The 101,932-nt window shown below is 36.5% G+C and overlaps 12 protein-coding genes and 3 non-coding genes across 18 annotated transcripts; 7 read left to right on the forward strand and 8 right to left on the reverse strand.

Moving 5' to 3' along the window:
• Positions 1–4,276: 4,276 nt before the first annotated feature.
• On the reverse strand, positions 4,277–7,911 carry LOC110734230 (probable boron transporter 2). The gene is made up of 11 exons (XM_021914288.1): positions 7,808–7,911; positions 7,634–7,716; positions 7,325–7,517; positions 7,082–7,220; positions 6,615–6,780; positions 6,319–6,485; positions 6,025–6,198; positions 5,689–5,928; positions 5,281–5,600; positions 4,922–5,189; positions 4,277–4,798 (listed from the first exon to the last, which is right to left on the reverse strand). Exons 1-11 carry the CDS (start codon positions 7,909–7,911, stop codon positions 4,499–4,501), a joined length of 2,154 nt encoding a protein of 717 aa, XP_021769980.1. The 3' UTR covers positions 4,277–4,498.
• Positions 7,912–13,049: 5,138 nt separating this feature from the next.
• Positions 13,050–14,317, forward strand: LOC110734578. Its single transcript, XM_021914743.1, has 2 exons — positions 13,050–13,723; positions 14,134–14,317. Exons 1-2 carry the CDS (start codon positions 13,050–13,052, stop codon positions 14,315–14,317), a joined length of 858 nt encoding a protein of 285 aa, XP_021770435.1.
• A 3,937-nt stretch (positions 14,318–18,254) lies between these two features.
• On the reverse strand, positions 18,255–18,975 carry LOC110734231 (60S ribosomal protein L27a-3-like). Its single transcript, XM_021914289.1, has one exon. The coding sequence runs from the start codon at positions 18,875–18,877 to the stop codon at positions 18,434–18,436; it is 444 nt and encodes a 147-aa protein (XP_021769981.1). The 5' UTR covers positions 18,878–18,975; the 3' UTR covers positions 18,255–18,433.
• Positions 18,976–20,489: 1,514 nt separating this feature from the next.
• LOC110734232 (GDSL esterase/lipase At3g62280-like) lies at positions 20,490–22,965 on the reverse strand. Its single transcript, XM_021914291.1, has 5 exons — positions 21,971–22,965; positions 21,713–21,898; positions 21,455–21,618; positions 21,107–21,377; positions 20,490–20,914 (listed from the first exon to the last, which is right to left on the reverse strand). The coding sequence occupies exons 1-5, from the start codon at positions 22,221–22,223 to the stop codon at positions 20,688–20,690; spliced, it is 1,101 nt and encodes a 366-aa protein (XP_021769983.1). The 5' UTR covers positions 22,224–22,965; the 3' UTR covers positions 20,490–20,687.
• Positions 22,787–22,859, reverse strand: TRNAF-GAA. Its single transcript has one exon. It is a non-coding gene; the product is annotated as a tRNA-Phe (tRNA).
• Positions 22,966–35,044: 12,079 nt separating the features above from the next.
• On the reverse strand, positions 35,045–35,117 carry TRNAF-GAA. Its single transcript has one exon. It is a non-coding gene; the product is annotated as a tRNA-Phe (tRNA).
• Positions 35,118–37,398: 2,281 nt separating this feature from the next.
• On the reverse strand, positions 37,399–40,245 carry LOC110734233. Of its 3 annotated transcripts, none has more exons than XM_021914293.1 (3): positions 39,816–40,245; positions 39,295–39,369; positions 37,399–38,217 (listed from the first exon to the last, which is right to left on the reverse strand). In XM_021914293.1, exons 1-3 carry the CDS (start codon positions 39,894–39,896, stop codon positions 38,056–38,058), a joined length of 318 nt encoding a protein of 105 aa, XP_021769985.1. In that variant the 5' UTR covers positions 39,897–40,245; the 3' UTR covers positions 37,399–38,055. The 3 variants fall into 3 exon arrangements, with proteins under 3 accessions (XP_021769985.1, XP_021769986.1, XP_021769984.1); XM_021914292.1 differs by having other exon boundaries at positions 37,789–38,217; positions 39,744–40,021; XM_021914294.1 differs by lacking the exon at positions 39,295–39,369 and having other exon boundaries at positions 39,744–40,243.
• On the reverse strand, positions 37,588–37,660 carry TRNAF-GAA. The gene has a single exon. It is a non-coding gene; the product is annotated as a tRNA-Phe (tRNA).
• Positions 40,246–41,670: 1,425 nt separating the features above from the next.
• On the forward strand, positions 41,671–46,671 carry LOC110734235 (nitrogen regulatory protein P-II homolog). The gene is made up of 8 exons (XM_021914296.1): positions 41,671–41,976; positions 42,076–42,121; positions 42,441–42,468; positions 43,346–43,433; positions 44,280–44,347; positions 45,553–45,622; positions 46,282–46,317; positions 46,413–46,671. The coding sequence occupies exons 1-8, from the start codon at positions 41,769–41,771 to the stop codon at positions 46,481–46,483; spliced, it is 615 nt and encodes a 204-aa protein (XP_021769988.1). The 5' UTR covers positions 41,671–41,768; the 3' UTR covers positions 46,484–46,671.
• Positions 46,672–47,103: 432 nt separating this feature from the next.
• LOC110734236 (ADP-ribosylation factor 1-like) lies at positions 47,104–49,769 on the forward strand. 2 transcript variants are annotated; one of them, XM_021914297.1, is made up of 7 exons: positions 47,104–47,319; positions 47,931–48,115; positions 48,216–48,286; positions 48,964–49,083; positions 49,165–49,283; positions 49,378–49,459; positions 49,548–49,769. In XM_021914297.1, exons 2-7 carry the CDS (start codon positions 47,968–47,970, stop codon positions 49,551–49,553), a joined length of 546 nt encoding a protein of 181 aa, XP_021769989.1. In that variant the 5' UTR covers positions 47,104–47,319; positions 47,931–47,967; the 3' UTR covers positions 49,554–49,769. The 2 variants fall into 2 exon arrangements, with proteins under 2 accessions (XP_021769989.1, XP_021769990.1); XM_021914298.1 differs by having other exon boundaries at positions 47,942–48,115.
• A 2,596-nt stretch (positions 49,770–52,365) lies between these two features.
• On the reverse strand, positions 52,366–54,131 carry LOC110734234 (galactinol synthase 2-like). The gene is made up of 3 exons (XM_021914295.1): positions 53,673–54,131; positions 53,131–53,454; positions 52,366–53,040 (listed from the first exon to the last, which is right to left on the reverse strand). Exons 1-3 carry the CDS (start codon positions 54,006–54,008, stop codon positions 52,693–52,695), a joined length of 1,008 nt encoding a protein of 335 aa, XP_021769987.1. The 5' UTR covers positions 54,009–54,131; the 3' UTR covers positions 52,366–52,692.
• A 13,118-nt stretch (positions 54,132–67,249) lies between these two features.
• LOC110734579 lies at positions 67,250–70,378 on the forward strand. Its single transcript, XM_021914744.1, has 6 exons — positions 67,250–67,510; positions 67,559–67,609; positions 67,713–68,010; positions 68,053–68,856; positions 69,408–69,473; positions 70,146–70,378. The coding sequence occupies exons 1-6, from the start codon at positions 67,250–67,252 to the stop codon at positions 70,376–70,378; spliced, it is 1,713 nt and encodes a 570-aa protein (XP_021770436.1).
• A 132-nt stretch (positions 70,379–70,510) lies between these two features.
• Positions 70,511–71,451, forward strand: LOC110734580 (uncharacterized mitochondrial protein AtMg00810-like). The gene is made up of 3 exons (XM_021914745.1): positions 70,511–70,651; positions 70,759–71,076; positions 71,197–71,451. Exons 1-3 carry the CDS (start codon positions 70,511–70,513, stop codon positions 71,449–71,451), a joined length of 714 nt encoding a protein of 237 aa, XP_021770437.1.
• Positions 71,452–74,433: 2,982 nt separating this feature from the next.
• On the forward strand, positions 74,434–76,359 carry LOC110734115 (transcription factor MYB2-like). Its single transcript, XM_021914171.1, has 3 exons — positions 74,434–74,845; positions 75,180–75,309; positions 75,598–76,359. The coding sequence occupies exons 1-3, from the start codon at positions 74,635–74,637 to the stop codon at positions 76,118–76,120; spliced, it is 864 nt and encodes a 287-aa protein (XP_021769863.1). The 5' UTR covers positions 74,434–74,634; the 3' UTR covers positions 76,121–76,359.
• A 1,271-nt stretch (positions 76,360–77,630) lies between these two features.
• Positions 77,631–80,114, forward strand: LOC110734116 (probable pectinesterase 53). The gene is made up of 5 exons (XM_021914172.1): positions 77,631–78,117; positions 78,599–78,788; positions 78,940–79,143; positions 79,272–79,507; positions 79,818–80,114. The coding sequence occupies exons 1-5, from the start codon at positions 77,747–77,749 to the stop codon at positions 79,972–79,974; spliced, it is 1,158 nt and encodes a 385-aa protein (XP_021769864.1). The 5' UTR covers positions 77,631–77,746; the 3' UTR covers positions 79,975–80,114.
• Positions 80,115–101,932: the final 21,818 nt, after the last annotated feature.

A 101,932-nucleotide genomic window follows, 5' to 3' on the forward strand; every position in this document is an offset into this window, starting at 1 on the left:
AAAGAAAGAAAGAGATTAAATTATTAGTGATAATAACGCAAGTAGGCCTCACAATAATCATAGGAATTGTGACTTACCAAAAGGGGGGGAGGGCTTAGTAAGTTATTTCCCACGTTTCATGGGAAGTGAAACTTCCCTTGGAATTTCTATTTTCCCCACTTTGATAAATTTGTGTCAACCAAACAATATATGCTTTTATGATTTCCTAGGAAATGGAATTTCCCATGCTATTTACCTCCAACCAAACAACACCTTATTTCTCTCCCATTTGAGTGATTTGACCCTATCATCATTTTACGAGTATAATATTTCTTCTTCTCATATTATACTTAGTGGTCCCCATTTATATTTATCTCGCTTACTTTTTCATATTTTATATTCTTAATCATACCCAATTATATACTTCCTCCGTTATTTTACTTGCAACAGTTTGACTTTTACACTATTCACATATCTCACTTTGACTAGATTTGGTGATTTATAAATTAGGAAAAATATAGTCATGTGGGATCTTGTTTACTCGTCTCGATTTATACTTTCATAATATCAAATTTTTATATTTTTTACACATTGATAATTAAAGATATTAATGATTGAATTAGTGCATTGACAAGAATTAGTGCATTGACAAGCATGAAAAAAAGAAGTGTTGTAAGTATTAAGAAACAGAGGAAGTATCAGTTTGCTCTTTTGCCTAAAACTCTGTGCACACTCTAATGGGCACTAAAAAAATGGAGGGATTACGTTTTGTCATTTTAATTACATATAACGTCCTTAAAAAAAAAAAACAAAAAAAAAAAAGTTATAACAATCTACGGAGTATATTAAAGGGGAAATCCCAATCGGTCCTTTACAAAGTTGGGTGAAAAATGAATTAACGAGAGGCAAAGAGCTGCGCTTGTTTTGTTTGGCCCACTATGTTAAAAGAGTTAAAGGAGTTTAGTTTAGCTGCTGCTATTGGGCCCTGTAAAAAGGGCCAGCCTAGAGTATCATTGAGCCGATACAAGTTATGAATAGATCGAGTACATGCATGTGGCAGGCACTATAGTTCATTGTAGTAATACTTTTTAAGTTTGAAGTGAAGCTAAACCTAGAAGAGTAACCAATGGGTAACCTGTCCCATTAAGGCCTGTTCATGTGCTAGTCTAAAGTCTGAGCTATAACTGGTTTTATAACCAGACACAACTTTCAATCTTATGGACTTATTTTTAGCGAGCCCAATTTGTTTAAACACTCTTATTAAAAATCAATTAACACTATCTAGTCCCATTTTCAAGATTTTTTTTTTTTTTTTTGGTCAAAGAGAGGGGCAAAGCCCCTAGAAAAACAAAGAAAACACTAGCAAACTAAAAGAAAAAGAGCAGCAGAAAAATAAACAAACGAAAAGGAAAACAAAACAGAAAATAAAAATACTGACTAAAACAAGAACTTAAGCCGCCATAGCTAGAACCATCCTTGCAATCACCACTCCCTCCAAGTCCTCCAATAAAATAGCACGGAGATCTGAAGGGATCGCCACAAAAAGCTTGAATCGAGACTTGGAAAGTTTATTTGGTTAATCATTACAAGAATAACAATTCGTCATCGTCATGGAAAGTTTCGTTTACTCAAAAAACCTAAGAAATACAATATTCTATGATTTTGTCAACAAAATTTTATCAGTTTCTCCACTTTTTAGAAACTTCCACTTTCTATATGTTTTGTTGTAACCAAATAAACACTTAATGCTCATTCAAAAACGGTAAGCACTTAATACAAAATTAAAGCAAGAACTTTCTTTTCTAATGTGCAAACACTTTAACACTATCTGTTAGCACACTTTAAGGAAGATGGAAGAGACATAGGAATTAAGGATAGAGAATTAGAGATAAAGACTGCCAATTACTCATGCTATTAAAGATGAGTTCAAAGTAATTTTGAAAATGATCACCAAGTGTTTGAAGTTATTTGCAAGCAGTAGGAGTGGTGGGTGTAGTACATTTGAGAGTAAGTGTTAGAAAATGGTACATGCACCTTTGATTATTATGTGTGTTTCATAAGTTATTTGATGTCAATTCACACTAGTATATAAAAACGACTCTATTACATATTTGACTAATTGTTATTAGTTTATAATTATAGCATAGAAAATTTCTATTAGGCGGGTGTAGTGTTAAAATTATTCGCTTGAATGTTATTTGTAAGCACTAGAAGTGATGTTACCGCATATTTCACGCATACTAGACATTTCCATTCATCAAAGTAAAGCTCACGCAATAGAATCAATATAAGCATATGAGAGATCGAGAGGGGCCATAGATTAAGAATGGTGATGTTATATGTTCTTTCTTCTAAGAGGTAGTTAGCTCTCTAACTTTCTCATCCCTTGATTAAAATAGTATGAATTGAGTCAACTTGTATGTCAAATTCCTCCTCACAAATCCAATAATTCCTTGCAATTCATGATGAAATCATGTATAGATATGCATATTTATTCATCTTTTGGAGTTGCATGCACTAAAAAAAAGAGTCCGACAAAGATCGCGAAATTATTAGAGGACCAAAGTTATTTCCATCCACCAAAGTATTTTCCATCAAAATGAACCATCAATCCATAGGTCAAAGGCTATGTGAAATGTACATTTCAAATATAAATCCAAAGTTTTAAGTCACTCGCTTTCTTGGCTGTAATTGAGAATGTAGGCCATGAACTATCATGAATTACAATACTAAGCTAACAAATTCTAACCACAACTTTTCACTCAACACATTCACTAAATCAAAGCTTCTTTTTCTTCATTATGTTGTTACCTTGGCTAAGCTAGTATAAAAATCATTCTTTCTGTTATCTGGTTATAATAACACTCTCCCTTTTGTTTTGTGTAGGATTTATAGTTATTGATTAGACTTTAAGCGAATAACGCTGACTACATACTCCAAACTTGACTCATTCCTGTTTAATCAACTGATTTTTATGTAATGCCAATTCAAGGGATGATTGTATGATCTATATTTAATTATGTAACTCGAACTTTTCAATTTATCCCAAGTATCCATGATGGATCATCAACACTACTTCGACATTGATATATATGAGCACTTGATACTAAGACACGTACATACCATACCCATCTAACATGAGTATCCAAGTAGTTCAAGTAACGTTAAACATGAGATCAGACTAGATGCATATAGGAAACAGATCTTAGACGCAATTCAAGGATCAGATTGACATGTGCAGTCGGGCTAGACTTAAGACTTGCATAGATGTCTTGTTGAGCATAATTAGCTACAAATAAAACAAGATGAAGATGATTAAGAAATAGTTTGACAACTAACCAAATAGTACAGTAATATATATGTTAAGCAGTCTAATATAATGATTCGATTGATACGGGCAGGTGCCACTTTGTTAAAAGTCAAAAGATATAATTGTGACAAATAGAAAGCCACAGACAGTGGATAGTGGATGAAAGCAAATAGGCAAAATAAGCTGCAATGAATACCAAATAAAGAGAAATCAATTGCTTATCTTCTTGTTTTGTTCAGACTGATAGATGTTGGTAGCTAGCTCACAGTCGTCAGATCACGTCGTTTAAAAGATAAAGTTGCCTATAATTGTTGGTGGCCATGGCTTACTTCTCTTTCTTTCATTCTTATTTTGTAGAAATTTAGTAGGGGTGACCGGGTGAGTAATTATGCTACCTTATGAATGATTGAACACGGTATGTAGTTCAGTTCTAACGTATTGATTCTGGGATTGATTCTAGTCTCTAGTTAATTCTCCTTATTTAAATGGAATGGCCATACTATGAGGGAACATACCCCATATGACAAGCAATCCAAGTCAAATCCTCTTTGATGATGGAGATTCAAATCTCTCAATAACTTCTGTTGGATTAATTATATTCTTTTTTAGTTTTTTCTTGAGAAGAATAAAATAAGGTAACTGACTAGGTTATGGACCGGGTTCAGAACATGCAATGTTATGGAGGCCAACACTCCGTCCTTCCAAATAAGAAATAACGAACGACTAATAATCAGTTAAATTGGTGAAACGATTTCACTTCATGAGCCTTAAGGTCCCCATTTGGTGTAATGAATTGAACATCTTCATTATTGAGTTACTTACCGATAAAAGGAGTTGACTGAGGTTTTCCTTTCTTTGATCTCGTGTTTTTCTGAGGGGGAGGGGCGGCATATATACACGTTATAAGGCCACTCAAAAGATTTTAGAGTTCAATATGAAGCTTTGTTCAATAGAATGAAGTCATTAGATTTAGATCAGACATTCATATAATTATACAAGTCAAGAATTACTATATTATTCCCAGTATTTGCTGGAATTATAATGTGGAGAAAAAGCTGCACGCTTTATGAAAGCAGAGCAACCAAAATTATACACTTTGATTTGATTAATACAAACACTTTTAACAGCACTATTGCTACAGGCAGACCTAACACTTCCATAGAAAGAGCTGAAGTTAACAATAAATTACAAATACAAAACTTGAAGCTGTTACTTTGAAGTTGAATCTGTTGATGGTCCAGGACTCTTTCCTAGTTTTGAGGGTTGAGTTTCTGCAGACCTTGGACTAAAAGGTACATTTCTACCAGATCGTGGACTTATGTGTAATCGAGGACTGTATGATGAAAGATGAGGGCTCTGGATGCCTCTGACCTCTCTTGACGGTGTTGTTGTTGAGCTTGTTACCTTTGGACTGCAAATATGCCTAACCTCACCTCGGCTTCGAGTCACCATTTCATCCAATATCTCACCATCTCCAGCAAGTGTAGCTCCTGAGGCCAATTCATGTTCCTGTTTCAGCAAACAGTATCAGCACCAGAATTTAAATATTCGGAATATAAATCAAGTAATGCAAGTTTATTCTATAAAGTTGAGTATGATCATCTTTAAAAAGAGCGTTTTGAGTGGTTATACCGTTGTAAGATCGAATGCCAAAGCTGGTGACTCCTCAAATTCCGCGGCATCCAAATCTTGAAGGTGTACTCCTTTGAAAAACTTAGGAAGAATGTATTGTCTCACAGGAACCAAAAGCATAATCATAAGAGGGAACAAAACCCCTGCAATTGGGATCCATGTAATTCCAAAGCAGACGAGCAAATATAATGTTTGGAAAATGGTGAAAAGGGCAATGGACTTGAAAGGAACTGTTTCCACAAAAGTTGCATGATAATCTTCAAGAACTCTGCATTTAGGACATATAATTAGGGACCAAGAATTAGTTAACCAATCTTTATACTGGAAGGGAAGAGGACTTGAGAAGCAAAGTAACTTACTTGTATCTTCTGCTTGGTGCTGTGAAGAGCAGCAGGATCCTTTCCCAGAACTGGTTGCCTGGTAAGCTTTCAATGGCCATGAAAGCAAAGTAGCCCCAAAGTACCGAGGTTGGGATCATTTTCAGTACAGGCATGGCTGCAACACATCCACCAACCATAATGGATTGTAACAGGTTGCTGACACGCTGCTCTTTAACCTCAACAGGTAACAAATCATCAATTTCCTTCTCAACATCGAACACACTCTCATCTACAGGAGCATCAATATTTCCCATGCTTGCTGCTGCTTGAATAGTTGAATCTTTTAATTCCTTCAGACCCTGATCAAAGAATGAAGTTCACTCGAGTAAGCTTCATTTAATCTTAAACTAAATGTAAATAACTAGGTAAAGAGCTTAGAAGTTATACTTGAGCTTGAGCTGAAGGCTGCTGATAGATGAGAGGGGTCTGCATCTGTTGGTAAGTTTCTTGCATATTACCATACAGCTGCCCTAAACTTGCATTCATCCCTATGCTTCTTTTTGCTGCTTGAACAATTCTGTTACGAAGTAGCTGGTGCTTAAGGGTAGCTAGACTTTTTGTATGCATAGGAGACTGAGGGATGACACCATTTGCTGGAGGAATTCCAATAAGACCACACAACAATGTCTGCAAGGAAAGGGGGAAGTCATAGCTTAATACTTGAATTAGAAGAGAATACTGTAGAGGAGCTAAAAGAAACCAAAACTGTTATCAAGTAGTTACCATGAATCCCAAAAGGAGCAAATCGTAGTGGAAGGAAGGGGGTTTCCTCAAATTAAACTCTTTCTGCTGAGCAAGTTGAGATGCCACACTGTGATCAAAATAATAGAGCACTGCAATCATTGTTGCAGGGACAAAAGCTCCGATTATGTATAAAACTGGAACATCAAGCATATCCTGTTACACCAAGCACTAGTAAATTAGGGTTTAATCTAATAATATTATAGTCCGGATCTTACTAGAATTATGAAAGAGGAAAGTAATCATACAACTATGGAAATCTATATTTGCACATACCTTGATAACAGTCCAATTCTCATACGCGCCAGGAGACCATGGGTTTGGGCTGAAGAGGCGTCTTGGTATCCCTTGTGGGACACTTTTGGATGGTATGTAGGAAGTAGCTGTCCATACTAGAACCATAAGGGGGACACCATAGTCTGCTATCAAACTTCGGAGCCAACCTGGTAGAAGGGAGTAGAACCATTAAATTTTGAAAGATTTGGTATCATACTCCACTTTAAAACATTAATAAGAGACAACTCATGGTTATCGGATTTAACATATTCAAGCTGAAAATACCATGGTTTTACCTGACCCATAGCGCCATGATCTTGCCTTTCTGCTTCGTAGTGCTGTGATTATAAGTCCAAAAGAGAGGACCAAAGCAAACATTCCATTTGCAAATCTCCATGAAGGCAGGAACTGTGTTGCAGTTGGATCTTCCCTCCTAGGTATGTAGAACTCATCCACTAGTCCCTAAACCATTAAAAAACGTTCAACACAAACTTAACTATCAGTAAAAAGTGGTACATGGAGTTATTCACAAATAATCTGAACATCTCCAAACCCCACCTTAGCATATAGCAAGATTAAATATGCAAGGAGGTTGGTGTGTGTATACATTTAATAGAAAGAAAATAAATAACTTAATTGTATTTCCATATGTGATTATAGGCCCATTGAAGTGGAAGTTTAGGACCACAAAAGTTTAGTTATAAATCAATAAAGTGTAAAGTAGTATAACAGAAAAAGTAGTAGTATATGCAAAATCAGTGACCTTAATGGCTTGCTGCATGAAGAGCATGGCTATGAGAAGGCCAAACAATTCGCCGGCCAAACGGGTGAACCGATTGATGATGGAGCAAGCCCCTAAGATAGCCATAGAGAACAACAAGAGCGATGTCCACACACAGACCCTGATAACATAATTGACAACCATTCAATACAATTACTCCTAACTAGCTAGCTAGCTCCTACAAATGAATTGACTCGATTATTCAGGAGTTAAAAAGAAGCTCACCATCCAGCCCAAGCTAAGAAGAGATTCCGACCCAATTCGGGGCGGTCTTTAGCAAATTTAAACATGAATTGGTACATAATTACAGTTGGTTCTGCAACTCCTAGGATCAGCAATGGTTGACCACCAATAATAGAGTGAATAATGCCACAAAGTGCAGTTGATACTAATGTTTGCACTGCTGTAAGAACTCCATCTGCAATTCATATTTTAATTTTATGAATTCTCTCATACAATATTCAACCTGTAGTTTTTTTTGTTTTTTTTTTCTTTTAAAAAAAAAGGTTTAGTAAATTTAAGAAGGATGAATACCTGTTTCTCTATCAAGCTGTTCCCCAAAGGAAATGACTGGAATTGCAGAAGCAAAGAAAATATATGTGGTAGGAGCTAATATCCTGAATTTATTTAATAAAAACAAAAAAGAGTCAAACAAACTGAAATTAAACAGAATGTAATGAGCAGAAGAATCTGTATAAAAAAGAATACCTGTATCCTGCTTTGAATCCACTAGTCCAGTCCTGCTTGTAACACAACAATCTTCCTTTAAGATCATTTTTGATTCCTCGGAATGGTATAAATGTCTCCTCCATTTTTGTTCAAGATCTAACCTTTTTTCAATTCCTCTTTTTTCTTTTTTCCTTTCGCAATTAGAGCATACAAAGTGGATCCAAAATATACTCCAAAAAACAAAGTTAACAATAGTCAACTGATTCAAATGCCTGTAATAATTTACATGATTTTCCAAGATTTGCAATTTAAGTAAAATAAGACCCTCTTTCCTTTTCACTCAAATCTTGAATGTAATGCAAACAAAAAAAACCCAAAATATTAGCAGAAGAAATCTTGAATATGAAGAAGAAACCAAGAACAGAAATTATATTAACCAGCTGATTTTAAGGGTATGTTAATGTAGTGATAATATTAGGATTAGAGAATGAATGAATAGAGCAAGTGCCACCAAACAGAAACTACCACAGTAACCTTTTTGGGTTAATAAGGTTAAGAGGTGAGCTTCTGAACTTAGGCTTTGCCCCTAATATTATTATGAGAGTATTGTGAAGTGAAGGGAAAGCTCCAAATATATAACAGCTTCAATTCAAAATAAATAAAAATAATAAAAAGAAAAAATACAAGTATAATAAGGCAAGGGTGGGTGAGTACTGAGTGATGAAACTGGAAAAGGTGACAAAGAAGTTGATGAATAAAACAAGCAAAGTGCGGGTCAAAACCTTTTTTTTTTTAATTTAAAATACCTCACTCTGCCATTATTATAAAGTCATAAAATGCCGCTGTTACATTATACGGAGTACTACAAATAATTATGCAATACACATGCATTTTTTTTTTGTTAGGCAAACATTTATTCATACTTTAAGATTGATGTTATGCATTGGAGTTAGAATTTCACATACACATGATATGCATAAAATTCGGTGTGCGACAATTTTTTTTTTTTTTTTTTTTTCCAATTTAAGATATTGATAGCCGACGCCAAAATTTTGGAAATATCTTGTTTTAAGTTGATTATAGTATAGTTTTTGTAATATATATATATATGCCAAAATACAGCAACAATATGATCTTACATACTCCATAATCTGTATAGTAGTTAGTACTCGAAAACAAAATTCAGCAGTTGAATTATTTAACTTTGTTAAACATCAACATTCACCCCCAAGTTATCGTTTTTTATGTGGCTCTAAATCTGTCATAATATTGACCTTGCTTATAAATAGTTATATTTAAAGCCATCACCCACCACTTAACTTTAAAAACACTCGTAAATAAATGAAAAAGGTTGGACAAAGTTATAGGCTATAGACGGAAGATTCTGATGACATGGGCCTTGCCAGTTCAATACAGCTTATTTTGATACATCTTACAATTATACCAGTTGTTGCTGCTACCTTCCCTAATACCTACGATTTTTATACTAGTTTCTCTATTAATTCTTAAGTACTGGTAGTACGGTATACCCCGTAAAATACATAGTCCTGTAATTCTAGCCTTTCTTATCTCTGTACTCTAATGCTCGGAAACTGGAAACAAGTACCGGCCGTATTGTTTCCAAGTTTGGAAACGCATTAATGAACGTTCATCCAAAAAAGCTTCTAAAATATAGATTTGTCCTCCCATATTCGCAAATCACTATGCATGTTATTCTGTTGAGAACTTAATTCAACATTTTAAAAAAAAAAATGATAGCAGAAGGATTGCATGCATAGATCTATATAACCCCTCTAACCTTTAAAAAACAGAGATAGCCATATGTACAGTTGTAGGCAATTAATCAAACAAAGTATAGAGAAATAAATAAATTATTAATCGATACGAAAAACAACATTCAATCATGGTTATTACTGTAGCGATTAAATGTTGAACTCAATTTCTAAAAATAAAAAAAAAAAAATCCAACATGCAACCTCAAGCTTTAATATTAAATGTTTATCCAAGAAGCTATGACATATTTTATGTTAATCAAAATTTTAAAATCTAGTGTAAAAAAGACTTTTCGTATCGATTTTTGGGTTTAAGTGGCAATTGTAAACTATAATGCTTTTCCATAATTTTATAAATGTGCACAAAAATGGTGAATAAATATTATTATGTTTTTCATGTCGATTTCATATGGGTTTACTATATTGATTGTAACATGATACGGATTTCACTACTATTTCACAAACATATGTGCATATTGTAGCGAATGTAAAATTGCTACGAAAAGACAATTTTCTTGTAGTGTAGTTTAGTACGGTGTACAAGGGTATCAATGGTCGGTAAAGTTTTGAAATTATATTCAAGATTCAAGATCAGTTTCATCTACTCTACTATCCTTTGTGGCTCCAACTGTACATAACTACATACTTTTATGTTTTAACAGGTCTTTGCATCTCAAATGGACCAAAAGACAAGGAAGTTGTATCAAATTAACAACTTGAAATGTAGTATCCTTTCTTATTGAACTTGTTTGTACCAGGTCAATCAAAAGACAAAAACACAGATAGAAACCTACCACTACCATGATTTACATTGCGACATTCATTGATACTTAGTTGGAACATCAAGCAGGGTACTAGTATATAGTAATGTATACAAAGGCAACTAAGTACTGCATCAAGCCACAAATTACCCTGCGTGAAGGTCCAGGGATATAACACAAGTTGTCGTCGTTAACAGTGTAAAATATTGGCTGAATTCAATTCTAAACCAAATTAACATAACTAACAACTCTGATATAACACCACACTTCCACAGTACAGAAAAACAAGAAGCTCCAAGGGGTGTAGTTGAAAATCTGGAAAATTTTGGTTGTCAAACCTCAAAAATCCTAGAATATTCCAGCTGAATTTGGAGCACCTTTTCTTTTGTCTTTCCGGCATTGTCTGTTAAATGTGCTTTATTAAAGAAAGAGTTGAGTGGAGAAATTTTTGTATTGCTCGTGTATTTTAAAAAAAAGTGGAAAAAAAAAACTTGAAAAGAAGGACTAGTTTATTTGCCTACCAACTGCAGATCATGCTCGTCCAACTAAGATACTATTCCTACAAGCTAAGGCTACAATAAATTAGTATTATACATGCAAACCAACCAAATCATATTAATTTAAATCATCCAGAAACCAAAACAAATAAAGATGCAATACTACAAAATCAGAAAGCGATCCTCGTACTATATGCTTTTTTTTTTTTTTTTTTTCTTTCGAATGCAAGTGCTCGAACTACAGACAAAATAATCTTTGATTTCTGGCTGACAATGCTCTCGATCGCGATCAAACAATATAATTCAATAGTTTGGTCACTTAACATTGTCCGAAAGAAATTTAGCATGTAACAATCATAAAAACAGAAGTAGAGAAAATCCAGCAATTCAGATTTATGATAGTCCAAAGCTTAAAACATTGAATCTGTCTGTCTGATGAATATGCATGTCTCAAGAGCAATTACTAAGGACTGACCCACAGGGAGGCAATCACAATTCACAAGTCAACCAGACAGTCTGTTAGTTAATGAATGGAAATTATATTATTGATTAGTTAGCTTAAATCATTTGATTGCCCATTTTTCAGGAAGATGCATCACTTAAGCATCACCAAATTTCAACCTTGCATTACCTGAATTTCCTACTCCTTAGTAGGTTATAATTGCCCCTTTCTTAGGACTATAGTCGAATATTTAATATTCCATATTTAACTATGAAGGCGAAACCAAACTTGGTTGTAAAGCGGCCTATACTCATAATAAAATACAAAGTAGTACTAAAGTTTTAACTTTTCTTGGAAGACTCATTCCAATTTGCCATTTAGGAGGGTTCATGGCTACTCAAACCCTAATGAAGCTTTGGTAGAATTTAACCATGATAAGACTAAAAAGTTACTGTAGAAGAGTAGTTTATATATACTCCCTCCGTTAATTTTTTATGTGCAACTTGGGGCATTTTACGGTTCATGAGGCAAAAGTTAAGGGACAAAAATTAGAGGAAGTAAATGAAGGTAATTAAAGTGATAGGAGAGAGAAAGTAGGCCCACCCACTTGCAAAATTGGTGGGGAAATGCTAGCAGTTTTGGAGGGATTTGGATTTCCCCCATATTTTCACCAAAAATTCGAATTGGTTGAATTTTTGGTGAAAATTTGGATTCCCTCCTTATTTTAAAAAAATTTCAGCACACATTCAATTTTTTTTGCTGAATTACAGCTTTCATTCAGCATTTAAGAGGCATTTAAATACAAGCCTCCACCATTCATACACATTAATTTCTTACAAACTTAGAGTTTTCTCAAAAAAAAGGAATTTGTTCATCCAAAAGTTAACACTAATTACAAATGGTTAGCCCATTAAATACCCAAAAAACCCCCCTAATCTGAAATTAGTGCTGTACATTAAATACCCAAATCAAATCTTCAGAAGCTGCATCTCCTTGCATCCTTCATCTCCTCCAAAAAAAAACAGCAGCCACCCCTAAATCATTGAGCTAAAAAAAAAAACAACTCAGACAACACATGGCAGAATTTTTGAAGCTTTGTTTTTCGATGTTGATCAAATTCTAACAGAAAAAGAGCTGGCAGAATTGTACTATGAGCATGAAGAAAATATGCAAGATCTAGGCTTGAAGGACTATGAATCTGAAGATGAGAACATGCAAGACAGACAAGGAGAAGAACATGCCCAGCAAAACACACAAGCTGAGGCTGATTCCCCAGAAATGGAACAACCAATTGAACATGGGGCTCAACTTACATAAAGAAAGTAACTCACCATGCAACAGAAAAGACAAATTGTTGATGCAATGTTGGTCAAAATGCATGAGGGGAACTTACCAAGGGGTCACATGAAACATTTATCAGTTCAATTCAATGTTCACAAATCAACCATCACAAGAATATTCACAGATATAAAAAAAAAACAGATGGCATATGGGAATTTGATTGATGTCAGGACTAAGAAGTATGACAGAGCAGGTCGAAAGCCAAAGGAATTTTCTGATGAATTCCTACAGTCAGTCCCTTTGCATTTAAGGCAGACAGAAAGGAGTTATGCAGCAGCATTGAAGATTTCTCATGTTACTCTTCACAATCTGAAGAAAAAGGAAAGGCTAAGAACACACACATGCATCAACAAGCCAGCATTGTCATCAGACCACAAGGTAACCAGACTCAAATGAGTTTTGTCACATATTAATCCAATTACAGGTAATGAGGACCCCATATTTGTTGATATGAACCACTTCATACACATGGATGAGAAATGGTTCTATCTGAACCCTAATAAGAGGAGGTTTTATCTCCTACCAAGTGAGGAAGATCCATACATGGCAATACAGTCCAAAAGATTCAAGCTCAAGGCAATGTTTATGGCCTTAATTGGGAAGCCATTGTATGACACAAATGGGGAACTACTCCATGATGGGAAGTATGGCATATTCCCATTCACTGTCAAACAACTAGCAAAGAAATCCAGCAAACACAGAGATGCAGGAACTTGGGAAACAAAGGCAATCCAGAATGTAAACAAAGAGGTGATTAGAGATATGTTGCCGACAAATGTCATACCAGCAATTATCTCAAAGTGGCCTGAGAGTCTGGCCAAAAATGTTGTCATCCAATGGGACAATGCAAGGCCTCACCAAGTTCCTAAGGATGCAGAGTTTATGACAACAACAACAGCACATGGGTTCAACATTCAATTTGTTTATCAGCCAGCACAGTCACCAGATTTCAATGTGCTTGATTTAGGCTTATTTAGGTCTATGCAATCTTTGCAATATCAGTCTTTTCCTAGCAACCTAGATGAGCTAGTTACAAAGGTGATGGACTCTTATGGCACATTCAATCCTCAAGTGAACAAGTACATTTGGCTGACTTTGCAAAAGTGCATGATAAAGATCCTCAAGGCAGAAGGTGGGAACAAGTACAAAATACCCCACATGAACAAAAAAAAAAAAACTTGAAAATCTTGGCATTCTGCCAAATCAAGTAGAAGTGCAGAAGGAAGTAGTTATGGAGGCTGTGGAGTACCTAAACACTATGTTTAGGCCAGCAGCAATTCAAGGGAATGAACAAGCAACAGAAGATGTGGAGGTAGGTGCAGACTAGGGGACTCAGCACAACAACGGAGAAACACATGGACTGCCACACATAACCACTTAGCTCTGGTAGGGTTTTTTTATTTTATTTTATTTATTTTTATTTTTTATTCACTTATTAGGTGGTTAGGTGTATTTTGTTGAATACAGTGATGCAAACATGTTAGGCAGTCTTATGTAAAGGCTTTTGCTGAAGGTGTATAATCCTTTTGTACCCACATTTTGAATGGAATAGAAATGGAAAAGAAACAGATGTTATGTGGTCACTCAATCCATCAAAAGATTTGTATGTCATAGTTGAATACAACACTAAGTCACAATGTTACCTCAACAACAATAGCATTAAACCAATTGTTGGAGCAAAACATTTGTGTGTAGTGAAATTCAATGGAGTCCCTTCATCATATGGATTTGGATAATGTAAACAGCACAGTAACATGGGGGACTCAATATAAATCAGGCTACAACAGATATTCAAAGGGGACTCCTTTAAGAAATGTGTAAAACAGTAAGGGACTGTCATGTGTTCTCTACCCAAATGATCATTGAGAACATTTTAAGGTATAATAACCATGCCAACTTTAAAAAATAAATGATACAGCAGCCTCATCATTCAACAATCAAACCCCCATATGCACCAAATGTCATTTTGGCAACACCAACCCAACCATCCATCAATCAGAACATGCAGCATGAAGCAACAACTAGCCAACAGAATCCATCAAACCAAACCTATAATAATCCAACCAGCAAACATATTCCTTCACAGCAAGACTACAACAACTAGCCAACATTCAACAACAATTACCAGGCCAACATTCAACAACAATTACCAGGCCAACATTCAACAACACATTCCAATAACAATTACCAGGCTACAAGAACTAGCCAACATTCAACAACAATTACTAGGCCAACATTCAACAGCACATTCCAACAACAATTATAAGGCTACAAGAACTAGCCAACATTCAACAACAATTACCAAACCAACATTCAACAGCACATTCCAACCACAATTACCAGGCTACAAGAACTAGCCAACATTCAACAACATTTACCAGGCCAGCATATTCCAACAAGACAACATATCAGAAAATATCACCAACACATACATGAAGCCAACATAGCCAACCATCCAAAAGATCAGACAATCGGGAATAAAAAACGAAGCCAACATGCATCCAAATCAAATCAGAAATAAGCAACCAAGCCAACATGCATCCAGATCAAATCTGAAATAAGCAACCAAGCCAACATGCATCCAGATTAAATCAGAAATAAGCAACGAAGCCAACAAGCAATCAGATCTAATCACCATACTATCGAAAAAATCAAAGGACAGGGACTCAAAAAAAAAAATGAAATAATGTAGGGTTAGGAATCGTTACGCAAGCAGTCACTTGGAGGGTTGAACCTTTAGGTTCATCCGCCTCGCAGAGTGCTTCAAAGGAGGGCCGCGCGCTTCACCATCTTCATCTAAAACACAAGCCTTCTTTGAAGGAGGTGATGAACCCTTCTCATTTTCAGGCTCATCATCAGAAGACAGAACGATCAACGCTTGATCTGACAACCCACGCATCCGCCTTAGAGCCACCAATGCCGCCTTCCGTTTAGCCCTGATCTTCGTGGGTGGCCTAGCCCTCTTAGATCTGGGCTTACTGGTGGGCACAGAACTCCCCTCACCACTATCACATACCGGATCTACAGATACAGCACTGAAATCAAGCGATTTCTTGCCATGGGACTCCCCCTCACCCTCAGCCCTCTTGAGACGCTCCTCCTCCTCAACACTTTCAAGAACCTTACCCAAAGCCTTGTGGGTGGTCGACGAACAGTAACGACCAGCATCACTAGACTCGTAGAATTGGCGAGGAAAAGGAGATCCGGTGTCGAAAGATTGAATCAGGGACACAATCAAATTACCCTCACCGACGTCGTCGATGGCAATGAAAGCGTCGTGAAGTGGATCGAGGTTAACCATGTTAGTGGGGGACTCGATTTTTGCAAGATCTGAGGTATCAAGGTAAGATCTAAGGAGTACAATTGGAGAAAATTAGGGACGAACAGGAGAGAGAAAGACGAAGAAGATGAACTAGGGTTTATCTGAGGAAGTCTCCAGAACATAAAAGGAAGCCCTGCCATCACAAATTAATTTTTGGTGGTTGGGAATGTGAATAATGAGAGTGGTTGGGGGGGAAATGGGATAATAAATGGAGGGAGTGATTAGATTTGATCAAAACTGATTAATTTTAGATTAATTTGATTAAAATAAGATAAGGGTAAAATTATGAAAATCTGAATTTTTAAGTAAGGGTAAATATGTAATTTTTGAGGTTTTTGTTTACTAAAAATAGAAAGAAAATAGAAAGTTGCACATAATGTTTAGTGGACTAAAATAGTAAAAGTTGCACATAAAAATTAACGGATAAGACAGTTTATGTAAAAGTTCATACAATATTCATTCCTTGGATAACTTTCTTTCCCAACTTGTTACCATAAAGTTCCCTTTAGGTGATAGTTCACTAGTCCTCCCTCAATTTCATATTGTTCTTTCTATTTAAAATCTTACCATGGGATTAAATTATTCAAAGCAGGGAGAACATGATACAAAGGGAGTACCAAACTCAATTGATTGAAAATTTTCTGTTTAGGATTCTTTAAATCAAAATATTTCAAGCTTTTTTTTTTTTCCTTTTTTTTTTTTTTTTTTTTGAAGGAAAAGATAAAATATCATTAATTAAAAGTCATAAGCCATCTATAATAAGTATTATAGAAAAGTAAAATAAAATCTAAATCAATCAAGTAAAAATCCTCTTTAAGGAAATTATGATGATGATAAACTAGATCTGACGATGAAGCACAGTTTCCGATTGTTCGCTGAATTATACAGCCTTGTGTGAGGGGACCATCTTCTTGACAGTTTTGGGAAGAAAATTCATTACTTGACCATGTCAATCGCATCTTCAATTCCAACACCAATTGCAAAATTGTACGAATAAAACCCATGAATCCAATCTTTCAGATAAAATCCTAAAAATAAATTCCAATCTTCTATAAGGGAAGAGAAGAAAGACAAAAACCAAATTCTCACAAAAGGAGAGAACAAACCCAAAAATTGGGAAGAAAACTCTCATAAAGAGAGAGCAAGGAGGATTATTAATGACTAAAAAACAAAGGAAATAAAGAAAGAAATGGGACTTACTAAATATTTTAGGGTTTTTTTATAGAGAAAGAGGCGAGAGAAAGTTTACTAAATATTTCAAGCTTATTTGTGACAAGAATTTTTGCATTTTCACCACAACAAAGTCAACAATGAGTCTTCAAATTGAACTTGTCCATTATCATGAAATCATATGAAAGTGCTACTATTCAGTTTCTTCCAAAATCAAGACATGTGAATTTCCTCCACATATAGTTAAATTCAATCATCAAGTTTGGTAGCTTCGGTTTGAAGTCAAGACTTTAAGAGTTGAGAGCATCATCATCCATGGATAAGAGCAAACCAGAAAATAAAGTTGACAGTAGTGTTCTGATATCTCTCTTGTCACCCCCATTTTCTCCATATTTCTTCTCCCACGGAGCCACATATTTGTCCACAACCCTCCCATTCTGTTTCTGTTCCAAACATCAGAACGAGAAGAAATTGAATTGTGTGTTGGCATCCCAAAAACTATGACTAATTAAGAACAGGGGTACATTCACTTTTACATTGTCTAAGTTCAGAACAAAACCTGTGTATATCAATACAATCCCTAACAGCCATTGATTTCGCTTGATCAACACTTACATATCATACATGCGCAACGCCTTGCAGCAGCCATCTTATCCCACACAAAAACACAGCAACACAATCACCATTGTATACTTCTTTTAGCGGTTAATGGTCTCAATGAACCTTGATCATTGCCAAATTTAACAGAAGATTAAACTAAACTAGATAATGGATAAGTTCCACTATTACTTCAGGTCTCCTCATTACTCTAATAACAGAGTAGCCCCTCAATGCATACCAATATCCACGACAGTTTTACTACATTCCACTAGCCATAAATTCATAGCCCCCCAAGCAAAACCCTCTCCTATAGTCTGTCGGTTGCAACAATGATGAGAAGCTCAAGCATGAACCATACAAATAAAAAGGATATGAAATCTAACAAGGTTCCATTAAAACTACAGACTACTACAATAAGTTGCTATTTTTCCTGTCATTTCAACTTATTGAATTACTGCAAACATCAAGGATTTCTTAAAATGCAAACCTAACAGACCCTTCGATCAGTTCTAAATTACTCATACACAATCAACACTATCAAACATACAATAATCAGCAATAATAATTTCATAAAAAAAATCAAAACCAAAAATGCTCAAATACTAGTTCATATCATTAAATCAATATGAAACAAGAACAAAAAGGGGTTCTCAAATTCCAGATCTAAATTGAAAAATGTAACATTTGAGCATTAAAATCCTTTCATAACATTCCTATGACAATTTAACCAAGCAAAATTGCATAAATAAAAAGAAAAGATTTAAGCAGTAAGAAGAACAGCGCCGCCATTCTCCTTAATCTTCTTCTCAGCAATCTTAGAAATCAACTTAGCCTTAACAACAATAGGCTTCGAGTCAGGCAAAACACCCTTACCAAGAACCTTGAAGTAACCAAACTGGGTAACATCAATGACAGGAGCCTTGCCTTCCTTGGAAGCCTTCTCCTTGACATCTTCGGGAAGCATTGACCAAAGCTTGTCGATGTTGACAATGGGGCAGTGGAACCTGTTCCTGAGTTTGTGGAAGTAACGCATACCGACTTTGCCGAAGTAACCAGGATGGTACTTGTCGAACAGGATTCTGTGGTGGTGCATACCTCCGGCATTACCACGACCACCGGGATGCTTTCTGTGCTTTCCGATACGACCGTGTCCGGCTGACACGTGCCCTCTCTTCTTCCTGTTCTTCTTCAATCTCGTCGTCATTGCGGCGAACTCTGTTTCTCTGGAATTGGAGGTGAAATGAGAAGAAAACTAGGGTTTTGGAGATGATGTTTTTATAGAAGTGCTCTTTCTGGACTAGGGTTTTTTTTAATTGGGTTCTTGGAATAGAGGAAGGCTTTCGGATTTTGGATGCTCTTACCAACTTCTTCTCTTAGCCCAAAGCCCAATTTTTCTTCTTCTTCCTTTTTATTTATTTATTTATATTTTAATTTTCATTTTTGGGGTGCATAATTGTTAATGTATAATGTCAAAAAAATTAAAAATGGTTACTTATATATTATAGTATCATATATTTCATATTTAAATACAAGTAATAAGTAACGATTGGATGGAACCTAGTAATATTGAAAATGGGACCTAGAAATTTAATGATTAGTCACAAGAAGAGAGAATATAAACATATAGGAATGATAACATAAAGAGAGAAAATAAAAATCAGAGAGTGTAATGATCTGGTTAAGAAGATGACCAAATTCCTTATTTTAAGAAGGTACATCTTAGCTTAGTTATTGATATATTATAACATGCAAAATAATGCACACACCAATAAAGATACGTATAGTACTATAGTAGTACACTAGTACGTTGTAGTACTAACAAATTTGTTATAATCCTCAGCCTTCAGTATTTCCATCCAACATAGATACCAATATATCATGGAGTACAATAAAGAATAAACCACCATAGGTTGAAATATACCAATACATTATACGTACATAGACTTAAATTATGCTTTTTTGAACTATATATTCAAATGCAAGGGCTCACTTGGTATCTGATAAATGGAAGTGAACTAATGATAAGACACTCTTTAATTATAGGATTCCCTGTTAGGCCATGATCACTTTCTTTCTTAGGAATTAAGTAGAATATATTGCACCAAACTCATCAATCTAAGCAGTAAGCATCCATAAATTTCTTAATAATGGAGACTGTGGGGCTGATAAGATTGCTGATGTAATAGTTCATACTTACATTCTTAATTCCTAGTGTTCTTTCTTTCCAAGCTTTTCAATCTTTATTTATGTATATGCATGTCAACTTCACTTCTTTATTAGTAGTTAGCTTCAATTTGGTTTTTAATAACTCAGATCATACTATTACCTTAATCACCTCTATTGGATTTCATGGATGTGTTCTCCTTCAAAAACTTGATTTTTACTGCTTAAAATTCCTCCATTAATAGTTGCCATGCAATGATTTTGTCTGGTGGCTTTGCTTTAGATTAAGGGCTTCATAAATCCATCAACAACAACAAAAAGAAAAGTTAATGGTAGACCTTCCTCCTCTCCCACGGTCCACACATCCGATTATAATCCTAATCTGTTTCGTCCATAACTCTTCCATCTAACGTTTTTACATGGTTGATAAAGTGCCGATTTAACCTTGATCATTGACAGTTTAAAGCGTAAATGAAAGATCACGTGTCGCGTTTAATTGGGTTCCACTAATACATCAATTTTAACAGATTATAATTTCCCTAGTCTGATCCTGATTTCTGATTCTTATTTCCCCTGCAGGATTTTTGACAAGTTATCTGATCTACAACGAAAGTTGTTCCTGTGAAGTACTTCACAGCCAGGAAGCAAGCATATTAAAATGCAAATTCTAGTCTTTCAACCTTGATTGGCTCAAAGACAGAATGAAGCCAAGCTTTCAATTATAACAAAGGAAGTACGTACAAAGCTTTTTCTTTATCTTCCTGCTCAACAATCCCACTTCAAGTAATGATTAAGCAAACATTCAATGTACTCACTAGTAATAGCCTGCCTATATTAGCGCAAATCAAGAGTCAGTTCCAGAATTTCTCAAGCTTAAATTTTGGGGTAGAATATTGTCCTGACTGTATTCTTGTAGCTACTACACGATTAGCAGCTTCAGTATAATGAACTCCATCCCAAACTATAGACTGTGATACATTGCTACAGATGCTATAACCTGGCTGCCCACATGTTGCGTTTCTGTCGTAGAAGTATGGAGCCCCACGACCACAGCAAGCCGCAAATGGGTTTTTGAATCCTAGAACAATACACCACATTTGTAACTTTTAATTGAGAAATAAACAAGAATGATTAAACAACAGCAATAACTTAAAATTAATCTCACTGGGGCGCAACCTTGCCCCTAACTACAGAATATATAAAGAGGGTTTCTTTATTTTATTAGCATAATAATAATAATAAGCTTTAAGAGAGCTCAGAAAGTTATTACCATATTTTTCAGGGTTGGCAGAGAGACTGTATTTGACAGAATATACATCAACATAAACAATGACAGCATCCTTGAACACTGATCTAAGATTTTCAGACAGTATGCGGAGCCCCTTATTGAAGGATTTTGCTACTCGGTTGTGTACACGAAGACATCCCACTCGATCAAGGTCACTGCTTTTGTGGGGATGCAGGGCAAGTTCTTTGGGTTGACAGCCTAAGGGCCCTGTGTTGTGGATCCAAAATTTTCTCCCACCATATTGGTAGACTGTCTGCAATTATTTTAGCAATCACTTATCAATGAACCTGAATGTAGTCCAAAATCTAAATGCACAAGTTGAGAGCTTACCTGCACAGCCAATCTAATTTCTTCAAGAAAGGACGGGATTTTTTGAGCAACAGGACCATATGTTATATTTGATGCATAAAGGGCCAATAGAAGATCATTTTGTCCAATGTCAATCATATAAAGTGCACTACGGAACCCTTCTTCGTTGATCAAGTCCCTCGATCCTGCATATAATGTAAGTCATCAGTTTCTAGACCATGTAATAGGCTTCATTCAAGAATTATGGACTTGTTATGTAATTAGATACTACTAATTTACCAAGTGAAAGGAGCTCAAGTGACCGATTTTTGAAGTGAATGAACTGACGAACTTGGACACTCAAAGCAAAAGGAACAAACTTTGGCAGCAGGGTTGCACCCGAGACAGCAAAGTTAACGCCGCTGGTAAAATTTGGTGACAGTGAATCCAAGTATGGACTCAGGTAGTTCAACTTCAAGTGCTCACCTGCCAGACAATGAATTAGATTTTTCAAACATAGAAAAATACACTCCCAAAGGAAGTATAAAGTTTACTTACAGAAGAAGTCAATGATAAGACGACCATCGCCTAATCGGCCAGTGCCCCGGTGGAAGAATGTAATACCATTCGGCAGGCCAATGGGAAGTCCAGTACCAGCTAGCACCCCTCCAGTATCTGAATTCGAGTCCCCCAAATTAACAAGAAGGGGCCTCTTCTGACGTCCATTAACTTCTACACCATTTGAGAGTGTTAGTAACAGCAGCAGTATGCTCATCCAACACCACATTGCACTCATCCTAATCTCCATCATTATTCCATCAAGTCACTTATTCTCAGGCTTATCATCTATAATCCTGTCTTTTTATTTCTTTTCTTAGTCAAATGTTATTTTTATTTGCCAAAATGCAGCAATTTGGCAAGAGGACATAATTTTTTATCTCGAAAAGCAATAGAGAAACATAAGTAATTGAAAATACAACCATTAGTAATTGTATTTAAATTTTGGCTCAATTAAAGAGAGATTATCTTCTCCATGGTCCTCAAAATAAGTCAGATAAAAATTAAACAAGTATTAAAATCGGTTCCTTACATACGCACAACTTTGAAAGTCTAGTATGAATTATAAAATAATGCATTAGATGTAAACAGCCACATGGATGCAGTAAACTTGAAAATGAGATGTTTAAGATAACTCCTCTACATCAAACCTTGACTTTTATGTTTTTTTAATGTCCGAATGTATAAACAAAGTTATAAGCAGATCTCAGATTTGCAGATTGCACTTGGGGTAGGGAAAGAATTGAAGGATAGATTAGTCAGAAAGAGCAATATGTAGTCATTGTCTCAGTGAGGAGCAAAAAAGAGTAATTAGAGTGCGGTGAGCGTGGATCGAACACGCGACCTTCAGATCTTCAGTCTGACGCTCTCCCAACTGAGCTATCCCCGCTATTTGAGATTTCAGTATGTTAGATACTTTACAGTATACATTCTTTTGAAAACTACCTAGCTTGCAAAGTTACGTAATGGATAATCAAAGGATCAACCCTTGCTGTATTTATTTTATTGATATGGAAAAGCCTTTATCACAAAAATAAATATGTAGTGTTTCGGATGAAAACAATCGAATCTCGGAAGATCCTTTTATCTTGAGGGAACTTGGTCTCGGTCCGAACGACGCAGGAGCCGAGGGTTTCCTGCACAACAAATACACGTAAACTAGCCTCGGGGGGGACGCCGAGGAAGGCCCCTCCGATGCTTAAGTCAGTATATTAGAGAGAGAAAGCTGTGCAAGAGTTTAGTTGCTTGAGGCTTTTTTGTCTTACCAAGAATTGACCAAATTGTTGGCTTTTATACCTTGGCTAATGAAGGAGGCGGATTGGGCCCGGAAGTCAGTTGGGCTGGGCCAAGCTGATTGGGCCGTTGACTGACCTTGACATGGCTTTGAGGATGTTGATTTTTGACTTTAGCACATTTGGAGAGTTGAACCTTAACCTTGGGCTTTTAATTGGATCATTCAGTGACCAGGCCCAATTGGACTAAATTGGACCCAAACAACTTGCCCCCAGACCCGATTTGGAAGGATGACGGGTCGGGTTTGATTTAATCAGAAAAGGAGGGAAGTGAATGATTTGTTAATCCAAAAATGTGAATTTAAACCGTAATTAACCCATGATTAATGAGATAACAACAGTTAATGTGGATAATTGCGGAAGTTGGACGGGTAGTGGGCGATTTAACTGCAAGGTCGTGTGTTTAACGGTTACTTAGTGGGGTGCTTGAGAGAAATTGAAACGCAGACTCCTTGAATTCCCATTTCTGGAGATATAAATAGAGGCGCGTCTTCTCTCCCCACTCATTCATCAACACAAACCCAGAATTCTCAAGAACGCTCAAGAGCCCGCATCAAAACTTCGCAAATTCCCCGAGCATTAAGCTTAGAAGCTGAGACTTGTCACTACCAATTCGTAAATCGGCGACTTTTGCTTCAGATCAAGGTAAATTCCTTTGATTTTATTTCATTTTTCTTCGACTTTGCACTCTTTCCCCTTTTTCGACTTTTTCCTTCGAAATTCGTCAATGGTGAGGGGAGTTAGAGGTGGAGCCCGTGCTCCAAGAAGAGCAAGGCTAATCCCCGATCCCAGGGACAGGATTGGGACCTGGAATGGACGAAGGACAGAGTCTGACCCTGCTGAAGGGGTTAGGGCGACTCCCATTTCTTCGGCTCCTCCTCAGAGGGCTGAGGGGGTGAGCGCTTCAGGACGGGATGATGAAGTTCCCGCTGTCCTTTGGGATATCCTCCCAGGGTTTTCAGAGTGGGAGGATGCCGAAGTAGCTTCGGCCATGATAAAGAACCGCCCCTACCCATGGTGGGTGGAGAATGCTGATCAGTACCGGTTTGCCGAGCAAATTGAGTTGCATTACGGCATCCTTGAAGCCGATGGGTATTGGTGCCGAATGCCCACGGCCTCCGATAGAATCCACCGTCCACCCCCGGGGTATGTGGGGGTGTACACAAGACAACTCCAGTACGGGCTGAGGTTCCCTTTGGACGTATTCGTCCGAGACTTGCTGATCCATTACAACATTTCCCTGTGCCAGCTGACCCCCACCAGCATCCGAAGGGTAATGACGTACTTATGGGTCTGCAAATTCTTCAGGTACGTGCCGAACCTGCATTGCTTCAAAAGGCTCCATCGGCTAGTGCCAAACATTCAAAGTGGGCACGGATGCCATGGCTCTGGGTGGTATCGGATTGAGTCTCGGCCCCCGTTCCTAACCATGTGGCCGAACGACTCTTCAGACAAGGACTGGAGAGGTCAATGGATTTGGGTTAGGGCACCCACGGAGCCGAGCCACCCTTACGTTTTCAGCGCTCCCCGGTATCTTGCCGAGCCGGATCCTGATATGGGAAGTTTAGGTCCTCCCGAAGATAGCGGGCCAGACCCGAACCTTAATCAGCAGAACATCTTCGGCAAGCTGCCGAACCGGGGAGGCAGCGGCCGAATGCAGCATATCCCGGAGACTTGGCTCCCCGATACGCACTATGTTTTCCAAGAGAATATGCTGGCAGCTGTCGGCCTCAGCCGAAAGTTTAGGGATGGTAATCTTCTTCGGCTGGGGCCGAGGCCTTTTAATTATCTCTTTTCTTCTTTCATTTTGCTTTCTTGTGATGTGCCGAACTAACTGAATTGACTTCTCCCCTTTTCTTTTTCAGAACGGGACGAGACCAACGTCGGCATTGATTACGCTCGCCTTGGCGTCAACCGAGAACGAGTCGTAACTGATCGGGCTCCCCCTATCACTGAACCAAGGCGCCGAGAGGTTCACCTAGACTCTTCCCACTTCCAAATTGAGGCTGTTGCTCTGTATCAGAGGCAGAAGCCTTGGTGGAAGAAGAGAGATCCCTTGTTTCAGCTGCTGGAAGAAGAAGCTGAAGCTGCCCGTACAGCCGAAGAGGTTGCACGGGTTATTGAAGCTTGTGAAGGTGGAGAAGGGTCCTCCAGAGTTGCTGAAGAAGCTGCGGCTAGGGCAGCTGAAGAAGACGAGGCTTTGCTGAAGACCTCGGTGAGCCTTTAGACTTAACTTTGTCTTTCTTCTTTTTTTTTTTTACTCACATTCTTCCCCCTGCCTGCCCTTTACAGTCTGAAGAGAGCAGCAGACACAGGGAAGGGAAAGCCCCTGTTCGTCCCGAAGACCAAGTACAAGAAGAGTCTTCAGACTCGGGTATGGACGAGCAGCCGCTTCAGAAGAGGCGCCGAAGAATGGCCATCATCGGCCCGCATGACTTTCAGCGGAGGCCGATGACCATCGGCGTTGAAATAAGGGAACCCGAGGAAGGCAATGGATCGCCGAGGGTTCCCCGGCCACCGCCTCAATCACCCCCAAGGGCCTCTCCGCCACCCCCCGAGATGGAGGTGGATCAGAGAACTCCCAAACCTAAGGGAGAGGTTCTGGATGAAGCTCGAGAGAGTGCCGCCGAGGACAAGGATGGAGACGCCGTGATGCCCAGTGCTGAGGGTTTCACGGCGGACATTGCCAGAGAGGTTGGGGCCTTCGTCCTCACACCTGAAGAAGAAGAGGTCACAATAATTGACTCTTCTGAGAAGGAGGAGGACGTTGAGCCACCCAAAGCTAAAGAGGCTCCATCGTCATCCTTCCCTTCCTTCCAGACGCTGCAGTCTGGAGAAATGGGTTTCTCGGCCCCCCGAATTCCAGTCCCAGACCACATCTGGGACCTCATATGGGGTCAGAACCGAGAAGGTGCTGCAGCCTACTTCGGCGATTTTGCTGGCCTGTCCGAAGTAGATAGGGCAAGGATTTGGTCGCTGAAGGCCACTGCTGGGATGGGCGAATCCAGCAGATCAGTTCCTGACCCTGCCAGGTCCAACCAACTGCTGATGATGCAGGTAATTCTCCTTGCCTTGATTTCTTTCTGAACTCAACCTTTCAGCTATTATTTTTTACTTTTTTAACTTGTGCCCCTGTTTTCAGTTCGTGCACAATCAGACTCTCACTGTAGAGCTGATAGATTCCCTACAAGATAGGGTGGACGCTGCCGAGCACGATCAAAGGGTAGCCGAGGAAGAGCTAAAGCTTGCTAAGCTGAAGCAGGCAGCAGCTGAAGAGAAGCAGCAGAAGGCTGAGGAGTACGAGAAAAAGGCTGCTGAAGCCCTCCAGACCTTCTGCGACGCTATGGAGAAGGAAGTTTTTCCCCCACTGATGGAAGGGGAAAAATTCCTCCAAGAGCACCTGGGGGTGGACATCTCCAAGTTCAAGGCTGCTATCGAGAGCCGAATCCAAGAAGGAGCTGCTGCACAGGCTGAAGTGCAGCATCAGCTAGAATCTCTTGAAGCCAGCAGAATGGCTGCTGAAGAGATGCTCCAAGCTAGGGATGTCCAACTCTCAAGGGCTGCTGCTGCTGCTGAAGCTCAAAGAGCTAAGCTACAAGAGGCTGAGGATCAGCTCACTGCCAAGAAGGAAGAAATGGTCCAAGTTCAGGCCGAGGCTTCCCAGGTTCAGCAAGAGTTTACCGAGCTGAAAGGCTCCTCCTCCAAGCTCGTCGATGAGCTGAAGAGATCCGAGGAAGACTTGGAGGAGACGAAGAAGAAGTTGGCCGATGCTGAGGCTCTACTCAAAGTCCGTATCTATACCCAAGAAGAGTATGAAATGGGTTTTAGAAACGGGTTCAGAGTGTGCCGAAGGGTCTGCCTTCATGCTGAGCCGAAGCTGGACTGGTCCAAATGTGCTGAATGGGTCCAAGATCCCGAAGACCCTCACATGAAGTATGCCACTCCAATCGAAGCTGAAATCCTTAAGGCTGAGGAAGCCGAGGAAGAAGCTGAGAGGATGGAGTTGGAGGCTGAGCAGAGGGAAAGGGAGGCTCGGCAAAGTGCAAAGCCTGCTTCTTCTGCTGCTGGAGCTGAGACCACCATTGGGCCCAATGAAGCTGATCAGTCTGATCCTCAGGCTGAAGCATAGGAACTCGGGCAGTCGTCTTCAGAATCTTGCGGTTCATCGTGCGCTCAACTTTAGACTTGCCGCTTTCTGAATTTTTGCCTTTTGTTTTTTTTTTGCTTCAGCTTGCCTTATCGTACAACAGCTTATTATATTTTTATTTTGCCTGTACGTATTTCGGCAGCTGTTACTTTCCGCTTGTGGGCGGCTGCCGACTATTTTTGTAACTCAACATTTTTATTTCAAAGAAGTTCACTTTCTCAGCTTTCTTGTGTATTTTTTTTCTCTTCGCTTTACCAGTCTTCGCACTTTACTGCTTTCTTTGAATGATCTTTCAAATATTTGCTAAGTGCAGAACTTCGGCTAGCGAGAATCATTTCTGCTGAGACTTCTTTTTGCCGCTTGTACTCGGATGTTTTCAACTTGTGAAAAAACTGACATAAGTATCAAACTTCGGCTGAGCTGAAGGGTATTAGATCAGTTGTGCCATTTCTCTATTTCCCTCTGCCCCCCCAGAAATCTGAAGATGAGGTCTTCTGAATTCTGGAATGGCTGATAATTTTTCTCGGCTAAGCCGAGGATCTTTGAACACTTTGCTTTATTTTCTACATCTGTTTTTAAAGTACTGATTTCCCACCTGAGAGTTTTCACTCTAGAGATGGTACTCTTGTGACACTTTCTTCAATTCATCCAAGGGAACAACTATCCGAAACACCATGCCGGGGCAGCAGTTTATCTGAAGTACGAGGCATCATCATGCAATACTTCAGAGTTGCAACTACCACCCGGAACTGATTCATCCGAAGTACAAGGCATCACTATGCAATACTTCGGGGCTTTATCAGTTCCTATTTTTTAGGCTATGTTTCGGATAAGTCTATGGCCTTTTTGCCCAAAGGAACAGATTCTCCGAAGTACAAGGCATCACTATGCAATACTTCGGGCTTGTATCTTTTTTTGGCAGGTTTTACGGCTTGCCGAGGTACAAGGCATCATTATGCAATACCCCGGACAGCGCCGAATGAAACCTTGAATTTTTGAAAAACCGTAGAAAGCATAAAGACTTAAAGAATACACGCAATCTGAATGAATACTGGCTCGATGGCCTTTTTATAAACAAAATCAGTGTACTTACATAGATTGTACTATCCGAAGGATTTACACATAGTATTTTTTGAGCACATCGGCATTCCAATGGTTTTTCAGCTCGGTGCCATCCATTTGTTTGAGTCTGAAGGTACCGGGCTGAAGCTCTTGATAAATTTCATAAGGTCCCTCCCAAGATGCTGAGAGTTTGCCATGAATGCGACTTTTTTGAACAGCTGCAGCATTCCTCAAAACTAAATCCCCAACTCTGAGAGGTCGTTGATAGACTCTTCGGTTGTAGGACTTGCTCATTCTGAGCTTGTGTGCAGCCATCCTTTCTCGGGCTAGATCTCTAATCTCGTCAAGGAAGTCGAGGGACTCTTTCATGAGCTGCTCATTTTCCTCGGCTGAGAAGAGATTCACTCGTAGGCTTTCTGAGCCCACTTCCACTGGAAGCACTGCTTCGGATCCATACACCAGCTGAAATGGTGAATGCCCCGTTGCCTCCTTCTCGGTTGTCCGGAGTGACCAGAGGGTTCCCGGAAGTTCCTCTACCCACTTGGACTTTTGATCCTCTACTCTTTTTCTGAGAGCGTTAAGGATCTGTTTATTTGCGGCTTCGGCTTGGCCATTACTCTGAGGGTGGCAAACCGCGGAGTAAGCCAATTTTATCCCGAATTGATCAGTGTATCGGCGCAAGGGCAGGTTGTCAAACTGTCTGCCGTGGTCGAGCACAAAAACTTTTGGGATGCCGAACCGAGTTATTATGTTCTGCCAGATGAACTGTCTGACAGTTTGCTCAGATATGCTTGAAGCAGCTTCCGCTTCAATCCATTTGCTGAAATAGTCGATTCCGACTATCAGCCACTTTCTTTTGTATGGGGCCTCGGGAAAGGGTCCCAGAATATCCAACCCCCATTGTGCAAATGGAAGAGGATTAAGAATTGGCTGGAGATCTAGGCATGGCCGATGGATTACCGGTGCAAATTTTTGGCATTTCTCGCATTTTCTGACCATGTTCTTTGCATCCGAGATCATTGTAGGCCAAAAATACCCTGCCCTGAGAGCTTTGTGGGCTAAGGTTCTCCCTCCTATGTGGTTTCCGCAGATGCCGAGGTGAATCTCTCGGAGAATATAGTCGGCATCCGTTGGACCCACGCATTTCAATAATGGAGCGGAGAAGGATTTTCTGAGGAGTTGGCCGCCGAAGACGAGGAATCGTGAACTGATCCGCTTTATCTTGGAGGCCGAATTCCTATCCTCGGGGAGCTCGTCCCTGAGTTTATAAGCCAGGATGTCATCCATCCAGCTCGGCTCGAGTGCAGCGCAGCAGATTGATATTGCTTCGGCTACACTCTTTTCTCGGCGCACCTCCACATAGACAGAACGGCTTAACTCAGTCAGAGTTGAGCTTGCAAGTTTGGAGAGTGCGTCCGCTTGAGCATTTTGACCCCTTGGGATCAGCTCTACTTCGAAAGATCTCAGCTTCGCAATTGTCGATTTGATCCTTGTGAGGTAAGCTGCCATTGAAGGCTCTTTAGCCTCATACTCCCCCCGGATCTGATTGGCGACCAGCTGAGAATCTGTCTTGAGGTAGACATGCTCGGCTTCCAACGATATGCACAGGTCTAAGCCAGCAATGGCTGCTTCATATTCGGCCTCGTTGTTAGAGGCTTTGAATGAAAATTTTAGTGCATACTCGAAGGTTTTGCCTTCGGGAGAGGTGATGACGACCCCTGCCCCCGAACCGTTCACGGTGGAGGACCCATCCGTGAAGACGGTCCAGATTTTCCTCCTTGCATCCAGAGTCTCCTGATAGGAGCACTCGGCCAAGAAGTCTGCCAAGGCTTGCGCCTTGATGGCTGTTCTCGGCTGATAACCGATACTGAACTCGGTGAGCTCGAAAGCCCACTTTGCTAGTCTACCGGATTTTTCAACCTTGCCGAGGACTTTCTCTAACGGCTGATCAGTTAGAACCGCTATTTGATGAGAATCAAAATAGGGTCGCAACTTCCGAGCAGCCACCACCACTGCATAAGCCACTTTTTCTAACAATGGGTAGCGCGTCTCGGCATCCGTCAGGGTGTGGCTGACGAAATAGATCGGCTGTTGAACTTTTTCTTCTTCCCTTAGCAGCACCGCGCTTACCGTGGCTGGACTGACCGCCACGTATAAGTATAGGATGTCTCCTACGACTGGCCTTGCCAGTGTTGGGAGTTGAGCCAGGTGTTCACGGAGCTGCTGAAAGGCTGACTTTTGTTCGTCTCCCCATTCAATGCCTTTTGAATTTTGGAGCTTCAGCGCCTTGAAGAAAGGGAGCCCTTTGTCTGAGGCTCGTGAGATGAACCTGGACAAGGCAGCCATTCTCCCGGCTAGACGCTGAATATCCCTTTTTGTCTTCGGCTCGGGGAGGTCTAAAGCAGCTTGTACTTTGGCGGGGTTTGCATCAATCCCCCTCTTGCTGACCATGAAGCCGAGGAACTTGCCTGACTTCACGCCGAAGACACATTTCTTCGGATTCAGCTTCATTTTGTATCTTCTGAGGGTGGCGAAGGTTTCGGCTAGGTCCGTGACATGATCTTTTTCTTTTATGCTTTTGACGATTGAGTCGTCAACATAAACCTCCATGTTTCGGCCTTTTTGCTCGGCGAAAACCTGATCAACCAACCTCTGATATGTTGCCCCCGCATTTTTCAATCCGAAGGGCATCATTCTGTAATTGTACAACCCGGAACTTGTTATGAACGCTGTTTTAGCTCGGTCCTCGGGGTGCATGAAGATCTGATGGTATCCCGAGAATGCGTCCATGAAACTGAGCAGAGCATGCCCGCTTGTCGAGTCGACCAGTTGGTCGATCCTCGGCAGCGGATAGGAGTCCTTGGGACATGCCCTATTCAGGTCCGTGAAGTCAACGCACATCCTCCAGTTACCATTTGCCTTCTGAACCATTACAACATTGGCCAGCCACTCCGGATACTGACAGGGTTCAATGAACCCAGCATCTAGGAGCTTATCGACCTCAGCTGCGATGTTCTGGTTCTTTTCGGCGGAGTAGTTCCGCTTTTTCTGCTTAATGGGTCGACTGGAGGGGTCGACATTAAGCCTATGGGAGACGAAGTCCGGATCAATCCCGGGCATTTCTGCGGCTGAGAAGGCGAACACGTCTCCACTGGCCCGTAGGAGTTGGACGAGTGCCGCACGGGTGTTTGGCTCCAGTGACGACCCGATGCTAACACATCTGTTCGGATCTCCTACGGTCAGTTCTATTGACTCGGTCAGGTCATCCGTCTCCATGCTCTTAGAGTTGGATTCCTCGAATTCCGGCCTGCTATCAATATTAGCAGACTTTCCTGACCGCGGCTGGCCATCAGAGTCGTTCGGCTCTGAGGCGGAGTCAGCCTTTTGGCCCCCATCAGATTTCTCGTTGTCTGGGGCTTCATTAGCCGAAACGTCTGAGCCTCTCGGCTTTTTGGCGTTTCGGTCCCGGTGCTTTTCCTCCCCATCGCCACGATCGCCTCGGCGAGACGTGGATGGCTTGAGGTGATTGCATCGGCGGGCTTCTTTTTGACTGCCCTTTATTTTCTCGGAGCGTCCCTCGTCTGAAACGTATATCATGATTTGATGATACGTGGAGACGACTCCTTGAATGCCGTGAATGAGGGGTCTCCCCATGATCACGTTGTATGCAGATGGAGCATCTACGACCAAAAATTCGGCCATGATATTCCTAGCTGCTCGGCCTTCGCCGATGGTGACAGGAAGTGTAATCTTCCCGTCAGGATACGAGGAAGAGCCGTTGAATCCAGACACCGGGTAGGGTGCGGGGGCCAGGTGCTCGGCTCCCATCCTCAGCTGGTCGAACGCTCCTCGGAAGAGGATGTTCGCCCCGCTACCGCCGTCGACGAGGGTCCGCCAGACGTTGCGGTTGGCGATGCCCAGAATGATTACTAGTGGGTCATCGTGGGGGTATACCACCCCCTCACAGTCTTCGGCTGTGAACAGGATGTTCGGCGCCGGTGACTGGGACTGCCGAAGCTCAGCCTGATGAATCTGATGGGTTAAACCCCTCAGTTGGCGTTTGGCTGTGCCTCGCGAGATTCCCCCGGAAATAACTAGGATGTCGAGGGACTCCTTGCCCTGAGGTCCCTTATCCTTCTTCCGAGCGAAGTTGAGGTCCTGCCGAGAATCTTTTTCAGCTTTTTTCTCCTCGCGCCTGTCCGCGAGGTATTGGCTCAGGTACCCCTTGCGGACCAGATCCTCAATCTGGTCCTTCAGCTGGACGCAGTCCTCGGTGCGATGTCCGGGTGAGTCATGGAACTCGCACCACTGGTCCTTTCCCCTCGTCTGATGCCAGGGAGGCAACGGACGAGGTTTTTTGAATCTCCCCTCGTCCTTCGTCGTGCTGAAAATCTTAGCACGGGGAAGGGAGAGTGGAGTGTATGAATCGTACCTTCCCGTGTAGGGAAAGTGTCTTTCCTTCTTCGGCTCGGCAGCAGAGGACGGTTCTGAGGCCTTAGCCTTCCCTTTCCTCTGCGCCGAGACTTCGGGCTGCTGCCCTTTCGGCTTCTCAATTCTCGGACGAGACTGAGACCTGGATCTGTTCCACTCCTCGGCTCGGATGAACCTATCCGATGCTTCCAAGGCTTCCTCCAGGGTCTGCGGGGGATGCATGACCATGAAGTCCAGGAACTTTCCAGCTTGGAGGCCGTTCCGTAGCGCGAACACGGCCAGGCCTTGATCCAGGCTTGTGATTCCGGATGACTCGTTGCTGAAGCGAGTCAGATAGTCGCGGAGGCTCTCGTCCTCCGCCTGCTGCAGACTCATTAGCTCTGCAGTGGTCTTCTCTCGGCGGTTGGCCGTAGAGAATTTGCTCTTGAACTTGTTGGAGAGGTCGTTCCAACCGGTTATGGAGCCTTCCTTGAGCCCTTTGGTGATCCAGGATTGGGCAACACCTTTGAGGGTCGTAGGAAAGTATTTACACCAGGTAGCCTCAGACCTCGGGTTCAGATACATGTGCCCCTCGTAAGAGGCAATGTGATCCTTAGGATCTGAGGTACCATCGTAAGTAATATGTGCCGGGATTTTGACCGTTGGCACATGCTCTTCCAGAATCCACTTCTGGAAGGGCGAGTTCGATGGAACCATGACCGCCTTCCCCTTGTACCCGGCCTCAGGGACCTCGCTCCCTCCTCTCTCAGAGGTGGAAGTGGTTTTCGTCCCCGGCTGAGACAAGGTTGGGTGGGGTCCGGTATCCTCTGGGAAGGTGAGGCGGCTATGCACACTCACCTCCCTCGAACCCAAGCGTTCGTGAACGCTTTGGCGGGCGAATTCCGGGTCCTTGGAGGGCCCCATGGAATTCTGAGCTTCAGAGTGGTCAGAGGGTTGAGGGTTCCTCCTCCTCTCCTTACTGGAGTTTCGGGTGTCCCCTCGCTACCTCTGGCCGAGCTGTCTATGTGGTGGAACTTGTCCACCATCATCCTGACCGATCCTCCTTTTCAGGTTTCTCGGCTGGTGATCATCAGGCATCTGGATTGGAGCCCCTTGAGCTTTAAGGAACTCCATGCAGATGGCCACTGCTCTGGCCACTTCCTCGGTGGAGGGTCCGGAGGGAGGAGTCTCCCGCGGATGTGACCTGGATTGCACGCTATGGCGCGGCGGGGAGTTCCTCGCACCTGAGCCACTCGGTCTCGGGGATGGCCCCGGCTGCCGAGTGTGGTGCGAGGTGTTCTCCTCCTGGAGGCTAGGACCTCTTGAGGCTTCCCTTTCCGGAGAAATGGGGGCCTCCGATTCGGAAGAGGCTTGCTCCGGGGAGGGATAAACCGGCTGGCGTTCCCTCACCGTAATCCGGCCTCCTCCCTTCTTAGCCTTCTTGGAACTCTTTCCACTCTTAGTCATGGCGACTGCCGGAGTGTTTGATGACTGACGCGAAATTTAGTAGCGTTCCCCACAGACGGCGCCAAATTGTTTCGGATGAAAACAATCGAATCTCGGAAGATCCTTTTATCTTGAGGGAACTTGGTCTCGGTCCGAACGACGCAGGAGCCGAGGGTTTCCTGCACAACAAATACACGTAAACTAGCCTCGGGGGGGACGCCGAGGAAGGCCCCTCCGATGCTTAAGTCAGTATATTAGAGAGAGAAAGCTGTGCAAGAGTTTAGTTGCTTGAGGCTTTTTTGTCTTACCAAGAATTGACCAAATTGTTGGCTTTTATACCTTGGCTAATGAAGGAGGCGGATTGGGCCCGGAAGTCAGTTGGGCTGGGCCAAGCTGATTGGGCCGTTGACTGACCTTGACATGGCTTTGAGGATGTTGATTTTTGACTTTAGCACATTTGGAGAGTTGAACCTTAACCTTGGGCTTTTAATTGGATCATTCAGTGACCAGGCCCAATTGGACTAAATTGGACCCAAACATGTAGTAATTAATACAAAGGTCCTTCAACATTCCTGAATACAGAATGAGCAAACCTCCAAAAACCAGCAAAATCCAAATAATGCTGACAACCAGACATTGGAATCTCATACAAAAGTAGTAGACCAATAATTAAACCTAACAACCAGAGATTGGATTAGAATTAAAAGGTAGATAGAATGCGGTGAGCGTGGATCGAACACGCGACCTTCAGATCTTCAGTCTGACGCTCTCCCAACTGAGCTATCCCCGCAACCTATGATTAAGATAGGTTAGAAAAATTGACATCAAACAATCTTTTCAGAAAGCTTCATAGGTTACAAACAACCTAGTAATTGTATAATCAGAGAATCTTCAATCCTTTTTCTAATAATACGAAGGTTCTTTTGTTTTTCTGAATACAGGGTGAAGAAAACTACAAGAACCTAGCACAAGCAGATAACCAAATAATTCTGACAGCCACACACCAGAATATCAAAAAAGTAGTAAACCAATGATTAGATTTATAAAATAGAGATTAATTTGTTTAAGGTGACTTATCAAAGTAATTGCAGAAGAGACAATCAAAAGAAGGGACGCCCCACAAGGCTGAGGCAATCATTCTGATAATGAAGGACACAAAATTTAGGCCATCATTCATAATAAATGCATTATACACACTTTCTGCATTAGAAAATTTTGCATACTTTATTATTAACTTGCTGTTGTCACCATTTTAATGGTCTTATGATTAGTAAACTCAATGATGGAATCAGACTATTAATGGACTACCACCAATGAATCCAACAAAACTTGTGGAATGCTTTAGCCTTTAAGAGAGTTATCACTTTCAACTTTCAAGCTTGTCCTTGATCTGCATTATTTTGGTTTGGTATAATTGATTCCCTTCTTACCTGCTATGATTGTCCTCGCCGTATGCCGCTAAAAGTAGAATATACAAAAATACTCGATTATGAAGTGTATTTCCATTTATCCTAAACATAATTCAAGGAGAATCTAGAGCAGAAACAGACCATGTGTAACCACTAATAAACCATGAAGAAAGACGGTAAGTCCAAACTAGGTTCCATCTTAACCCATCTTTCTTATACATGAAATTGCATTATGTATTAGTTTTTGTTTCAAACTGATCCATAACTGAACTTATTGTTATCTTATTAACTTTATTAATCTTAATCTGCATTAAAGTTTTCCTTAAACAATACATTTTTAAGGTGAAAAAGATGACTCAAGTATGATGTATACAACCTTTTGCTGCAAGTAGGAGCAAAACAAGGTAAATTAAAGGATGGATTTTGAGTATCAACATTACCTCTCTACGTAAATGCCTTTCCTTGTGGCCTCACATTTCATTTTTCAGTTGAGAGTTACCATACAGTAATCTTTCTGGTGACTTTGCTCTTGGACTATTTGAACCCATATCATTGAGAATATAATGAAAAAAGAAAACTAAACTTAGGTTGGACAATTACTGACATGATTAAACTTCACTATCATATCATCTGCTAAGATCCAAACTTTGGCATCAAATATTTTCATAATTTAGCTTCCCCTTCTACTCCTAGGCAGATATTTTGTCTTATACAGTGAATTAGCAGCTTACGTACACTCTAGCCTGCATTTCATAGGCAGAGAGCTTATTCCAGAAATTAAATTTAGTAATGATCAATACTAAAATGAGTAAAATCATGTCTATGGAATAATGTTTACTCCCAACCAAACATCGTTAATCTCCGGCTGCTTTCTTCCACAGGCTCTAGTCCATCATCAATATTCTATGAACACTAATATCTGCAAGTTCTGGGGGTTACCTACTTAAAGGCCATGTGCAGTGGATCTGAAATCAACATCCTCTACATTGTTCAAGACCCAAGTTCAGATTTTCTGACAAGAAGTTTGGATTTCCCCCCTCATCCAGTAATAATTGTCACAGTTTCCAGTTTTAAGTGTTCAGATACTTTGTCACTCATCAGTCATCACATTTACTAGTCTGGAGTACTTGGAAAATTTGACACATTTGTGATAAATTAGTAATATATCATGCTTGGATTTCATATGATAATTTCATTTGGAATGAGGGAGAGAAGGGTGCAATAAACACAAAGTACATGTTAGCAAAATCATGTTTAATATATAAAAACCAAATACTTAAAGTTGATGGATTGAGACTATACAACAATTACTATGGACGGAAAGAGTATAATATACTTTGTGCAAGAAAATATATTCGATTAAATCAGTTGTAGATGACTCACCCAGAAAGCTAATTTCATTCCTTAGAGAAACGGATCTTTTGAGCAAAAGGCTTTTAGGTTAGTTTTGATGCACAAAGGGTGATTGGAAGCTCAATATTGTTCAATGCTAAGCATATAGTGCGCCATGGGACACCTCCTCATCAATCAAGTCCCTTGTCCTGTGGCATAATGTGGATTAGTTACTGAACTGGCTGCATTATGTAATAGACACTCATTTGCATGAAGAAAAGTTAATGGGTTGAGTGTCAAATTGATTAATTTCATCCTCAAACATCCTTCTTTTTTTTTTTGTTTTATAGCATGTGTATATAGCATGGTTGGGTGTTTCAAATTTTAAAATAGGAATCATAGTGCAATTCTACTATATGGACTGATGAGTGTGATAGCCAGAGTCAGGCCAATAGTAGTATAAATATAGTAGTTTAGCAAGGAGTTATATTAGTGGGGATTAGAAAAAGAAAAAGAGAGTGCGGTGAGCGTGGATCGAACACGCGACCTTCAGATCTTCAGTCTGACGCTCTCCCAACTGAGCTATCCCCGCATGTTGTAATTTAAGTCTGCCAGAAACAAACACAACTGTCAACAGAACTTCTAAAGTTGCAAATATTTTCTAGGTGGTGCTTAAGAGCAAAAATGAGGAAAATACTTGGTCAACAAAAACATTCATAGTTTCTACTTGAAAAAAGGTGTCGTATAAGCTGTCCCGAAATACAAATAGCAAGAAGTTTTACAGAATGGAGTGATCTTGAACGTTTCAGGGAAGAGTTAAAATAAATAGTACCAAGTACTAGTTCAAAGTTTCTCCATACAGAAATGAATGATAAGCAGAGATGATCTGATGTTCAGAGGCAGAAATTCATATTCATATAACTTTAATCTAATAAACAGAAGGTTCTGATAGCAATGAGTTGTAGGATGCCCTCTCTGCAGAACCTCTCAATCAAGCAAACTGCACGTGAACTTGCCATTTGAGAATGTGATCTTTTCTGCCCTTGTGACAGCATCAAGAGGAAGAGGAGCAAAACTACGTGATGGCCCGTAGAAATGTGGGAACCAATGGGTTCCCTCCACAAGCTCATATATCAATCCATCCCCAAGCTGCAAAAAGATGTTGAGACTTAAGATTGCTGCAGTAAGGGAACTGATACAGAAAACAAAAAGGGTATACAGCCAATCATCGTATTGGTATATGATTATTACATTTCAGCAAAAGCATGGAACTGTTAAGTTCACCAACACATTCATCAATCATCATATCCTATCTGTTGATGATAATTTTGTTCACTGTCAAAAGATAGAAGGTCCAAGATTTCGAATACTTGAAATAATTCAAGAAATCTCACTGACAAATTTATCTTTCATTTCTATACAATGATGGAATGAATAGTGATGCACCCCAGATCAAACCTCATTTCCTAAACAAGGGAGCAAAGGAAAGAAAAGTAACGAAAGCAAGACCAATGAGATTAAATTCCATATTCCATAATAATATATAATGGGCAAATTTTAACTATGAACTACAACAAATTGAATCAAAAGTTTTAATTTGCATTCACTATAGCACACCACATTGCTGCACACCAGTCATTTGGATTAAGGGTTTCATAAACACAACTTTCATGTATTGTATATGTACAGCTGAATGAGCTTCCTCATAAATGTATATTTAAGGCTGTGTATATAAACCCCTCCCCCATCCTCACCCCAGAAGAGCCTCTTTATAGACATAGAGGTAACGGTGTATCATATACTACTACGACTGGTATGATAAGTAATCACTGTTCAACTTATCAATAGCCATATATAGAAAGCATTAAAGCAGTGAAGACTATGCTTTTACCATCATAAAGATTAGATCAACCCATGTACTCAGCCAATAGACTAATGGAACAAGCATCTCCAAGAAAGCTGGGAAACAAGATCAAGTTTAACGGAGTTTGGACATTCGACAAGAATTCTAAATCATCAATTGTAGGTTGTGCTCTCCAAGTATTAAAAATGCATCACCTAAAAGCCTATCCTACTTAGAGTACAAGAATCCTGGAAAGTGGAAATATGTACATAACTTGATAGCTTATTATGAACAGAATTTGGGAGTTGGGAGTAATGAATACAACTAACTGCAGAATTGGATGAACACTGTCAACTCAAAGTAAGAAAGAGAATTGAAAGCACCTTGTCTGAATCAACTTGAAGCAGGTATAACTCCTGATCAGTGTCCGTAAAAAATCTTAGCAAGGTTGGTTGTACCTGATAACACATGTCCCAATTGCTTCATTTTTATCTTATCGCGAATATAAAGCTACAGTATATCTTAAGCAATCATACAAAACATTCAATCTTCAAAAAATTAGAGCTTTGGCCATAATTCAGTTCTATTTAGCCATAAATAATGAGAATGATTAAGCCATCTACTATATTAAACTGCTAATTAATTCAATTAAACAAGAAAAAAAATTAAAACTGGATTAACCTTACAAAAAAATGATTTTTTCCAAGCCCAAATTGTGAATTTGATCCCATAATTTAATGGGGCAGTAATTTATTTGTTCAAGAAGCAAAGATTATCGAAATAATTAACAAAAACCTGGAAAATAAAAAGGGGGTTTTGAAAAAGAAAGAACCTGAGAAAGAGTGCTGAGATGAAAGCAAGCAGTAGATTTATCAAGATCGGCACCAAAAGTGTGAGCATTAACCTGGAAATCATCCCATTCTTTGGCGGTGCTTATCCTGTAAACGTACTTCTCCTCTTGCTCTCCATCCTTCTCCCGAGCCATTTGCAATACCACAACACTCAACAGGACCAAATCAAAAATGATCACCACCACGTTCAATCTTCGTTTTTTTCCCCCCTAGTTTTTGGGCCTTTGGGGAGAGCTAACTTTATTCTTTTATTTTTTTTTCCTTAAAAAAATATTAGGATAAAGAAAAAGTAAATAGAGTTGTTAAAAACTAATCCGACTTCAATGCTGAAAAAAGAAAAAAAAAGTTAACTCCAATCATGCATGGAATATCAAATTAATTTGACTAGAAAAGGGTTAGAAGACAACTAGTCAAAATTGACTCGTCCTTTATTTAAAATTAAAAATAAAAAATGGCTCGTTTTAAGATGAAATCACACCTACACCTGTTTATATTTTTTATACAAATCACTCCTACACTTGTATTGACATGAGGATAAGCAATCAATGACACAGTTGACTAAATTCATTAGACTAACCATGACATTACCTTATAAATGCCTTAAGTGGACCTAATTTAGTTCTACAATTACATTGTGATGGCTATTTGGTGGGTTGTAATGAAACCTTAAGCATTAACATATCAAAATTCGCATCCAATGAGTAGTAATATAAAACCTAATTTGATTTTCAATTTTATTGTGTGTTCATATATATCTAATCATTTCTTATCCTCCATTTAATTCCGTTGCATGACAATATGGCAAGCCCTTCCTCATATCTTCTCTAACTCTACTTCGAAAATTCTATACATGCCAACTTGACAACAACTAGTTGCACTAGATCATTTTTTTTTGATGCACTAGATCATTATTATAGTAATTGAAGATACAATTAACTTTTTATAAAGACATCCACCTAATAATTGGTAACACAAAAAATTAAAATATTTAACACATCTACTAAAAAGCAAATCAACATCAAATTAACATGCATGGAGTAATTCAGTTAAGATCAACAACTAGAGGATGGCTTCGGTGCTTGTTAAAGAGCATATTATGTGTATTACAACTATTGTGGTGAGGATTCTTCGGGGTTGAGCCATGGTACGTGTTTGAATGCATGCGTGCTCGTGTGTGTAAGACTGTAAGAGAGAGGTGAAAAGGAATGGAGAAAAGGGATTGATATTTATACGGTGTTTTGAGGTTGTCAGTTTAGAGTTACAATTAGTAAATTTTTAATTTTTTTAATTTTTTTTAAGGAGGTGTAAACTTTTATGTTCTGCTTATGGTGGGCTGGGTTGCACCGATACGAACACGGACACGAACACGAGTACGATACGGACACGGCAAAACGGCATACTAAAATAGGGGACACGGGTACGGGAAATAACAAGACAAATAATATATATCAAAAAAATGAGATTTTGACAACCTATTCAACAAAACATAAATAATTAACCTTAAAATAAGTCATTTACCGTAGCTAAATAATATTCTCCTAATTCACATACAATAATGTGCTATGAAATGTGTTTTGAAGGCGCTCATATTATAACTCTTACCTTTTTCTTATACTTTACCTTAACTTTCTAATTAAAAAAGTTAAAAAAATGAGGTGACATATCAAAATGCAAACCGGATCGTATCATAGTAGGATACGATTCGTCTCAAAGTGTCTAAATATATTAAAAAACCGGATGCAGTTTTTATGTGTGTCCGTCGTGTGTCGAACGAGTGTCGGTATCGGACACGGACACAGCTGTTGGATGAAGTGTCCGTACATCCTAGATGGTGGGTGAGTCTCAGAACAAAAGTTTTCGACATTTGATGAGGCTTGAATTCGAGATTCCCTTAAGTTGCTTACCACCTAATTTACACTTAAGTTTAGGGACTACGGAGGCATATCAAGCATCTGTTGTTTAACCCAGGCAAAACCCTGTGCTTTTGGGCTCTCAACAGACAAACAATGGCTGTAAATTTGACATCGAAATCTGCTTTAATTGGGGTGGGTGGAGGACCCTTCAATCATTCTTTCTCATCCAAGAACTCCAACCTTGGAATTAAAGATCAAGTCTACAAATTTGCTCACTTTCAGCCATTTCATCTCAATCTCACTTTCAATCGTTCAGCAAAGCTGCGTACTTTGCCTCAAATTAGAGCTCAAACTGTTTCAGGTACTATTTCTCTGTGTTTTTGGGTTTGTAGTTATCAATTATTCTATCTTGGGTTTTCAAATGGGCAATTTATTAATTCTCGTGTTTGTTGGCAATTAGAGTATGTTCCAGAAACCAAGTTTTACAAAGTGGAGGCAATTCTCAGGTGCATTTTCTTTACTAATTACTATCTCTCTATTTCGATTAACAATTGAAATTAAGCAACACCCTTTAATTCAATGCTATGGATTCTACTGCAAAATTTTAATTGAATTCTTATAAAGAATGCATATGACAATCGCATTTCATTGACCGATACGAAATGGGAAATATAGTTGATTAATGATAATGTAGTATCTGAGAAGTATTTTAGTATATATTCATGTTCACTTCTGATTTTTCTCTTTTTTTTTTTTTTTTTTTTTTTTTTTTGGTGTTTTTCTTTGGTGCTGTACTGCTGTATTGGTGAATCTTTTTGGTGACAGACCCTGGAGAATCCCCAAGGTTTCTGCGGTAAGAACTCATCTTCAACACTTTATTATGTTCTGCCCATCGAACTTTGCGAATTATAATTGCAATGCTACGCTTGCTTGTGTGTGCTGATTTATAATGCCTTCTATTTAAATACCAAAATACATATTAGACACTTAAATTGAAATATATTAGAAATTTAGAATAGCAAGATGGTGAATGCATACCAAGAAGATTTATTATTTAGTTTTTGTGTGTGTGTGTGTGCGTGCGCGCGCGGGGGGTGGGGATGGGGGGGGGGGGAGGATGGGGAATGCATACTGTTAAAGGCAGCTGCTCAAAAGACGAAGTGGAATAAGGAGTAGAGGAAGTTAGTTTTCATTTTTCCCTATCATGCATAGTTGCATACCATATAGAAGAGATGCTTAGGTTGCACCACCTATGTTATTGGGGGAATCAACATGGTGAGATAACCACATACTCCGTACATTATAACCAAAAATATGATCGGCCTCTAATCAAATGATACATATGTGAATACACTATGCCCAGATGCCACTACATTCATATGTAAATTGTATGCGTACTTGTATGCCTCAGTTTCTTATATTTTTGGTTTGTTACATTGCTTTTCTTATGAAGAGATATACATTTATGTGGTTACTTATTTTGGTGTTTCTTGTTGATCCGATGACCATTGCTTTTATAAGATTAAGGCTTTGATTGATTGATTGATTGTTGATCCGATCATCCTTACTTTCCTCAACAAGTGACAGACTCTTTCTTAAGTGAGAGTGCATAACATGATTGAATGCTTTAGTTTGGGGCGACGCCTACTATTGTTTGGAACTCATTGCCTTTTGTTTCTGGATTAATATTCTATAACTTTTTGTTCTTTAATTTTTGGGATGGATTTAAGGCTTTGCTGAAGATGGGCATTCGCGGTGTCACGGTTTCTGATGTTCGAGGTTTTGGAGCACAAGGGGGAGTTGCAGAAAGACATGCTGGTTAGTACTTTCTGATGTTCAAAGTACAGTAAATCCCCTATTTTTTTTATTAACAGATTAATGCTGTTTGTTTCAAACTAGGCTGTAAAGCAGCAGAAGAAACCAAATGGCATGGAGATTGTATTAAGTCATAGCCTGCCAAAAATATCATGACTCACATCTATTTTTCCTTCCACATATAGTCAATTATACTGAGGTCAATGTTTTGTATGAAAGGACTTGTGAGTTCTGACCAGTGTCTTCGACACTTAAATTATCCATCACTTTATGAACCACAATCCCATTTTTTCGTAAGTTGCTTCTTGAACATTTCACTTTGGCCTCATTTGTATCCCTTCTCTCCAGAAGTGCATACACTGAGCTTAATGGGTTTATCATAAACTCATGAGCATCACTCATATGAACCTTAACAGTTTGCTGTTGTTTACTCCCTTCATCCAGAAATAATTTTCATTTTTTTGCTAACCCCTAAAAAATATGGATATGAAATGATTATATAGAAGTCCCTTTATAACTGTTGTGTCACTACATCCTCTCCCCATCAATTAACTTGTGTAGGGGCATAGTAAGAAAACCACATAGAAATTATTTCCAGTTTAGGAAAAATGACAGCTTATTCCAGGCATTTTTAATTAGTATATGTGACTAGTAATTCTAGACAGAGTAATTCAGTTGTAAGGATGCTGTACATATATTCCTCATATAAAGTAGCTCTTATATTCCCCTGAATATTGTGTTGTGCATGCTTGTTTATCTGAAAATATAATTTTCAGAGAATGCTGTCTCTGTTTTGCAGTCTTTGTGCATCATTTTGATGGTTTGATTTTACTTTTTATTTTTTCCCAGGATCTGAATTTTCTGAGGATAAGTTTGTAAACAAGGTTAAGATGGAAATAGTGGTCAGCAAAGATCAGGTGTTTAATGTCAAAAGCTAATAGTATACTTTTATTGCCCTCCAACCTCAAACATCCAATTATTTTCTCTCATGTCTTGCCGCTATACATACATAATTTTCTAATTGTTATATCATTGATCTATTCTGATGTGATTATCGATCCAAAAATCAACAAACACAAGGATAAGTGTTTAAGCTTAATTCTATACAGGAAATCCACCAAGAATTAAACCAAAACCAAGAGTAATTAACTAAGAATCCACCTAATTAACTAGCTCTAAACGAATGTTTTAACTAAAACAAACTAAAACAGCAATTGATCACAATCAATTAAAGAAAGTGTTTAACTTCAATTTTCTGTATTTCATAATCTGAAATTTGCATGTGTGTACAGCCCTATTTATAAGTTTAATTACCTTAGAAAGATTAGGACAAAGCCCTAATACAATCCTAGATCAAATTCTATCTGTCCTAGAATTCTATTGCAAGTAGAATACTAGTTTAGCTTGGAAATCAAGCTACACGGTTTTAGCAACTCTAACAACTTAACTAAAAAAACTTTTAAAGAATCCTAATGCTTAAACCAAGAAAAACCCTTTCAAGTTAAAAGTAAAAACTTGTAAGCAAAATCTAAGTAAACTAATCAAAGAAATAATCTAAATACCAAGAAAAGCTACTAAACAAACCGTAGCTTTGCTTTGATATCCAAGAAAGTGTGCGTTGCTTGCTAGGCTTGCATCAATGTTTAGGGACAACCTATTTATAAGTTTAATTACCTTAGAAAGATTAGGACAAAGCCCTAATACAATCCTAGATCAAATTCTATCTGTCCTAGAATTCTATTGCAAGTAGAATACTAGTTTAGCTTGGAAATCAAGCTACACGGTTTTAGCAACTCTAACAACTTAACTAAAAAAACTTTTAAAGAATCCTAATGCTTAAACCAAGAAAAACCCTTTCAAGTTAAAAGTAAAAACTTGTAAGCAAAATCTAAGTAAACTAATCAAAGAAATAATCTAAATACCAAGAAAAGCTACTAAACAAACCGTAGCTTTGCTTTGATATCCAAGAAAGTGTGCGTTGCTTGCTAGGCTTGCATCAATGTTTAGGGACAAACTTTCCTCATACATAATTAGTAAATCTTGAAAGTTCTCCATGTTTGTATTCGTATCATATTCCAAGCCCTATTATGATTTATTAAAGGTCACTCTTACACCGTTTCAGGTTGATCCAATTGTAGACTTGATAATACAGGAAGCAAGGACTGGTGAAATTGGTGATGGAAAAATTTTCGGTAAGATGTCTTTGGGAAATTTGAAGTCCATATACTTGTTTCTTGCAGGACAAAGTCACTCTAAAAATATACAAAGTAAGATTTAGTAGACTTGCTGAAATATTTTTATGAAGCTAGAGTTTTATTCTGCCACCTGCCTTCCCAACCTCACAAACCTTGAAACAAAAAAAAAAAAAAAAAACATATAAAATGAAACTTCAGATTATCTGCTTTTTGTACCATTTTGGAAATTTGCTCACTTAAAGCCCTTGCCTTCCTCACTTTACAAAGGATAACAAAGACTTACTGATACCGAGTGTATAGTTGCTCTGGGCTCCTAGCAAGCTCACCTACAAATAATGTGGAATAGATGAGAAAAGCTTTTGCTGTACAAATACTTGCATATAAGAAACACACCAAAGTAAATGTTCACATTAGTTGTTCAGTCGTTATCCTACTACAATCGAGCTACAAACCAATACGCAGCTTTTAGCTCATAGTATAATGTTGAGGCGCTAGACAAGGCCTAGTTTGGAATTACATTACAGTTAGGACTATAGAACTACATGGAGGTTTTGCCTGGTATATCAGATTCAGAGGTATATTATTCTTTGGTATATCTTGAAATATTTCTAAGTTTAATGATAATTTGACTTGATGTAATGTAATGATTTGTGCAGTGCTGCCTGTTTCTGACATCATAAGAGTACGCACTGGTAATAAATCTTTCATTAGTTAGCACCTACAGATTTACCTTTTCCGCCTTTGCATCTTAATGAAGATTGCTTCTTGGCATGGCTGTGATACGTAGGTGAGCGGGGAGAAGAAGCAGAGAGGATGTCCGGAGGACGGCATGACATGACAAATCAGAACAAGGTTTAGAAAGTTTGGGGATCTGCCTTTGGGCAAAACATTGACAAGTCCTGCCAAGTTTTTGTAACTCTACCCAAATTTTCTAACTTTCTTGAAATGTCAATGATTAAAGTTTGCAATTAAGATATTATGATTGGCATTTAGCTTGTGCTTCCTCCTTTTTTTTTAATTGCACCATTTCCAATTCCGGTTAAGGATACCCTGAATTTTTGCTCACCCCTAATCATATGGTGAATAGTTTCATTAGTGATGCACTTCTTTAACAAAATTGAATAAGGCATGCGACACACATATATAAGAACAGAACTACATAATGATTATTATATTGTCATACGGAGTATGATTTTTTCAAAATACGGCAGTACAAAATATTTCTTGATTACGTCAATACAAATATTAAAATATTAAATTAGAGGAAAAAAAAGGAAATAAGCTAGATGACCAACACCTTTTATATGCACTCAGGTATACATAAAGGTAACTACACTCAAAGTAGTTTTTTTTTGTTTTCCTCATTTAATTTTTATTTTTTACTGATTTTAAAATTTTAAAATAAAAATATTAAATAAGCAGAAAATACCTCTGATATACCTTGAATCCAAGTGCATATAAATTATTTTACTAGATGGCAAGTCCAAAAATTAAATGAAAAATAGGTCCAAATGCAGCAGGCCAAATAAAAAAAAAGGCAAAAATGGTGAATAAACTAAAATAAAGTCCCATACAATTGGGAATAGAGTCAAGAGAGATCTTCCACAGTTCCACACCTCATCATTCCAAAAATTAACTTTATATTTCAGATTTCCTGATTTCTTTCTTCTGTCTCAAGTTTCTTCCTTGCTCAGGTTCTTTTCCTCTTACCCATTTTTTATAATTCATGCACTATCCATATGTTAGTTGAATTTTAATGCTTGATCTGTTAATCATAGGATGTTAATGCTCGATTTAATTCTTCATAGTGATTTCTTAATTCCCCTCTAGTATGTTGTGAATCTGTGTCTTAATTTGCAGTTTAGTATACAATAATTTGTACATTTCTTTATATTTTCCTCTAGAACTAGAATAATTATCTTTGTGATTTATATTTATGCTGTAGAAAGTGTGATGGAGTTTAAAATCTGGGATTTAAAATTGTGTAATTCGCAACAAAATTTTGTCTTTTTTTGCCATTAAGTATTCTAATCAGAATTTGGAAGACTTTTGTAATGTGGCTGAGATCTGGGTGTTGGGAACCAAAATTATGGACTTGAAACTTGAAAATGTAATCAGTATTATACAGTGTATTTTGATCCACATTTCGTTGAATTGAATCAAATGTTTCACCACATGATTTGTTATGCTACCCTAATAAATTCATTGTAAATAGAAACTTTAGGGTCTAATACTCTAATTTATATTGTATATGATTTGCAATTCAAAATTTGTAGCTTACCATTTGACATCATATATTAAAAAGGCTAATTTTAGATTGTTGGAGTTGAGAGGAAGCGAAGATGGGGCTTACTTTCACCAAGCTATTTAGCGGACTATTCTCCAAGAAGGAGATGCGTATACTTATGGTAGGTCTCGATGCGGCTGGTAAGACTACCATCTTGTATAAGCTCAAGTTGGGAGAAATTGTCACCACCATCCCCACCATTGGTATGTACATCTTCATTGCGTTTTAAAGGTAATGATTATTGAATGAGGTGGAATCTTGATGGATTTGCTGCTCATTTTCTTTGTTCTGTGTGTTTAACAGGATTTAATGTGGAGACTGTTGAGTACAAGAACATCAGCTTCACTGTGTGGGATGTTGGAGGTCAGGACAAGGTATATGCACTTAGATTAGTTGATATGAATATGTATTTTTATTTTTATAGTAAGCCAATATTTATAGAACTGTTTTGCCTGGATAAACTATGAAATTCAAACAATTTTTCTGTATTGGTGTTTGGAAGCCAATCCTCTGATAGAAAGCAGAACGAAAAACTTATTTCTCTCGTGAAGGAATAGAGTAGCACTTCCCGACTACCACATATATACCTCCGACTATGATATTTCTGATTGTGGTCAAAATTTGCTGATTTATTTACTTATATATCTGTAAGTATGTCTAGTGTGCATATTATTTGCATATTTTGATACTTACAAAGGTGTGCTACAATTGGGAATTTGGTTTGGAGAATACAAACAGGCATTCCCCTAAGACGGTTTTGTCTTAGTTTGTGGCTAATTTGTCATGCTCAGATTGGTGAAGCAAAATGCTAATCATTTCTCAATTCAATGCTGCAATATGTGCGAGTGTAATATATTTATGACCTCCTTCTGCATGAAAGCTGGTGTATGCAGTATACATCTCCATAATTTAACAGTATTTCGTTTACACTGGACTGTGAATCTTGAAAAGATAGAACATCACTCAGTGCATCCAGAAGACTCATTGTGGGATTATTTTAAATTTCCTTGTACATTTATGACAAAAACTAACTGGAAATATTGGATTGCAGATTCGTCCCTTATGGAGACACTACTTCCAGAACACACAAGGTCTCATCTTTGTGGTTGACAGTAATGATAGAGATCGTGTAGTTGAAGCGAGGGATGAACTTCACCGGATGCTGAATGAGGTAGTTACTCTCTGGTACTGATGGACAATGCACTGCACTGTAATGCAATGATTTCTGAACTGATTAAATCTCTTTTTGCAGGATGAACTAAGGGATGCAGTTCTGCTAGTGTTCGCTAACAAGCAGGATCTCCCCAATGCAATGAATGCTGCAGAAATTACCGACAAGCTTGGTCTCCATTCCCTCCATCAACGACACTGGTAAATGCCGCACTACTCTTCCCTTTCTTCACTCCCACTTAATCAAATGATTTCCTTACTTCTTTGTACTGAGCAAATCCAACTACTGCAACAGGTATATCCAGAGTACATGTGCAACATCAGGTGAAGGTCTGTATGAAGGTCTGGACTGGCTGTCCAACAACATAGCTAGCAAGGTAAGCTGCAATACGTGTGATTGACTCTCATTACTGATTACTGTAAGACTTGTATCTAAACTCCTCAATTGTCTTGTTGTACTGCCAGGTTTAAATGACTAGACCTTCCCGGTTCACATTTAGAACGAGGATAGTTGGGTTTACACTAGCATTTTATGCCACTTTTGTTGTTAAGTTTACGTTGCTAGTTTTTCATAGCTTATGTTGTTCAGTGACAGTTTGTCATTTGCTTCCTGTAGTGTAAGTTCGAGACATGAGATTGATTGCTACGAGTATTTGTTTAATAAAGTAATAAGTATTTTTTAGTGTCCTTGTCTTTGATGATCTTCATAAAAAATTGTTAGTAGTAATATGTTACCTAAATAAACCAAATAACAAACCCTACTCGTCCTCACTCCATTACCTTTGCACGCTCAAAATTATTGATCTAATGCATTCAATGGAACCCACCTAGCTTAGCTACTTTAATTTTTAAATTGAAAAGTCTTCAATGCATGCTATTACTAAAAGAGTGCAAGGTGCGAGTAATACTATTTCTTGACATTTAGTGCCGACATAGTATGTGGTCGTCCGTCGTACTAGTGTAGTCTCAGTATTATCTCGAATAAGATCTCACGTGAAATCGTATTTAACAAAATTACAAAAATGAATAATATACACCGGTAATGTTCAATATATACATATTAGTTATAACTTATATATGTTCAATATATGTTTTCCAAAAAAAAATATATGTTCAATAATCAATATATACATAGTAGTTCTAAAGTGAACTTGCTTTGGATTTTTAATGAGTTTAATGTATTTTGGGCCATATTGAATTGGATCCATGTTAGAGGATGTGAATATGCACTATGGCCCATGAAGCATCACCTGATAGGCTAATACCGAATTAAAAGGGAACTTACATGTGAGGACATAAAGTGTTGAAGTATAGCTTTTCCAAATACGAACACATGTGAGTGTCTCACATTGATTTAAAAAAAAGTTAAACACTATTCTATGAGGTTAAAGGTACTCCTTCTATTGCCATATTCGGATATTCTCATATGATTTTAGGATGGAGGCTCTTTGGACTTGTGAAATAGACTCTTTGTCAGTGACGCCCGTGGCCAATCAAGACTCATATTTGAAACTTGTGAAGGGCTTTTGGCGTTTCTGCAATAATAATGCATTTATCCAATCTATTTGCATGAAATGAACAAACAAGCAAACAATAATTAATAACTAATAATAATAGCTTTTATCATAATGAACTTATCAACAATAGAACTGAATATGACTGAACCCGAACCAAAATCAATACAAACAACTATCCACTCGACAAAGAATTTGATCGGAGTGCCATATCCAGGTTGTTTTTTATCTACATACATATTTTAAAAGACTAGTCTTGTATACCTTCTCTAAAATATCTCCCCTCCTCCAAATAACGAAAGGAAAAAAAAGTGTACTATATACTGCGTCAATGTATAAAATTAAAAGCATAGGGCATATTTAATATAAAGTTTGAAAAGTTCAAATAAATTGTATGGCTACATTTTCATATTTATTTGATTTGCATATAAAATTATCGATCAAATCGCGGATGTCACCTTCAATTCAACTACTGTTGCACGCTTAGCTTGTATTTTAATTAATGCTGTATGATCTGATCAACTACCCTCATTTGCTCTAATTTATAAGAGACCTGAGATTGACGTCCATATATAATTAATCCATTTGCCTTGAAATTAATATTTATACATTAAGGCATGATATGCTGCTGGAGCACTTACTAGTAAAAATACTAGTAGCTGGACACATGAGGAGATATTATTTCCCAGCCACTTGCAAATTGTTTTTTATAAGTAAGGTATACATATAATGATATATTGATATGATCCCTATATCTTAATCAATTAGAAGATGACCTGAATCTCGAACCATATATTATATCATCGAACACAAAGTATATATCCTACCAATGGTAAACTTCATTGGACCGCACTACATACACCAGAGGAAAGTACAGTCACATATAAGCTAATCTTGTAAGGTTGCATTATTTATCTAAAAGTCTAAAACCAATTGCTTGGTAAGGTGGAATACGTAGCCCATCACCAATCTAATACACATTTTCGTTAGTCATTCTCCCTCTATTTCTTTAATGTGGCACAACTTGATCTTGCATGTGAGCTATCTTTCTTTCTAGAAACTTAACTAGTGCCGACATATCATATGGTACAACAGTAGTATAGTAGTAGTAGTGAAATGTGAAGCATGTGCATGCATACACGCATGTAGTATTAAAAGAAAATCTAGTACGTACTGTATGTGGATATGTTTGTATGAAGTTAAATATGTAGGACATACTATTGGACGACAACCGCTTATATATAAGTTAGAACATGCATGTTTAATAGTCAAATAGAAATGTATGGCTACATTCGTTTGGGGACAATGGGGTTGTATAAGTAAAAAGACAAAGATATCAAATCGTAGATGTCAGTAATGTCACCTACAACAACTTTTAATTTTCAATAATCTCTGCATGTTTATTTTTTATTAATTCCATCTCTATGATTTGGTCTTTCGTTGCATTGATCTTGCATTGGTTTAGAATAGAAAGATTGTTGATTAGTTAATCTCAGGTGATAGATTGGCAAAAACTACTTATGACTAGCTCAACAAGATCGATATCAATCTATTCAAAAAAATAAGAGTTAAATTACTGATTACATACCAATTAAGTTTAATGAATTTGTCAATTAGCATAATTATCTCATAATTTAAAGTTGTAATAGTCAATTGTAATATTGTACAGCTTTGACCATGTTAATCGAAGTTATAATTAATATATATTCAACCAAAGATAAAATTTACATTAGGGAAATGAATAAAAGGAAAGTTTTGAATAATTATAGTATTGTAATTATAGATATTCCATTATTTATAAACAATTCTGAACTTTATTTCGATTAACATTAATTTCTCTTACAAAAAGATTAGAAACAAACCAAAAACTGCACATACATTTATAAAACTCACTATACTTCCAAAACCTATCAACAACAAATAAACACTCAAAACTATTAAACCCCCTCCCCCAGGCCCACAATTAAAAAAAAAAAAAAAAAAACCAATTGACCAGTAAGCTCTCTCTCATTGGTCGATTAGGTCAAGGAAAATAAAGAAGAAAAAAAAAACCCTAATAAAAACAGAAAATCCCTTAATTAAATAAGTACTCTAATTTAAGCCGCAGAAGGAGCAGTGACATAATTAAGAAAACCAGCTTTAGACAAAGCTTCTTTAAAAGGTTTCATATCAATAGCAGTTGATTCAGCAGCAGGGTTGTAATCCAAAGATGGGTCTTGATAGATATCCCACCATTTCTTCACCAACATCTTTATGTCTTCCCTGTCCATGTTCTCTTCCTCCCCTGTATACCTCCATGGTTTTGAACCCGCCGCGCAATAGTGCACCACCTTCACCTTGTTCAAGTCCACACTCTCCGGGTGTCGCCATAGGAAGGCTAACACTAAGTTGTAGTCAATTGGTAGTGGCTTGAATTTGTCATTAAAGTACATGTTCAAGAAGTCCTACAACATCAACATCATTCTTATTAATAACAAACGCCTTAGATTGTTACTCCGTACTATTTATTAATTCAAATTACAACTAATTAATACCTGCTCAGCAAAGGAGGTAGGGGGTACTTCTTTGAGGGTCTTAAGAAGATCATGGTAAGTAGGAATACTAGGCTCATACACAAAGAAGCCAGCGTTGAAGTAGAGGGAAGGAGGTGGGCCGAGCTCGGCAGTGGGCCAGTGGACCTTCTCAGGGCACTGCTGGCAGTATCCGATCTTGTATTGAGGGGTCTTACTCCAAGATGCCTCGCAAAAGCAATCCATAACAGCATAGAAGTACCCATTTGGCAGATCAAATAGATGGTCTATGTTTTCATACACTTGGATATCTCCATCCAAGTATATCAGCTTCTCGTACTCCACAAACTGTCGTACAAATAAATTTCATATATATCAACAAGAAATTAAATATAAACGTATAACCTAATTATGTTAGTACCAACGTCTGTAGTACGGTGTACTAATCAGATTTAGACAAAGAAAGAGAATCCAGGTGTTATACAAGACTCCAATCGAAAGACACGTGTATATGTGTATCACAAAATCATTTTGGACAAGTCCGAAAAAAGAAAGAAAGAAAGTACCTCCCAAATTCGGAGCTTAGAATAGTTGACGACGTAATAAGCATGAGCAAATTGGGTATTATTTTCAGGCGGGTAAATGGGTTCGATCTCGCGAACAATACAACCCTGAGAGACTAATATCCTTCGGTGATCCTCAGGAACATCAGGGAGCACCGCCACGATCAAAGGGTAAACACTCTTTACTTTTCTTAATCCTTTGATTAATCCAACTACTCCTTTCACATAATCACCGTTTCCTGCTAAAAATGTTACGTAGGCTCTTCTGGGTTGACTCACTGCTTTCGTGGTGTAACCCACTGATGAGTCAACTCCGCTCTTTACTATTTCTGGAGCCATTGTTTTTCTCCAAGGTTCGAGGAGAGAGACCGAGAGCTTGTATATGAAAGATGAAAAGGATTATTTGATAATGCTTGAAATTATTTGTGTTTGTTGAGTATTAGTTATTTTCCTGAGGTAATTAAGCGAAGGAAGACTGGTTTATATAGAAATTAGGGGTGTCCGATGAAATGTTATGGATGGCTACCACGTAATTAAGTGGGTCCTGGTTGCGGGATCAAACGGTTGCAATGGACGGTCTCAGAAAGTTCTGGAATGGGACCTATTATATTGTATGTTTTAGAAGGTACTAGAGGAGGTCAGGAGGTTGTCATACTTTTAGGTAAAGCTACGAACAAGCCTGAGGGTCATGTAATAAGCTTATGTATAATGTATGTGAAGCAAGTTGTATCTGGATTCTAGAACGGGCTATAAAAAGTCATGCTATATTCACATGTGTCGATTCTATAAATTTATTTGGAGTTTATGTACAATCGAACCCTTGTATTATACCAGGTCAGTAGATCATTTTAATGCATATATGAATTACTACCTCTGTCCCCTTAGCTCATAAAATTTTCACAAAAAGTGAGTTCATGATGTTAAAAAACAAAAAGATTGAGTAATTATTTAAGATAAAAGGTTTGTCTATATGAACTAGTCATTGGTGCTAATTCATCAATGTTGATATTGAAGCTATGTCTCCCAAAAGTTTTGAATCATGACTTATTCTAGTGCAAACAAAATATATGTGGAGTAATAGATAAAATTTATGGAGTAGGATACAAAATAATAATACTCATTTTTGGTTAATTGGTGATTTCACCGGTCATTACTTATCTTTTAATTAATTATATGGTTAGAAAATGTCTTTTAATAAATTATAAATAGAAAGAAATTTGGTTATTAATAATTTTACTACAAAACAAAGAGATTATGCTAACAAAAGTTTTCTAGCAAGCACTAGAAGGAAGGCAAATTCATCGTTCCAACTTCTAAGTTACAGAGATAGTCACAAAACATAAGCAAAACCGAAAGAAAGTGGTGGAAGGTGCGCGGGTGAATGGGACCCAACAAAGCTGATTGGACACACATCATCAAATACAGGCCTTGAAACAAGTATGGCTGGGCTTAGTGGACCCTAAAGTGCGTATCCATGTGAGATTTAACAAAATTTATTATGACATCAACTTTGTGGCCCAAATTCATTTTTCAGCTTTTGACTCCCACTCATACTTGTTATTGTCAACAAAACTTATTTGCACACTTGTCACTCCAATTTTCCATCTCTCTCTCTCTCTCATTTTTTTTTTCTTTTTTTTTTTTTTTCCCCTGCTACACTACTTAATCTAGATTTGTTAGTTATTATTTTCCTTGAAGAAATGGTTATTTAGCTGTGTAACTAACTTCTCAGTGAGATACATACCAAAATTTTCATTCCGCAATATGGTTGTATGTGACGTGGATCTCTCAATACTCTCATAAAGCTCACAAGTTATAATAACATTGGATCTTCAGATTTTAATAAGAATTAAAGAAATTACATGAAAATTAAAAGAATAGTACTCTAATTATCGCAAGAATAATAGAGGGTCTCTTCCTAGTCGCAACTAGAAGATAATCCCAAGTTGCAACAAATAATATTTTTTATTAACAATCAAAAAGGATTAATTCCCAAAATAAATATCTAATCATTATTATTAAATCATTATTGATATGCACCCATATTTATCCTAATCATTATTAAATCGTACAAAAATAAGATAGGAAACCAATAATTATATTCAAAAATAAGATAGAATAATATATTAAGAATCTTAATCCTAATATATCTCCTAATCATATTTGTAACCAACTACTAAATCTATCGTAACAAAAATAAATTAAACAAATAGATATCCTAATAACAAAAACTCTTAAAGCCAGGAAAAATTCTTCCAAGTGAAAGGTAAAACCATAGGCAAAAATTCTTATAATTAATAACAACTAAAAGATAGTGTAGGCTTTTTAAAAAAAAAATCAAGAAAACCCATATTGGACTATTGCTCCCGCATCAGTATGTGAGAAGAAAATAGAAAAATGTGCTCTTATAATAGGTGTGTTAAAATCAACTTTTAAACCTTATTCACTTTACTATATTCTTGCCGAACTTAAATTAATGTTACCAAACTAAACTTTTACTTCCTTATTTTTTTTAGTTACACCTTTTTAATTTAAAAATCTATATTTTATTTCTAGATTATTGAGTGGTAGGTGGGTTCATACATCAAATAAGTATAAATTAATAAAGTATTTGATTCTACAATGGGAGTAGGTTTCATTTTTACCCATTTAATAAATCCTTTTCGTGACATTACACTTTGATTATGCATGTGATAGTTGATAGGTGCCTTTTAATGGAATTGAAGATGAACATTACTACATTAACATAATGAATTTTCTTATCTATATAATTGGAGTAATTGTGATAACTGATAAGGGAGAGGTGTTTTACTTTCCATATCTTGAATACTACTATTTTTATTGAGCAAGATTGTGGAAAATACAGGTTTTTGCTAAGCCTTCTACTTTGGATAGTTTTTGTTTTTAATTTTTGTTTTTAATAATTGATCAAAGCTTACATATTAGCGAAAAGGATGCAATTCAATTGAGTGTATAATATGAAATTATATATATGTTTTTATTATGCTGTAAATATCATTGGTGTGTTGTCAAAAGGGAAAAAAAAAAAAAAATCATCGGTGTCTTGTAACCCTAAAAAGTCATAAACCTTCTTAGGAAGTCTTTCTCAATCTTACACAAGCGGGGGAAATGAAAGCAACATGAAAATGATGAATCATGAAAGAATTAACTTTTTAGTGTTCTTTATTAGATGAAGGACATAGTAATTTATGTGAAGTTTCATTATTTGGAAAAAATAAATAAATAAATTTAATTTGCATTTCAAGAAGTGCGAAGATTTGCTTGGATGGAATTGTTGTATGTGGATAATGTTTTGACTTTCTACGAGTTTTTTAACTAATTTAAGGTTTCGGATAGGCTAGGTTTTTTTTTTTTTTTTTTTTTTTTTTTTTTTTTTTTTGGGGGGGGGGGTGGGGGTGGGGGGGAGACTTTCTTGAAGTTTCACTTTCCATTATGTTATTGACGATCAAACAAGTGCAATGCAATATGCAAATATGATAAATTAGATAGAAAATAGAATTGAATGGCTTGAATTTCTCATTGACCATAATGTCAAGTATATAATAGTTACACCTCCTAACAATAGAATCAAAAGATATGCTAGAATCCTAGGAAGTTAACTAAAATACAATAGATAATATTTACCAAAAGATATCCTCACAAAAATATATTATACGATATCTCATTATCCCCTCCCCCCCAAGTTGGAGCGTGAGGGTTGAAAACGCCCAACTTGGAAAGAAAGTAATCAAACTGAGATTTGTTGAGAGTCTTGGTGAAGATATCCGCAAGCTGTGAGTTGGTTGGAACATGAGAGGGAGAGATCAAGCCTTCAGTAATTGCATCTCGAACAAAGTGACAATTGACTTCAATGTGCTTCGTTCGTTCATGAAAAACCGGGTTCTTAGCTATGTGCAGAGCTGACTCACTATCACAAAATAATTTAATTGCCTTCGGATGCTGAATACCTAGACTCAACAGTAAAGCTTTTAACCATTTAAGTTCACAAGTAATAGCTGCCATGGACCTGTATTCGGCTTCTGCCGATGATGTTGACACTGTATGCTGCTTTTTAGTTTTCCATGAAATAGGTGACTTGCCAAGAAACACTAGCCACCCAGACAAAGACCTCCGTGTAAGAGGACAGGCGGCTCAATCTGAGTCACACCAACCTTGCAGATTTAAGTCACAATCAGAGCTCAAAAGAATACCCTGCCCCGGAGTGCCCTTTAAATAGCGCACTACTCTCAATGCCGCTTCCCAATGTTCACCACGGGGTTCTTGCATAAATTGAGATAGTATGTGAACTAAATAGGCTAAGTCAGGTCGTGTTACTGCAAGGTATATCAGACGACCAACCAGCCTTCTATACTGCTATGGATCCGAAAGTGGCGCACCACTTGCTAGGCCGAGCTTGTGATTTTGTTCCATCGAAAACCCACTCGGCTTTGCACCCAATAAACCTGCTTCAGAGATGATATCCAAAGTATATTTTCTTTGACATAAAAATAAGCCTGCAGAGCTACGAGCAACCTCGATGCCCAAAAAATATTTCAAAGGACCAAGGTCCTTCATCTTAAAACAATCACTAAGATAGGCTTTAAAAACAGTAAGTGCAGCGGAATTATGCCCAGAAATAATGAGATCATCGACATATACTAAGACATTTATTTGAATGTTAGTCTTAGTGTATGTAAATAATGAATAATCAGAGTAAGATTGTAGGAAACCATACTGTTTCAAAGCCTTGACAAGCTTTGTGAACCAACATCTGGGAGCTTGCTTCAATCCATATAGAGACTTGCGTAATCTGCAAACCAAGTTGGGATCCTTACTTTCAAACCCAGAAGGTAGCTTCATGTATACCTCCTCATCAAGGTCATCATGTAGAAATGCATTGTGAACATCCATTTGATGGAGTTCCCAATTTTTCGAAGCTGCTATGGCAAGAACAGTTCTAACTGTTGTCATTTTGGCCACCGGAGCAAATGTCTCATCATAATCAATGCCTGCTCTCTGATGATTACCAAATACAAACAAGCGAGACTTGAGACGCTCAACATTCCCATTAGACAAAAACTTGGTCTTGTAGACCCATTGGCTCCCAAGAGCCTTCTTTCCCGGGGGAAGATATTCCAAGGTCCATGTGCCATTGTCTTCTAGAGCTCGAATTTCTTCTTTCATGGATTTGCGCCACCCATCATACTTCATAGCTTCTTTGAAAGACGTTGGATCCTTTTTTGAACAATTGCTGCAATAAAATTCCGATAATTCACAGAGAAAGTGTTACAATTTATATAATGTGCTAGGGGATACGGAGTACCTGGAGTCTGATTGGAAGAACGAGACGAACTCTTAGCAACAATCGTGTGTGAAACAAAATCCCGAAGTAAAACTGAAGGATATTTTTCTCGGAAACCACGATCCATCTCATCATTATTAAGCGAACCATGGCTGGAATTGTGTGACTGTATGGGCTCGGACATAGGTGGTTGTGGCACTGCGAGCTGGTCAGTGTGTTGCGGCTGGGCAGTAGCAGCCTCATCATGCTGTTGTGCGGTCTGAATGGCAGGGGCAGGTTGCGGCTGGGCAGTAGCAGCAGCCTCATCATGCTACTGTGCTGTGAACTGCTGTCGTGCGGTCTCCGTATCTACTTGTGGTGAAGACACATCATTTCCTTCCCCATTAATTATTTCATGCTCAACTTCAGCATTATAAGCAACCAAATCATCATCACTCACAATAAAATCCGCAAAATGAACATTATCCCCTGTCTCACAAAGATTCGGATCAACATTAGCATCTTCCGGACTACAAAAAGGGAACACATCTTCCACAAATTTCACATCACGGGAGACAAAAAATTCCTTTGTTTCAAGACCAAATAGCTTCCACCCCTTTTTTACCGAATGGATACCCCATAAAGACACATTTACGACTCCTACTAGCAAACTTATCCCCCCTCATCTTTTGGTTGTGTGCGAAACACAAACAACCAAAAGTACGGATAGCACAAAAAGAAGGAGGTTTATTGAATAGAATTTCAAACGGTGTTTTTTTTTTAAGAAGAGGAGTAGGAGTTTGGTTAATCAAATGAGCTGCAGCTAAAACACACTTCCCCCAAAAATAAATTGGTAGTTGTGCTTGAAATCTCAAGGCTCTCCCAACATTAAGAATGTGTTTGTGTTTTCTCTCTACTCTCCCTGTTGAGGGGTTCCAACACACAAGGTTTGAAAAAGAATTCCAGTGGCAACAAAGTAATCATGCAAACAATTAAATTCGGTTCCATTATCACTTTGCACAAAATTAATTGTTTGATTAAATTGTCTATCAACCATAGCAACAAACGCCATAAACATCCGAAAAACTTCAGTTTTATCAAGCATCAAATAAATCCAAACAGCTCGAGAACAATCATCAACAATAGTAAAAAAATAACGAGCCCCACACGATGAAACATGTCGATATGGACCCCATGAATCACAATGAATTTTTTCAAAAATTCTAGAAGCTGTATTGTCACTTAGAGGAAATTTGTCTCTAGGATGTTGAGCACGAAACAAACTTCACATCCTTTTGCTAAACTACTTTTATTATTGCTAATATGAGGAAGCAACTTAACTACTTTTTTCGAAGGATGCCCCATTCTTCTATGCTAAAGATCCAAATCAGATGACGCTTCGATCACAGACACACGTTGCACCACATCCGGTTTGCTAAGATAATAGAGTCTGTCGAGCCTAAGTCCCGTTCCAATCAGCTCCTTCATTGGGTCCTGTATGGCACACATATGTGAGTTAAATTGTACAACAACTCTTAATTGATCACTGAGTTGAGAAAAAGAAATTAAATTGCAATTCAATTTTGGGACATAAAGAACGCCAGAGATAGTAATTTTATCGGACAAGTAAACCGAGCCGGCCAAAGTTGCGAGTACACTTGCACCATTGGGCAAGCCAACAAGACATTCAATGGCGTAAGTGTCAAAAAGCTAAGATTTATTTCCGGTTACATGGTGAGTAGCTCCGGTATCGATAATCCAACAAGTATCATCAAAGTTACTATTAGCCGATTTTCAGGAACTCTTGTATTACCCATAAGACCGGCCAAAGCCTCCCTACATGGAGATTGACGGTCGGGTTTTTCTGGCGGCGGCGGTGGTGATGTATCATCACCGGCCATGGATGTTTATTGAGGAGAAAAAAAAAAAATAACCTGCTCTTGATACCATGATAAATTAGATAGAAAATAGAATTGAATGGCTTGAATTTCTCATTGATCGTAATGTCAAATATATAATAGTTACACCTCCTAACAATAGAATAAAAAAAAATGCTAGAATTCTAGGAAGTTAACTAAAATATAATAGATTATATTTGCCAAAAAATATCCTCACAAAAATATATTATACGATATCTCATTAAAATATTTTCCTGGAAAATCAACTTTCCATTGCCTGTTAGTTGTTGCGTGCTTGGATCTGATTATTTGGCTTCCTTAACAACTGGGCTGAATTTCTGATATATTAATTTGATATAAAGATTGAAAACAAATATGGGCTGATATTGCATTCTTCTAGTTTCTGGTGAGTTGAGCAAGCCCATTTATTTGCTGCTATTTAGAATATTAAAAACAAAGGCCCATGCACTTACAAAAACACAAATGTAAATTAATGCAGACGTACACATCTTGATTTCAATAGTTGTGTTAATTAAGTTCACAAATGTAAATGTAATGAAGAAAATATCAAATGCCAATGATATGATGCATGAGTGGACTTTACATATTATAAAACAAGGGTTGACTTTGGAAGGCATAAGATAGTGCTCCATATCTAGGAATCTAGGATATATCTTTGCAGATCGAGTTCCCCCTCCCCCAGCAGAGGAAATCAAGGAATTAATGTGACGTACCGTACTAATAACAGTATGACGCGTTGGATCAATTTTACCTACTTCTAAGGAATTAATCCCTAAATTGAAGTTTCCAAGAAGAAGATCACCACACTTTTTCTTCATTAAAGGTATAAGCTGGAAAGAATTAGGTTATTCTTCACTCAATTGAAAAGTATAATCTATCTAATTATCTAAATAAACAACTATAAGATTGTAGATCTCTATTCGTTAGAGCATCAATATCTTCTAGTTACCAGGTTTACAATGTCAATAACAGAATAAATCTGCGGATAGTATTGATCGACTTTTTGTTAAGATCGCATATATGTTATCCAAGTGGCTCATAAAAATTGTACAAATTGATTGTAAAAAAATAAAATAATTGTACTAATTAAGTATATGTATTTAAGAAAGAATAACAATACGTTCAAAATAACAAAATATTCTCCATACATTAAACTTCTATTCAAGGGTAGAGTCATCATATATCACTGGCTACTAGAACTCAATTAAGAACCTTGTTAGTGGCCCAAAACACTATAATTGTGTAGAACTAGGACAAGTAAAAAATTGCAAGTTTATGTAACGCTCTTTTTCAAGTAAAATTTCAATCTTCAATGCCACACTTTTTATCTATTTTCATTATCAATCCAAAGCAAGTTAAGCAACCCATTGTCTAACGCACTAAATATCCATTTTTATTTGGCTTAGTCGGCCTACACCACACAGGGTCTTTATTTCACTATCCACGATTTTGAGTATTTGTAACCTAAGCTAGCTTCAATGTGAATTTTGAAGTGCTATGTAATCTTCAAGCAAATCAAATGGAAACATCAAAATGATATTGAGAATATACAAGATGATATGAAACTGGAAGAGTAGTATTAGGAGGATACAGGAGTAAAAAAAATCTACCATGTAGTATTAAACCAATGCTTTATTGACACGTGTCCATAGTGGGTCCTATTAACGGATTCCATTCAAAAATCCGTTAGGAGGTGGTGAAATCCAATTTTTTGGTTTTTTTGTCGTGTTATAATAAAATTTTGAAATTGTGTGGTGTTACAACCCATTTTGTGACTTTTTTGTGGTGTTATTTTGCAAAATATCCTAATTGTTATAGATAGTTTTTAGGTTCATGAATGATAGAATTATTATTTTATTAGTGCTTGAATCAGGGAATATAATTTGTGACTACTATATATGTAGAAAGCATATACCTTCACAAACAAAATAAAAAATAGCTATAACCTCAATTGAATACTTATTAGCTTGTTACATTGTGAGCATCTGGTTTACTTAGACAAAATATAAACAGTATATGGCCTATTTTTGTTATATATATTTTTTTTTTATCAGGCAGTCAACTACAGGTCTTCCAAAAACAAATAAAATATAATACGATAATACAGTATATGAATTGAAAGCTAATTATGCATTGCCTTGAATAACAAAGTTACTACTAGCAACCTTCCTATCAAGGGAAAACTTTAATACTTGGTTTCCTGCAAATTTTGACTAATTATTCCATAAGAATAAGGCTGTCTGCCAAAACATGATCAAATATCAATACATCTTTGTTGCTTCGATTGCAAGGATGATGTATGCAAAATTGTGAAAAAAACGACTTTTTTTTTTAGGAAAATGTTATACATAAGACAATAAGACGTAACTCTTAGGACTACATATAAGGAGCTAAAAAATGGAAAAAAAATAAATATATAATATTAATTACACTGATTTTCGCGTGATTTTGTCATGCATATCTAAATTAATACTAATTTAGGAAAGATATTAAATGTTTATTATTAATCCTAAGAAGTACATATAGCATTGCTCTTTTTTTAAATATCAATTCAACTTTTGATGAAAATAATGAAGTATGTTTAAAATATATACGGTCGTATAAGATTATTGCACCACTCGACAAGGCCACCTAATACCAATAAAATTATACTCGTATTCCGTATGTTGAAAGCTTATTGAATTTGTATGTAAATTGACACTCCTCCGACATGCATATCTATTTACTATCTAGGGCTTTAGGGCCTTAGGCTATGTTTGTTACAGTACTCATCATTCTGCATATGATGACGTGACATACATAATAGAATTGCGCTAATAAAAATGAAGCAACATAGAATTGAAATAAATGGGTTGTTGATCTTGATCATACTCCGTAATAAAGTTAAGATTTGCTGGGCACGCAACACTGCTGCATTACAATCTAACGCTAACACGCGTGAAATGCATGAAATTCCCCCGCAATAAAGCAAAAAGATTATGCAACGAACAAAAAGAGGAAATACTTTGATTTATCCCCAACTTTGTTGGCTGCCTCCCCAACGCTTATTTTTTCTAAAAATTTCATGCACTGCTCACTTCATTTTTCAGTTATAGTAAGAAGAAAAAAAATAATGCATAAAATATTAGCGAAAAATATGAATAACCTTATATTCCAATGATTTTAATTATTACATAATATAGAATACAGTATAAATTTAATATATTATGAACGTAACATTATAAATAATTCAAAATGAAAATAAAATGCTAAATACAGGCCAATCAGATTTCGCCACGTAGCATATTGTGGTGCCTTTTTCGAGAAATGAGATTGTAGAAGTTTTAGTATATTCCATATTTATTTTTGGAATTGTAGACCATTTATTTAATTTGTTCATGCTTTAATTTAATTAATTTGTATTCCTAGATGCTTCAATAGTACTATAGTAGGATAATTATTTTTAATCAAAAATTAGATGCTCTACTAAAATGCATAGGGTTTTGGGTAAATTGGTAATGAATTATTGATTAATAATATTTAAAAAAAAAAAAAAAAAAAAAAAAAAGGAAAAAAAGAGCTGTTTAAAAATCCCTAACATGAAATAGATCAGAGCACAGATTATGCTCCATCTGGAAAAAATGAAAGCATCAGCATACCTTTTGGATGTAGCACCTTAATTAAAGGATAAAAGATGCTTCTAAAAGAATGTTTAAAAAAGCTGAACATATTATTAACTACCTTAGGTTAATAATGAAAAGCTATAGGTTAAATTGTGACCACTTTGACAATTTCCCTTAATTATGAACCGTTGGGCTGGAAAGAGCACCAAATTCTCTGTATGTAACAAGTACTCTTATTTATTAACCTTCTTGAGACGTTAAGTCAATTCTCAATGGTGTTGAATTATGTCGCTTTTTAAATAATTTGACAACTCCAGCTTGATTATGATAAAAGATACTGTAAATATTAAGACAGGTTGACATTTTTTTTTTTAGCACGAGTACATTTAAATAACAGAATTCTAGATTGTAATATACGAGTACTAATGCAGTAATATTGTATCAATGCTACTTGACAAAATAATTCTTTTTATTTTATTTTACTTTAAATGTTATATGAACTATTATAGGCCGGTTTTCAAAAAAAAAAAAAAAAAAAAAAAAAAAAAAAACTATTATGGGCCGGGAATAAATATATTAGAAAATTAATTAATAGCTATAACAACATACATTTGATGCAAAGAACTATCAGTTATTATAAGTTAAGTGAATTACCATTCGTTCTCTCAAAACAAAAAAAAAGAAAAAAAAAAAAAAGTTAAGTGAATTAATTGTTTGAATACTTCATAATTCATACTCGATCTGTAACTTTTACTTTAAGACAATAATCTCATTGGTGTATATTTCGGTATATATTATTTAGTACGGCCTCGTTTGATACGGAGTAATCACCCTATGGCTAGTAGTTGGTTACTATATATGTCTGATTGTATTAACTTATTGAATAGCTAACACTATCAACTGTCGTAATAATTGGTCAAAGACTTAGAAAAAGATGGTTGAGCACATGCCTTATAAAACTCCAACAAGCTGTTTTTTAATTAATCACCTATTGTCCAACCATAAAATCTATCTGATTATTGTCAAAAAAAAAAAGAAATCTATCTGATTTGTATTTGTAAACCATCTAATTTATAATTGCTCTCAAAAAGCTAAAATCTTATTTATTTAATCATCTCTTTATCATATATACAAGGCTTAAAGTGAATCATCAACTTGGAGCTCAATATATATAGTTATATGCTCTATAATATAAATATAAATATAGCAATGCATATTTTCCCTGTAAACTCTTCTTCTGTAAGACTCTTGGCTTGGCTTGTCTTAATCCGTATTGATTAAGCATCCTGTATATATATTATAGCCAACTGGGAAGCAAGGAATTGCATAATAATGCTCAATTCGATGTTATTCCTCATCAAGAGATGATCAAGCTAAAAAGAGATATTATTCCAAATAATAAATAATCTTTATTACGGACTACTTTTGACCAACATCAATTACATTACATATCCAATTAACCATTAAAATCTGGATCAAGATGACCAAGGAATAATTGAATTGAAGTTAGTGGAAAATTACACGAAACATTAATTACCCACTGTAAGTTCTAAGTTGTCGCAATTGTACCAGTAACCATTTAAAATCAAGATTTATCCTCTAAAAAGTATAACTAAATCTTAAAAACAAATAAAATTAGATGTAAACTGGTACTACGTAAAAGCGAATGTTCGTTGTGGATTTCAAAAGCTCGTCGCCGACCATAATGTAAAGTTATTATGAACCATATATATATATAGAGGTGTTCCGCCATATTCCCAAGTTTCCTCATGTTTTCAAAGATTCATCGGTTCATCAGATCAGAAGATAGATAACTCCATACCTAGGATTATAGAATTTTCATTGCTCACAAACATGACGTACTAAACTATTCTCTAATTGCTACCATCACATGCATTATTCTTCTATGTCAAATTAAATGTCTTAGTTTGATTTTTGCATTATTCACGTATCGTTTTGACAATATTTGTGATTTTTACCTAAGTTTAAATGTAGTTATGTGGAATCTCAATGTAATTAATCGATTGAATATCAACTACTTCATATTTAATAATTATATTTATTGATGCTTAAAAACATTATTTGTTAAAGTTCAGCATCAACCACATATGTGTCGGTCAAATTGAAATCTTCGTATTTATTTTATACCTGAATAGAGGAAGTACATGTATATAGGACTAATAGGAGCATATGTTCTTTTTTTAATTTGGTAATTTGTAGTAAATGGTTTGACGGTTTTGTTTATTATTGAGAGTACGTATGGCTGCAGCTAGAAGGCTTTGCCAAGTCATTGGAGTTTGTTACAACTCTGCCAGCTCAGCTAAAGTAGTTACAACAACCTTCCTTAGTTTGTTATAAGCTTATTCTAGAATCTTCTCTTGTAATGAAGTCATATATAAGCTATCCTCTGCTGTACTATTGATTATTCAATCATAATAAAATTTCTCAGATTCTAATTAGATTTTGGAGCATTTTCTCTAGTTTTTCTTCAGAAACTTTCATGGTATCAGAGCAGAAGATCTTGCTCTTGTACTGGTTTAATCTGAATTTCCTCTTTGCAATCGCTTTCCCTTTGTTTTCTTCTTCTGAAATCTTCATTGATATTCAGGAAATTTCTCCTGATTCGATTCAATTTCTTCTTTCCTAAATCAATTTGGTTTTGATTCTAATTTTTTCATAATCTGATAGTCAAATCTATCACTATTTCATTGAGTTTTTTCATTTGATCTACGAATTTCTCTCTTAAATTTGTTTTGATTACTTGCAAAACAAACAATAATGGCAGAAAACACTTTGAACAATGCTAATCTTCCTCTGAATCAAAATCCAGCTAGCATTTACTATATTCATCCTTCTGATGCTAACTCAATACAGCTTGTTTCATTCAAATTCAATGGAGATGGCTTCACAAGTTGGAAGAGAGCTATGTTGTTGATGCTTTCACCAAAGAACAAAGCAGGCTTCGTTAATGGTAACTACACCAAACCGGTTGATGAAACAAGTCTAGAACACAAAGCTTGGGAGAGATGCAATGATTTGGTGTGTTCTTGGTTGCTGTTCAACCTTTGATGAAAGCATTGTTGCTAGTGTGATGTTCTTGAGATCAACAAGGGAAGTCTGGCTCGATCTGGAAGAGAGGTATGGATACACTTCTTTAGCTCAAATTTATGCCTTAGAATAGAAATTAGTTGAAATCATTCAAGGAGACCAATCTGTTTCAGAATTTTTCACTTCTATTAAGTCTGTTTGGGATGCTATTGATGAAGCAAATCCACTTCCTTATTGCACTTGCAACAATTACACATGTAACTTGACTAAGAAGATATTTGAGAGGCATCAGGCAAAAATGGTGATCCAATTCATGATGAAATTATCTGATAAATTTGGAAAAATTAGAGGAAATATGCTCATGATGCCTACTTTGCCTAAAATCACAGAAGCATATAGAATGTTTGCTCAAGAGGAGAAACATAGAGAAATTGCTCAGCTGAGTAATAATCCTGAGTCAATGGCTTTTTTAGCTGAGAAGAGGAAGTTTAGTAATGCTGGCCTGAATAATTCTTTCAAGACTTATTGATCAGGAAACTTTCAGAAGCAAAACAATTATTCTCAGTTCAGGAATTTTGCAGGAGAACAGAAGATAGATAAGCCTGGATCGAGATACTATTGCACTCATTGTGAGATACCCGGACACAGCATTCACAGGTGTTTCAAGCTTAAAGGATTTCCTCCAAGCTTCAAAGGATTCAAAGATAAGAGAGTTGCTGCAATGAGCTTCAGTGAAACTGAAGATATGGATGAACAGCTTGCCAAGCCTATCACTGTAGCACAATACAATCAGATAATGACAGCTTTTGCAACTCTGAATAGAACTGATTCCAAGGCCGAGAGCTCTAAGAGTATGGTTATGATGGTAGGTAATATCTGTTTCTTATCTTGTTCAGATTCTAAATGGCTGCTGGATAGTGGTGCAACTGACCACATATGTTCTGATATAAAAATTTTCATTGAGTATAAGGTTGCATCTAATATGACTAAATACATAACTATTCTTGATGGCAGTAGGGTATTGGTCAAACATATAGGTGTTGTTAAGCTGAATAATGACATTTTCCTGCATAATGTCTTGCATGTACCAGATTTTAAGTTCAATCTTATATCTATGCACAAATTATGCAAGGATTTGATGTGTGAGTTACATTTCACTCATGATAGGTGTTTTGTGCACACACAAAGAGGTCAATCGATTCCTCTTGGTAGTTTGAGTGCTGGATTGTACAAATTTCAAAAGGATCGGGACACTGGTGTTAGCAGTTCTGTGCATGCTGGAAGTAGAGTATGTTTGGCTGCTGTTGAAGATGCTAAACTTTGGCATTTGAGATTAGGTTATCTATCTTTCAACCAACTTAAGATAGTGAAACCCGACTGTGATGTAAAAGCTTGCTTGAATGACACAATCTGTCAAGTGTGTCCTACAGCTAAGCAAACTAGATTACCCTTTTTTATTAGTTCAATAAAGACTTCAGCACCTTTTGATCTTGTTCATATTGACGTTTAGGGCCCACATTCTGTAAAAACACTTAGTGGTTGTAACCAATTTTTGACACTTATTGATGACTATTCCAGATTCACCTGGGTGCATTTAATGAAGAATAAGACTGAATCTGTTCATATTATGTCTGATTTCATAGCTATGATTTCCACTTAGTTTGATTCAAAAATCAAGGTTATAAGATCAAATAATGCTCAAGATTTGTGTGAAGATGATATGAAGATTATGCTTAATTAATCTGGTATTTTGCACCAAACTAGCTGTAGTGATACTCCACAGCAGAATGGGAGAGGAAACATAGACACATTTTAGAGACTGCCCGAGCTCTTTACATATAGTCTAGGGTGCCTGATAGATTTTGGGGTGACTGTGGTCTTTGTGCAGTTTACTTGATCAATAGAATGCCCTTAAAAGTAATTGGTAATGATATTCCTTTCAAGAGGTTAAAAGGTTTCACACTAGATTTGACACACTTGAGAGCTTTAGGATGTTTGTGTTTTGATTCAACTTTGAAAGTTCATAGAATTAAATTGAATGACAGGGCTGAACCTTGTGTATTTTTGGGGTACTCAGTAAGTCAAAAAGGTTACAAAATTCTTGAGCTTACTTCTAAAAGGGTTAAAATTACTAGAAATGTTGTTTTCCATGAGAAACATTTCCAATACCACCTTTTTCATATTAATCAGAATCCTAATTATTCTACGATAGCCAATGCCATTTACTTACCAGTTTATACCCCCACTCATTTTCTAAATGATGACAGTTCTTATTCCGATTCTGTCTTTCCTTCTCATGATAACTATACTAAACCTTCCTCTCCTTCTTCTTCTTCTTCTTCTTCTTCTTCTTCTTCTTCTTCTTCTTCTTCTTCTTCTTCTTCTTCTTCTTCTTCTTCTTCTTCCTCCACCACAAATCATTTTTCTAATCTTGACGATAATTCTTCCATTTTTCCTCCACCAAACCTTCCCATTCCTGAATCTTTGTCTTGTACTCAGAATGCTTATCTTGTTCTAGCTGAGCAACAGGTTCACAGACAATCTTCTATACCACATAAATTCCCTTCTCATTTTGACATTTATCATTGTTATTCTGCTTTATACACTTAACCACATGAAGCTACAGATACTGATACAGAACACTGGTGCAATCTGGTGATCTATGACAATTTTCCTGATAATCATAAGTGTTTTATTGCTCACACTTGTGACGACATTCATGAACCTCTCAACTATGCTCAAGCTGTTAAAGATCCTCTATGGGTAGAAGCTATGCAAAAGGATATTGATGCTCTTGTCAAGAATGGCACTTGGATTCTGGTTGACTTGCCTAAGGGAAAAGAAGGCTACTGGTTATAAGTGGGTTTACAAGGTCAAATTGAAAGCTAATGGTGAACTAGAGAGATGCAAGGCAAGATTAGTTGCCAAAGGTTTCAGTCAAAAGTATGGAATTGATTATGAAGAGACCTTCAGCCCAGGCCAGTTGTGAAGATGAATACAGTGAAATGCTTGATTACTACAGCAGCCAGCAAAGGTTGGGATTTGTTCCAACTTGATGTAAATAATGCGTTTTTACATGGATATTTGAAAGAAGAAGTCTATATGAAGGTTCCCGAGGATTTGATAATCCTGGTAAAAAGGTTTGCAGACTCAAGAAGTCAATTTATGGCCTCAAACAGGCCTCAAGACAATGGTTTGAGAAATTGGTAGCTACCTTGATTAAAATGAGCTTTGAACAGTCTAAAAATGATTATAGTCTCTTCATCAAGAGAAGAAATGATCTGATTTGTGTGGCAGCAGTCTATGTGGATGATATCATCCTTACAGGAACTAATTTTGAAGCTATGGAGTGTCTTAAGACTGAACTGCATAACTTGTTCAGCATCAAAGACCTAGGAAAATTTAATTATTTTCTGGGAATTGAGGTTGTCTATTCCGATGCTGGCATTCTGTTAAGTCAGAAAAAGTTTACAAGGGAGTTAATTCATGATTGTTGTTTGCCCTTGAAGAATAGAGTTGTCACACCTCTTCCTCTTGGTTTAAAATTACAGCAACAAGTTGGTGAACCCTTGCCAAGTACAGAGTTATATAGGTCTCTTGTTGGGAAGCTGAACTTCTTGACCCGTACAAGACCTGACCTATCCTTTGTTGTTTAGTCTCTAAGTCAATTCATGCAGCAACCTTATACCTCACATTTACAGGCTCTCATACACACTCTGAGTTATGTAGCTCAGACAGAAGGTCAAGGCATCTTGCTCAAAGCTTTGCCGGAAATCTCTTTACATGCCTTTTCTGATTCAGATTGGGCAAGCTGTGCAGACACCAGGAAATCTATTACTGGTTATGTATTGCTTCTTGGCAAATCACCAATTGCTTGGAAATCCAAGAAACAAAGTCTGGTGTCTAAATCATCTGTTGAGGCAGAATATTGAGCAATGGTTGCAGCAGCCTCAGAAGCAACATGGACAGTGAGGTTATTAGAAGAGTTGGGTGTCACCAACTTGAAGCCTGTCACATTATACTGTGATAATCAGTCTACTTTACATATTGCTTGTAATTCTGTGTTTCATGAGCGCACAAAGCACATTGAGATAGGCTGTCACTTTACAAGAGATAAAGTGTTGGAAGGTCTGATACAATTGGCTTTTCTTCCTACAGAAGCTCAACTAGCTGATTTGTTCACCAAAACTGTACCATCACCACGGTTACAGGCTCTTTTGCCCAAGTTGGGAATGAATTCTCCATCTCCCAACTTGAAGGGGGAGGGGTATTGGGAGTATGGCTACAGTTAGAAAGCCTTGCCAAGTCATCAGAGTTTGTTACAACTCTGCCAGCTTAGCTAAAGTTGTTACAACAACCTTCCTTAGTTTGTTATAAGCTTTTTTCTAGAATCTTCTCTTGTAATGATGAAGTCATATATAAGCTATCCTCTGCTGTACTATTTGATTATTCAATCATAATAAAATTTCTCAGATTCTAATTAAATTTTGGAGCATTTTCTCTAGTTTTTCTTCAGAAACTTTCATTTACACGGAGTATAAAAATATTGTGGTTGAGGATGTATTATTTTTAGAGGATAGACCTTCCTAATTTGTACTCGGTTATCTATATATTTATTGGTTCCAAGCTTGCATAAAACAGGTGGAGGAGAGGGAACACACTAAGCTAGGGGAATTTTTTTAAAGTATGTTCGCTAACTTTTTTGAAAGAAAGAAAGAAAGAAAAAGCTAACTAATTTAGAGTTAGCTTCTTCTTCTTCTTCTTCTTTTTTTTTTTTTTTTTTTTTTTTTATACAAGAGATTTAGAGTTAGATATATATGATAGTTAGCGAACATACAGTCATACAGTTATACACGTTGAAGCTCATTTCGTAAGGAGAGCTAAAAAAAAACAAAAAAAGAAAAAGAAAAAAAGGGTAAATTCTGGCCATTATCCTCTTACTCTTATCTAAGATAAGGTGGTCAACAGACTGGTCAATTATCAAATTATCAATTACCAGAATCATTCTTCGCTTTCAAAAGTTTTATTTGACCAACTATATAATTATATGAATATGCTTTTGGATGTCTATCTATAATTGCCCGATTATGCACAATTTATTTATGTGCTGCAAAATCTAGCTATAACTCTATAAGCTATATATACTTCATACATATTATTGTTATACGTAGTATTTTTTTTTTTTTTGAAAGAATACGTAGTATTATTTTAAGATGCTTCAACTCATAGATGACATGGCACTTATGCGTTATGCATGCATATTGCATAGCGCGCACTATGTATTACATATTCTACGTCTTACAAACTTTACTGACTTTATATACTCCGTAATTCCGTATGTCTAATGTCTTACGTTATTAAAATGTAATAATGCCAACATTAAAATATTATTACACTGCCTGTAATTAATCTATATTCTTATAAGCGGTACTGTATTATTTATTTTATTTTATTGGATAAGGAAAGGTTAAAAAATAATAGGGGACTACCTGGCCTATATATAAACTTTACAAACCTCTTAGGCTAATGTAGGAAGTAATAAGCTAAAATAGCACAAACATACACCAAAAAGTAGTGTATCGTAATTATTACAAGATTACAGATAAGATTATATGTACTGATCACAAAAACGATCAATTTTAAATTTCATTTAACTTCTTAGGCCCTATTTAGTTTACCTTATTTTTGCTTATCTGATCTGATCTAATTTGATCTGGTCTGATTTGATCTAATCTGATCTTATTGTCTGATCTGACCAAACTTTGACCTTAAGTGTACGATAATCTGTAATGAAAAAACATATCAAGTGGGATCTTGTTAGATTCGTAATAATGTGTATTTTATTAATATGTAATTTTCATAATTTTTTTATTACGAAATTAAAGATATTTAGCGATAAAAAATTGCACATAAAATGATGATCATATGTGAACTTATTTTTTCTGATTTAATCTGATCTGAACTTATTTTTCTTTATCTGATCTGATCTGAACTTATTTTTTCTAAAATAAGTAAAAATAAGTTGACCTAAACAAGGCTTATTTTCAGCTTCTGCTATCAAACATAGTATAAAAAAAAATAAAAAAATAAAAAATAAAAAAAATAAAAAAAATAAAAAAAGAAAGAAAAAACCACTATGGAATACTTGTATGCCAATGTAATGGTACAAGAGTGGCGAAGTTTATAAAAATTTGCAAGAGGAAAACACCACCTTAGACCTAACTAATAGTGATAATCAAGGTTTTAAGTTTATATTACAATTAACTTAAGCTTTTGATTGAATATTTCAGACATGGTATGAAGAGTCAATATGACAAGAAGGTCACGAGTTCAAATCTCATACATTCCTTCTTTCTAGTGGAATATTAATTAAGTACAGTTGTATAGGGTATGGAGAGAGCCAAGTTGTATCCACATTTCAAACCTAAAAGACTTTAATGTGAGGGTGTGTAATAGAGTACTATAACTAATTTTGAATTATTTCAACCATATTAGCTTAAATTATATTTTTGGTTGAGTTCTTTGATCATCTTATACTTCCATAATAAAACAAAAATAATTGGTTAAATATCGAAAAAGGGAGTATTAACTTTGTTTCATTGCTGTAAACTCGAGTGGTCTTAATCTTATGACTATTGGTTTCCTTCTTCTTTGTATTCAAAATAAATGAAGTGTTGAATTTCTTTTGACTATAAAATATATATTCGATCTTCTATTCATTAGTATACTACGGCCTGTTACAATATTACAGCTAGCATATGGAATATATTCTGCAATGCAGGAAACTAATAGTGAGTAGTCACTAAATAAAAGTTGTTTTTTCTAGTCAAGCTTATTATCTTAACAATAAATGTGCGTGCTTTTATCCTGATTCCTTGGTTAATAGCACCTCTTTGTCACTACTATATATCCCATGTAATGCATGTCCGTACTAACTTAGGATCTCGACTATATATAAAGATAACCCGCATATCATTCTTGCATTCTTCCAAGCTAATTAATCTTCTGAACCATATATTTATTCTCCTAATATACACAAAAAAAATTCCATCTTAACTCCTTCGTATAAGTCACTTATAAACATATATATCCGATCCAGGTCGATCGATCCTAACATGGAGTATCAAAAGAGTTCATCAAGCTCTAATGATACATACTATACGAATGAAAGGTGGGAATCAATGATTAGGGTTAGGGACGAGGAAGATGAGCTTCTAAACAATGGATTGCGAAAAGGTCCATGGAGTCCTGAAGAGGACTCGAAGCTTTCCTCGGCCATTGCTACCCATGGTGTAGGCCGCTGGAACACTCTTGCTGTTTTCGCAGGTAATTTGTTGAAAATTATTATGTACTAGTGTACTGCTATTATATTTGGCAAATAATCTTGTTTCATTCTGTTACATATCTACTGTACGTACGTAAACTTTATAGATGAATATAAGCTTGATATATACTCCGTACTAGCTGGGGTACGTCAATTGTTAGTGCAGATTAATAGAAACGTAAAGATTTGCTTATCCTAAGCTAGAATCGTCATGTCTATTAGAGAATACTAGAATATATAGTTTAGTGATCAAAGCTGAGTGAAGTAGCAGATTCGTTTTTTTTTTCCATATATAGCTCAATTTGACATGATTTATTGACTTGCACGAATCCACAGGGCTCAAGCGATCAGGCAAAAGTTGTAGGTTAAGGTGGCTAAATTATTTACGTCCAGACCTACGTCGTGGTACTTTTACCCTCGACGAACAGCTACGCATTCTTGAGCTTCACTTTAGTTGGGGCAACAGGTATGCAACAATCCATGCATCCGTCGTCTATATAATTGTGCTAGAAATTTCTATGTCAATAATAATGTTGTGGTATTGCTTCTATCATACCTACTTGACCTATACCTTGGGGCATAGTATGTTGCACTACCTACCATTACACTAATTTATCTATATATATATGGGGATTTTCTTGTAAAAATAAAAAAATGCTTGTTACAATAATATCCCTTACTAATTGACTCGGAAAACTTGCCCAAAAACTTAAGGCATATAATAGTGTTGACACATATTTTATGTAATGTGTAGGTGGTCAAAGATAGCTGAACATCTACCAGGAAGAACAGATAATGAAATAAAGAACTATTGGAGAACCAAGGTTCAAAAGCTTGCTAGGCAGTTTCAATGCCACGTTAATAGCCCTCAATTCAGAAATGCTTTACGAAACATTTGGATTCCGAGGTTAGTTGAACAAATTCAGGCTGGTGCTACTACATCATCAAACACTACAAAAGCCCAAATTCACGGCCCAACTTATGACTCTGGAAATGGGCTTCTTGATGGATTCTACTGTAGCAGCAGCACTAGCTCAGATAATTGCTGTTTCTTTGATACACCTTTATCATGGGCTCAAAACTCTTATATAGTTGGGCCGGAAGAACTGTGTCCAAAGCCCAATGTCTCAACAGATTCAAGCGAGGCCCATATTTCACCTGTGTCCGGTTCATCCGTTGAATTGGATCAAAACTGGGATCAGATCAATGACTATTTAAGGGAGATGACCCTAAATGATGAGGATAATATGTTATTTTGGGAAACCTTGCATAATTAAACACTTGAAAACATCTGATGATCATAAGATACAGCAATTTGTAAAAACAACACTTTTGTTTTTACAACTTAGTCATAGTACTATATACGAAGTATATAGTTTAATATAAGAAGTATTAATTAGACAAGTTAGAGAGATAATATAATAAATAAGCTAAGGGATAAGGATCCTTACTAGTTACCACAGCATAATTTGTAATTTTACATTATATTATAATATAGGTACTTTGTATGTAAGAAAGAAACTTTGCAATCTGTATAAATTAATTAAGCTTATAAAGAGTTTTATAGATGAACCAAACATACTTCATTTTATTATCTAAACAATTTCAAACAAATACTGATGAACAAATCTTAGACAAATTAGAAGTTTATACAAGATGCATGCAGCAAGATAGCATTTCAACACCGACAATTGACAACTGATGACAAGCAATGGTGTGCATATATCACAATTAAGTTGCATATATGGGACATACGATGGGGTAGCTTACACATGCAGCGCTACATGCATCACGATACCTTAGAGTATAACTTTTGAATTTGGAGCTAATGTTGTTCTTCATCATCATCAACCACAACAACAACAAAAGTCAAATGTTGGAGACAAGCAAAAAATAATGGGCTACAGTTAATTTGGCCAATGGTATATGCATCGTCCTGTCCTGACTATATTATTGATCAAGACCTAATCTTATAAGTGAACCATGCAAACTTAGAAAATGTTCGGATTGAAAAATATTTTGGTATGAATGACTATATATATCAAGAAAAATGTGCAATTAAAGTTTGATATAGTGTGACCTCCAAAGGGCAAATGCCGCAACTAATAATAACCAGAAGAATTAGTAAGACAGCGATTCACCAGCACCTGGCCTTATTGATTTTCAATATCGACAATGTGTAATGGTTGTCTTCAGAATTATTAGAAAGTACATACATTTTAATTACTCATTTTAATTTAGTTCATTAATTTTGTAAATCTATCAAACAACAAACATTAGTAAAATCAATCACATATACTTTATTTGCTAATAACTTATGTCTAATTAATTGAAGAGATCAAACATGAAGTATGCTAATTGCTCCCCCCACCCCGACATATGGGCCTTCTAGCCTTATTTAATTTTACTTTTAATATGTTGCACCATAGTGATTAATTTTGAGCGAAAGGTTAGAAATTTCACACATGACCTTTTAAATATTTTTAGTCAAGATCCACCACTGCGTGCCCTTAAGAAATAAACATATGGAATGCATACACATTCATGATGAAGTAAACATGACACAAAACATGATGTTAACTCCATCCACCTTTTTTGGAGGACCTACAAGACTTGAGTATAGCTGGAAGGAACTGAAAATAAATAGACCATTTGAGTTGTGTGGTTGGTTTATACACATTGATCAGGGGTCCATATAAAACTAGTGCACCTTAAAATGTATATGTAGATATGATTGCTACTATATAAATATAAATAAATATACATTTGTATAAATACAAAAATAAATATAATGCAAGCACCTTAGCATAAAGTAGATATTATATTAGTACTTCTTAATATAGATATAGTGCATATGATCCCTTCATCTCACACTGCTTCCACTTACCAACAACATTATTTTCATGGCTCCAAAAAAACTCCACATCTTTCCTCTTTTCCCTCTCTTTATTCTATCTCTACTACGCCATATCATTATTGCACGGGGAGATGCAACTTCACTGCAAGAGTATGAGACCTGGTTATTATGGAATGTCCAAAACCACCATTTGAGGAGGCTAACCCTAGCTAATCCACAGCCAAACGACGCCGGTGCATCGGGGGCTCCAACCAAGACTTTAGATGTGAGGCTGGAAAATGCTGAGATTAATAAAGTAAGATGGACCATCAATCTAAATGGAACAGGTGATTACAAAACCATCACTGAAGCTATTGACAGTGTTCCAATACGTAACACTAGGAGACTTATCTTACATATCATGCCTGGTGTTTATAGGTAAGAAATTTATATATAGACTGAATAATTACCACGTATATCTTTCTTATTATACATATGCAAGTACAACGAACTACTTCGTAAATAACTATATTTTTGTTAATTTGATCAATTTTAATTGATGATTTAAACCTCTTTGCTGTATTAGCATAATTTGGGTAAATGATTGACCAAAATAATACCCTAACTATATATTATGCATGTAATTAAAATAAAAAAAGAAGCACATTCTAACCCCATTGGCTTCCGTAGTTTATTAACTTCATATATTATGGTAATGTGGTAGGACAATGTTGTTGCATTTTGCCATTTTGCGGATAATGCATACTTCATACTGTATTGTTTTGCACTTATGCATGTATTCTTTGCATGTACCTAATTATTAGTTAATGGACAAAAGAAACACTTATAGTGATTCATTTAATACTACTATTAATTACTAAAATAAAGAAATTAAACAACGTGACATATATGATTAAAGGGAGAAGATACACATCCCTAAAACAAAGCCATTCATAACCTTTATGGGAGACCCAGATAACCCACCCATCATAACCGGGAATGACTCGGCCTCGGCAACCCGAGGAGATGGCACGCCCTTGAGCACCTTCCAGAGTGCTACCGTTGCTGTGGATGCTGATTATTTCATAGCCTACAATATAATATTTGAGGTATGTAACGACTTACTGTATAATACGAAATCTCCTATATATTTTATTAATATGCATTTTTTTCTAATTACTTGTAGTAAAAGTTGATAAAATGTAAATAATGACTTAGTTATATTATTATTGAATGGACAATATGTACGGACGTGGGTAGAACACGGCACCGCATAATGTAGGTTCGGTGGGGGAGCAAGCAGTGGCACTAAGAATATCAGGCACCAAAGCCTCATTTTATGAATGTAGGTTTTATGGGTCACAAGACACATTATATGATCACAAAGGCCTTCACTATTTCCGCAATTGTTTTATTCAAGGCTCGGTTGATTTCATATTTGGCTATGGAAGATCATTTTACGAGGTCATTACACTTGTTCATTACCAAGTATTATGGCTACTTTATTTTCAGTTTAATTTCCATTTTAATATAGGAAATAACAATGTATTCTACATAGGTTACGTACTTATATATGGTATATGTTGTAACAGAATTGTACATTAAACTCAGTAGCAAAGAAGGTAGCTTCTTTAACGGCCCAAAAGAGGAGTAAAACATCAATGTCAAGTGGATTTTCCTTCAAAGATTGTAAGGTGACTGGAACTGGTAAGGTTTACTTGGGTAGAGCATGGGGTGATTATTCCAGGGTCGTTTACTCTTTCTCTTTCCTCGACAAACTTGTTAATCCTCTTGGCTGGAATAACTGGGGCAAATCTAATCGTGATTCGTAAGTTCTTACATTGTCCTATTTTCTCATAATTTTACCAAATAACTTGAATTGTTTTTTTTTAATAAATATTAATTCATACTTGATTTTACAAAAGATACTAGTGGTTCATGATTGTATCATAATTCATGACCTTTTCAAGTAACGTGACAGCTTTTTTTGAAACATCCTAGCCAAAAACGCCCAACATAGTAGTAGCGATACTAAGTTCTGGTCCAAATTTTAATTTATATGTTAATGTTGAAAATTTAAAAATGCGTAAAGTTGCAAAATAGTGTTGTTATTGTTGACTTGTATATGTACTTTGCAGGATGGTCTACTACGGAGAATACAAATGCATTGGGCCAGGATCCAACATAACGGGCCGTGTATCTTGGGCTCGGGTCCTTACAGACAAAGAGGCTGAGCCCTTCATTGGGACTTATTATGTTGAAGGCGACACTTGGCTAATTAGCCCATCAACGTGATTAAAACGTACAAACTTGATCAACAAGTTTTTATTTCCTTGTTTTACTTTGAAATTGTTCTGCTCATAAGACCTTGAAATGAACATCCATCAAATAATACTTTAATCTTTTACATAATACATACGTAGTATATTATTAATCTCTAACATATATATACTTCAAGTTCTAATATATCAAGTTCACAAGTCACTTTTTATTTCCTATCACATATAATACATTACAACCAATTCGAGTTATATCTGACTTAGATTTCACCTCTAGGTTATTTGTATACTATATATTCTTCTTTTAAAATCGTTTTAAGGTTACGTTATCTCATCGAGTAAAGACTCTTACTACTATATATATATATATGAGTAATATTACCTTTGAAGTTTATAATTAGCTATATTTCCCTTAATTAACTTCAAAATAAAACCACTTACCGCATTGATCAGTCCATTCCATAGCCCTTAATTAAACGTTACTTTTTGGTGTTTAATATGAGCAAAAGCTATAGATAGTGCTAGTACATATCAAATGCTGTGATGAAGCTTTTGAATGCAATATATGTATGTAATGTAACACTCACAAAGAATAGCATATAATATGATATGACATGACATATATAATCAAAGCTTGACCAAAGTGTTTGTTGTGATTTAATTTGCTTCTGCTTATTAATGTGATGTCATTGGGATAGATCGCGCATGCTTATCATCATAACAAAATTAAATCTCAACCACAACTCATATATTGATGTAATACTTCTAGTAAAAGGTTAAGTTAATTAAATTTAACTCAAGAAATATTTTTATAGTGCTTAGCATGTATAGTGATTACGTTAAGGAAATTTATGCAAGTATGATGGATGTGATATTTATAGAATATATATGATGTGAAGGGTCAAAAAAAAGTTTAGTTTAGGACTTAACTTTTTATACTTTATTTGTAGTATACATTTCTAAAATGACAAAGAAACTGGTGGTAAGTTTAAGCACTTTTTAAATTTTTTTTTTTTTTTTTTTGACACAAACTGCAAGCTTAAGCCATTTATTAATTACTATTACGTGTAGTGTTTAAAATGTCTATAAGACCATGATAATAAAAATACAAGTTAAAATTCGATTTTTTTTTTTTTTTTTTTTTTTTTATATGTAACTTCAATTATGAATTTAAAACAAATATAATAAAGGCAACAACTTAATTATATGGTACATTTACTTTTGAAAATGCTAACTCATTCGTACATTAGAATGTGCGGAATTTAAATTTTAATTTTATAAGACTGAATTAGCCTTTCAAATTTAGTATCTTTATTTACGAGTACTGTAACATACGGAGATACGGTGTATAAAAATTGAAAAATCTAAAACTAAAAGTTAAAAATTAAAAAATAAAAAAATCTAGTGAGGTCTTAATTGATATGCCTTGTACAAATTAAAGGTTACGGTAAAAATGGCACAACCCTGAGTACTGAGCCCAAAGGGGTCTGAGTTGCTAAAATCACGGAGTTGGTTTAGGCCCAATATGAGCTGTATTTGTACGCACCTAAATGGCTAAATCCACTGCATTTGATTTCGTTAGAAACATTGTGTCTCAGGGCCCCAGGTATTGGACGTTGCCTTTTATCTCTAATTATTAAGGAGTACTTTTTATTATACACATAGTTGCATTTTATAATACTCCGTATCACTTAGTTGGTGATTAGTGATATTACTCGTAAGGTAATAAAAGAGGTACGTCATTATGAAAGAAAAGAGGAAGTATTGTTTTTTGTTGCAAAAACTTATATACTCCGCAAAATTATTGGCAGTACATTTGACTTTTTTCATAATATAATTCATATATCAACATTAATTATAGATTTTGGTAACATAATCCGAATATGTGTGTCACATTTGAATGTTGCTAAATTATAATTAATGTATTTTATATTTAATTATTTGTATATAATATAAGGTCAAACTAGTAAGTAAGCATGTGTGTCACATTTGGTTGTTTTAACTATTCTAAAATGAAGGGAGTTAGTATGTAAATGTAATCCAATAAGAACTTGTTTTGTCTTAAAGCATTTCTATAATATGCTAGAGTGAAACTTTTTCAGGATAGGATCCCTTAGTAATATTATATCCATTTTTATTAAAATCCCGATTTAAATCTTAGAATCTTAAGATTTTACGATTCATGTATGTTATACGATTCGATTTACGATTCTACCCAATTTTACATATTTCTCTTAACTAGAGAAATCCTTACAAGTTTAAAACATGCCTACGTAGTTATTTATAAATATATATTGTCAATTATTGGTTGTTTAATTGGTAAACAACTATTTTATATTAATAATTAAGTTTCAAACTCATAATTTAAATATATTTATTTAATTTTAGATATGACGTCTTGATTATCACTACTACAAAAATAGGCAAAGAGACCTGTTATAATAGGCCTAAGAAACCTCATTAGAGGAGGTCTCTAGCTCACAAGTCTCTTTGGCAAAGAGACCTGCTTTATGGAACAGGTCTCTTTGCAATTAATAAGAGACCTCATAAGTGAGATAACAGGTCTCTTTGCAATTAATAAGAGACCTCATAAGTGAGATAACAGGTCTCTTTGCCCATGAATCTATGAAGGCAAAGAGACCTGTTATCTTTCCCAACAGGTCTATTGAACGCATCTGAGAGACCTGTTAGGAGAGATAATAGGTCTCTTATGTCTTTAATTTTTTTTTTTAAAAAAAAAAAAACAAAATTCGATACCCTATACAGTATTTGTTCCTGTAGGGTACCTATTTAGTATTCATGTACCTGTATTTTGCAATTACTCCATAATCTCATAATGTTCATGGATAATATATTATTAAACTTCTATTTAAAAAAATATATTATTAAACTTAAGTGGATAAACACTTTTACAAACATTCATTAATAAAAATTCAAATGTAACCTTCAAAAATACTATACAAAAACATCTAAAAATACTCTAATTATCCCCCAAAAATATAAACCATACTTATTAACCTATTAGAAGTAGTTAAATACTTCTTCTTAGAGCAATAGATGAAGTCGTGAAGGACTCAATCTTACTTGAATAGCAATGGCGTGTTATCTCTCTTTAATGTCTATTTGCAGACAGTTAATCCACGAATATGACATTGAATAACAATTGCTGCTTCTTTTCTCAATTTGTACTCCAAAACATTTTTCCACCATCTTTGCAGCTTCACATTTGCATCTAAAACTATGCTTAAGTTGTATGACCTGTGGCCTAATGTAAGAGTAGTGTGACCTGAAGCAGCAACACAAAGGGGGAAAGAACCTGCATAATCCAACTATCATACAATGTTCAACATCAAAGTAATCTTAGATTATCAAAGGAAACTTGTGAAAATTAATTGAAGGACATGGAGCTTAATAAAAGAGAGAAAGCTTTAAAACCCTAGAAGTCTATTTCGTGAAATCTTTCCCCTGACAAGGCATTGGATTTCAGTATCAGCATTCTTGACAAGGCATTGGATTTCAGTATCAGCATTCTTATGGTGAGCTTAAATAGCCATCAACACATGAATTTCCTGTATACTTCACTGCCTAATGATGATCTCAGTATGCAGGAGTAACCCTAACTCTCTAATATCAAGTATAGTGTAATCATTACTCCGTATTAAATAGTTCTGACAGGAAAGGACTTGATGGACTGACTTATTCATTTTGAAATCAATTATACTGTAACCATTATATGACACTAATTGGCATCATAGACCCTTGTTTCCAAATCCAAAATAATCACTACTAAGTATTTAACATGCAAGTTTCTGGACCATGTAATTAGCGTCTTAAATTGCAGTTATGAGTGAAGGGCAACAACCCGATATACAGTAACAATAAAACTAGTTACAGAACATCATAAGTCACAAGTATAACTCACCATAATCATGAGCAAAATTGAAGAACTACTGCAAGTCATGACTTCATTATAGGCATATGAAATAATAATTCTTAGAGGCTATCTCTGACCACTATAGCAAGAAAGTACACACTCACATATGATGAATTTTAGAAGGGATACCCAACTATCATTGGAGAAGCAGACTACATTATAGCAAATAATTATAATAGGAGGCAAATAACAGCAAATAAGCCTGACCTTGATTGACAGAGTGAAGAAAACAGTCTTTGTTGACATGGCTAATACAAACCCAATATTGCAAAGCTGAAAAACAGAAGTAAGAATAAGCTTTATATTATCACCTCGAGTAGGCTACCAAAAATTTAACCTTAACGCTGAATGAATTTAACCTTACTGCATAAATTTCGAATTACATATTTGTTTGAGAGAGGTGAGAAAACTAACAGCAACTGCAACTAGATTAGTGCAAGCCAGATTGCCAAATTCTCAAGCCATTACACTCGTCAAATACAATCTTAGATTCCCATCATTGCTATTGGTCTTATTACCCTATAAGGTTAACTTACAAGTTCCTGTGAACAATTCAGTTTTGATGCAAGTAGTGCAAATGCTTTCACCTGGATTTTCGGACAAAAAAAATTAGAGACATCTTAATTAAGAGGAAAGGACATGCCCTATGCACACTTGCCACACTATTTAAGATATATACTAAGAAGCTTAGAGTCTTCAAAAGTAGACAAGATTATACCTAAATTTAATTCCTACATCAGCCTTTCTTTCTTATAGCTGTAGTATTCAATTAATAAAGACTTTACTTTTAAGGATTCAAACAAACTGTGATCTCTTGCGTGCTACAAAAACAATTTAAAAATTCATTGCAAGAGCACATTTGATATTTCGTGCTAGCCTCAGGAAAGTATAAGATCACAAAAAAAAAAAAAAAAGTTATCGGCAGAGTTCATATAATGCTGCTTTAAATTGCGACCACACAGTAAAATTGCCTTGTAAGGTGAAGCCAGTGCTTTAGGCTGTAAAAGGGACAATTAATCTTTAACCAAAATATTCAAATTGCAATTCTAAACACCCAAATTCAAATGAATATATATAGACTCTAAATCAAAGTTGTTTCAATATTTAACATCTAAACTAGTTCATAGAAATACTCACTTTCTCACTTCTATACACAAAAATCAACCAAAATTTAGCAATTTTTCATGATTAATACAACAAAATTAAGACTTCATTCCATTATAATTTCACGCATTCTCCTTCCAAATCATAAACAAAATACTAAAATACAATCATTCACAAAATTCAGTAAATAAAATCATACTTGTATATAAATCAAAATTTAATGCCAACAAACAATTGAGAAAAAAATTGAAAAAAATTACCTATACCAAGATCTGAGTGTATGATTGCTATCTCCAACTTAAAATTTTACTTCGTCTTAATATGGGTATTGATGGCAGCTTTGGGTGGGGGAAGCTTCGAGTATAGGAGGGGAGTAATGGAGTCGGTAGTCGCCGCCGGCGGAGGTTAGGGTCGCGTTGTATGTGGAAGTCGCCGGAGGTTCGAGAGGGAGATGGCAATCTTCGAGGTTACGTAGGAAAGCAACTTCGGTTGAGGGGAGAACCGTACCGACACTAGAGAGGAACACCGGAGAGTAGCGGCGGTGAGAGTAAGACGGCGACAGTGTGGGGGCAACGACGGAGGGGGCAGTGAGTCAAGGGTGAGAGCCTGAGAGGTGACTCGGGCGAGAGTGGGGCGATAAAAAGGAGTTTTTTTATTGTAAACAAGGTAGCCTGATTCTAATACTAGTTTTTTTTTTTTTTTTTTTTTTTTTAAATATGATTCTAATACTAGTAATATTCTAATATATTTTTAATAAATAATAAAAAAATACTATAAAAAGAGACCTGTTAAAGATAACAACAGGTCACTTTATTTTTTTTCCACCATCAATTTCCACATAAGAGACCTGTTACTAGTAATATTAGGTCTTATTGATCAAAGAAACCTGTTATATGATATAACAGGTCTCTTTTAATAGGTCACTTTGGCCATTTTTGTAGTAGTGTATGCATGTCAGTAAAATTTACAACTCTACGACTCGATTTTACGATTCAATTATGAGAACCCTTTCCGATTCAAAGTAGAATCCCGATTTATATAACTTTGATTATATCTAGTGCGAATTGAAGTACTTCATTCTCTAAAGTGGTAAGAATGTTTTCTAATTGCATCCAAGGTAATTTTCAATGTTTTTATATATAAGGAAAGATTCTTCCAACACTGGTACTACTATTGGTATAGATTATACATATTTAAACCTATAAGTAGATTTGCATGTCATTGTAGTACGTTGATGGTTTCGAAGAAATAACGACCGTTTTTCTACGACAGCTAGTAAAACTGTCGTAATATTATAATTCTACGACGATTTTTGTAACTGTCGTACGGTTTTTCAAACCGTCTTTGAGTTACGACAATTATTAGCCAATAAACTGTCGCAATAGACACTAAAAATAATTATAAAAAAAAATTAATATTTACGACAGCTATAAATTATAGCAAATTACGACGGTTTTTAAAACTATCGCAATTTGCGACAGCTTATGCCTGTCGTAGAGTTGATTTTTTTTTAAAAAAAATTAATGGTATTTAAATACTCAATTCAACAAGCCCACACCAAACCGTAAATCTTCTTCCGCCCGTTTCATCACCTCTGATTCTCTCTCCTCTCTATTTCCCCTCTCAGTTTCTCTTTCCTCTCCACCCCTCTCTTTTTCACTGTTTCGCTCTCCTCTTCTCCACCTTCTCTCAGTTCCTCTCTTCTCTTTCGGGTTCTCTCTCCTCTCTCTTTCTCGGATCATCTCCCCTCTTCCCCTCCTCTCTTTCCTCTCCTTTTCGGTCTCCTCTTTGTTTCTCATCCTCCTTTTTTCCTCTCTTTCTCGTCGTCCCCCTTCTTTCTGCTCTTTCTTGTGTTCAAAAAAATGGCGAAGGTGGCTAAGCGAATGGAAATTCGTATTTTTGAGGTCCAATTTCGTGACGTTGAGGTTTTTTTTTGTCAAATTCGACCATAAAAATTCCAGATCTGGAGTTTTTATGGTCGAATTTGACAAACAACACCCAAAAAGAAGGAAATTTTCGAACGTATGTTGAATTTTTTGTATTTTTCGTTTTTGTTATTGTGGTTTTTGTTTATATTCTGATTTTTTTTTGTCTAAATTCATTATTTTGTGTTTGTATTGCCGTATTTTGTTGTTCGTTTGATTCGTTTATATTCATTTGATTTTTTTTCCGTCTATTTTCGTGTTGATTTTCGTTTATTTTCGTTTGAATTTGTTATATTTCAATTATTTTCTTTTGATTTATTGTGGCTTGTTTGTTTGAATTTTGTAGTGTTTCGATAATTTCTGGGTTTTTTTTTTTCCTTTTTTTTGTGGGTTTTTGATTATTTGATGTATATTTGTATTTCTTGTTTGATGTTTTGTTATTTTTATGTATTTTTATTTTATATTTTCATTTATCTTTGCGTATTATATGTTGGGTTTATTTTGTTTGCGTTTTATTTGTTGGGGTTTAATTTTTAGATCAGATCTTAATGTTTCTTAGCTTTGTGTAAGGTGGTGGTGGGAAGGGAGAGTTGTCGGTGGTGGCCGGGAAGGGGGAGTTAATGGTGGTGTGAAAGGTTACTCTGGGGGTAGGGAGGCCTAGGTAAGGGGGGCAGGGGAAGGTCGTTTATTTTTTTATTTTTTTGCGACGGCTATTTGCGACGTCCACCTGTCGGTAAAACCATCTTATACGACAATTTTGATTTCTGTCATAACTTACGACTGTTTTAAAATGTCGTAAAATAATTACAGCGACAAAATTAAAAACTGTCATTGAAATTAGTAAAACCGTCGTAATAATTTTTTACGATAGTCAAACTGTCGCAAAAATAAAATTTTACGACAATTCTGACTGCGACAAACGGCTTACGACAGTTGACTGTCGCAACTATTTTTTGCGACAGTTTTTTCTAATTTTTGCGACAAATTTTGGCTGTCATAAAATAGCTTATTTTTTGCGACAAATTCCCATTATCCCATATCTAAGATAAGGAGTTTTGTTCTCGTCAAGCGCATGAAATAAAGGTGATGTTTAATTGCTCTAAATACAAGGTAAAACAATGAATGGTATGGGTGATTTTTACCTGTCTCTCCTGCGTATAGAAGTAAAATATTAGTGAATATCTGTTTATAATAATACAAGCTCTAACTTTACCATGCATTGCAACTTTGACCATTTTGAAATTAAAAGTGATATCTAATTATCTATTATATTAAAGCTACTGTCCTACCCAATGGCCTATTCATTCCTTGTTAGTCTTCTTGCTTCATAAGTGAAGTTTAGGATGAGGCTATTCAATAATTTTATTTTTTTTTAATTGTTAGAATTCTTAATCCAATTTTTATACTTTTTTCCCCTAAAAACCATTTATATAGTGATATTATATACAAGTATCTATCTATGATTTTATGACCCTAACTTATTGTATACCTTTCTTTTAAAAAAAACAATAAATCATCTATGATTTTATGAGCATGCCTAGCTTCCGCGCAACAACTGCTATCAATATGTGCTAATTTAATTAAATCTAGTCACCTGCAAGATCCACTCTAAATAGGTAAGCCTAACATCTAACTAGATACTAATAAGTATTTATAAAATATTTTTAAATAAAAAAAAAAAAGGCAATAGACAATCAAATAGCTAAACCCCACCTAACTAGCTAAGTTGATGTAACATAATCTAATCTAACTAGTAAAAAAAAAAAAAAAAATTCTTTTTTATAACACCATAGTTTTTAATTTTTTTAGTAGTAAATTGCGAAAAATCTTATTATCCTTGATAAACTTGAACTTTTTATATCAAGTCAACTATAACATTAATGATAAATTTTAACTATAGGTAGTAGTTGTTTTTTTTTTTTTTTTTTTTTTTTTTTTTTTTTTTTTTTTACATTTAAATGAGTTAGAAATAATTTTTTTTTAAGAAAAAAAGTCACCCCCTTTCCCTAGGCCACCAGGCTGCCACCACTCCAGCCGCCCCAACCCACGCCGGCGCCCAGCCTCCACCCTCGTCGGCGCACCGGCATCCCCCGCCCTACTGCCCCTCTCCCCCCCCCCCTGAACCAGCACCCCCTTCCCCGAAACCCACATCCTCCCCCCCGAAAACCCTAAAAACCTCTCCCCTAAATTGATGAAGAGATTCTCTAAATTGTGGGTGATTAAAGTGGAGTATTATTGCCCTGAATGATTTTGCTTTTCTTCAAGACTCGGTTTTGCTAATATATGGATACTCAATATATATACACACATGTAATTCAAGATTCTGTATGTTGATAAGTATATTAGGTGACTCGTACTTCGTAGCTTTGTCCGCCCGATCGGGCGGACATTGCCCGGTCTGACCGGGCGGAAGAAGAAGAGGTGCCTGGCAAATTCGTTGAAGAAGCTGCTCTCGCGCCCGACCGGGCGAGCCTTCGCCCGACCGGGCGAGCCTTCGCCCGATCGGGCAGACCTTGCCCGGTCTGACCGGGCGGTGGGGGTTGGATACGTTGAAGCATTCGTATGGAGTTTTCTTCTCGCGCCCGATCGGGCAGACCTTGCCCGGTCTGACCGGGCGGAGAAGGAAAAATACGGAACGCGGATTTTGCGGTTTTAGGTTATCTTATTTTATTATCTTTTTGCCCAAGTATCTTTTAATTAGGGATTAATATAAAACCTCCCTAATATCAGTATTAGGGTTAAGAGAGACAGAGTGAGAGCCGTTCTTGAGAAATACAAGAATCATCTTTGTAATCTTTGCAGTTTATAGTGAAATCATTCGATCTCGGTGCCCGTGGACGTAGCTATCACATCGATAGTGAACCACGTAAATTCTTGGTGTTGTTCTTATTGTTTGCATTGAATTTCTTTATTGTTTTCTTGTTTGTTTTCGACCTTTGCTTCCGCTGTCGCACAACAATTGGTATCAAGAGCTCAGGTTCAATCCTTGGAGAGTTTCTTGAAGATAACAATGGCAGGAGATTCAACAATAAGAATTGAGAAGTTTACCGGGAAAAATAGTTTCGGGCTATGGCAAATTAAGATGAAGGCTCTGTTAAAACAACAGCAGATATGGCGTCCGTTGGCTCCAAAGAGTACTACTTCGGAGTCAGGAGACGGACCGACTGACTCGCAGTTAGAAGTTATGGAAGAGAAGGCACACTCTACCATATTACTTAGTCTTGATGATCAAATCATCACGGAGGTGGCTGATCAGGAAACGGCGGCTGGATTGTGGCTGAAGCTGGAGTCATTGTATATGACTAAGTCGTTGACCAACAAATTATTACTGAAACAGCGGTTGTTTAGCCTCCGGATGCAGTCAGGTACTTCCTTACGGGAACATCTAGAAAAACTTAACTCTATTTTGCTTGATTTACGTAATTTAGATGTTAAAATTGATGATGAGGATGCTGCGTTGATTTTACTTGTATCTCTACCGTCTAGCTTTGAGAATTTTGTAGAGTCTTTTGTTGTTGGTAAGGATTCTATAACCTTAGAAGAAGTGAAGGCAGCACTTCATACTAGGGAACTCAGAATGAAAGCTACGAGTGATAATGGGGATAATGGTAGTGGGTTGTTTGTTAAGTCCGGAAAGTCTAAAAAGAATAAGGGGTTTAACAAGGGGAACAATGCTGGGTCGGGTGCTGGAAACGGCAAGGATGGATCTAGTAAAACTACTACTAAAACATGTTATTACTGTAAAGAACCGGGTCACTTTAGGAATAATTGTCCGGTGAGGAAAAACAAGTCCCAGGCTGCTGTAGTTGAAGAGAAACCGAATGAGAGCTATAATTCAGAGGAAGATTTAGCATTAGTCAGTTCTGCTAGGTCTGATGATTTATCTGATAACTGGGTTCTAGATTCGGGGTGTTCGTTCCATATGTGTCCACGTCGAGATTGGTTTGATACATATGAACCTCGCAATGGGGGTATGGTTATAGTCGGTAACAATGCTCCATGTAAGGTCACAGGTATTGGTTCCATGAGGTTGAGGACTGTTGATGGGCGGAGGTTAACTTTGACTAATGTACGGCATGTTCCTGCTTTAGGAAAGAATCTGATTTCATTGGGTACCCTGGATGACTTGGGGTACAATGGTGTGTTTTCAGATGGGGAGTTGTGTATTTTCAGAGGTTCTGAGTTGGTACTTAAGGGTATCAAAAGGAACACCCTCTATGTTTTTGAGGGTGTTACACTGCCTAGTTCTGCGGTTTGCGCATCTGTATCTCACCAGGAGATGACTAAGATTTGGCACATGAGGCTTGGTCATATGGGGGAGAAGGGGATGCAGCTATTGTCCAAGAGGGGTCTTCTATCCGGGGTCAAGGTTGCCAACCTTGAATTTTGTGAGCATTGTGTGTTTGGTAAGAAACACAGGTCAAAGTTCAGCAAGGGTGCTCACATTACTGATGCAGTGCTCGATTACATCCATTCAGATTGCTGGGGTCCATCTAGAGTTGAAGGTATGGGAGGTTACCACTATTTTGTGTCATTTGTTGATGACAAGTCCCGATACACATGGCTTAGGTTGCTTAAGTCAAAGGATGAGGCCTTCAAAGTTTTCAAGCAATGGAAAGCTTTGGTGGAAAATCGACAAGGAAGGAAGATCAAGAAGCTACGAACGGACAATGGGCTAGAGTTTTGCAAAGACGAGTTTAATCAGTTCTGTGCAGATGAGGGTATAGGTCGGCATCATACTGTCAGGAAGACACCACAGCAGAACGGTGTAGCAGAACGGGTTAATCAGACACTGCTAGAGAGAGTTCGATGCATGCTCTCTAATGCAGGGCTTGGGAGGAGGTACTGGAGTGAAGCTGTGTTAACAGCTTGTTATGTCATTAATAGGGGTCCTCATTCTGGAATTGATTCCAAAATTCCGTTTGAGATCTGGAGTGGTAAGTTGCCTAATTTTTCGAATTTGAAGATTTTTGGTTGTGTTGCTTATTATCATGTTATTGAGGGTAAGCTGGATCCACGAGCCAAGAAGGGGTGTTTTGTTGGGTACGGGGATGGTGTGAAGGGGTTTAGAATTTTTTCACCTTCGGAGGGTCGGGTCATTCTTAGTAGGGATGTTACTTTCGATGAAAACACCATGTATTCAATTAAAAATGCAGAGATTTCAGATTTGAGAAGGGAAGTAGACAATTTATTACAGACAGATGGGGTACTTGAGGTACATCAGTCTACCATTGCTGATTTACCTCGGGTACAATATATTGATGATGATGCTGATGTTCCAGTGCCGGGTACTCCTGAACCTGAGATTACTCCTACTCATTCTAACTCTGGGGATGAGGTGGAGCAATCTAATCAGGGGTCATCTAGTCAACCTGACACCATTCTTGAGATGCCTAAACGAGTTATCAAGAAGCCTGTTAGATTGATTGAAGAGATGGAGGGAAGAAATTGCTGTGTTGATGCGATGACAGGTTATGCATTGAGTGTAGCTGATGATGTAGAGTCATTTGAACCTGCCACATATAAACAAGCAATTAGTTGTAGTGAGTCTGCGCAATGGCTTGCCGCAATGGGTGAAGAGATGCAGTCTCTTTACAAGAACAGAGTGTGGGAACTGGTAAAGGTACCGGAAGGGAGGAAGCTTGTGGGTTGTAAATGGATTTACAAGAAGAAAGAAGGGTTGTCGGAAACTGAGCAAATACGTTTTAAGGCTAGGCTAGTTGCTAAGGGGTTCAGTCAGGTAGAAGGGGTTGACTTTGTTGAGATATTCTCACCTGTGGTTCGACATACTTCTATCCGTGTGTTATTGTCAATTGTAGCACATTTTGATCTTGAGCTGGAGCAGTTGGATGTTAAAACGGCTTTCCTTCATGGCGATTTGGAGGAGGAGATTCTGATGAAGCAGCCCGAAGGATTCGAAGTTCCTGGAAAGGAACACTATGCCTGCAGATTGCTAAAGTCATTGTATGGACTTAAGCAATCCCCCCGACAGTGGTACAAAAGGTTTGATTCTTTTATGGTTTCACAAGGTTTTGACAGGAATTCATATGATTGCTGTGTGTATCATAGTAAGCTGGATAATGGTTCCATGATTTATCTTTTGTTATATGTTGATGACATGTTGGTTGCCACAAAGAATAAATCTGATATTGCTAGATTAAAGGAGATGCTTAACTCGGAGTTTGACATGAAAGACTTGGGTGCAGCTAGGAAGATTTTGGGTATGGAGATCTACAGGGATCGGGCTAGAGGTAAGCTTTTCTTGACTCAGAAAAGCTACATTGAAAAGATTCTGTCTCGTTTTGGGATGGAAAAATCGAAGCCTATAAGTACGCCAACTACTGTTAGTTGTAAGTTGTCTTTGTCTATGTCACCTCAATCAGAGGAGGAGTTGTCTTATATGTCTAGAGTTCCATATGCAAACGCGGTTGGTTGTTTGATGTATGCTATGGTCTGTACTAGGCCGGATATTGCGCATGCTGTTAGTGTTGTAAGCAGGTTTATGGCTCGACCTGGGAGGGAACACTGGCAAGGGGTGAAAAGGATTTTTCGCTACCTGAGAGGGACAGCTGATATTGGTCTTGTGTACGGGAATGGTAAGGAATGCTTGGTCACTGGGTACAGTGATTCTGATTATGCAGCTGATGTGGATACCAGGAGGTCTGTGACTGGTTATGTGTTCACTTTGGGTGGTTCTGTGGTTAGTTGGAAGTCTACATTGCAGTCATCAGTTACGTTGTCAACTACTGAAGCTGAGTATATGGCTCTAACTTCTGCAGCTAAGGAGTCTATTTGGCTCAAAGGCCTAGTAGGTGAACTGGGTATTGCACAGGATTTTGCTACAGTGTATTGTGATAGTCTAAGTGCGATTTGCTTAGCTAAAGATCAAGTACACCATGATCGGACGAAGCACATTGATGTCAGGTATCATTTCTTACGTACTGACAAGAGGATTAAGGTGAAGAAGATTGGGACTGCTGACAACCCGGCTGATTTCTTCACTAAGCCTGTTCCGTTTAGCAAGTTTAAACATTGCTTAGACTTGCTAAATATTGATTACTACGTGATGTAGTAGGCCCTGAGGGGCGAAGTTGGGGAGCTCCTGGTGTAGGTGTGTTGGCCTTAAGGTGGAGCTTGCCCGGGGCTTGTGATGCAGGTGGAGCATTATGAGTTGTTATACTTGGAGACGAGTATGTGATGGGTCTTGGTTGAAGACTTATCGGGATGTATGGCTTATGCATGAGTCTTGCATCGGGTTTGGCTTGAGATGTTTTTTCACTATGTCTTGATGGGGTTGTTTGCTGACTACGAGTTCTCGTCAAGGTGGAGATTGTTGATAAGTATATTAGGTGACTCGTACTTCGTAGCTTTGTCCGCCCGATCGGGCGGACATTGCCCGGTCTGACCGGGCGGAAGAAGAAGAGGTGCCTGGCAAATTCGTTGAAGAAGCTGCTCTCGCGCCCGACCGGGCGAGCCTTCGCCCGACCGGGCGAGCCTTCGCCCGATCGGGCAGACCTTGCCCGGTCTGACCGGGCGGTGGGGGTTGGATACGTTGAAGCATTCGTATGGAGTTTTCTTCTCGCGCCCGATCGGGCAGACCTTGCCCGGTCTGACCGGGCGGAGAAGGAAAAATACGGAACGCGGATTTTGCGGTTTTAGGTTATCTTATTTTATTATCTTTTTGCCCAAGTATCTTTTAATTAGGGATTAATATAAAACCTCCCTAATATCAGTATTAGGGTTAAGAGAGACAGAGTGAGAGCCGTTCTTGAGAAATACAAGAATCATCTTTGTAATCTTTGCAGTTTATAGTGAAATCATTCGATCTCGGTGCCCGTGGACGTAGCTATCACATCGATAGTGAACCACGTAAATTCTTGGTGTTGTTCTTATTGTTTGCATTGAATTTCTTTATTGTTTTCTTGTTTGTTTTCGACCTTTGCTTCCGCTGTCGCACAACACTGTAGGACTTCTTTTGTTTGAAATATTGTCAAAAAAAAATAAAAATTGATGATTCCTCGAGTTAAAGTGAATTGGAATGAGCATATTGTACATGTCCTATTTTTTAATGATTATTGATTTCATTGGGGGATTTTTTTCTGGTGCAGTGATGTAAGCGACAGTGATGATGATGAGGATTCGGATACTTGTTTGGCGAATCGATGTAATTGACGGCGTTGTTGGTGGCTGTTGTGTGTTTCGGTGGCTGAGTGTGGCTGTTTGTTGTTGTTACTGTGGGTTGTTGTTGGCAGGTGCGGCGGGTTGCTGCGGTGTTTCATGTGGTGGTGGTGGTTCGAAGGTGGTTTGGTGGCGTGGTGTGGCTGCTAGAGATGTGTTGATGATGAAGATGGCTGTTCGGTGGTGGTTGTTCGGTGTTAGCCGGAGGAAGAAAGAGAGGAGGATGAAGATGATGATGACATGTTGGGTTTGAGTGAGGATATTTTAGGAATTTTTTTTTTTTATTTCAATAAATGTTAACCATAGTTAAGAATTAACTAAATTGTTTCATTAAGTTTATCATTGAAAAATTATAAGAAGTTCAAGTTTACCTAGGATAATAAAATTTTTCGCAATTCACCACTGAGAACCGAGAAAATTAAAAACTACGGTGTTACCAAAGAGAATTCCCAAAAAAAAAAGTAGTCAAGAACCCCTTCTCCAATTGCAAGTGAAATTAGTGCATGATTACAAAATTCCATATTATGTCGTGCCAATTATAATTAGACATCAATATTTATCATTCCAAGTGCTTTTGTAAGGTAAGCTAATTGCTCATCATGCACCCAATTAGTACTTGTATGATGTGTCAATATCACTGTCTATACATTTACACACTTCCTTATCAATTGATTCGACTTTCGACCTTTAAAAATAAAACTTTTAACTTATCCTTTTTGTTCTTTCCATTTTTCCTTTTTTCCTCAATCTGAAAAAAAAAAAAAAAAAAATTCTAATTATACTTTATGTTACTAATATATACCTAATATAATATGTCATAACACAATAGAATACAAAGTAACCTCACCACCAAAAAATAAAACCAAAAGTAAGCTTAAAACAAAACATTGTAACTTCCCTAAAAAAGTTTTAAATTTTGATAAATGTCTAGTCTTTTCTACAAAGATAGTGTACTTCTACTTCTTTGATTGGTGTACGAGTAAAGTATGAAGTCTATTTTACAATTTGTTCTAGAAAAATTTACACGGTCACTTAGACATTGACTGATTATTGTTCCCTCCTAATAACAATGACTTTCATTGTCTAGTCATTACCAATTACCTTCCAGATTATGATATATCAAGAATATAGAAAAGAGGTTAACAAGTCAATGTCATTGACACAAACTAATTAATCAATCCAATTTAGCGCATGCTGCATATGGTTCAAATGGCCTGAAAGAACACCGATCAACTCAAAAATGAATTCCTAGCTAGGATTCCAATACTGTATTTCTTTACCTATTCAATCTCTTAGCTACGAAGTGAAGTATATTTCAATGGACCACTTTAACTTCTTTACTTTTCTACAATCAAGCTAGCTAGTTTAAGAGAAACAATAGGTAATTTCGACCCTTTTGCCAATCAATTTTTCATTAAGAGGTGAATTATTTTATGTATCCACTTTCGCTATTTTTGACAAACACATTTTTACTATCACATCAATCTGTTACACTTATCTCATAATACAATGTATACATTTACATACCTACATGGCTACTTGTTTCCACTCACTATATCGTAATTTATACATCCGCCCTTCTCTTAATTTCATTATTCACATATTTACACTTTGTATTACCTATTCTCTTTCTACTCACACCCACCTACCTTTCCTAAAACACGATTTACAATAATGCGATATTATATAAAACATAATATATGTAGTAATAAAATTAAAAAAAAATAGGGTAGTCGTAGTAATTAAGATGGAATTCGGTCTCGCATCTCAACATAGACAACATAGTATGTATCTCAATTAAAAAAAACAAAAAAAAAAAAAAAAAAAATACAAGTATGAAATAAAATAGGCAATTGATGACGACCAGCTAATAAAATAGTGGAACAAGTCTGCATGGCCAAGAAATCGGAAGAGGTGGGGGTGGTGGAACTATAATTGACGTGATATTCTTCTCAAGAATAAAGGGGTTAGCAAGTTGTGAATATTTTGCTCCAAATCAGCACCTCTTTTTTGACTAAAAATGATGTTATATATGAACCCAACTTTAATTAATAATAATTTCGTATCATATTCATGGGTAAACACGTTAGCTAGCCGTAGTTGTTATGAACATACAAACTTAAATTAATATAACTGCTGGAAAGTTAATAAAAGAAGTCGTTGCCTAAGTTAAAGTTAAGGATCTTTGCCGCTGTACGTGTTTTGAACATAAAAAAGATAATAATGATAATATTAATACGTCGGTAACATTATTATTGGTATAAACTAACGTCGTCTTCAATTCAATCTGATTCAATTCAATTCTTACTTTTACGTATTATTAGAAGAACAAGTCCGGCCCCTACAAACTAGAACACGCACACTGCGCGGAAGAGAAGTCATAATCAGGAGTGAATGGGTACTGGGTGGATGGTCAATAAAGCAGTAGTCGTAAATAGATCAGATTAGCCTCAGATAGTGTCATGTGTGTACTGATGTGGGTTCTTCTAGAAACCCAACTTCTGTTGGTCTATTCATCATATTCTTATCATTCCTTCCAACTTCAACTCTTTTTTTTTAAAACAAATTATTGGGCGCCCGTGCTTCAGTCCAATCTTCGCCTATCTCCTTCATTTTTCCACATTATTGAGACACAAACACTGTTTTTAAACAGAAATTGCATATCATTGTAGTCTCAACGTTACATATTACTATTATTATATTTGATATGTCGCACTATTAGTTTATGATGTGACAGGTTTACAAAGCGTATATATGAAGTATATGATATTATTAATGGAATTACATTACTAATAAAGTTTTAAAAGCCAGAGGTTATAGTTGATGGTTTGATCTGGTGGGGTTAATAATTACTATGTAGCACCATTGATTAATTGAATATGTTAATGCAAATGGGCAATTGTATTAATGTACTGTATCTAGTAACTTGAATGATAAAATGAGCTACATATATAATATACTTCGTATATAGTGTGACAATGGAGTATTAAAATTATCGAAGGATCATTTGCTATTATACGTATATATCGTCATATTTATTTTTTGTATTAATATATTTAGAATATCTGAAAAGGTTATCACGTCTACTAAATTATAATATGATAAGTATCAATTTCAAATAATGGAAGGAGTAAAGGAAATAACTTACTCTAAATTAATTTGAGTATATATTGGTGTATGAATGATCTTAACTCCATTCCAATCCACTTGTTGATTTGTTATGTGTTTATTTTTTTATATTTTGTATTTCAACTCCTAATAGCTACAGGGTATGTGCCTATGTGCCTATGTGTATTGTGAGAATGTGATATGGACAAGTGTAATAAAAGCTAAAGCATCGTGATATGAGTTTAATATATTGTATGATATGACCTTATTACTCCAATTATATATGTAGAAGAGTGACAATTATATGAACAAGGGGATGGAGTCTAACCATTAGAAAAAGGTTGATGAAAATATGGGACAAATTATATGTGTCAAGCTAAGGATTATAGTACTGCTAGTTCATTTGTTGACCTCTAAATAGTTTGGTGCAATTATTCGTTGTAGATTGACTGTCCAAATGCTATTTGTTGGATTACATATCCTGATATCCACCAATAAATATGTTGTGTCTCTACAACATGCATTGGTGCATTGCACAGCACATTTTTCATTTTTTGTTTTAGCTACCATAATCCCTAACTCAATGTGTACAAATGAAATAATTTAAAAAGTACGATATAGATAATAAGATAAGATAAGATAAATTTCATAATTCAATTTAGTACTCGGGATAGAAGCTCATAAGTTTGAGATAATAACAAAGTCATAGTACAAAGTGTTTATTCCATAGGGTCTTGAGCCAAACACGTTTAATCAATCGACAATAGTTGATGTAACAGTGAAGCCGATAAGCTTCTCTTTAAAGAAAAGCCGTGAGGTGCAAGCTAATTAAGATATAGCTAAGCTATGACTAAAAAGTAGTCCGACTATGAATTCTAGTATTGTGTTCTTGGTAGTAGGTTCTTCGGGTCTTGTACCATCTTACACAAACCTTTGACCCTCAAAGTTACTGTCAAAGGCTAAGTGCACGTGCATGTTTGGTAAATGTACACCAAACTGTCTTCCTTGCCCAACTATTTTATTCTCTAAAGCAGTCTAAACACAAATTTAATTATGCGTAAACCGCCTCATTAGTCAACTCAATCATCTGGATTTTGACCGTACTTTTCACTATTTTAATCATTCTTTTAGAGGCATCTTTCTGCTAATTAATAATTGTATCGCCTTTTTCAATTAATTAATCTTAGACCGGTAACTAATTACTAATTAGGCATGTATCAGTACTTGCCCCAACTTAAAACAGCAAAAACATGATTATAAATTATAATTATCATCAATCATGTACGTGATTGGCTATGCTTAATTGGGTGGTTAAGCTAATTAAATCACGACTAAATAAAAATATGAATCCGCACTTCAAAATACACATCACCATACTGAACACCGGAGGTTATAATTGTACTTGTATAGGATTAAATTAATTAATTAATAGTATGATCATCATTGTATAATCAAGAATATAAGATTTTCTACGACATCAACCTCGCATGGGGTATGGGTTGAAGGTTATGCCATGTGGCTAGTAAGGGAATTGAAGTACATAAAGTCACATCCTTCTAAATAGTTTAATTGAGATACCTTGCCCTGCAATTACATATAATTAATAGTACTTAATTAATTAATGTCGTATAATTATTTGTTAATCATGTTTCTAATTAACCGGCCTTCCGACATGAAACTTAATACTTATGTTTGATCAATGAAAGCGATTCAAGCCCCTCGTATTAAGGGAGAAACCAATCATGTCAACTTTTTAGCTAAGATTTCAATTTTTGATGGCCATTGGAAAGTTATATTCTTCTGTTTGTTCGGAAATTCGACTACACATACACATGAGGAATCATTCTAATTAACCTATTCATAAGTAAAGCCTTTTCATGATTAATATCCAGTACAAAAATAATTAAAGTACAATACTTATCTTTAATTTGATGACATTTGTTGACAATGTCATCATAGTAATATATTATGATAAATCTTCTTCCTTAATTAAGCTTGACACTCTTTAGTGAGGAGGATTGGAGTGAAAAATAAAAAATTCGTGATATGAGATCAAATGCTCCATGTATAAACAAGGTACACTAACCAAAAAAAAAAATAAAAATAAAGGATGTAATACGTTAAGTTACATTATTAAAAAATAATCGTACATTTTACAAGTGTAAAGTACAATAATTTTTTGTGTGTATAGTTAAGCTAACATTGTTTTTAAAAAACGAATAATAAAAAATTTGTTAAACATATTTATAAAGGTACCGATATATGGAATAAGAGGCTAAAAGTAGAAAATATAATTACTCGTGTTATTTATTATAGTATTCAGTTTGTAGTAGTTCACAAGCTTTTGATTTGATATATATATATTACGTCATGCATGAATGAATAAGTGAAGGATTAGAGAATTACACAAAGCCTAGGTAGGTGCAAGGCAGGTAATTAATGAGACAGCTTAAAGTAATGATTTTGAAGTTGTAAGGGACTTATTGGTCACCAACATAGATTAAGAATTAAGGCACACTAATAATAACATTACTTGTGTAGGTAGTAGTCAAATTAGCTTAGACAAAGTCAAACACAAATGTCTCTCTCACTCCCCCTCTCTTTCTCAAGCCGAGTCGAGGTCTAATGTCCACGGCTTACGTAAGGCCCACACGTACTTACAGTCTTAGACATGCATTGACAATTCATGGTAGGAAAAAAAGTCTACTTTTTAAATCTAAATTTTCACTTATCTATCTATATAACTATTATACATATTGCTAACAGTAATTAAAAATAAATTTATACTACTCGAACAAGTATTGATTAACTAAGTAAGAAAGATTGATCAAAATAATATGAAATATAGATATGTAATGTTATTTTCATGTGACTCTATAACTATTATATATATATAACAGTTATATAAATAGAGACGGGAATAAGAGATATAAAAAAAGAAAGAGGGGAGACAAAGTGCCGCTAGTTGCAGGTTGGATGTCTAAAGAGAAGACCCTGGTGCGGCAACTTAAATCCCTGAAAAACGCCATCCTTACCTCCCCCCGTCCCCCACACATAACGTGGCTGCTTATTTTCCCTTTGATTGATTATTCATATCATCTCATCTCCGTCCATACCCACGCCATACATTATACAATCAATCTCTTAGCTTCTTTAATTGGGTCAGCCAATTTATGGAAGCAGATAGGAGCCTAATTAATTAGGAACTAATCAAACGCACACCTAATTACAGTTTCTAGTACATTGACTATTTCTTCCATCATTTTGCTTTTTTTTTTTTTTTCTTTTTAAGTGACTATTCACACACATGCCTATCTATTTTAGTTTTTTTCCAACTAATGTATAATCTATTTTAACCGGTTATAGCTAGTACACTTTTGATCTGAGTATGTTTTAAGGTTACAGGTTCGATCGTTTTCAGCATTGACTCTTAAAGATGAGATTCAATTCATTTTTATAGAGTAAAATGGAATAGTATTTGCACAATTGTACGTTGATGCATTCATGTCGATCTTTTAGGTTAAACTCTATTTGACCAAAAAAAAAAAAAAAAATTCTTCTCAAAAATCCTTTTTACAGCTAGTACTACAATGTTTTTCTTATTATAATCACAGATTCACAATTACAATATGCTCTATTCTTTTATATTCTTTTTTTTTTTTTTTTTTTTTGAACTTCTTTTATATTCTACTTAATCATAATACATACCTTGTTATTTTTTTTTT

The sequence above is a fragment of the Chenopodium quinoa genome, unplaced genomic scaffold, assembly GCF_001683475.1.
Source record: "Chenopodium quinoa cultivar QQ74 unplaced genomic scaffold, ASM168347v1, whole genome shotgun sequence".
In the NCBI taxonomy this organism is placed as follows: Eukaryota; Viridiplantae; Streptophyta; class Magnoliopsida; order Caryophyllales; family Amaranthaceae; genus Chenopodium; species Chenopodium quinoa.

Bases quoted from the DNA above. Each gene is read 5' to 3' on its own strand.
- LOC110734230 (XM_021914288.1), bottom strand. From the start codon at position 7,911: ATGGAGGAGACATTTATACCATTCCGAGGAATCAAAAATGATCTTAAA. The intron at 7,717-7,807 runs GTATTCTTTTTT...AAATAAATTCAG, and splicing joins GGATTCAAAGCAGGATACAG to GATATTAGCTCCTACCACAT. The intron at 5,190-5,280 runs GTAAGTTACTTT...TCCTAAATGCAG, and splicing joins GCACCAAGCAGAAGATACAA to AGTTCTTGAAGATTATCATG.
- LOC110734578 (XM_021914743.1), top strand. From the start codon at position 13,050: ATGGATGAGAAATGGTTCTATCTGAACCCTAATAAGAGGAGGTTTTAT. The intron at 13,724-14,133 runs GTACAAAATACC...TGAATGGAATAG, and splicing joins AAGGCAGAAGGTGGGAACAA to AAATGGAAAAGAAACAGATG.
- LOC110734231 (XM_021914289.1), bottom strand. From the start codon at position 18,877: ATGACGACGAGATTGAAGAAGAACAGGAAGAAGAGAGGGCACGTGTCA.
- LOC110734232 (XM_021914291.1), bottom strand. From the start codon at position 22,223: ATGATGGAGATTAGGATGAGTGCAATGTGGTGTTGGATGAGCATACTG. The intron at 21,619-21,712 runs GTAAATTAGTAG...CATTATATGCAG, and splicing joins ACTTGAGCTCCTTTCACTTG to GATCGAGGGACTTGATCAAC. The intron at 21,378-21,454 runs GTAAGCTCTCAA...AAATAATTGCAG, and splicing joins AAATTAGATTGGCTGTGCAG to ACAGTCTACCAATATGGTGG.
- LOC110734233 (XM_021914292.1), bottom strand. From the start codon at position 39,896: ATGGCTCGGGAGAAGGATGGAGAGCAAGAGGAGAAGTACGTTTACAGG. The intron at 39,370-39,743 runs GTTCTTTCTTTT...ATGTGTTATCAG, and splicing joins ATCTCAGCACTCTTTCTCAG to GTACAACCAACCTTGCTAAG. The intron at 38,218-39,294 runs GTGCTTTCAATT...ATCTTTTTGCAG, and splicing joins TTCAAGTTGATTCAGACAAG to CTTGGGGATGGATTGATATA.
- LOC110734235 (XM_021914296.1), top strand. From the start codon at position 41,769: ATGGCTGTAAATTTGACATCGAAATCTGCTTTAATTGGGGTGGGTGGA. The intron at 43,434-44,279 runs GTTAGTACTTTC...ATTTTTTCCCAG, and splicing joins AGTTGCAGAAAGACATGCTG to GATCTGAATTTTCTGAGGAT. The intron at 45,623-46,281 runs GTAAGATGTCTT...TGATTTGTGCAG, and splicing joins TGGTGATGGAAAAATTTTCG to TGCTGCCTGTTTCTGACATC.
- LOC110734236 (XM_021914297.1), top strand. From the start codon at position 47,968: ATGGGGCTTACTTTCACCAAGCTATTTAGCGGACTATTCTCCAAGAAG. The intron at 48,116-48,215 runs GTATGTACATCT...TGTGTTTAACAG, and splicing joins CACCACCATCCCCACCATTG to GATTTAATGTGGAGACTGTT. The intron at 49,284-49,377 runs GTAAATGCCGCA...CTACTGCAACAG, and splicing joins TCCCTCCATCAACGACACTG to GTATATCCAGAGTACATGTG.
- LOC110734234 (XM_021914295.1), bottom strand. From the start codon at position 54,008: ATGGCTCCAGAAATAGTAAAGAGCGGAGTTGACTCATCAGTGGGTTAC. The intron at 53,455-53,672 runs GTACTTTCTTTC...TTTGTACGACAG, and splicing joins CTAAGCTCCGAATTTGGGAG to TTTGTGGAGTACGAGAAGCT. The intron at 53,041-53,130 runs GTATTAATTAGT...TTGATGTTGTAG, and splicing joins CTACCTCCTTTGCTGAGCAG to GACTTCTTGAACATGTACTT.
- LOC110734579 (XM_021914744.1), top strand. From the start codon at position 67,250: ATGGCAGAAAACACTTTGAACAATGCTAATCTTCCTCTGAATCAAAAT. The intron at 67,511-67,558 runs GTGTGTTCTTGG...CATTGTTGCTAG, and splicing joins GGGAGAGATGCAATGATTTG to TGTGATGTTCTTGAGATCAA. The intron at 69,474-70,145 runs GTTTCACACTAG...ATGAAGCTACAG, and splicing joins TCCTTTCAAGAGGTTAAAAG to ATACTGATACAGAACACTGG.
- LOC110734580 (XM_021914745.1), top strand. From the start codon at position 70,511: ATGAATACAGTGAAATGCTTGATTACTACAGCAGCCAGCAAAGGTTGG. The intron at 70,652-70,758 runs GTAAAAAGGTTT...AGCTTTGAACAG, and splicing joins CCGAGGATTTGATAATCCTG to TCTAAAAATGATTATAGTCT. The intron at 71,077-71,196 runs GTTGGTGAACCC...CAATTCATGCAG, and splicing joins GTTTAAAATTACAGCAACAA to CAACCTTATACCTCACATTT.
- LOC110734115 (XM_021914171.1), top strand. From the start codon at position 74,635: ATGGAGTATCAAAAGAGTTCATCAAGCTCTAATGATACATACTATACG. The intron at 74,846-75,179 runs GTAATTTGTTGA...ACGAATCCACAG, and splicing joins CACTCTTGCTGTTTTCGCAG to GGCTCAAGCGATCAGGCAAA. The intron at 75,310-75,597 runs GTATGCAACAAT...TGTAATGTGTAG, and splicing joins CACTTTAGTTGGGGCAACAG to GTGGTCAAAGATAGCTGAAC.
- LOC110734116 (XM_021914172.1), top strand. From the start codon at position 77,747: ATGGCTCCAAAAAAACTCCACATCTTTCCTCTTTTCCCTCTCTTTATT. The intron at 78,118-78,598 runs GTAAGAAATTTA...ATATGATTAAAG, and splicing joins ATCATGCCTGGTGTTTATAG to GGAGAAGATACACATCCCTA. The intron at 78,789-78,939 runs GTATGTAACGAC...GGACGTGGGTAG, and splicing joins CCTACAATATAATATTTGAG to AACACGGCACCGCATAATGT.